Source organism: Camponotus floridanus, unplaced genomic scaffold (genome assembly GCF_003227725.1).
Source record: "Camponotus floridanus strain SB8 unplaced genomic scaffold, Cflo_v7.5 scaffold12, whole genome shotgun sequence".
Lineage (NCBI taxonomy): Eukaryota > Metazoa > Arthropoda > Insecta > Hymenoptera > Formicidae > Camponotus > Camponotus floridanus.
This window is the reverse complement of record NW_020229237.1, coordinates 1,901,248-2,023,143: the sequence shown is the minus strand read 5'-3', so window position 1 is coordinate 2,023,143 and position 121,896 is coordinate 1,901,248. Positions and strand designations below refer to the sequence as shown.

Below are 121,896 nucleotides of genomic sequence, written 5' to 3'. Positions count from 1 at the left end.
ATATATTGGTGTTTTCGAGTGGTCAGATTTAATCGCTCCGGGATAGTTTACTAGATGTTATTAACCAATCGCAGCTATTTTTCTGAAGAATGTATAGTTACATTTTTCTAAAGAATGGCTATGATTGGTCAATAATATCTAGTAAACTATCCCGGAGCGATTAAATCATTAAAACCCGACCACTTGGAAACGCCATATGAGTCTGGACTCCATTCGGAAATTATTCGCATTTGGAGTTCATCCTATCCCCACCGATTCATACATTCATATTTTCAGGGTAGTGTTTCTGAACACAGCCTTGTAAAAAACCACGTGACCTTGCTGACGACCTCTGGTTTGGTATTTAATATCGTCCGTCATTTGGTCATCTGTTCTTGCGATTTCACGTTAAACTTAGGTTGTTGACGAACGGAGTATCATTTTTAGAATAATTCGTGAAATTTTTCGACTGTCACGTGCGTCAAGAATTTTAGATTAATTCGTTTAGAATTCTGACAGATATGATACGAACCATATCGAGCATACGATTAGCCCGTTCTATCGTCCGTGGTTCCATACGAACCAACACCGTGAGATCCATAGTTATCCGCTATCTTCACAGAAAACATCAACAGAGGTATTTCGCCTGAGATCTAGAATCATTCTCTTATTTAAATCTTACACTGATTATTTATATTTTGTGATTAGAAACAATCTTTAAGGTTATTTCACATTAACTTCAATGTAATGTAGCACAAAGAATCCAAACTTTTATAATATAGTCATTTGCATATTAATCTCTTGTCAAAATAGTAAAGTCAAAGACATAAGAAAAGTCTTATATAACCATTATTCATTACATATAAATGAATATATGCAAAAGATATTTGTTTTTATTCAGGGTTTTTATTCAACATCACACTGTTTTACATTGTAAATTAACACCATGGCAGCAACAACTCAGGTTTTATGCGGATTATCCGGATCATATCAAAGTTCCACTGCCAGCATTATCTCCTACCATGGAGACGGGAACAATAATTAGTTGGCAAAAAAAAGAAGGTAAAAGAAATTCTTGTCCCTTGATATTATAATATAACATGTATAGGATCATGATTTTGACAAAAGAGTACAGAATTAAAAATTCCTAAATTTAAATCTTTTATGTTTAATTTCCTAGGTGATAAGTTAAATGAAGGTGATTTACTAGCAGAGATTGAAACAGATAAAGCCACAATGGGATTTGAAACTCCTGAAGAAGGTTATTTGGCTAAAATCTTGGTACCTGCAGGAACAAAAAATGTACCCATAGGCAAACTGGTTTGCATTATTGTACAAGATGAATCGAGTGTAGTTGCATTTAAAGACTTTAAAGATGATGCAGTGGCTGCTCCTCCTCCTGCTACACCTCCTTCGCCAGCAGTTTCAACATCACCTGCACCGACACCGGCACCACCACCTGCACCAACTGTGACGAAAGCTCCTTCTATTCCACCGCCTTCCGGAGAAAGGATATATGCTAGTCCATTAGCGAAAAGATTAGCAACTGAGAAAGGACTCAGTTTACAGGTGCTATAAAATTGTTATTTTATGAATTAAATTAAAGGAATGAAGACAGGTGTAAGCCAATTTGTCTTTATTCTTTCAATGTTCTGCATAAATATATTTAATTAATGTATTTTTATGGATAATTTACAAATATACATATGACATTCTTAATTTTTTTAAATACTTTCTTTATAGGGTTTACAAGGAACAGGATTATATGGCTCTATAACATCTAAAGATCTAGAAGGTGCTGTTGCAATAAAACCAGGGGTAACAGTTGGAGCACCTGGAGCAGCTGGAATAGATATTCCTATATCAAATATACGTGCTATTATTGCTAAACGTTTATTGGAGAGTAAGCAGACAATTCCACATTATTATCTTTCAATGGACATAAAAATGGATGCTGCATTAGCAATGCGAGAACAATTTAATAAATTGTTAGAAAAAGATAAAATAAAATTGAGCGTAAACGATATTATCATCAAAGGAATGGCTATGGCTTGTAAAAAAATACCAGAAGGCAACAGTTCCTGGTTAGGAAATGTAATCAGACAGTAAGTATATTATATTTGTTATCAATATAATAACAATTTAATATATTGAAATATATTTTATATCAAACACATAAATTGTGCATCTTTTTTTAGATACAATAATGTAGATGTTAGTGTAGCAGTAAGCACAGATAGTGGTCTAATTACTCCCATAGTGTTTAGTGCCGATACAAAAGGTATGGTTCAAATTAGTAAAGAAGTAAAGGCATTAGCCGCGAAAGCGAGAGAAGGAAAATTACAACCGCAAGAATTTCAAGGAGGAACAATTACTGTGTCTAACTTAGGCATGTTTGGAATTAAGAATTTTGCTGCTGTAATAAATCCTCCGCAATCTATTATTCTTGCTGTAGGTGGCACAGAAACTAGACTGATACCTGCCAAAAATGAGAAAGGGTAAATTTTTGTAATATTTCATAATATTTCCACCAAAAATCTGTTTTATGATATGCAATTATATTACAAATATTATAAATATGCTTTTACAGATTCACCACTGCCCAATATATGTCTGTAACTGCCAGTTGTGATCACCGTACCATTGATGGTGCGGTAGGTGCACAATGGTTAGTTGCTTTTAAGGATTTCATAGAGAATCCATCAACAATGCTTCTGTAATATGTTGAATCATCAATCATTTCAACTGAGCGATTTGAGCGGCACAAATAATATGTAAATATCATTTTTTTAATTTAATATTATTATTTAATGTTTATTTATTAATGGTTATTTAACAAGTAATATCTGATTGAATATCTGATTGCCCATGAAATGTCTTGATTAATTAATCTAATAAAAATTTAAGCATTAGTCAATGATTGTGAACAATCGCAATGGGCAAACAGAATGTTTACTATTTAATAATAACATAATATTGTTTGTATTTTTATATAATTCTTAATCTTTTAATTCGTAGGTTAAAATTCAATTTTTGAGATATATCTCATTTTTTGTTTCAGAAATATTAAATAGAAATATGATATATTTCAAAAGATATTAAAGAGATATTTATTTGTTTTACTGAGATTATGTTTTAATGTTGATATAAATTAAAAATGTTATGCCATCATTATATGAAACTGTTGAAAGAGTTATATAAAAACATTTTGTTAAATATAAGTAAGAAGACTAACGCATCAATTAGCAAAATTAAAATTGACAGATAATTCAGATCATTTTATTTGATAGGATTGGGAAATTTTTTCGAACAAATTGATTCTAATCTAAATTTATAACACTTGCCTCTTAACGGTTATGTGTACATATGTATATTTATAATAAATAAATATGACTGCACTATGTCGCAGAAAATATGAAAGTCATGTTTAAGGAACTACAAAAGTTGTCAAAAATATTTATAGTAAATACATATACACATATATATATATATGTATATCATATTTAATAAATTATCTCACGATATTGTGCAGATATTTTTATTTTAACTATTACGGACAAAACTTTAGGTTAGAATAACATTAGAGTTTCTTATACGATCAATCGATTTCTTTTTATGCAAAAACAAAGATTTGGAAAATAAAAATTATCATTCGAACGTGACACTTTCAAAGATTAGGATTAAGTTAAAATCTACGTTATACCAACAAAATACTGGTGACAAAGCATCAAAAATGGATCCAATGGATGCAAACAGCACATTTACAGCGTGTAAGGGAAGGGAGATACGCACACTACAATAAAACACGCACTACATCCATAGTTCGACGATCTCGATATTGACGCAATTCGACGTTCGACGCAGTTCGACGCCATCATGCAGCGCACAGGGACATGAGCGCATGCGCGTATCTCACCGAGAGTATCAGCGTAGATTAAATTTGCGTATATATCACATAAGATATATATCATATATAAGATGAATAAAATTAGTTCTTAATTTTCTATCAATTATTTTTATAAGAGAAACGTTTAAACAATAAATAATATATTAGAACGATGTTAAAACTTTTTTGTATAACGAGAAAGACATTTAAAAATTTTAAAAGTTTCTGATTCCTAAAATTTATAATTTCTTTCCAATTGAATCAACTCAACCTTTTTAATTTTTAAAATCATTTATATTTTTTTTAAGACTCCGGACTTCTATCTCTCATGAGAATATATAAATTTCCGTGTGAATTATTTTAGAGAATAAAATAAAAAAATCAAATCTTAATCGTATAATTCATATAAATGCTATCGTTATCTAGAACTAGATAACGATATCGCTTTTTTCTTCAATTACTTCACAAACATACCAACTCTCGAAGTTCTCATATAATTCTGGACATTGGTGGAGTTATAAAGTATAAGTATAATAATGGATGGAATTATACCACAAGTAAGAAAGAATTTAAATTATGTACTTCTATTCTAATTATGTAGATATTATATAAATATTTTGCACAAATATATATTTATTTTTACATGTGCAAACTGGCAATCAATTTTATCTTAATTTTTTACAATTATAATAAAATAATTTACATTGAAAACAATATAAAAAAAGATTTGTAATAAAAATATATATAAACATTAATGTAACAGAAATATAAAAATAATATAATTCTAAGTAATTGTTTTTAGAAAATAGTTATAACATGTAATATAGATTGTGTGTTTATATAAAAATAAATTTTTAATTTAATTTAATTTTATGTATATTGAAATAAAGACTGAACTGACTTGTCAAAAACTATGGGGAGGTCGATTTACTGAAGATATTGATTCGGATTTTCATAATTTTAATATGTCAATTGATATCGATAAGCGATTGTATGCCGAGGATATACAGGTAAACATATATAATATAATTATGAATTTAAAAAATAAATAATAAATTGTATAATATTAAATTACACAATTAAATATAATTTCATAGTTTTTAATTAATAGTTTTAATAATTATAAATTCATTAATCCGCATTCTTATTTTAATAATATCTATCTAATTGTTTCTAGGGAAGCATAGCTTATGCACATGCTCTTTACAAAGTAAAACTTATCTCATATGAAGAGATGCAAGCTATAAATACAGCTTTGAAACAAGTACAATTATTTATATTATTTACAATTTTACTGTACAAAATCTAATTTTGTTAATATGTTGTGTATATACATACACATACACATGTATATATTTTATATATATATATATATATATATATATATATATGCATATACATACTAAATATCTCATAATCTCTATATAATAATTTAATAGCGTATATTCTAAAAATAAAATAGAATACAAAATTCGAATATACAAATATCGAAGTTATAATAGCTTTTCAGTTATAAGTAATAAAAATAAGACAAAATAAAAAAATATATTTTTAATTAGGTGCAAAATGAATGGGAAAATAACAAATTTGTCATAAATCATGAAGATGAGGATATACATAGTGCCAATGAACGAAGACTTTCGGTACGTTTGCAATAGTAGAATCTTATTGATTTGCTATGCTTGTATAAAATTAATCAGTTAATTATTACATTATTTTTGCTATTTATGTATAGTTAATGAATTAATAAGACAATATTTCCAGCAAATACAAATATATAATTATCACTATCATAATATGTTTTACCATAGTTGTTTCTTTAAATCATACACACACACATATACACAGTGTTATTTTTTAATATTAATCTCTCCAAAACAATAAAATTATAAACAACAAAAATATTTATGTGAATTCTTAAAGATATTAATAAAAGATAATTAACATCATTACAAATATTTTAATATTACAGGAATTAATTGGTGATATAGCAAAGAAATTACATACGGGGAGGAGTCGCAATGATCAAACTGTGACCGATACCAAATTATGGCTTCGAAAATCGATTGATAAACTTCTGATAAGGCTAAAGAAATTCATCGAGGTAAATAAAATAATACATATATTTTATATTTATATCATCTTATATGTAATAGCATTAGATTAATAAAATTTTAATAATTTTATCTATTGTTTATTTAATATCTATGATTTACTATAGTTTTCATATTCTTTTCAAAAAATAGTTTAATTTATTATTACATATTTTAAAATAATGTACGAGCTATAATATAAGAAAAAAATGCTAAATACTAATTCATTATTAATTCTGAAATATAGATTCTTATAACTCGAGCGGAAGAAGATATAGACATACTTATGCCTGGATATACACATATGCAACGGGCACAACCTATTAGATGGAGTCAGTGGTTACTTAGGTGACAAATAATTCATTTTATAAATTTTCAATAGAAACAAATAATAAGAAAATAAAATATTTTTAAAAATATTCTAATTTAAAATAGTTATTATATTAAAAATTTTATATTAAAAATTCTTTAATATGAACACCGACGAAATATTGTTAAAAACAACCAATCTTGGACAAGTTTTATTAATGTTGTGTTCTATATTGAAATGCATTGTTACGAAGTTTTATAAATGTAAATTATATAATTTAATTTATCCTTAATTCCATTATCAGTTCCATTATATTTGAATTCGAATCAATAAAAAAGCAATTCGAGACTTTGATTTGAAAGTCTAATATCATCCATATTATTTCAATTAATTCTAATTTTATTATTGATTTTTTAAATTTCGTAGTTATGCTTGGTACGCGAAGCAAGATTTGGAGAGACTACTAGAAGTACGTAAACATGTAAACATCTTACCGCTTGGTAGTGGTGCGATAGCAGGAAATCCTTTTGCTATTGATCGTCAATTCTTAGCTATGGAACTTGGTTTCGATGAAATTACCGATAATAGTATGCATACTGTTGGAGATCGAGATTTTGTCGGTATGTTTTAGTAAAAATAAATACATTTCTGTGGCATGTGCATATATATATATATATATATATATATATATATATATATATATAAAATATATTTCGTAAACTTATTCTATATATATATATAGAATAAGTTTACGAAATATATTTTTGATACTATTGAATAAAAATAATTTTAAATTATATTATTCTCAAATGCAAATATGATAATAATATAAACAACTTTTTATTCTTTTCGAATTTTTTAAATTACAAACATATTATATATATATGTATATATTAACGCATCATTTTGGTAACATTAAAAATCGACATTTTGTTAGAAAATTTAAAAAAACATATTATAACTATAAACAATTTAATAACATTTTCGACATAGAAAATATTAAGTGTAGATTTCTTTATATTTATTTAATCATCCTTTAAATTGAGGATTTTTTAATTAATATTAAATTTATTTTTTTAATAAAATTTTTTATCAAAAGATCAATATTTGTTGTACAATTTTCTATAATTTTTTATAATATTATTTATCTTTGCAACCCAGTTTTGAATTAAAGTAAAATATATCTGAAATTAGGTGAAAAATGTAATTTTAATATTTTTTTTAAATTTTTTTTCTTAAATTTAAACTTAGTTTACAAAAAAACTTTTCTTTTTTAATATATTAACATTTTTAACAGATTAACTCAAAAACAATGTTTCGCATTCTTATAAAAAAATTAATTTAAAACATCCAACAATACAAATTTCGAATAAAATTAATAAGATTTTCCTTTTATATCACATCTATAGTGGATTTTAAAATATTTTTACATATTATTTTAAATATTTTTATATATTACTTGTCTTTAATTTGACTTTTTAAGCTGAATTTCTATTTTGGTCATCATTATCATCGATGCATTTGAGTCGCTTCTGCGAAGATTTGATCATCTATAGCACTCAGGAATTTAATTTTATTCAACTTGCTGATAAATATTCCACTGGTAGCAGTCTAATGCCCCAAAAACGTAATCCGGATTGCATAGAATTAATACGTGGAAAAACTGGCACTATATTTGGAAAGGTCTGTTTAAATATATTTAAATCACTGACAATTAGATTAGATTATAATGTTAAAATTAAGAATTAATATTAATCTTCAAAATTTCACATTTCACTATAAAACAACATATATAATAACTTTTTATCTATATTCTGAAATTTATTATAGATAATTTCTAGGAAATTTATTATAGATAAAAACTATAAGAAAAATAGTTTGAAAAATATATTATTTGTAAAATTGTTTTAATTTTAGTGTATTGGCTTTATGGTGACATTGAAAGGAATTCCATCGACATACAATAAAGATCTTCAGGAAGACAAAGAATCGATATTTTACACATATGATACGTTATATCAGATGTTCCATATCGCTGAAAAAGCATTAGCCACATTAAAAGTAAACAGGGAAAGTTGTAAGAAAGCTTTAACATCCGACATGCTCGCAACCGATATGGCATATTATCTTGTTAGAAAAGGCGCAAGTATTTTTTCTATTTCTAGATGTTCAATTTTATTTAATAATTTTTAGAGCAATTGATTCACTAATTTAATTTCTTTAAATTTTATTTAAATGTTAATCGAATTATCTTAATATTTGCGTAAAAATTGTACACAAATATTATTAAATTAAATATTATTAATTTTTTATTTGAGCCAAATGTTTAAATAATCCCGAGTTTGAGATTTATTTTAAATTTTCCCTGTAATATTAATTTAAATAGTAATTTAAATATAATATTTAATAAATACATAAAGTTGGGATTTTTTATATACATTTATTAATAATAATAAATTTGGATCACAAATTATAGATATCGTTTAGAGAAAGTCATCATCTGGCTGGGAAAGCTGTCGCTTTGGCTGAATCAAAAGGAATACCATTATCAGAGTTATCTGTGCAACAATTAAAAACGATAAGGTATAATTAAAATATTTTTAAAGATGAAATAGTTGTATTTGAAGAAAATTCTAACTGTTTTAGCGAGCCGTTTGAAGAAAATGTATCGTGCATTTGGAACTTTAATTCCAGCGTAGATCAATACAAGGTTGCCGGTGGAACTAGTTTTGAAGCAGTACAACAACAGATTAATAATTTGCGATGTTGGCTGCAAAAGTATTCATTTAAAGAATAATTATATATGAAATTATATATTATATCTCTAAGCGAGATATATGTATCTCTTAATATTAATTATTGATAATAAAATTTACTATATGTCTTTTAGATGACAACCATAATACAATAAAATACCTTATTGCATCATGATAACAAATACATAAAAAATCGAAGATAATAAAACATGATAAATAAAACAATAGCTGTGGATGAACTAAATTTTTCGCGTGATTTAAATTTTAAATAACTCGTGTAAAATCTTCATGCAATTAATCTGTCGGTAACATCATCAATTTCTTTCATTCTTAATTATCTTCGGGATATCGGATCTCCTTGATAACTTCGTCGGAAATCTAGAGTACCTCTAGTCGGTGCATCGAAAAGTAAATGTGGTTATATAATTCCCTCGGTTTTAAAATGGACATGAAGTCGCTGTTGAGCTAACATTTAAGCGACTTACGAAAAGAGAAACTCGATAGCCACTCTCAGACTTGTCTCTGCTTATTCTGTGACGATGTATTATATATTACAATAGTTTTTGACACGATAGAAATGGATCCTAAGTGCATTTCTACGTGACGTATGTTTAGTCCGATTCAATCTAATTTCGGTGAAACGCGACGCGTGATAAGGATACGTAGTTATCTATAGTTCGTTTTATAGATTTCATCTTGGATAGTGATTTATTAATTCTACTTGCCGCTTTCTGATCCGAGGAAAGCAGACAAAAACGGAATCCCCAAGCGTGACGGCTAGTGAAAGCGATTGAGTGTCGACGACATGTGACTGCAACATTTTTAAGATTACATACGATTGGAATACATCACTATCATGTAATATGATGACGTATAAACATCAAGATCATACGAAGTACTTATTTTTTTTCAACTATTATCATGGGATCTCGATTAAGGCAAGCCTCCTTCATCATTTCTTCTTTGTATAATAGAACTGCTGAATTTTTTTTTCGAGTAAAATGCAACGAAAGCATATTCCGCCCTTATGCTTCATTTGGGCAACTTTATACAATGTTCCCATTTTGATTAACAGAATATATTTTATATTTTTTATACACATGGATTAATGAGTATAATCTTAATAATTGCAAAATATACAATTGTAGTTTACTTGAATTATATAAACATTAGTTTGTCTATTATTTTCTTCAGAGAAAATGTCAAACAACTGTTTGAATGCTTCTGCGAGATAGCTGCACCAGTAGGGGAGAAGCCAGCTTGGATACTCCAAAAGTATCCTAACTCTTTTTCAGACGAAGAGATACTTAAATCTGTTCCTAAATTTACATATCCTTGTGAATTTGAAAAGTACGTTGATATCAAGTACAGCATATTGTATGGTTATAAGTTTTTATACCTTCTTTTTATTACAATATTTTTCTATTATATGTTATCATTTTAGTTTGTTGGTGCAACATTTCTCATTTGTGCTCACTAGTATAGATTCAAAATGGACTTTTGGCTTTTGCCGTCACGATCCCAAAACAGAAACAGCTTTAGTGGTCTTGAGTGCACTTCCATGGCACGAAACATTTTACAAGTTAGTAAAAATATGTTAATTAAATACTCAAATGTATTCAGAATCAAAATATTAAATTATATTTGCATCATAGGTTATTGAATCATATTGCGTCTTTGACCAGCAATGCCAGTGGAGAGGATTTATGGAAATTTCTTGAAAATATATATACCTGTGGAGTTCCAATTCCTGGAAATTCTATATCTATCTCTTTGCCAAATTCTACAGCAGTAAATTAATTGTTCTTATAATTTCTAAAATATGTGTGTATGGGTGTATGAAAGAAAGATAAATGTGCACATATGTGCACATATACAGAATATCCTTATCTATACCATTATATTTTATGGATGGAAATAAGAAAAAAATATTATACAGAGTGATTTAATATAACTGTCACAGGTATCTAAAAAACATATGCATTGTATTAAAAAATGTTTCAGAAATAGAAGTTAACAAAAGTTAACAAAAGTTAAAGAATTTCAAAAAGGAATAATGATGTTTACAGTGATGTTTATTTGATTTTAAGTGAAAGAATTAAAATCATATTATTAAGCTTGAGATTTTTAAAGTTTTCATTATAAATTTTATAGCTTATTGAGTTGTTTTCAAAATGCTGTAATTAAACTTTTCCATTAAAAATTTCTTCAGTTAATTTCAATCATATGTGAGGATTTAAAATCAAATGTTAAAAATAAACCAAAGCGTTTCTGTATATACACTTGTAAATTCGGTCAAGCAATTTTTATATTTTGAATTACTAATGTTATAATTTTTATAATACAGAAATTATTAATAAAAAAAAGTTCATACTATTTTAAAAATATCAACATAAATAAGAATTTTTAATGAAATATGAAGATTTTCAATTAAAATTTTTTTAATTTTGATATAATTTTGACCTAAGATTGAACAAATATCATTATATTTCTTTTAAAATCTTTTAATTTTTGTCTGAAAAGTTTCTTAATATAACACGTACTTTTTAAGAGATTGCAACAATCACATCATTAAATAGTATATAAGCATATGTTTTCAGAAAGACATTTTGATAAATTATATTATTAAAACACGTACATAATTTTGACATATTATTAGAATATAATCTTGAGTAACTTTCAAAATCTTTTAGCTACTTCCAAAAAGAAATCACAAACAAATTAATTTTTAATAATAAAAAGTTTTTGCATTAAATAATTTATAGTAAACTTATTTTAATTCTTTTTAAAAAAACTATTAATAGAGAGAAGACAAGGAGAATCTCAAACAGTGACTTTAGGAGAGCAAATAGAAAAGAAGGAAAATGAGATTAAAGGTAATAAATGTAAAGAAAGATGAAAATAATGATGAGTACTCTTCAATAATGATGAATCTCTTAATAGCGCGCGCTTCAGGACTTTGAACGCTTCCGTAAAATTCTGAGAAATTCATCGTAGCGGTCACACGAAACAAACACGTTTTTTCAAATACACCGTCAGCAAAGGATATTGTGCCTACAAATATACGCGTCGCTGCGCGACTGAATTATTACTCTCATTCATACACACAACTATCTAATACGTATGAAAGGGACATTTTTCATTATTTTAAAGTATACTATTATGAGACTTCAATGTAAATATACAATTGGATGACTAGCATGTTATGGAAGAGTGATTTCACGAATTTAAAGAAAAGTCGAGGACGAACATTATTTGCCTTTCAAGATTCTTAGAAAATGCTATTAGATATTTATCTAATAGCTTATTGAATAACGAAGTGTATAGAATGATAATACATATTCATCAATTTAAAAATTTAAAATATTGTATTTACTATATTGAATAATGTGAAATAAAACAAAAAATTAATGATGATTAATTAGATTATTTTAATAATAACTTTCACACATTGTGTGTGTAAAAGAACGAAAGCTTTTGAGACAATTTTAGAACATTAATAGTTAATAAAATAGTATTGTACTGTATTAACAATGAAAACAAATTCTTTATTATTTCCATCATATTCGTATTTTTATTCTTTTATTATAATTTTTAAATAAAACTTAAATAAAACTTCTTTAGATTTATGTTTATATGATATTTTTTTTATTTCCATTCATAATGTACTGAATTTGAATAAAGATCAAAAGTATAAAAATTTGGGACATTCTGTATAAAAAAAATTATATATATATATATATATATATATATATTTGTGTATGAGTATGAAATAAATTTAAAAACACGCATTTTTCTTGTATGTATAAATTGCTTTTTAATATATATTTAATTATATATTTAATATATATTTATATTTATTATATATTTAATATATATTTATATTTATTATATATTTAATATATATTTAATTTTTAATATATATTAAATTATTTTTTATATACACTTTAATATATATAAAACATTTCAATCTTTTCAGAATTTTATTTGTCAAAGTCCAAAACAGTTTCAACTACCTAGTATTCCAGAAAATGTAAGCAATAATATTAAGAATATAATTTTATTAAAATAATTTATTATAAAAAAATTTGTTTACACACACACACACACACACACACACAGTAAAAAAATTATTGTCAAGTATTTCCCTAAATATCGATTTTACTATTTCAGAGAAACTTGACTGAATATTATAGTGCTATTGATTCAAATAATATGATGGTGATATTTGCATCTATGTTATACGAACGCCGTATTATTTTTATTTCAAAACGTTTATCGAGATTAAGTGCATGTGTACAAGCATGTAATGCCTTAATTTATCCAATGATTTGGCAACATATATATATCCCCGTCCTGCCTTTATCATTAATAGATTATTTATTAGCGCCTATGCCATTTCTTATCGGGGTACCCACATCAACGCTTCAGGTATTTATAATAAAAATTTTATTTTGATAATATATGTTAGTATATTGTGAATGGATATACGAGTGTGTATTGGAATACATATTTTATAATATTCTTTGCAGAAAGTACCCAAAAGTGATTTAGGAGAAGTTGTTATTTTGGATGCTGATAATAATACAATTGAGTCACCATTTCAAGATCTGGAGTCTTTACCTCAAGATGTAGTATGTAGAGCATTAGATATTGCTATGACAATATATATTATACATATCATATTAAATAATGTATACATTTTAAATAATGAAATAAAAAATTCTTGCAGGTGACAAATTTGAAGAAAGCTTTACGTAATAGATCAACTCTTCTTGGAGATGGCGTATCAAGAGCGTTTTTGCGTGCATTAGTACAGTTAACTGCTGGTTATAGAGAAGCATTAACTTTACAACAGGGTGAACGTATTACATTTAATCAAAATGCCTTTGTCGAAAGTAGACCATCTTCCATGCAACCCTTTTTACGAAAAATGTTGGAATTACAAATTTTTCAACAAGTAAGTCTCTCATATATAGCAAAATTATAGCTACTTTGATACTATATAAATATTCTGGATATTTCCAGTTTATAGAAGAAAGATTGAATATGCTTAATTCAGGACTTGGTTTCTCAGACGAATTTGAAATGGAAGCCTGCAGTTATTCAGCCAAATCAAGTAGTAAATTTATGCAACAGTATAGAGAATGGACTTACACTATGCGAAAGGAAAGCTCTGCATTTTTTCGTAGTGTGAAAGATAAGGTATATTAACAACTTTTAAGTCGTTTGAATTAGTTTTAATTAATTAGTATTATATAGCTTATTCCAAAATTAATCTCACATAGATATATTTTACATATATATGCTTTTAGTACAAAAAAGAAAAATGAGAATATTTTATTTTTTTTTATTTTGCAGGCCAATCCAGCAGTAAAGTATGCTGTTAAATCAGTAAGTTTTAAGTTAAAATATATTATGTTGAATATATATTTTTATATTTATATGTACTCTTTTCTCTTAATATGTTTGAACATTATTTATAACTTTTTGTATTATTTTTTATCAATTATAACATGATAATAGTTAATAACAATGAAAAAAAGTGAATCATAAAGATTAGTATCAACAGGTGAAAGATAAAGGGAAAGATATGAAAACGGCATATAAAGGACTAAAATGGAAAGGTGCGTTTCTTTTTGATATTGATAACTTTATCATTTCACGTTAAATGTTATTGATTGATAAATAATTATTTATGTGGACAGGGCGTCCTAATAGAAGTGAAACGAATATGAGATTTCATCAACCGCGATCAGCTCCTAGTTCACCCACTTTAGATAGAAGACCTATTGGATTCACATCTCCATCAAAATCTCCAAATGGAGTATCAGCAACAACTAGTTATCGAAAGGAATTGCGTTTGCGGAATACTAATTTTGATGCAAGGTATATATAATTGTTTATATATATAGATGTCTATGTGTTATTAATATATATATATATATATATATATATATATATATATATATCATCTGATAATATTACAATTAACGTATAATAAAATTGCGAGTAAACCGACATTTTAATAGTGTATTTTAAAAATATTTGTCTACAACAAAATCATATATAAATAAAATTTGATTTTGTTATTAAATTAGAAGTATATATTATTGTATGTATCAAAATAAAAATATTATGAATATTGCTTTAATATTTTTTTTACTTTCATTAATTTTTCATTATACATTATCAAAATAACATCACTTTAAGTACTAATTAAAACATCAATCTTGTGTCAAGCATGCTATTGTTCTATTTATTCAGACCTTATTACATATCATATTACATTAAGTTACTTACGTTCATTTCGTAAAATAAATGATATTTGTAAAAATAATATTTTGATAATTTATAGTCAAAACAATATATGTGATAATGTTATTTTAATACATAATATACTTTTTAACTTGATAATGAATGAGCTAAATAAATATAAATTGATTTTTATATTGATAATTCTAGATTACACTGTTGAAATTTGTCAGTTTTCTCATGGAATATTTATATACATGTATGAAAGCATAGCACATGTACATATGTATTGCAGTAAGAAACAATACTCACCTTTAAACCCGAGTTCTCCCGAAGAATCCGATTCTCCACCAGAGCGCATAAATATAGACCTTATGCACGAACTTCAAGATGTAATATTTCCAAAAATACCAGCAGTGGATAGGACGGTAAGTTTTATATAGTTTATTTTATTATTTATAATTTATTATTATATTTATTAGTAATTATATGTAATATATTATATGTATAATATTTATACATTATTGTTTTTTTTTATAATTTCTCTAAAAGTAGTACAAAAAAGAGAAATTATTAATTGTCAATTAAGATAAATATATTCTCTAAATGATGAGATATGATTATCATGTCTTTGTTTTTAATAATTGCATATATATCATTTCCTGCAAGCTAAATATATATTGATGAGAGAGCTTAGCTCGAATCATTTTAATTTTAATAATGTATATTAAGATAAATCGAGCTAAATTTCCATTATTGATTTATCTTCTGCAAATTTTAATTGCAGTAAAAATTATAACATGATATAAACAGATGATAAATGCTAACTTTTTTTTAAATAAATTGTTTATTAATTGTTTATTATGCATTAATCTTGTAAATTTCTGTTGCTTTTTATCAATTGTTCTTTGTCCTTTAAGTAATGAATTTTGTTTCAAATTCTATATTATATATATATATATATATATATATATATATATATATATATATATATATATAATATAGGATTTGAAACAAAATTCATTACTAAAAATAATTATGTGCAGAGCATGCTTTTCTGAATTACATGTAATGCGTTATTATATGTATACATAAGGACGTGTCTAAAAAAATATTTTGCATGTGCTTGCATTAAAATCATTTAAATTGACAGTAATTTTTAGCATTCTTAAATTTTTTAATCATTTTATAGCTTTCTTTAAAAATATATAAATTGTTTTTTTAAATGTTTATCTGACTAGAAAAGTACTTGAAGAAAAATTAAAAATATTAATTTTATAATATTCTGCACATTATTTTTGTATTGTTAAAATATAATAATGCATTGGAATTTTATGTTAAGCGAGTCACTATTTTTTTATCGATACCGGCAAATTTAACAAGTTTATTACAAGAAATAGTATTTAATGACAAATTATGCATTATGTTAAGCTTGTTGTTTGATTGAGCTATCGGAGAGATATCAAATAGTATGAATTTATAGTAGTTGAGAACATATAGTAGCATAAACCTGTTTGCCTCATACATGTTATTTGTGTTGGATGTGTTAATACAAATAATGATAATAAAATAAATTGTAATATAATGAATAAGTAAATTTATGATTATTATACGCATGTGATATATTAAAGATCGGTATGTGTGTATTGTTACTATAATGTATCAATAGAATTTATTAGGTATTTCATAATTCATATTAGTTAATTTATTATATAAAAGAAAAGTAAAAATTTGTCATGCATCACTTTCAGTTGAAACCAGTACGCAGTTTAGACAACTTGAGACCTGCATGGAGTGGGCATTTACGGCACAGTCCTTCGCCTAGTACTGTCATTACAAATCCATGTGAAATTTCCTCGAAAAAATCAATTTTAACTTCTTCTCCTTATCCTCTTCCTTCAGATACTTCATTCAATCAATCGAAAATGTTTTCTTCTAATTTGCTAGCTTCAAAGACAAACAGAACTGTGAAAGAAGTAGATAAAACATCACTTTTACCTGCATCTGCATCATATAATCAAAACACTGAACCAAACCGATTTTTACATGAATTAAATATACATAATAATTTAATGAAACCTGTAGTTGATTTATCATTATGTGTTCATGAAAAAGAAAATCCTAAAACGGAAGAAAATTTTTCTTCAAATAATAAAAATGTTAATTGTAAAGATAATTTTACAAATGCTAATTCAATATCAAATACATGGACAAGCGAATCTTTTGATAGACCTTTCAAAACGTCAAATTTTCTTCATGAAGTAAATGAAGATGATCCTTTTGATACGAGTAAAGTATTAATGCCTATCTATTTACAAACTGCACCACTTTTTAAATCTAAAATTTCTTCAATGCCCGCTCCATTTCATCCATTATCACATCCATTCAATACTACATCCTGCTCTGCACATGTTAAGGTAAACATAACATCGTCCATTATTTTTTATATCTACGATAGTCCGATCAATTTTTGTATAATTGTTTGATTCGTAAAGTATGTCCAATATAGTTAGAATGTTCTAGATTTACCGAATTATTTTTCAATTATTAGAATAAGCAAATATTAAAAGACGGATTAAAAAGAATATTTGCATTATTTCAATATTCAGATATCAAAATAATATTATATATAGATTTAAATTTATTATCATAAATCCGAAAGTTTTGGTAAATTAAATTACGAGAATATTAAATAATAAAAATTTTGTTTTTTTCGGCAAGAAAATTTAACTATCAACCATTTTAAGTTACAAAAATAAACTCGGTAAATCTATCTCTGTAAATTTTGTTTCTCTTATTTCTGTTGTTATGTCCAAGTTCTCAATTTTTGAATGTAGTAAATTATTGTAATTCACGTATAAGTGTATGGAATGAAATTGTCAAATAATGTTCGATAATTAGATGCATATATCAAATTTCAATAAATATTCTAACTTAAAATATAAATTTAGGATCTCGAAATAAATCTTTACAAAAACTTGCACAACATGGATTTTATCTTACAATTAATCTATATATAATATAGATTTAATTATATTAATAATCTAGCTCATATGTTTACGTATTAAATATATTTCAAAAGTTTCGATTCCCGTTGTTTATTTGGAAGTATTTTTTAATAGTGAGGTTCTTCATTTCTAAATTATAAAATTTAAAACTATAACAATCATTTCGTCCACATATTATTTCTTTTTTTTACATCTGTTGTTGTTCCGTTGCTGATGCCGTGAAAGAAAAGCTTGTCTCTATTTATATATCTTAATTATCTTAGAGAACTCTAGATTTATATTTTAAGTTAGAACATTTAATCCTGAAACACTGCATATGAAATTTACTTATAATTTTCACATAAAATCGCAAGCATCATCATTAAACGAAAACAAAACAACATTTTTATATATTCTAAGTTAAAACTTAAGTTATAATTCTCATACATTGCTTCACTGATTAAAATTTATTTATTATCATTATATATTTCTTTGCAGGATTCTCCTGAAGTCCCGGATTTAATACGCTTAGATTCAACGAATAGTAATGAGGATTTTGATCCACTTCTCTCTAAAGTTCCCGAGCTTTCAAGCACAAAACAAATGAGTCAATCGTTACATTTACCCGAAATGAATGAAGGTCTTAGTAATCCTTTATATCCTTATTTTCAACAATCGTCGCATAAAAACAATGACAAACCGAAGGCCTCGGATAACGTAGGTGATATGGATTTATTACAAGCGTATGGTATAGATTTTAGTAAATTTAGTTTAACCAATAGTGATAATCCATCTACAAAGACTACTACTGTATGTAATCGAAGTGTACCAGACAACAAAATTAATAATGTTGATACAATGGATACATTCAATTTAACACTAAATACATCTGCTATTAAATCACCAAATAATTGGACAAAGTTTGAATAAATATTAGTATAATTTCACATATATACATGCATATTATTTATCATATTTGTAAATATATCATTAGTATTGTTTTTGTTATATATTTAAATATCTTTACTATCAATTATTCGCATTAATACTCTGTTATAAAATCATTGTGAGAATTAGCCAATAATTATCTTGTTATATACGCATAATAGTCATCCATGCTATGTTTTGCGCGATAAATTTTATATACTTTTTTGGCTCATAAAAGCATACTTTTGTATAATTCCTCTCTGTATATTTTTTGTATTAAAAATTAATAATATTTGTTGTATATACTTTGTTACAAATTTTTCTATTTCTATTATCAATATTTTCCATTCATTTTTATCAAATGGATTATGTAATGCGAAAATAAAACTTTTATTAGAAAACAATAACATAATAAAAGAACTCAAAGAGATAATAAATCTGAGAAAAACCACAAATATTAAAATTTAATTTAATAGTTTAATATTTTGTTTAAAATATATAATTAAAATGTTGAAAAAAGTCCGCGAGAAAATATATTGTAATCATAAAAGAATAACAGTATTATATTGTATAATGCTATTACCTAAGCAAGAGAATGATATCAGAAAATGTCATAATGTAACAGGTTTACTGATGTCACTCTTTCATTTTGACCTCATTTCACGTTAAATACACTATCAGGGTATTTTTTCTTGTAAACTGTAAAATATAATTTGATATTGATTTTATTTTTTTTAATCTAAATTTTTAATAAATATTCAGTTACCGAGTTTTAATATATTTGTATAGAACATCGGATGTCCATTTAAAACAAATTATAATGAGAATGATTGAAAATAGTGTGCAAAGAGTAAAGTAAAACAAATATATCGTACAATTTTACAGTTTATAAATCATTATTAGAAATTGATTACATCAATTTTAATAACTGTTGCACATTTATATTGCAATGCTTTATAATAAATTAATGTAAAAACATAAGATGCCTTTTTCAGACAAAAAATCCCTTTTATTCATTCACACAAGATATTATCCAATATTTTTATTCTATATATCCTACTATTATATCCTATATATTATGCTGAAATATTACTTCTAATATATGAAATATGTATAATTCATGCATATGCGTCGCCTTCCATAAATTATATAATTAATTTATAATTAATACTAAAAGGCTTCCTTGTTTCTCTTTTATATTACAATACATTCAGTAAAAATTCCTGGAAGCTTTAATTATAATTTATATAGTTTGCATTTTTAGAGTATATTCTACATGATTTTTTTCTCTACGTATACAAAAATTTTTTTTTGTATTTTTCTTTTTTTCTTTTTTTATGTTTTTACACAAACGAATTTGTGTTTTATCAAATTTTATATAAATATTTCTTAACTATATCTAGACTTCTTAACATTCTCACTCTTTCAAATTATTTTGTGAATATAATTTTAAACAAAAAAACCGAAAAATATAATTATAATTTTTTGATCTATTACTTTTTACTATTAAATAGGTCAATAAATTACTTACTATAAAGTAACTCAATAAATAAATCGTATATCTATATTAAGTGTAGAATTTATAAAATTTTCTATTTTATATGCTTTTACATTGTTTGTAAAACTATTAGTGCATCAATTATTCGTTGTAATTCGCCTTTACTATTTGTCAATTTTTCCTTATTATTTTTTTGAATATCGAGTGGTACTTTTGTATCATAATTAGGTGTAGCTAAATCTTGTTTTAATTTTTGTATAACTTCAATCAATTGTCCTTCTTTTTTTTTCAATTTTTCTAATTCTTTCTTTGGATCAATTAAACCCTAAAATATATTTATATTAATGTAATAAATATATATTTATAATAATAATTAATATGACATATATAATAGATATGATGTGTTAATTACCTTAAGTAAGAGATGCACTTGAATTTTATCGCTTATAGTGATGATAGCACATCCCTCTGGAGGGTTTTCTGTGCTAAGAATAGAATATGCAAGAGTTTCTATGAATGACTTGTATTGAACAATTATCTCTTTTAAAACTGAATTGTTACATATGATATATGCTTCGGTTTTTGTTTTATTAGGTAAATTGTAAGTTGCACGGGTAGATCTAATGTTCTTAATTATTTTTTGCACAAAGTCAACGTTTTTCTCAATCTCTTGATTTCTCCAACAACACTGAAATGTATCACATGTATATCAAATATATATATCCACATTTTGATGTGTTATAACTATGAAATTAATATTTTAATTATTATTATTACTAATATTTATTATTATTATTATTATTAATATTGTAAGTAATAATTACTTCGGAACTGTCCGGATATGGACTTATGCATATACTTGAATATATTAGTTTCTTCTGATGTAAACGTTGATAGAGTTCTTCTGTTATAAACGGCATAAACGGACTCAATAAACGTAATCCTACATCTAATGTTTTAAATAATACTTTTTGTGCCACCAACTTTGCCTCTTTATTTTCACTTTGAAATATAGGTTTAAGATACTCCTAAAAATATGAATTGTTTACTATTATTAAATTGTACATAAAAATATACTTTTATTATATATATATATATATATATATATATATATATATATATATATACATATCTAAAAAATGTTACTTACCAAATAAATATCGCACAGATCATATAACCATAAATTATAACAGATAGTAGTAGCTAATGCAAAATCATATTGTGCTAATGCTTCGTCACAAGTTTTGGCAGCATAACTGAGTCGTGATAGCATCCATAAATCTACGTTTGTCTCATGTCCAGTCAGCTATAATACAAAATAATATAAATGTCAACCAATTTGAATTGTTTTTTTTTGGTAGTCATAAGAGATTATTTATATATTAAACAAGATTTTACCATAAACGTATCATCATTACTTTTTTTACATGTATATGTAAGTTGTGGTATTATTTCATTTTGTTCTGCACGGAATATAGTTTTTTCTTCATCCGTAAATGTTGCAATATGATTATACCAACGTTTAAGATGCAAATAATTTGCAAAATTAATATTCAATTTCTTTAATGTTTGATAAACTTTTGAATCAAGTTGTGAGGGTGTATAACCATCAAGATATGAATAAGTTGCTAAATAATTATCTAGTGCCTCCTGTACACAGGATTCATTCAAAGCTTGCTGATACCACTTGCCATCACCAATTATGTCAATAGTAGTACCATTGTATTTCTAAAAATTCAGTTTTAAGCCTTTAAATTTTTTTATGACTAGATTATGAATAACTTTTTTAAAAAAATATTAAAATTTACCACATCATTTGATTCATGTTCAAATTTAGATCCAAGATAAGTAAGTGCAAATTTAGTAGCATTCCATATCTTGTTACAGAAAAATCTATACCCTTGTACACGAAATATATCCAAATTTATATCTCGTCCTTGAGTGGTATAAGCACAGAGAGCGAATCGCAAAGCATCTGTACCACATTCAGGAATGCCTTGTGGATAATCCCGTCGTTGACCTTCTTGAGCTCGTTCCAATTCTTTTGGATCTAAATTCGAATCTAGCAATTGTTTTTGGAGATCCTGAAATATTTTAACAATAAGAAAATTCGAATAAAATAAAATAACTAATAAAATAAAATGATTTCATACATACTTCTAAAGATATTCCTTTAATTACATCCATAGGATCTATTACATTTCCCAAAGATTTACTCATTTTTCTTCCATGTGCATCTCTCACCATTGCATGTAGATATACTTCTCTGTATAATATTTTGATTTTATTTTCACATGCACAAAATATGTATTTTACTTATATACATCCGCACGCACGTATGCATATGTATTTTTTTTCTCTTTCTTTTCTTTTACAAAAAACAAGTATGTAGAAAATGCATTGTAACATACCTGAAAGGTAACTGCCCTAATAATTTTTGGCCCATAAAGACCATTCTGGCTACCCAAAAGAAAAGTATATCATGACCAGTTTCTAATAGTGTACCTGGATAGAATGTCTTGAGCTCAGGAGTCTGAAAAATATATCCTAGCTAATATATTGAAACTATGTATATACAAAGTGTTTCACATAAAGTGTTACAAGGTTCTCCTTCTCAAAACCTATAAATTTTGTCTGAAACATTTTTTTTATGTCAAATTTCGGAGAAAATGCCTTGCGATACTTTATGTAAAACACTTTGTATTATTTACTTTTACAGATATTTAGATATATAGACTTTCATAGGTTAATCCATATATAGCGTAATTTTGTTTCTTAAAAGAAAGTTCAATCTATAAATAGTTTACACATACTTCATCTGGCCAGCCAAAAATGGAGAATGGAAACAGAGCAGAAGAGAACCAAGTGTCTAATACATCAGGATCTTGTTCCGCAATAATATTATCTATGTTAATGCCTAATTTCTTGGCTGCCTTTTCTTTTGCTTCTGCTTCAGAATGTGCACTCACCCAATATTCATCTGCCTATATAAAATTTTCATCTGTGACTAAGACTTGATACATACAAATTTAAAGTCATTTATGATTCCCAAGTTATATATTTCTTCAAAATTACCTCGTTTTTATTCACGTGAGAATTAATACATTTAATTGCATAAGCAGGAATGCGATGACCCCACCAGAGCTGACGTGAAATACACCAATCTCGGATACCATCCATCCAAATATTCCAAGTCTTTTTAAACTGTTCTGGAATTATTTTCAGGGCACCTGTGCTTACTGCTTCCTTAGCTTGAGCAGCCATTTCATTACACTTGATATACCTAAATAAGAAAAATGTTAGATGCTTCTAAAAATTTGACTACTATAGTATATAATGTGTTATGTTACTTACCATTGCGGTTTCACAAGAGGTTCAACGACATCTTTTGATCGACTGCATATAGGTATTACCATTGGATTATCTTTTATAGTAATCACGCGACCCTTTTCTGTCAATTCCTTAATGATAGCCACCCTAGCGTCAAATCTTTTCATTCCCTATAATTAAAATTTAATTTATATATATTTATGTACACTTATTTCATTATGCATAATAAAATTTCAAAACAAAGTTGTTATTATGTAATATGTATATGAGGACGTGTTCAAAATCACAGACCAAGAAAGAAATAATTTTTTTATGCGAAAATAAATTAAAAATACAAAATAAAATATTTTTATGTGAGGTATTATTTTCTAATAAACTTAAATTAATGTAATTTAAAAAATTTGAAAATTATAACATTTTGAAAATTAAAACATATTTACAATTTTTAAAGCTTAATTTTAATGACATTATATCATCAAATTAATCTAAACTATGATTATTAATATATAAAAAGTATGCTTTATTTAGTAAAAAAGTTTTTAATTTAAATTATACTTAAAAAAGATATAAAAAATCATGATTATTTTTACTCTGAATGGAATATTATATTCTTGACATATATTTTGATACTAGTGAAGCTAAAGTATGTATATATAATCAAAAATATATAATTAAATTTGTACTTCGATTTAGGAAGAGGAGAATGTAATCTAAGCATATATAAAGAAAGATATGATACCGTAAATTTTCCACAGTTTGCAGTAATATTTCCATCATCATCAAAAATATTTATGAATGGTAGATTATGTCTTTTTCCTACTTCATAATCATTTGGATCATGAGCTGGTGTAATTTTTACACAACCTAAATAATCAGATTAGACATACTTTCACACTCGCTCCATTTTTTCACGAAATTTATTAAGAAATATTTACCAGTGCCAAAGTTTATGTCGACAAATTCATCTGCTACAATGGGTATACGTCTATCACAAAACGGATGCTGCACATATTTTCCTATGTATTGTGCATATCTACTATCGTTTGGATGCACAGCAATAGCAGTATCTCCTAACATAGTTTCGATACGAGTAGTTGCTACAATTATTTGGTCTTCCGAATCAAAGAGCTGATAAGCAAAAAATACTAAAACCCCAAATTCTATTTTCTTTTCATAGCCAGGTATTGATAATAGAGTTCGACCACTTAATTCCACTTTATCAACCTATATTTTTAACATATTTTTAATAAAAATTTCCATATTAATCTTAAATATAAACTAAAAATTTAGAAAAGATAAATTTAAAAAAAAATATTTGAATATAGCACTCACTTCAATATCTGATATTGCACTTTTTAGAGCACATGACCAATTAACTAAACGATTGCTGCGATAAATAATGCCTTCATCATGCAAGCGCACAAACGCTTCTGTTACAGCTTTACATAATTTAGGATCCATTGTAAAACAAGCACGACTCCAATCAAAGGAACCACCTATTTTCCTTAATTGTAAATAAATTCTATCTCCCTTTCTGGAAAATATTTCAGATGAAGAAATATCATGATTAGATATTATTATGTCAAACATTACATTTGTTGTAATTTCTATATAAAAATTATTTAATATTTTGTTTAAATTTTATACTTACTCATGCTTCCACTGCCATATTCTTTTGATAAATTCTTCTCTTCCAATATCATGACGAGTTTTCTTTTCTTCTTTCCAAAGCTGTTTCTCTACAACTACTTGAGTAGCAATACCTGCATGATCACAACCTGGATTCCAAAGAGTCATACGGCCTTTCATACGATTCCTAAATAAATACAGCAATTTTAATAGTTTATTCATACAAAAAAAAATTTCAGAAAAATCATATCCCAAACATATATAATATTTACCATCTAGTAATAGTATCTTCCACAGCATTAGTTAGAGCATGTCCAAGATGTAAAAAACCAGTTACATTAGGTGGTGGTATTATCATTACAAATTTTTCTTTCGTATCTTCTTTAAATATATCTTTCCTCTAAAATAAATACATTTTAATAAATAAACTTGTTTTTTATGTATTTATATAAATATAAAAAAATAAAATACATATAATATAAAAAACATATATTTATATAAATCTAAATAATTTTTTTAATCTTCCATATATTTACATACTCCATATTCTGGTTTAAAAAAGCCTTCTTTTTCCCACCAAGCATACCATGCGGCTTCTACATATTGTGGGCTATACGTCTCTGGCATTGGACATGAAATATCTTTCTTCTCCCCAGGTACTACGTTAATAGTATAGATTGATGTGATCTCTTTCTTCTTATCATTTTTCTAAAATATATTAAATTAATATGTTAGATACTACATACAAATATACAAATATTATGTTTTCCATTTGATTATAAATTTAATCAACCTTAGATTTGTTGGTTTTATTTCATACTTTTTATGTTCAGATTATTCGCTTTCTCTTTCTTCCATGCTCAAATATACATATATATATATATATTTTATCTCATTTCAAATACAGAAAATTGTAGAGAATGCAAACAGAACAAACAGATATTTTGCTTTTCTTGAATCTCTTAGTAATTGTTAATAAATGTTATGTATATGTATATTTATTGTGATGTGAACCAAATAATCCAAGACATGAAAAATAACTAATTAAAATAATTAAATCAGATTTATAAAAATTGTCTAATGAATGGTGAAGGAATCCATATGGTTAATTAAAATACCAGATTTATGTGCATGCTTTCTGTACTATTAGGGCCAGAGAATTTAACATATTTTAGGATATATACTTACATCTTGCTTTTCTTTCACCTTTGTTGGCTTTTCACTTTCCTTTTTCTCCTGTTTTTGTTTAAATTTCTCCAACTTTGCCAATTTTTTGGCCTCCTTTTGCAGTTGCTTTGCTGTTTTCTGAGGACCATTTTCCGCAACCACATCCGTAGTTTCATCATTTTTTATGTTAACCATTTTCTTTTTTTCAATAAAAGAAACTCAACATTTGTCTATTTCCTGTTTTATATTCAAACCAGAGAGCCTCTTTGGACAAGTGACTGATGAAACGTTCAAATGATTGCAAAACCACGAAAGTGTCATCCAGCACGTGGGATTGCGTGGGATTCGTGCTTCGCAACTGAATTTTCTATATTAATGTATACGAAAAATGAGATAGCTAATCATTTGGAAGTTGAAGAGAAAGAGAGGAAGAACAAAAAAGTGCAAGAAGTTCAGCTACAAAGAACAAACGTTAAGGCCGCAGCACACACTTTTGCATAAGCGCATAACCATAAGCATAAGGAAATTGATTGGTCCCCAAGTATATGCATAAGAAAATGAACCATTGAGAGAATGGCCTTTAGAGAGTCCCATTTTGAATTGGCCAATTGGCAACGTGGTCAATCGGGTGCCACCCATATTACGTGTATCGTACAAATTTGGACGTAGCGATTAACTATCGAATAAAAAATTTCTAGAGTTTCCACTAGAAATTCTCTATTTGACAACCAATCGATATGTTTGACAAACTTATCGTGTGTGAACTTATCAGCCTTCACAATTTCTTTTAAGCGGCGTCTACAATGGGTGCTTTCCATTTAGCGACACAAGTCGGCACAAGTGTCATTCTATCTTTTTTCAATAAATAACAATAAACAAAGATAGAATGACACTTGTGTCGACTTGTGTCGCTAAATGGAAAGCACCCAATGAGATTTTAAGGCGTAAGACTTAGGCCCGGTTCCACAACTCGAGTTAATCCGAGTTTAATACGTTAAACTGGGTCCTGATTGGTCCATTTGCTACTTAAACTCGGATTAATTGGATTGTGGAACTGGGGCTTAAGAGATTGACCAATCACAGTCAATTATTAAGACAAGACTCGACTGTGATTGGTCAATTTCTTAAATCTTACGCCTTAAGTCTCCTTAAAATCTCATTGGCCGCATTCAGCGGATATAACCGCTAAGTAGCAATCGAATATGATTGGTTTCTACTTTTAGGTCCGACCAATCAGCGTCGAATTACGTTGGAAAATCTAGTAATGTTGCCCAACTGTTGAGTCCGCTGAATGCGGCCATTATAGACGCCGTATTAGATCACATGATCATTAAATTCTATAGTTATAGAGTTTATAATAATGAACCATTCTTGATATTTTTGTTCCAAGAATTAAAAAAAAAGACAAAGTAATTTATTGCAATTATCTTTTTCATTATATTAAATCTACATATATATAACGTATATAAAGCCAATCAATTTACAGTTTGTCCGTAAGAGCGAAGATTTGATTAGCTAGCATATCGCTTCTTGCCACGTGTGACGCATTGACGTCTGTATGCAAAAGTTTTTATTGTGTAGCGGTTTAGTCCAAATATATATATCAGCTGTGTATATTGTGTATATTATATATTGATCTTTATTTATTAGTAATTAACAATAAACACAGTAAGATAATATGTATTGATATATTTATAAATTTTTAGGTGGAAACTTGGAAATAAATTTACAATCTATATTTATATTTGTATGAAAAATAAAAATCGTCAATAATAAATCGCGATTTTCTACAAATTTGCGAAAAATGTATGGTAAATTGTAATAAGATATAATGATTTGTGAAAAATATTTACAAATTTTTACAAGTTTCTACCACTTTATGCGAATTATTGTAATAAGTTATATAAATTGTAAATTATATATATATAACTAAACTACACACATGCTATAATTGTAGAAAAATCACAACTTTCTACGTAAATTTTTGGAAAACTGCATAATTTATGAAAAACATATGGTTCAAATCGTGTACTTTTTTTACGTAAGTTACCTCCTAAAAAATTGTAGTTTTCGCATAATTTTCGCGCGAAGAGCTGTAAAATTATTTCCATCATAGGTTATATTATTTTCTATTTAATTTTGTAATTTTTCAGGAGTGTGTATATTTATTTGACACGTGTCTTTTTTTTACATCTTTCAGAAATATATATCAGATATATATATATATATATATATATATATATATATATATATATATTTTATATTTTTTTTTCTCTCAGTGATAATTTCTAAAATTTATGGATAATATATGGAGCTCGTGTTAATTATTCTTTGAAGCTGACAAATTTAAAATGACAAATGCCTGTTGCGATGATATTCTATTAAAATTGTATTATTTTTTTTGCGGCACATGGTCAAATGACTGATGGTCACGTGACTGTTCCCCGTTCTACGATCCTCTCCATCCCCCGTTCTACGATCCTCTCCATCCCCCGTTCTAGTCCATCTGTTTCGCCTCGGGCAAGTTCGGGAAATTGGTTAGGGAGGTTACTAAACGGCAATAATCTCATGTCAGATGTGGAGAAATCGCTGCCACTTGCTGTCAATTAAGTCTTGTTGACCGTAGTTAATGCACCGAAACATAAAGAATCGGAATAATCGTGTTGAAAAATCAATTGAAAAGAAAAAACGAGGAGCAGACAATTTCGTTTGTTCGAAGAACGTGAAGCGGAAAATCTTGTGTATTTTGCGTAACAAAACAAAAAACTTTCAACAAACTGACTGCGTCTACATCATCTGACCTTGATAAAAATACGCAATTATGTCCCTATTGCCTGTTATTTATCTCTTCTGATAACAGTTTGTTCTACACACTTTTCTCATCGCTCATCAATTCAGTTTTAATTGTTTTTGATAACTTTGCGATATAATGAATAGTTTATAAAGAGATTCACTGATTTTTAAGTCCGCGATCTCTAATGAAAGAATTACGGTTCTTTTTGTGATTGCATAATAAATGCATTTTACCACCTGGCAAACAGCGATAAATCCATGGAACACGTAAATTTCATAAAGTTATGCAATGTGATGTGTGTCATCGATTTGAGAAAAAATATCTCATGTACAAGGAACAATTTAGTATAAAAAAAACAAGTGGAAAATTCTTAAAAACTCATATGATATACTTTTGGTTCATACTTTCGATACGACGATGAAATTGTTGAAATGAGATGGATTAATTGGGAAAAATTTTGGTGGACCATGTGTACTGCTACAAGTATGAAATCTTGACAAAAAGGGGACATATTTTTTTAGCGAACAATGGCTTGTGATGCTCTTATTTGGGGGCTATTGTTTGTAGGATGCGTACAGATATTATGGGCTATGTCTGAAGATGATCCATTAGAATATATGAGCAAGGAAGAAAGAGAAGCTTTAAAGTTTGTATTATCTACTATATGATTAGATCTCTGCATCAATCCTTTTATAATTGTGCTATTATATTTTATAGAGAAGAAGCAAGGGATATGTTTTATCATGCATACAATGCCTATATGGTAAATAACATTTGACGGTCTTTTAACTTTTATTTGTATTGCATTGATATTTTTAAAATAAAAGTAATATGTCTTAGATTTATTAATATAAGTCAAAAAGAGATAACACCTTAGCATATTAAATAAAAGAGAAAATAAAAATTAAGCGAGAATATATAGCAATTATGAAAATTAAATACAAGAGGCTAATCATTATAAATCATAAATAATTAATATTTTTTACTGTTTGTATATTAGAAGAGAAGAACATCATTTTAATATAGATTTATATAAGTTTAACATTTTATAAAATTATTAATAAAATATTTCCTCTAATCTTTGTACAAGGAAAATGCATATCCTGCTGATGAATTGATGCCATTAAGCTGTAAAGGGCGATATAGAGGCTCAGAACCAAACAGGGGTGATATAGATTCTACATTGGGAAAGTAAGAAACTAAATATACATAGAATTATATGAAATAAATTATATATCCCAATAATAGTTATGTTTTATTGATTGTATTATTTTTGATCAACTAATCTTGATATCAACATATAAAAATATTGACAGCTTGGCTATAATTATATTCATTCAGGAACAATTATTTTATAAAAGTAATTTGTTATTATTACTCAATTTTTAATAACTCATTACTCTCATGAACATTGAATAGTTAAAAAACTAATATTCATAAACAAGTATATAATCAACACAATTTACGAAGTAATTATACATTATCATTTATCAATTTATGTTTTTGAATTTGTATAGACAATAAATTGTCTTTTAAGCTATAGATATAAAAATAAAATATATAAAATGCGCTTTTTATATATATGGATTTAAAAAGCTACAAATCATAGTTAATACTGATTATAAATTAATAATATATAATCAATTATTGAATACTTACACTACTTGTTTTTGAACATATTAATATTTAATTGTTTAATAGTTTTTATTTTTATAATTGTTATTTATTATCTATGCAAGTTTGGAAATTTAGTTGAATTTTTATTTTATGTATTTGATACACATACTTTTTTTTTAGAAAGATTTTATTTAGATATATTTATTGTTTTAGGCAAATTATATAATCATAATTTACTCTAATTTATGTATTGTATTTGCTACAGTTTTTCACTTACTTTGGTGGATACACTAGATACATTAGTGGTAAGTTTAATAATAAATAATTTAATAAACTATATTATAACATGTATTACAACATCACAATTCCTATATATATATAAATATCTCATATATGTCAGGTATTAGGAGATTTGGAAGAATTTGAGAATGCAGTCAAACTTGTTGCTAGAAATGTAAGCTTTGATACAGATGTTATTGTTTCATTGTTTGAAACAAATATTAGAATGCTTGGGTAAGTAAAATTATTATAATTATAATCAAAACTTTTACATATGTGCACACGCACGCACACTCACACACACACACATTTAATAATGTCTATTTAGAAATATATTTGATTGTAAGTTATTTAATTTATATTAAATTTATATTTATATTAAATGTTATAATAGTATTTACTTTTTATAGAGGTCTTCTTAGTGGTCACATATTAGCCGAATATCTACAACAAAGGGCTGATATAATGCCATGGTATAGAGGAGAACTTTTGGATTTAGCTAAAGATTTAGGATTTAGATTTTTACCTGCATTTAACACAACTACTGGAATACCTTATGGCAGAGTAAGTTTATTTTTATGCAATGATTTAATTACATCATATAGATTTTAAATAAAATTTTGTATGAAAATCTCTTTTTTTACATCTATATTAAACCAAAGATAATTCAATGTCAAATTTAATATTAATCAAATATATTATATATTTGATATGAATAAGAATGTTTTCTAAAAATATCTTCAGATAAATTTAAAACATGGCATGAAAGGAGTTCCTATGGAAGTATCAAAAGAGACATGCACTGCTTGTGCAGGTAGTATGATATTAGAAATGGCTGCTTTATCTCGATTAACGGGCGAACCAATATTCGAGGTAAAATATTCTAGATATGCAAGTAATGTATACAATAATATAATAAATAACATAATAAAATAATAAAATAGTATTAATTAGATATTACTATATATATATATATATATATATATATATATATATATATATATAGTAATATCTAATTAATATTAAATGCTAGAACTATTTCTTTAGGAAAAGGCGCAGAAAGCTATGGATGTTTTGTGGCGAATGAGACATCGTGGTACAGACTTAATGGGATCTGTATTGAATGTAAACTCTGGGGATTGGGTACGAAGAGATTCTGGTGTCGGCGCTGGCATAGATTCTTATTATGAATACTGTCTTAAGGCATATATTTTACTTGGTAATTATATACACATTCATATATATGTATATGTATAATTTTTAAGCTAAATTATCATATATAATATATTTCGCATTTTTTATGCAGGTGATGAAAAATATTTAGGACGTTTCAACAAACATTATCAAGCTGTAATGAAGTATGTTAGTCAAGGACCTATGTTGTTAGATGTCCACATGCATAGACCAAACACCAACTCTAAAAATTTCATGGATGCTTTATTAGCCTTTTGGCCAGGTCTGCAGGTATATATTATTAATTGCCATATTTAAAAAAAATTTGTTTATTTGACATTTCTTATTTATTTGACTATATTTCTTTATAAGGTTCTTAAAGGTGACATCAAACCTGCTGTAGAAACACATGAAATGCTGTATCAAGTTATACAGAGACATAATTTTATACCAGAAGCATTTACTACTGATTTTCAGGTACATATTATTTACATAATTGATAAAATATATAGAATTATCATTTTTATATAATGAGTTTTTTATGTTATATAATAACATTCGGAAAAATAGGTACATTGGGGACATCATCCACTGAGACCAGAATTTTTAGAATCAACATACTTCTTATATCGAGCCACAGGCGATCATTATTATTTAGGAGTCGGGCGTAAAGTACTCAAAAGTCTGCAAACATATGCAAGAGTACCATGTGGTTATGCAGCTGTATCAGATGTTAGAACTAACAAACATGATGATACAATGGATAGCTTTGTATTGTCAGAGACATTTAAATATTTATTTTTATTATTTGCGGAACCAGGAGAATTAATTTTAGAATTGGATGAATTTATTTTTACTACTGAAGGCCATTTATTACCACTCACACTTGCTTCCATAAGAACGAATATTTCATCTGTAAGTGAACGAATATTTTTGAAAAATATAATTGATATAAGTAATGTAGACATGATTGAATTTTACATTTTATATTTTGAATTATATGATAGGACTTCGAACGAGATATCGTGTATGTGGACGAATTTGATCGAACTTGCCCAAATAGTTTACATTTGTTTCCTGCGTCAGTAAGACAACCTTTGAGAAATATGGTTGAGGATGTTTGCCCGAGACGATCGATTAAACGACGATTAAGCGCATCACAATTTCAAGTTTGTTTAAATTATATATTCACGTATCTATTAGTAAAGAAATATATCTAGAAATTTATCTCTTTTTTTCTGTAGGCAAATAATTTGGAACATTTGAAAATATTGAGTGATATGGGGATAACGACTTTAACATTAGCAGATGGGCGGATTCAGCTTTTGCACACATTTTCTAATGTAATTTATTCTTTATACATACATACATACATACATACATACATATATATATATATATATATATATATATATATGTATATATATATATATATATATATATATATATATAGACATATATAAAATTTTATTTATATATTTTATCATGATCTATATTACATGATCAATTATAATTGGATTAAATAGGCGAAGACGACGCAAGATTCAGAGGAAGGATTATTATTCATGCAAGAAATGGTAGAACTGAGTAAGATGCAAATGCAACAACCAGAAACTAAACCGCAAACAGTAACATTCATAAGACCCAATACAGATCCATTGGAAAAAGTTACACTATTAGCTGGACCGGCGCAATTCGGGCCTGATTTACAAAATTTCGATAAGATTTCTGGAAAAGTGATATTTACATATCCACCCGCAGCTTGTACTGATCTGCACAATGCAGACAAATTGGCAGGCAAAATAGCAATTGTGAATCGCGGAAATTGCATGTTCATAGAAAAAGTATATATCATTGCAAGACTTTTTTGGTTTTCTCAAACCAACTTTCTATCTCGATTTTCGTATTTTAGGCACGCAGAATTCAAAAAGCTGGTGCGCTTGCTGGAATAGTATTGGATAATATTGCCGGTTCGAGTGCGGCAACATCGCCCATGTTTGCTATGTCCGGTGATGGAAAAGAGATAGATGACGTTACAATACCTGTTGTATTTCTGTTTTTCACAGAAGCAGCCGAGTTAATGAAGGCTATTAATGCAGCAGATGGAGATCTTACTGTTACGCTTGGTAATAATAATTAAATATACATATCAGACACATAGACGCACAAAGTGAAATATATAAATCCCACTTCTCGGGCATTATTTTATAAGAAAACTTTACTGCAGTTTTTAATATTTCTTTGGTCAATTTAGAATCGATTTCTTTTTAAAGATATTAAGAAATCAGTTATTTTCAAGTTATAGATAAATTAAAGAAATTTTTCTCAAATTAAATTTTATAGAGCTAGACAAGCTAACAAAAGAGCTATATTTTTAACTCATTTTAGTTATGAAGATTTATTTACAGAAATATGTACAGAAGGCTAGAAATTGAAATGTTGAAATAATGAAGATCTTATTAAGAATAACAAATTAATAAATAGATAAAGAATAAATATATAGAATAAATAGAATAAATATATAAATATCAAGAATAAATTATGTATTTTTTGTAAAGGATAAAAGTTTTAAAAAATTGTTAAAAATCTGGATATCATTTTCGCTATAGAGATATACTTCAATCAATTAGAAGAATCGATTAGTAGGATCGATTTTTCTTGAATAAGATATCTATATTGAAAAAGATATTAAAAACTATATATAATAATAAAAATAAAAACTATATAATATATAATATATGTAACTATATGTACTATATAATATATGTAATTATATATTTATTTTATTATGTGTTTTTTACACATGATTATAGGAATATATTCTTCTAAAGAAGAGATTCAACTTAAAGCGCCTACTGATTTATCATTATTTGAACGTGTAAAAGGATCGTTAAAATCATTTCTCAGCCGACATGTAACTCCACAGGTCTGTTGAATTATTATATAAGATTTATTTTATATTTTATATAAAATTTATATTTTACATATTTTATATCAAATTTTAAGTTATATATCTTTTTATAGGCGACAACTATTGGATCTAGTTTGGATATAACAATTCCTGTAATTGAATCACAAGAAGATCAAGAGGATGTAGTCGATTTTCATTATTTTCACGCAGAAATCATCAAAGATTCATTAAATGGTGAAGTCAAAATTACTGCCACATCTGAAGCTGCAATTATCATCTTAAGACCAGTTTCTACACCAACAGAAATTTTATGGCATCAGTTGAAAGAAGTGTTTGTCAATCAGATATTCCTTAATAGGAAACAAAATAAAGGTATAAGAATCAGAAGTTTTATTTTAGAGAGCTATTACAATTGGGTAAACAAAGAGCGTGGACTGCTTACGAAAACATCACTGTCTTATAAAGTTCGATGGTTCTTAAGTGAACTATTAGTAGTTGCACCAAACTCATCTATTAAAAAGATGGGACAGTTATTAGAATTAAATAAACAAAAGTTATTAAAACAATATTTACTCACAAATATGGATACTATGGTGTTAAATTTAAAAACGGTAGCTACAAAATTGAAGAGTATAAAATCAGTAAGACCCAAAATGGAGCAATTATTAAAAATTTCAGAATCTGGCATTACACAGGTTGAATATTACTCGTTCTTACGTCATTTATTAGTTGATTTGTTCGATGAAGAAGATGAGATCATTAATCGACATATTGCTCTTTTGGATCATATTCATGCGGAGGTACACTCTATATATCAAGAAATATTAATTGATGGAGTACACAGGCACCTTGAAAAGTTAGGAGAAGAAGATCATTCATATTATGATATATTGATTGCTGATTTACAGAAGAATTTAAAAAATGTAGATAAAGAAGAAAATTTACTTGGAAAAATTAAAGAGAATGATTTGGCAGTTGCTGAATTTATAAGTGATAGTAATGGAGGTAAAGGAGATATTGAAACTAAAAATATTAACATTTTAAAGAAGGATAAGAAATCAAGCACTAATGAAATAAAGGATTTCGAATATTTCATATTGACAGAAATAGAAAAAGCTGTGAAATACTCTGAGCAAAATACCTTAGAAAAGTATGATGATGTAAATAGTGAATTGAAAAATGTTGTTATACAAGATAAGAAAAATAAGGATGCTGTTAAATCTGATGATATTATTCTGTTCTCTAAAAATCAAAGCGAAGGTGATGATAGAAAGAATGAAGTTCAAAGTTTACAGAAAAAATTAGGCTTACAAGCAACAAAAGCAGTAGATGTGAAATTTGAGAAAGTAACTATTCAGGAAAAACAAGAGGAAAAATCTTCTACTGACTCTATATCCGATACTAACAGTATAATACACAAATATCATGCCTCTGATATACCTACAACACTAGATACTAATGTAGAGACAGCTTTTTCCAATAAAAAGCATACTTTATTGCAAGCAATACAGAAAGATATTAATGACATACAACATTCTTATAAAACTATTTTAAAAGAAAAAACGTTTAATAAGAAAGATTTGATTGCAAATAAAATCATATTTACTGATCCATTAGAAGAATTTAAAAAATTTATATCGACTATCAATGAGGGAAAAGTATTTCCAAAAAAGTTACACATTGCAGATGCACAATATAATACCATAAAATTAAATGAATTGAAATATGAAAAAAAATATGTAAGCAAAAACAAAGATAAAGAAACTAAACCAAAATTATATATAGCTAAACATATCGATGATGAATTATAACAATAGCTTTTAAGATTTAGGCTAAATTATAGTTATAAAAATGACAGAGAATCAATTCCCAACGGCCATAAGGCTATCTGCATAAGGCTGCATTGCAAATGATATTTTTGCACTGTGATCTAAATGTGTGTGTGCAATGAATTTTAATTGATTTCTATATACACAAGATAATCTAAAAAAATTCCAATTATTCGATAAAAAAAAAATAAACTAAAAACTGTCAGATTATAACAATGCTATAATATAAATTCATAGAAAAACTTTCTCTGTAGATTTTAAATCAATGCTTATAAGAAAATCTATTTCCATTTGTTATCTAAGGGATGATATTACTATAGCATCCATAATATATACTATGAACATAACATGTGTGATACATATATGTTAAAGTGGTTGTGAAGGCATATTCTGAACAGATGGTTAACTGATACATGTACATATATTTCGTGTATTATAGTAGAATCTTCTACATACACTCTCACTAACGTACGATAGCAGATTCTTTTTCTCTTCCATGAAAGCAAATTTGTGTCCTGATAAATCTATTCTATGATTTGTATTATATAATTGTATTATATAATTATATATGTATATAATTATATATGTATATTATAAATTTAGAAAATGAAAATAGCACTTTAAAATATAATGTAAGAATATAAGTAATATCACAAATCAGAATAGATGCAATATTTTCTTTTTATTAATATTTTGTATCAATTCATTTAAAGATGTGCCATGATTATTGATAATATGTTTATGCAATTTAAGATAACATTTAGTATAAAAATAAAAATGCTCAAAGCATAATTTTTAATTTTTTGCAAAAACTAATATTAATCTTCTTTGATTGTATTAATGTAATTAAAAATCTATTTACAAAACAGTATTTTATAACAAGAAATTATGTACTTCAAATTTTATATCAGTCATATATTTTTGTAAACTTTTATTTACATAAGAATTTTGTTAAAACTTTGTCAATTTAAAAATTAAATTTTTTGTTAAAATTTTCGAGTATATTTTTAATTTTAGAGTAATAAGAATATATTTATATTTTATCAGCTAAACTAAATAATGAAAAAAAAAACATAATATATAATATATATATATATATATATATATATATATATATATGTATGTATATATATAACAAATATGACAATTCCAAAAACTTTATGTTACAATTTATGAATTAAAATATGTCTTAAATGTACATAATATGTACAAAAATATATATATCTCAGTGTGTGTATATAATATGTAAGAAATATTATGTTACATAAAGTAAACTTTATTATGGTGTTATAAATAATTGAAATAAGTTTGGTCTTTTGATAACTTTCCGCTCTACATATTCTTTTTATTTATTAATTTTGCACACTATTTATACATGAATATATTCTATAAAAATACATTAAAAGCATTAATATTTCTTAAGTATAAATCGCTTATAATGATAATGTCATATAATATCCATATCATACAATTATTTATTATTGATTTCATGCAATCAGTTTCAATTAAATCACATTATGTTATATACTATTATAGATACAAGATATCCAGCAATAATCGTATCACATCTCGTGTACAAGTAAAGTGAATTAAAAACAGATAAAGCACAATACATAATTAAATGCTTGATTGTTAATTCTAACTTCGTCGTTAATCGCAGCAATCATATTTATGAAGCATTGAAAAATATTTTTATAAAATTTAATATTTGATAAAATTATTTTTTAGAGAACTTTAAATTATTATCTGCTACGCTTTTTAAAATTCTTTTATATTATTTGTTTAATTATCTTTTATATTTTTATTATTAGTTAAAAATAAATATAAAATAATTGGAGAAAGTATAGCTAGTGATTTGAATTTCGCACGTAAATTGCGAAAGTCAAATGGCAGTCATAGCATCGTATTATCTATGGACAGATTGTGGACTCTAGTGGCCGATCACATATTAGAATAATCCATGCCATATGTATTGGCGCGCGCATGACGTTTATAACCGTTTTGAAATCTTTTCTTGACAATAACTCATCAATGAAAAATAAATAAATAAATTGCATGCAATTACACGTTTCTCGATCTGTATATTTAGTTTCGTCGATCGATAATTTTTCAATTCTTCATAAAATGAATCGCGTAGAAAATGTCAGGTCCAGTGGTATAATGTATACACCGCGAACACCGCAAATGCGAGAACGACAACGATTTAATTTAACTATTAGACCAGATAACGAAGAGGACGATGTTTCAGGACTGGAAGGTACGTAGAATGTTTTATTTTATGTTTGGAAAAAAAAGATTTGGAATTTTAAATATATATAAGTCAATAAAATTGCGATTTAATATATCACAAGAATTTCTCCTATCTTTAATAATTAATCTCCAAAATATCTCGTTTAAATGTATAGATCAAAAATTTCCCTTGTGCTTGAAATATATATTCTGTCACAAATATTTACAATATTTGTTTATATATTTAAATATTACTATATTTTACATTGTTTTTTTATATTTTTTTATATATTATAAATATATAATATAAATATATATAAACTTTTTACAGATTTAGTAGGCCAAACATGGAATGTTTACGCTGTATCTGCTTTATTTGGTTTTCAACAGGATGATATCCATTTTAAATTATATTCAAAAAGACTAAGAGAAGAAATTGCAAGTACTTTATCACATGAAGATGTAACTTACGATGCAAAGTTTTCTATTATGGAAAATGTTGTGCTTAAACCAAATCATGAAAATCATCCAGCAATTAAGGTTAATAGAGAAATATCAATATTTTTCTTATTTAATGACATTTTTATTAAATATCTTAATTAAATATACTTTATATGAAGAATAATAAAATTTGAGAGAGTTTATTTGAAATTTATTTTTTAGATTGAAGTTCTAGCTAAAAATAATGATACTGAGAAAGAAAAATCTCTTTATCAAGGGATATTGTTATCCTGGGATATAACACAATCTGAACAAAGTAAAGAAAATCTCATACGATTACCTCTTCTGTTATGCCGTGGTACTAGTACTGGTATAGATGCAGTACATGCTACAATTATTCGCATGTTTGATTGCTCAATAATTGTGCTACCAGCCAAAGAGTGTGATTTAAGCTGGCTTGTTCCTATTATAATTATGACTAACAAAGAAGAACCTGTAGTTTCTGGTGAAATTCAAATGGTATATACAGTACCAGAATTACCAATTACAGATACTATTACAGTTAAATTTCAAACTGGAGATTTAAGAAAGATATTATCAGCGTACGTATAGTATTAATATTCAATTATGTAAAAATACTTCTAAGATTATTATGGATATACATATTCTATACAATTTTATATTATTTATTAATTTACAGCATTATCACAAATCAAAATGATGAAAATGTATTCCTTAATCGTGAACACATAGAAATCTTTTTTGAAGCCTTACATAAGCAAATGTTAATACTGGGAGGTTTGAAATTAGGATTATGTACATTGCATAGAATTAATCTGCCTGGAATAACTATAATGGAGAACAGAGTGAGTTTGTCTATATTTATATATATCTTTTTTTCTTATTTTATATTAAAATCATTTTATTTTCTTGAAACATATTTGCTATACTTGATATATATTTATAGTCTAATACATCCTTTTTGTATTTTTATTTCTAGATGAAGATAGTGAATGTAGAAATTATGAATAATGTATTATTATATTTAAATGAAAAAGCTCGTGATATATTTCATACAGTACATATTGATATATGAATTTCCTATTTTATATTGTTTTGTAACATATAACTAGTTCTCTAATATATAACTTAAATGCAGTAATTATCATGATTATTACATTAACTACTTAAATTCCACTTATAGTTATTGCTTATTAGTTAAAAAATATCACATTGGTTTTCAACATAAAACATCTATGGCTATTTATTTATTTTATGCATCACATTTATATATTATACATCATTTCATACATCATTTTATTAGAAAAAAAAATATTTGCATATATTCATACATTTGTTAACGTTATTTCTAAAAATTAAATCAAATTTAAGATCATTCTCGTATTTACTTCTATCTTAATTATATTTCTGCCTTAAGTAATTCTATATCCATCTGTAAAAGTAAAAAAAACTTATAAAGAAATATTACAAATAATCAAATTCAATATTCATTACATAACAATATAAAAACTTACGATATTTTTGGTATTCCTTTCTTTATTTTTTTTTTCTATTGTTCTTTTTTTATTTTGTTGCATATAATGTTCAAAATTTAGGTAGTTATCTGGTTTTTCATCAAATGGCGAAGGTACAAATATTCCAAGCACTTCAGGTAACATAAAAGATTTTAACCATGTCACAAGTGGAGTATATCCAAAATAATAATGTGCATTACGATGATAAAATAAAAACCCATCTATAGATTTTAATTCAAGATCAAGTTGTGTCAAAGCAAAACTTAAATCTGAATCACAATTAATATTTTGTAGAGGTAAAATAGGATATTTATTTATATCGGTATCACATTCTTTGAATTCTTTTGTCTCACAGATTTTGTTATTTATCCAATATAACCTCATTTGGGCCTAAAATTTATTTAATTATCATTTTTTGATTAGATAGTTGATATAAACTTCTAAAATATATAAACAGTATCTATATATGTACATTACCTCACAGAATGTGAATGGTAATTGACACCAATACAATACATCCAATATGTAATAAATTTGTTGATCCTTTACCCATATACAATCTACAATCGCAGAATGACGCATATCTGCATCAGAATTTCCACCTGGAAGTGCTGAAGGGAAAGTTTTACGTAGCGCACCATTTCTAGAATATGCCTTTGTTATACCCTAATTTAAATTAAAATCATTATTATTTCATATTTAATAACTAAAGATTTGTTTCAAATAAACACAAGTAGATAAAGATCAATACCTGTCTTGAAATCAATCTAGTTCGTTGCCCTATAGGACATGGAACCATGATCCAATTCTCAGAAAAATCTTGTGGTACATCAAACATCCATTCTGACAGCATCATTCGATTAAATTTTTTATATTTTCGTGGATATCTGGATTGTGAAGAATATTCTTCTACATCCATAGAGTTCTCATTTTCTAATTCAGAGGAATATGTCTCTTCAAATATACCACGTGCAATATTGAATGCTTCATGCCTCTGTCTATAAGTAGAATAGTATATTATGCAATAAAAATAGAAGCTGATAAAAATTTAAATGTAATTATAGCAATTATGTGCAATTAATTATAATAATTGTTAATATGACTAAAAATATGGTTAAAAAACATTGAAATTTGTTTAATTCAGATTAACTTCTTTCAATGATTAAAAAGATTAAATTAGCTATTAAATCCTATTGATCTTTATTGTACTTTATGTGTATCTTTTGCAGGATTTTATAAAATATTTTATATATAATATAAACATTAATCTTTTTCTACATTAACAAAACCTATAGAAATATATAAAATTTTATAAATTATGCAGTATATTATACTCTTTTTGATGTTTCAACAACAGTTGACGTCTTTCTTCTTGATGTGAATTTTCATCAAGTTCCAACTTAGTATTATCTTTTCTGATGCGGTTTTTATAAAATGTCCTACGTACAACTTCTTTCGTATCACAATCAGTCTTGTTATTCAATACTTCTGTTGCCATTTTCTTGTAATCTGTTAAATAGATATAATAAGAATAATTTCTTATTTTGATAGCACAAATAAGTAACATAGGACACAAATTTGTATTTATTTAATTTTTAGAAAAAAGCCATTTTAATATATTTTGTCTCAGAAAATTTATATATTTAATAGAAACAAGATATTAAATAAATAAAGCTATGATCATTTGATATTATTTTACAATATTATTTTACAATAAATTAAAAATTATATTAAAATTGATCACAAGTGCAAATACCTAAAATATTAATCATGTACTACTTTTCAATTTTCATCAATAACGTGTATTGTAAATTTAAAAAAATTTTTTTTTCTTGTTGCAAAAATTCTTATTTTCAAATTACCGTTTTTATCGTATATATGTGATATTTCTTTTTTATATAATTATTTGTATAATTATTATCTCAATCAACGCAACCAATGCATCTTGTGCATCACATACGGATATACAGGTACTTTCCGATTGATGCGCATGAAGCATGAAGTAACAGAAAATGTATAGTTCATGTCACGCATATTATACATTTTCTGTCACTTCATGCGCATCATGCGTGAATCGGAAAGTATCCGTAGATGTGTAGATTGTATAAATATACCATAGACTTACATAGTAAATAAGAACATGAATAAATCGTATAATTTTAACCAATCAAATAGCTGCGTAGCATTTGAAGCTCGAACTTAAGACGATCTCAAACATGGACGTAAGAAATACTGGACAGAGTGTATTGCTGCGTGAGTGAAGCTCAAAGGGTGAGGGGAAAGAAATGTCTACTGCAACGGAATATGAGGCATGTAAGATGGCGACGGATATTAATTTCACGGAGTGTGATATTTTTGAATTTCTTAATATTCAAAAATGATTCGGAATAACACAGCAATTTCAGATGATAGATGATTTCACGGAATCTCTCATATTTTATTCGATTTACGTCCGTGCGACGTGAAAATAGACGCTAAATCTGATGCATCTAAGATGGCCGCGACAATAAACCCCTTACCCCTCAGATTTCACTCCCCTCGTCTAAAAGAGTACTTTATACTCTGTCCAGTATTTCTTACGTCCATGATTTATATAGATTCAAAATACATATACAAAAAAATATTAATTAATCACATCAGCGGTTGAGTCCTTCGAATGCGACCATATTATTTGTACTAGACGAATTATTGATTGATTTTTCCATGCGTATATACTTTACGAATTTTTCGTATATACGACTCACGTGGTGGCCAATCAATTTCCTGCTTCGGCCAAAATAAAATAGCGAGAGATGATTGGCTGGAGGCATTAAAGGTACCTTTATATGGCAGCATCGGAGCGTCCCATTTGACGTTGCAATTGATCAATTAAGGTGCAATTTCATTGACGCTAGAAACCAGCGGCAAATTAAAATAGACTTTCTCTAGATTTGGCATCAATAAAATAAAGTTCAACAGTTTCAACTTTTTCAGTGTGTAAAGCGGCCTTTTCATTGACGCTACTTTTTAGCGTCAATGAAATTGCACCTTAAAGGTGCGGCCTCATTGACGCTAAAAAGTAGCGTCAACCATTGGTTGAACAATGAAGCAACTATACTTACCTCCTTGTTCAACCAATGGTTGACGCTACTTTTTAGCGTCAATGAGGCCGCATCTTAACAGTTGGCAGCCCTACGAGATAGGCTGTGCAGCACTGCGCGTATATAAAATAAATTTGAAATCGCTTCTAGCCTAACCATCTTCACGCGATCGACTTTATTTGAATTGCACGGCATTGCATCGAATTATGATGCGGCGCCGATTTGTTCGAACGTAATTCGGGACATCGCGATACTGTATAAGCGTCGAATGAGCACGAATTGTCACGCAAATATGATAAATCACATTTACTCACCGTTCACCGGCTGTTCCACAGGCCGCACCACTCGCTCGCCTCGGGACGTCCCATTCCGATCTTGATGCACACAAACTCACACGATATCATCAACGCGAACGCGCGACACTTTATTCGGCACTCCCGATATTCGCTCGCATCCGATAATCATCATCAACGGTGCGAATAATGCGACGCAACTTCGCTCCATCTTCGCGATGACGCCATCACTGAATATCGTCAAAAATCGCTGTCGCGCGTTTCCATCGATACATTATGAAAGTCGCGCGATCATCCTTGGACACTTTCGACGCTCGTTCACTCGCGATATTCGTTTAAAAACGGTTAAAAGATGCGAAAAATGCGGACGTACGACGATCCGTGTAACTGCGTATGACTCCGATTCACGTATGACGCGTATGACGTAGAGTCACGCGCTAACATGGCGGCCGAACCAGTGCGCATTCTTTTTCTGCGCACTGGTTCGGCCGCCATGTTGGCGCGTGACTGCTACGTCACTGCTACGTCATACGCGTCATACGTGAATCGGAGTCATACGCAGTTACACGGATCGTCGTACGTCCGCATTTTTCGCATCTTTTAACCGTTTTTAAACGAATATCGCGAGTGAACGAGCGTCGAAAGTGTCCAAGGATGATCGCGCGACTTTCATAATGTATCGATGGAAACGCGCGACAGCGATTTTTGACGATATTCAGTGATGGCGTCATCGCGAAGATGGAGCGAAGTTGCGTCGCATTATTCGCACCGTTGATGATGATTATCGGATGCGAGCGAATATCGGGAGTGCCGAATAAAGTGTCGCGCGTTCGCGTTGATGATATCGTGTGAGTTTGTGTGCATCAAGATCGGAATGGGACGTCCCGAGGCGAGCGAGTGGTGCGGCCTGTGGAACAGCCGGTGAACGGTGAGTAAATGTGATTTATCATATTTGCGTGACAATTCGTGCTCATTCGACGCTTATACAGTATCGCGATGTCCTGAATTACGTTCGAACAAATCGGCGCCGCATCATAATTCGATGCGATGCCGTGCAATTCAAATAAAGTCGATCGCGTGAAGATGGTTAGGCTAGAAGCGATTTCAAATTTATTTTATATACGCGCAGTGCTGCACAGCCTATCTCGTAGGGCTGCCAACTGTTAAATTTTTTCGATCTAACCTAACCTAACCTCTCAGTGCTTTGGATGTCGATGTAAACATAAGCGTATGCTGCTTGGATTTTATTATGCTTTCAAAAATAATATTTAATTATTTCATTAGTGTATTACATTTTATTACGTAGTATATTAATCGTATTAAATGTGCGATGTACAGTTTTACACATTTTAATGAGAAGCATGGACGTAAGAAATACTGGACAGAGTGTATTGCTGCGTGAGTGAAGCTCAAAGGGTGAGGGTAGAGAACCTCTAGGAGAGAGAATGGACAACTGATCATGTGACATGTGATCAAGCTTTTTCATGATTGGCTGGCAGAAAATGTATCAATTTTAGCTATTGCGACGCCAATGCAAAATATGATGCACACAAATAGGTTAATATATGTGTGTCCTATTTGTGTGTCATCATATTTTGCATTGGCGTCGCAATAGCTAAAATTGATACATTTTCTGCCAGCCAATCATGAAAAAGCTTGATCAGTTGTCCATTCTCTCTCCTAGAGGTTCTCTAGGTGAGGGGAAAGAAATGTACTGCAACGGAATATGAGGCATGTAAGATGGCGACGGATATTAATTTCACGGAGTGTGATATTTCTTAATATTCAAAAATGATTCGGAATAACACAGCAATTTCAGATGATAGATGATTTCACGGAATCTCTCATATTTTATTCGATTTACGTCCGTGCGACGTGAAAATAGACGCTAAATTTGATGCATTTAAGATGGTCGCGACAATAAACCGCTTACCCCTCAGATTTCATTCCCCTCGTCTAAAAGAGTACTTTCTTACGTCCATGATCTCAAATATAAGATCGGACTATGAATACCGGCCTTTCACAACTGTATTGTCTAATTACATGCGAATATCTGAGATGTGAATGAGGAAGAAGGAAGAGAAGACTTTCGGTTGCGGTTGGAATTGACCAATGAGAATAGCCAAGCGTCAAATTGCTTTGCTCTGATTGGTCAATTCCAATCGCAACCTATAGTATGATTACGGCTTGGTATCGATACTATTTTGTGCATCTACATATTATATTTCCAATGGTTATTTTATTCCATTGATTATGGGTCTGTTCTTTTCAGCTGCACTGCTGCACTAGTGCAATTAGTTATAGTGAAATAAAATATGTTTGTCTCTTTTTAACTTATTGCACTAGTGCAGCAGTGCAGCTGAAAGAAACAGATTATTGATACTTATTTATATTTTTTCTTTCAAGGAGAAATATTGAATTGTTCGCAAATAGTGAAGTTATATTATTATTATTATTATTAATTTTTTTACTTATTTGAAAATTGTACTTGTGCGCGCGTGTGTGAAGTGACAAATATGCCAACATATGAAATGCCGCTGTTATTACGCATCATGAAAAAGGTATATTTTGTACTGTAATATATGTTAGGTTATGTTTTACAAAATTGCGTTAATTGCATTTATAATCTAATTGATTATTTTATTCATGCGAATAATAGCATACGGATTTTTTTATATAACTTTTCTATTAGAAAATTATTATTATGAATTTGATATATTTTATAGCCCGAACTGGTAGCAACTTTAAAGAGAGCAACCTCAACGATATTCAATACTGGGGGCTTTATTAGAAAAATTGAGAATTGGGGAGTAAAACCACTTCCATGCAAAGCCGTAGCTCATGGACAAGTTCATAGAGAAGCAAAGTAAGATTACACTTATAACACCATTAAATAGAATTTAAAGAAAGTGTAGCTTAATATAGTTTTGTATTTAAACTAGGACCAAGTGCAATTGATCATTTTCTTATTATGTGTTTAACTGGGAAAATATATACATGTATTTTTTGATTTTATATTTTCAGCCATTTTCTTATATATTTTGATGTACCACCAAGAGAACTAGATAAAATTGTAGATGAATGCAACAGAGATATTGATATTGTTAAATTACAAGTATTTAAACAAATGGAACCAAAGAAATGGAATTGTACATTTCATGAGGAAATGTTACCACCACCATACAGGTATATATTTGTTTTTCATAATTTTTATAATATAATTTATATATATATATATATATATATATATATATATATATACACATACATACACATATATTTTAATCACTCTATTTTATTTACATAGACCTGGTGTTCAGAAATTGATGGAATTGGCAAAGAGGCGCAATAATAATAAATATCAATTTAAATATAATAGTGGGTTAAACTATTATCCTTTTAATAAATAATTATAGATTTTTTATTTGTGTATATAGTATTACTTGTTTCAAAATAAAATATATAAAAAAAAATTGAATATACTTAAAATACTATAAACGTCCTATTTAAAAAGAGAATTAGTCGATTTAGGGTAGAACAATTAAAAATGCAACATTCAATTGTGTTTCATCATAAGTAACATTTAATGTAAAAATCACTTATTGATGCATTGTTTATTAACTCAATCAGCACTTATGAAAAATTATTATTTCTCTTAACCATCAATATATATTTGTACAAAATATATACTTAATATATAGTCATTCATCATTATATAATAATTATAATAATTATTATAATTATAATAATTATTATTATCTCACGTGCAACATGAATTTGTAAAATAATTTGGTTAGATTGTGAAAAATGTTCAACTGCAATGACAACACAGTTAGCCAAGTCTGTGGCTTCTCTCGTTGTACAATATACTTTGCAATATTTAACAAATATTATAGTAGTTGTCTGAATTAATGCTAACATGATATCTTTGTTCTTTTGTAATGTGTAGAATATTTATGTATTTTCTATCCTGAGAGTTACACAGTCGCGTTATAAACCAATAACTTACACATTGATAGCATACATATTATACACATATAAAAGGTTTCACTTTAAGTTGTCATATAATCAGGAAACGGGATATAAACTACATGCTATTTCTCTCTTGGAGTACTCACTTTTATCATACGTATATTCAATAACTATGACATTATATATCGATTCGGAATCATTAACGCGATACAATCGACATAAAAGTGACATAAGATAACAACAAAATTAAATAATTCATATTGATGCAAAACTTATATATATAATTTATTATACTTTTGGATATGCATAGATTCTTAATGAAAATTTAAATGGCAAAAAAATAAATTTAATATATATAACCTCACGTGTTGTATGAGTGTGAGTATTGTTGAAGGTAGTTTAAAAAGAAAAAGATATATCAATAATATTAGAAATATCATAAAAAAGTAAATACAGTCTCAAAAATGCCACTTGCGCATCCAAAAGTTAAATTATTTTTTTTCTCAAATTACTTTTATTTGAAAATTTTTAAATCTTTTTATCTGTGTCTTCTCTCCTATTGCGCGTACAAGGAATATCTTGTGCACCATTTGATATATTTTGGACCTCGATGAACATGTATTATGCTATATCTAAAGGAATACTTGCGTGTTGCGGGAACACAGTCAAGGGTAAGAGATAGAGCGATTTTGCTTTTCAGCGAAAATACGAAAGTAGTGGTTTACATATGTCTGGTGTTTCCGAAATTGATACCGCTTTGATTAGCACCCTTATTGCTACCGTATTGTAAACTTATTACGCCCTGTCCGGCCCTGAGCTGTTCCTCCGTGAAATTGCGTACATTCTTATCCGCTTCTTTAGGACCGATACTTGGTTTACCATAATTACCCGCCTGTAAAAATATATCTTATAAAATATTCGAATATTTTTTACGGTATACTATTATGAATTAAATAATATTCTTCTGATATACTCGTATGTGAAATTAAAATTTAATTCGCGAAGAGATTTTTTTACAGTTTTTGAATCGGAAATAATTGGTGTTTTAACAATTTTATAAAAAGAGTGGCTCTCTCCCTACAGATTGGTAAAGAAATATACATGAAGTTTTCAGTCATTATATCCATGTTTATGAAATGGTGTTGTACCTTTCTTCCAAGGGATTGTAAGCAAATGACAACGGAATTTAAATTTTGTCTTTCCCAGAGATCTACGGTCTGAAAGGTCTCCTGCGGTGGAACACCTAATATCTTCGCAGCCTCTAGAAAGGCGTTTATATTCTCCATGCATTTGAAAGCTAGCGACGTCCTATTAATTTTCTTCACCGAGCCTTCCTTGATGTCATTCACTAAGCTGGTGAAAAACAGAAAAAATGCGATTATCATAAATATTTTTGCCTCGCCGACGATCCTTAAGTCGATCGGCATTTTTCGTTAATTTTTCGAGTCTTTAAATACACGCAAAGTAAGACGCCGTCCTTGAGGGTTTCGAAAAAGTTGTCCATGTCCCCGTTGGTGTTTATATTTTCGCCGGTGATGGTTTTGATCCATTCCAGACATTCCTGTGCCAGTTCCTCGCTGTACTTGCTATTGATCTGTAACATAAGTCAATTACCATGTTATCCTCTTAAGAGTGATACGCAATAGAAGATGTTATTATATTTTCGAGTTCTCGGTCATAGGGCACAATGTTGGCTTTGATATTATGTGGAGGGCCGCTTATTAATTATGCGATGTTCTAGTATGAACCAAGTAATGCATCCTGTAGGGGTCACAACCATACTCGAGTCACTGACCTATAACCCGTTACAACATCAGTTTATTTCTTTCAGTAAATACAACACATACGTCTCTTTCTTGTGCTAGTCTTATTTTAAGAAAAGCGTAATTTTTTTCACGCATATACATTTGTCCCTTTTAAATGTACAATAATTTTTAATAATATAATGATTCAATTTATCGGATTTTATTGTTAAATTCTAATATACTGAGAGATGGAATTAAATAATTTATTTTGTGTAAAAGAAATCACACACACATAAATACGCATTTCTATTCAGATGAACGATTTCTACCTGCCTATATGCGTGATTGCCTAAAAAGGAAAGGTTTCCAAGCATGGACCGTTGGCATTCATCATCCTGTAGCATGCATATTCCGTTAGATATACGGTGTCTCGGATCGTGATGCATTTTGCAGAGACCCGGCTATGTAAAGGGTATTTCCTGTCACATTTCCTTTGTCAAATTCTGAGTTGAGTCTGAATTGCTTGGAAAAGATTTTGTCCTATTTAATATTCAATATCTTAATTTTTTATATCTTGATTATCAAGTTTCGCCATGAAATTCTGAGAAAATCTATTAGCGAAATAGAAGAGCTATAATTTTAATCACCTGCATTTCTCTTTCTTTCCAAAAAATTTAATTTTTAAAAGCCCTCGAGTTTAGTCATTTCCAAATTATAGTACATTAGTTCGACAATTTTAAGATGAAGTCGATATCGAATTAATTATACTGTACAAATATATCATGTCTGGTATCCGCGTCAGAGTTTTTATAGCGGATGCAGTTTCAGATTTTCGGTGAGTCATTTTAAAGCGATTCGATGCCAGCACGAAACTATTTCTGCGGCATGTTTCTTCTAAAAACACTTTCATCCATAAAGAGCATAAATGAATGCGTGTGTAGAATACAGATATATTGCATATATATCAGTTGGAGGTGCATTTCAAGAGTTTCCTTTACAAAGACATTCGAATTAAATTGCAATAATATTAATTTTTCACATAAACATTTCAAATTGCACTTAATATTTTATGGAAAATAATTTATGACCAAACTTTCATTTTGTTTTCACATTTTAAAACCATTTTTTATTATCTTGTTTTTTATAAAAATTAAAATATCCTATAAAATAAGCTATTTTTGCAATTTCAACAATTTTACTGATAGCTCAGATCGGAAGGATAAGGAATCGCGAATAAGAATATTAAAAGGATTGCGAATAAGGATATTACAAAATATTGAATAATGCCGTTGCATGTCAATAAGTTGTGCAATATATATCTTCTTATAATGGAAATTCCTTATGAACGATTTACGTGAATTCCAATAAATTTTATTATATAATGTGAAAAATAATTTCCCGTGCTATAAATATGACAAATTTATTACTATTTATTGAAAATTAAAATTCTATAATTTATAATTTTATTTTTCTTTAAATTGAATATAATTATATTTAATAAATATAAATTTTAATTGTATTCTATGTAATTATAAATTTGCCGAGGCAATTTTTACTTCTAGTATTCTTAAAATTTTTGCAGTGTTTGTAATATTATATGTGCAAAAAACATAAATATTTTACAATATAAAGCTAAATAAAAATTATCAGACCAGTGCTAACTTCAAAAATTATGGAAAGTGAAAAGTTTGATATAATTATAATAAGGTTTTAAATTCATAAAAAAATGTTATGTATGTTTTGAATAATGTCCGAGCTTGGTCATTTACTTTTGTTCCGCATAGTTGCACATTTCTCGATGATATCGCGTTCTCTTTTAAAGAATACACAAGATACCGTGACCACCGTCGTTAGTAATATAGAACGCGATTGCTTCTATATTTAGACATTAAGTAAGCGCACAATAATTTTATTAACGTGAGAAGAGTGACAAATTTTAGCATAAACGCGAAAAAGGCACGTAACACTTATTTATCGCTTTTTCTCACATGAAGCATAAATTTTGGCATAAATTTTGAAAACTTTATGTATTTAAATATCTCATCATCGTTAAAAATATTTTATATGGTTTTATCATTAAGATAATATGAAATAGATTAATAAGATATATAATTATAATCCTTAATATGATGTTAAACATTTCTTTGATAAATAGAAATAGATTTTTTAATACTAGATAACTTTGTGTTATTAATTTTGTATTATTAATTTCGTTGTAACATTATTAATAACATTTTTAGTAAATATATAAAAATAACATAATATATGGAGCCAGTATATTATAGAAGAGTAGAATTTTAATTGTAATTTCACATATTCCCTCTATAAATGTGATATCACCGGATAACTGTCTATCTTATCAATATCAAGGTTAAAGCTGGTACAAATAATCAGCATTATAAATATATTGCACATCAGAATAAACAAACCAGGCAATATTCATTTAAATTTAAAAAAAGAAATAAACTTTTTAAAGTAATTTATCAATAATTATATTTTTTATTATTATTGAATTTAATTCAGTGTACAAGTTTTGTTGTTTCTTTTAATATGTGTATGTAAGTACTCTGATTAATTTTTAGCCTATTATAATATATTAAAATTTGGAAGAACTTTATATTTTTATAGAAAATTATATATATTTGGAGCTGCATATGAGAAAGAAAATATTTTAAATAAAAAGATCTGAATAGAATTTTAAATGTAAACATTAACAAGAAAAGAATTTCTAAATAGTTCAATCTACAAGGGAACTTTTATCTCTAGAGAGAGTATTGTACAAATAATTCGATTGAACAGTACGATCAGCAATGGTTATCTCGTATCGAATTTCAAGAGGTAAGAGGGTTTGTCGTAGCTCCAAGATGAGAGAAAAGGAGAGAAGCGCAAGTAAAGATACGAAGATATCTCTTTGGTATACCATGTGAACCTCGAAGCCTTTCGAATAGGCTCTTAAAATATGAAGAGCGCAGAGAGCCTCCTTAGAGAGTTAGAAATTATGCGAGGATCGCACGTCTTCTTCATATAAGCCATATAATACTTGCCACGAAATTTACATCTAATTTCGAAGCTGAGGGAAAAAAAATCTAAGTATGTTATATCATATAAAAAATCCATTCATCATTAAACACCGGAAAAAATACATTCATTAATTTTTGCAATTAGCGGTTGTTGATCTTCAAAAAAGAGCCTCATACATTTATATGTCTAATTTCATCAAAAGTTATAAGTTGTAAAAATTATATCGCAGCTAGACACGTATTAATTAATAAGATTTATCGATATTATATCTTATATGATAGATTAGAATTACTTTTGTACGAAATGAAAGAAAACTATTGGTTGCTTTATATCATGATTAAAAGTACTAGTGTATAAATTGTTAGAATCCAAGAATCGCGCGATAGCTTCGATTTTTTTTTAAATTTTACTTGTAATATTATTCTGATATGAAGCTTTTATATTGATAAATTATTAAATTTTGAATTATTAGAATAACGAAATAATAAGTAGCGTTAAGAATGCAAAAGGCCGAGTTGGAAAATAGTTTTCACAAAAGGAATTGTAATTGAAGAATTACGATGCATTTTCATCATGCTTCTAGAGACGACATTGATGCTTATATCGTGTAATATTCACGTTCATGGTCGCAAGAATTAGGTCAGAGGTCTGCTGCCTTCAATGAAGTACAAGCCAGATTGAATTGCTCGAATGTCGCGATGAGCAGAGTCATTTTGTTTATTGACTAGGGTGATCGTAATTTCGCAGGCGAAATCAGACATTAGGCATCTTAGTTGTGACCAATGTAAATATGCCAATGTTATGTAAATTATTATTAATCATATATATAATCCTGAAATTTTTATATATTTTAATTTATTTACACATAGAGAGATATATATCAATAATAGATAATATATACTGCTAAAAAATATAACGAAATTGTAAGCAATTATCCCGTGATCTATTTTTACATTTTCGAACGTGAAAAAATTGCGTAGATTTACTTTGGTTCTTCAAGGATGTGCTAATATGCAAGACCTTAAGAACTTGATTGATTTGCATGCTAGTATGGTGCACTTCTTGGTCGATGAATAGAGGATCTCCTTTCTAAAGGAAGTTCGCAATCGTGCTTAACGACTGCCCTTAAGAGGTATACGCTCGTTACGAAGGTTTAAGCTTATATTATACAACACGTATATGTATTATATCGTCAAAATCGTTGACCTACTTTGTAAAACCGATCCATTGCATAATCTCCTTATGCGACTTGTTCGATTATACGCGTTTCTCGAAGAGTTAAATGCATGTGTGAGCAAAGGTTGTCTGGTTGCTCTTGACCGTATAAGGACCTCTAAACGAGAAGAGAACGGTCAGCTCGAAAGAGTCATAATATCTTCATACGTATTGGAACATGATGAAAAGAATACAACATTCAAGGAGCTACAATTCTCTTATTTAAAATACAAATTGTATATCTCTTTGGATAGATCTTTTCTTTAAAATTCTAAGAGATTCTGAGAGACCTCGGGTTATTTTGAAAAATATATATTCAAAATATATAATAAAATATATATAAAATATAATAATAAAATAACAAAATATATATAATAAAAAAACTGATTAAAATCCATCATTAAATAAGAAAATCGTTAAAATTAATCAAGTCTCAATTTAAGTCGTAATTTAAGTTTCTTGAATAAGACATTGAAATATTCTTGGCTTTGTTTGCATGTAATATATCTCGTATTTGAATTGTAATGAAAAGAATAATATTAGAATATTCTGTTGAGCAAAAAACGGATGAATTTAAATATTCAATTGAGTTTGTGAAATGTTTTAGTTTCTCATTAGTACATAGAGTACATGAAGAGTTAACATCCGGTATAAGATAAAAATTCCAAAGTTCATATTTATAATATTACCTTACAATACAGTTTGTCTCATTTGTTGTTTATTATTATTAGTATTATATATTCGATAATATATAATAACTGAAGCTATATTATAATTTAGTATTAAAGTCACGCGAACTCGATTACTTAATCGTCTATGTATTATTGACTCTCACATATATGTGCGAATGTATATATATATACACACAATTTCCATACTGACCATTTAAGAACTTGAATACACATTAAAATATTCATGACGATACATGGGATAACGTCATCTTTAAATTCGCACGAGTCACGAATGCGATCTCTCCGAGGTTTTGCACGTTATAAGAAACTGCATTCACTTCGTGATGAATGAGTAATAAAAAAACGGGAAAGTTATGTGAAACAAGATAGTCTGTAGATGTATATACATATACGTGTATGTGTACACTTTATAATTTTAATTTACTTTTTAAGTTTTAACATTTTTTTTTAAGAAAATAAATATTATATTAATATTTGTCAATTTATTACAAACATAAAATACAGATAAAACTTTCTCCATTTTCAATGATAGATTTTCTGCGCATGTAGATTTCTATTTCCACTGTACAACTCATAAGAATCATGGGAACCCATAACTGCTAATTGAGAAGAATGCAAGGTCAAGGGATTCCTGTCGAGGTCATGGCGAAATCTTCAAAATTCGCTTATCTTGTGTACTCGATAATTTATTCATTCTATTATAATCAATGTGATATTCATGTAATTAAATTATTCATATAATCACTACAGGTTTATGTAAAAAAATGAATCTTTGAATAAGTTATCAAGACTGCACTAAAAATACCTTTTATTGACAATTTTTGCATTCTTTCATTTAATAATATTCATTATAATATTAATATATAATTCATTATAATATTCATTATAATAAATTATATAAAGAAATATCGTAATATCGATTGCACGTAATACATTTTATAATGTTGCTACATTTTCCATCTCTATTAATGTATCTCTAATCTATTTCCTCTCTCTTCACTTTTTATATGATATATTTACAATTCAATGAAATTTATTTTAACACATAATTTTGATTTCAATTTTTCACAACGCTTTCACTTGTTCAATATAAAATACTATTAACATTTTCCAGAAAAATATGTACTATGTAAAATAATAATATTTGTGGATTTGATTATTTCTCTAAATTTTTTATCATATTGCTTGAAATTTTTTTTTATTTCAACAATTTTGTCAAGTTAAAATTAACTATCAAATGCATTTCTTCTTGAAACTTGTACTTTACGATCAGTGCTTACAGACAGACATTACATATAGGAGTGGTTAGGTAATTCACTTGAAAGGAACATATTTAGTTAGCAATAAATATGTGTGAAATATCGATAATTAAAGTCGTCTATAAGCCTTATGTCATCTGACGACGAATATGACATAAGAAAGAAACTATGCTGTAGAATGAGTCACATCGTGGAGAAAGTTTTCTGGTAGAATAAACTTTACGTTCAGCGTTATGTTTTTCTCAATATTCCGATTTGATGAGTTAAGTAAGTGCTTCCTGCAACAACACTGTTTCATAATCACGAAATAAGTAGGTGTATCTTGCGTATCCTCCTAGATAAATTTAGCAGTTATGTATGATAATAAATTTCAAATTAAGTTACAAAATATGAAATATTTATAAATAAATATTTCTAAATAATCAATAATATTTAAGGTATTGAAAGATTTATATTAAACTCATAATAAGATAATGATAGTTAATTTACTTATCTAGATTCTATATTATTTTTGCACACTATAAAAATTGAATTATAATATCTCTCTTTATTATATCGTATAATATTGGAAGAGAAAGAATTAAAGAAATAAGCAAAATAAATGAAAGTGAATATATAATCATTCTATTTATCAATTCTGACGCATGTAATGCATTTTTGAAACGCGATAATGCTTTTATCAGCTGTAATAGCTCACGTAAAATCATATGTTGAACGCGATTACGATGTTTCGAATTTATAGTTAGCTGGACTCCTTTTACATAAGATGAACTTTATTTAATATCTTTTTAACATTAAAATAATTAAATTTAATATATTTTATTACTGTGTGTTCTGTTATTTAATATTATATAATTATATTATATAATTATATGACAAAAAATTCTTTAATATTTAGTTAGCTATTCAAAAATTAAATTTTAAAAGTACATAAATCAATATATTTTATCGTAATTTAATTCATACGTGATTTTTTTATTATTTTGATTTTTTTAATGAAATTTTAATTTTAAGCTAATCTTGATTTACAAGCCCAAAATCAAAAAATCAAATTGTATATCAAATTATTTTATCTGTTGTTCGCATGGAGATGCATAAGAATAATAATAAGAAGAATAATAAGACGCGCGCGCAAAGAATCCTTATTCTTCATTATTCGCTCCTAGAACGGAAACCACTTTATTCTACTTCCGGCCGTTAATACAGATATCCTCTTTGGGGATGAAGCATCTCTATTTTTAGAGTATGGTTATAATACTACACATTCATCGTATGGCATGGTATTCGTAGAAAAGACTGTACTGTAAGTTACTACGAAATCATAATTCCGAGGAAAAGATCACTATACAACAAAATAAATAGATAATTACACACACACACACACACACACACACACATATATATATATGTATATATATATACATATATATAGAAAAGATAAGAGAAAGTCACATAAAATATATAAATCTAAAAAAAAAAAATTTATTATCTATTGTTATAAACAGTGATGAAACAAAGAAAATAAAAAAATATAAAACTCTTCAAAAGATAAATATATTATCAAAGATCATATAGAAAAATTCTTATATATTCTTTACATATGTGTATTTCTGTCACGTTACATATTTTCAATGTATTTTTCAATGTAATTTTTATTCACTCAATCATGATAACGTAATATTAGTTGTTGTATTTAAAGAGCGCCGACAGTTGAAGAACACGTGCTTTGCAATAATATTCGCCTTCGTGTCAATAAATGAAAATTAATTAGATTCTTTTTCCAGAAAAAAATAGATTTGCTATTATCGTGACTTGATATTATCTCATTTGATGCTACTAATCATATGTATTTATTCTTCTGTTGGTTTGTGTAAATAGGCACATTGAACTCTAGTAATTATAGGAGATCATCATGGCTCACAGGTTTTAATTTATAGCACTGAAAGCAGTAATTATGTCTTTAATGATACCTCACAATGTCGCTGCTATCTTGGAACGTCATATATTTAGATTCATTGGATGTTTGTAGCTATAACGAATTTTAATTAACTTTATCCTGTCCATAATAATAATAATAATAATAATAATAATAATAATAATAATAATAATAATAATAATAATAATAATAATAATAATAATAATAATAATAATAATAATAATAATAATAATAATATCGTTTTAATTATTAGACCATAATAATTATTAATAATATAATACATTTTATTAATAATAGCAATGACAATTTTAATTTGCTTCATACAAGTGCCCTTTATTTTATAAGGAAATTATAGAATTTTTTACTAGATATGGCATCATTGTTGAATCATTGCTAAATTAATTTTTTATATAGAATTAATTATATTACATATATAGATCTTTTTCTTAAAAAACATTTAATGACAGATCATAAATATTTTTTGAAAAATATTTTTAAATGTTTCTCAGTGATGGAATTTTAAAGTGATAAAAAAATGTGACGAGTCTCAAATTTAATATACTAATTTTCTTTTTTCACAATATTCAACGTCACTCTTAAATCATGCGCGTCACTACATTCTGAGACAAATTATTTCGTACCGGTGAAGTATGACGAGCTAGCTCGAACTGCATTCCGCAAACGATAAGCATATCTTAGTTCATAATGAGTGTGAGCTTCTCCACAAACTTATTGCGACGAATGTCTTCTGCGATTCGTAAAGAGAAATACGTATTTTCTTCTTAACAATATAATTTCCATAGTCTCTCATTAAAATGCAAGATAACTTTTTACAATTGTACTTTTTAGATGTTTTAGATATCAAAAATTTGCCATCTTTTTCTATTATAAAATAAAAATATATATTTTATATAAAATTCAATTATATATTATCGAAAGAAATTGGAGAATGCAATTTTCAAACGTGAATTTTTTAAAGAAAATATAAAACGAGAGATACTATAATAGTAGGAATATTCATAAATTTAAATTTATAAAATTTACAATGTGGAATTTAAGAAATCATAACATACGGAAGAAAGAAAAAAATATGACTGATAAAAAATGACTCACTATCCATGTATGCGACAACATTCAGTATATTTCCATTCTTCTGAATATTAATGATGCAATTCCATTAAAGTTTCTACTCCTGAGAACATGATATTATATGTTTCTAACAGTATTTGAAGTACTAACGCAGTACTTGATGTATTTAATATGGGAATAATGTTAAATGCTAATCCATACTAAAGAAATACTTATTAATTATTGATAAAGAAATTTCTCCGTATACAAAAGATTCATTCTTATTATTTATTAAACATAATGAATTCCCGCATTTATAAATTTATAAATTATTCAAATTTATAAATTATACAAATTCTATGCTTTAAACTATGAAATTAATAATGTAAAAATAATTAACGAATTTTCTACAACGAAAAATAAGAAGCAAGCAAACGAGTATTGATCATGCTACTCGTTTGGAGAAAGACAAAAGATATGGGCTCTCATTGTAGGATATCGTAATTTCGAGTGTGGCAACGTGAGAAAGAAATATTAAGGAGGGTTTTATAGAAAGAGAGGGGTTGTACAGCACAGTCGAAGAACAGAGTCGAAGAAGTATACCATGGTCACCGGGTTTCGTGAGGGACGCTCCCTTCTTCGGCAACAGTGTGGATCTCATTTTAATTCCCCTCGAAAAAGACCGCCTAGCAGCTGTTGCCGATTACGGAACAAAATGCCTGCAATGTTGAATTCCACAGAATATCTGAGGTGAAGAAAGCGAATTAATCGAAAAATGACAGATGCATCTTTTGTGAATGCACATAAAAATTAACTTTTCTTTTCTCACCTCACATACTTGAATCGATAGAAATTCTAATTTCTACTTATGATTGTATTTAAAATATATGATACAGAATGTAAAGTCTTCGATTTTTACTGAATTTTGGAATCAATTTTTTCTTGGCAGAAATATTAGATATATAAAATAATGCAATTTTTTTACAAATAAAATTTTTAATACAATTTTTACTATTCCTAATGTGTTGATTATCTCCAAATAAGATCATTATTTATCACAAAATTGCATCCACTTGTTTGTTATCTACATTGAATGCATCATTCACAAATTACATGATTATTAACTAAAGTATCTTTATTTATCTTTTTTTATTTTATCATGATAAATATCAAAACAAAACAAAATATTTCTAGCTCTTTCATCATATTTCAAAAATGTGTGAAAGATATCTCTTATCGTTTATCATAACGATCAAATTAATTTATGACTGTGTAATAAACTTTCGATATCGTACATTGTTTTATGTATAATCAATTAATTTTTTAAGATTTTTTTCTTAAAAAAAATGCTTTACCGTCGATTATATTTCCAAAAATTTTACTTCAGGTTATATGTCTTGTATATACTTGAATAAATAAGATTAAGATACTTATACATAGGTGTGTGTTATAAAGTGACTTATGGCTGGCGGGAATCGCTTCGTCTCAGAATTGTGAAAGCGAGCGATTGTACACACATTTAAACACAGCTGCGAGATAAACGACACACTTGTATAGAATTTAATGCAAAGCTTGGCAAAGGTTTGCTAAGCTGGATAATTTATCGCGAATTTTTCTTAATCGTTGCGTGCATTTCCTATCTTATTGTCAGTACAACGATACCGCTTACAAAATCATAATGCATTTTGTATACGATTAAAATCGGATTATGTTAATTAGTAAAACAAGAATTTTTAAATTTTTTAAAATTGCAGTAAACATGTGACATATATGAAAAATACGATTTAAACTAATTTAAAATAATATATTTATTATAATCTGTTTAAAATCTGAAATAATTTATATCTCTATCCTTTTTTATTATGTTATTTATACGAATTTCTCTTGATACCCTCACAAGTTTATCTACACGGTAGAGATAAGGTAAACACGAGCTACATGAACGAATACGAAGGTACGAGTACGGAAAGTCTGCCTCATTATTTACTGCGTGTGCCACATTCGCACATTATATTGGTATACGCAGACTTCGTAATTTTTTTTTAATAATATATTTGACAGAAAAATTAGGGTCACGTGAAGCTCGAAGTAGAGTTGTATTTCAAAGGATGATATTTACCAGATAATTTCTTATAAACAGCTATAGAAAATAAAGCTACTTGTATGAATAAGAAATAAACATTTAATATTTAAATAAAGAAATCAAATATCTTCAATCTTCTTGATTATGTTTCGATATAAAAAAAAACTGTAGATGCTTAATTATTTAAATTTTACACAATATTGTTTGCCATAATATTCCGAAACTGGAATAATTATTGAATGATTATAGAATTATTGAAAATTGTAAAATAATACGATCATCCCAATTTAAAATAAAATAAAATATATTATTTATATATTTGATATTAATTATATTAATTATTATATTAATAATAATCAACGATATCTTGACACACACACACACATATTAATTTTCATATTTTCACAACTTGAATTAACCATTCGTTTTTCAATTAGTCTGAATCAGTCTCTCATCCTATCCTAAACATTTCACAATATATAGATAAAAAAATCAATAATAATAAATCGCAATTACTTATAACTTTAATTATTCATTTAAAATGATATTAAAAATGTAATTATCACTTCTAAAGAGACTTCGCAATAATAATTAGCGCTTCATCGAAAGATATTTCAATGCCACATTTGCCTCATTGATCTTGTCAGCCCAGCTGAAGTGAATTACCACAGCCTTATAAACGCGACGACGAACCGGGGATGCGCGTCTGCGCCCTGCGGAAATGCACCCTCAGTAGGTCGAGTACCCCCGGAGTTAAGGTGGGGAGGAGGGTGAGCGGTTGACTAGGTCAGGGTGGCAGGAATGCCAACGATCGCGCGTACGAAAAGCGGGTCGACGAGTCCTTTTTCGCGCGGAACCTCACCTTTCTCTGCGCCTCGGCGGCAAATCCGGACTTGGCAGCTCTATTACAGGCCATCTTCTCTGCTCCTAGAGGAACGTGAACAAGCGCAGAGCGTTTTTATATTTTTACAGGATAGAGTCGCGCGAAAATTCGGGGGTCCAATCTTAGCGACACGAACACGACACTCACACTTCGGCGGCCGCGGCTCGACTGAGGCGAACCGGCGCCGGCGACGAGACGACGCGACAACACACGTCGGAGTTTCTTCGAGGCGCCCATTGGCCGCCCGCGCCCTAGTGTGTATCGAGTTTTCGTCTAGCGGCGCGCTCGCTACACGTGACCTCCGTTCTCCAGGCCGCTCCGGAGATGACGTCAGACGATGGAGATTCCTGGAGGCGAGGAGTCGAGAAGGTCTTTCTCTCCCGCGCGATATTACCATTAAATTCGCACGCGCGCCAGCGACGAATATACAGGGTGCTTCGATAAAAATGGTCGATCTCTCGTGGGCCCGAGTGAGTAAAAAGCGAAATCCTATAATTTTTTTTCTACGACGCATTTTCATCGATTCTTTGTCTTCAAGATTAAAATTTGAGAAACATTTTTTTCTTATGAATAATTTCTATATCACTCTGCGCAGATTTTTAATAATTATTTTTACATTAAATGAAACTATCTAAAATAGCGTGATAGATTTTTTAATATTACATATCAGACAATCAGAAACGAATCACTCATAAGCCTTCTAACTTACAAAAAAATAATAATATATAAAATATATAAAATTAAATATATATAATTAATTAACTCTTTTTTTATAATTACATAAACTTATAATTGTGAAATATAATTATAGAGAGAAAGTAAATAAATATATATATATTTTTAATTTTAATTTTAATTTTTTAATTTTAAATAAATATTTCATATAATATATAAAAGGAAAAATATGCAGTGCACAAATTTCGTTATAATAATGCAAATTTGGATCGTCTGTTTCGTTTACTCTTTTTTCTCTAATTACAATAGTAAGATGGAGATGATATCAGGCTCAGAATTCTGAGAACTAGCCTTTCTCTTTCTGGTACTGTCTGAGAATTAAAAATTCCTTATTCAGATATCGCGATTCTATATTAATTTTTATGATGCATATTTAATTTTATAGATATCATATTTCGAGAATATCAATAATAAAATTTAAAATAAAATAAAAATTCAAACATCACAATAATAATATAAAACAAAATTTTTTTGCATAAAAGAAGAGAGTTTAATTATCTTTTATTCTTTCTTTCAATTTTTTACATTTTATTGCTCTGTCTTACAATAAATATATATTTTGATATTTAATCTTAATTATAATTTCTCTCTTTCTTTTTTTATATATTAAGTTTTAGTCTAAAAAATATAGTTAAAAAATTTAGTTATAATATTGCTTGAATTTCGAGGATTTTGATTTTGTTGAAGCTTCTCACATATGTCTTCTTCGATCTCAATTATGATCGTCAAGAAAAAGCAACCTTCTTCGAGGTCGTTTTAGGCTTCCTGAAATAAAAAAAGTACCCGATAGGTCATGGAACCTTCGAGTTATAAGCTATATGTAGGTCCGAATGCCTTTGGACCCGACTGGTCCTGATTGTTGCTGCTTCTCGAGCGCACGATAGCAACTCGTTCTGGATACAAAACTGATATCACGCTGGCAGTTTATGTATGGGATGCACGAATTGTAAGTTTACATGTATGGAATAATAAAAATATATAAATTCAGACAATTTTCTGACACTACAGAATTACAGTATTATCAGAATGAAATCAAATCCGATTTATACATCAGGACCAATTTCTGAATTGTGAGTCACACAACTTATAATTTACAATAGTAATAAACAATTTGTTAAAAAAATATTACATTTGTTAAAAAAATATTACAAATATTAATTGCCTTTATAGCTCTAAAAATAGGTCTTAAAAAATATTAATTGCTTTTACAGCTCTGAAAAAAATTTTAAGTATTTATTACATAAAGATTGAAAGTATAATGCTGGAAGTAAATTGTTTGAATTTGTTATTAAAGATCAACATTATTATATAAATATGATATAGTAATATCTCTTAGAAGGCGTTTCAAAATTTGAAAATTTTATTTTCCGGATAATTTAAATTTAATTAAAATTTTTGGAAAATTCCAAAATAATAGACTCATCAGGTTCGTTTTCTTTCGAAAATTCTGTGCACTCACTGGCACTTTTGCACATTTTACGATCGTGTTCTGATCTATTTGCATTTCTAACAGTTTCTGCAGACTCAGCACTTCGTGAGAAAAACAGTGCCACATCGAAAGGAATGCTAGGAATTTTCCTTTTGCACACATATATATTAGAAACCTAGTTTTATATTAACTGAACAGAAACAAGAAACATTTTTAAGTTTAGAGAAATTCTGTTTCTTTAAAAATATTACATAACTTTGCAAACTCTTAAAGTAGAATATTATTTTAAAGATACACTTTTGATGAATCATTGAAATATTCAGATAAGAATTAATATAATACAACATGAGTAACATTATTTTTGACATTAGCATAAAGAAAAACATAAAAAAACTTTATCGTTATTTTCTCATTTGAGACACATTAATTATACAAATATAACTATAATGTTTAAGCATTTAGCTCGATATTGAGTAAACGTATGCCGTATTTGAAATCAATTACGATCGGCCTTCGTAGCATGCACTAAATTTCTGTTTATGCATATTGATACACATGTCACGTATCGATGACTCAATCACTTGTATTGGAACTTCTACGGATATACATACGTGTCTCAAGATACGGCAACGGCAGAATATTAACTCTGTTTTTACCGAGAGGATGAAATATAATTCTTGTTCGCTAATATTAAGAAAATTATTAAAATATGTATCTACGCTTTTTAAAAAGGTCATATATTAAATACATATATTTAATACATCCAAATATTAATGATGAAAAACATATGTAATATAAGTAAAAAGATATAAAACTGTGTCATTATGTCATCTATGATAATGTACATGGAGAAAGAAATATTTATTATAATATTGTATATAATTTATTATAATTATAATATTATAATATCTGTTTTTCATTTGTAATTTACAAAATGCAAATTAATGCGATTTCCATGTATTACACTATTTTATGAAATAATGCACAACGCACTGATGCGATGCAGCAAAGGCCATATATGTTAGTAGTAAGCAAGTAGTATATATATATATATATATATATATATATATATATATATATATATAAGTATTGAAAGTCTGAATCTTTATGAGAGTACATTTCTCTCACAATCATATAAGCAGTATTTACACGCATATCGTGCGTGTGTTCACGCTTTGTATGTTCAAAATAGCACATAAAGAAGCAAATTAAAGATGAAAATCTTATAATTAGTTCTTTTTTTGAAGAATTTGCATCATGAATGCTATTAAAAATCCTTGATAACGATGAAATATTTCAAGTGTACAAAATCATAATTAATTAATGTGACAAATAATCATACAACATAATTATTAACTAATTTTTGCAATGATCACGTTGCCTTATATATATTTTTAAATATAATAAATAAATATAATAAATTTAAGTAAAATTAATAAATATAATTAAATATATTTTTTTTATATTTTAAATATTTACGTATATTTTTTTATAAAATGTACGATTTTATTATTTCGTAATCAAACATATACTGTATATATAAAAAATATAATCCAATATAATTATATATAAATGTAAAATATCGAAAGTTTTAAGTTACATGAAATATCTTTAAAAAAATGTAACTCAAGTTTGTATGACTTTATAAATTGCATTATAAATTTTCTTTCAAGATTCTCGCATCAAACTGCTGACAGCGTTGAAATTTGAGTTAACGGAATGCATTTATAAGATATGTTAGAATTCACACTTTGCTATATTTCTGTAAAATTACATGCTACACATATGTGTAAATAATCATTCTTTATCATCAAATAATTTTTAAAGGAATTAGATTATTCCACTTCCCTTTAAACAATTTTTATTATGTCGTATGTAAGAGAAGATAAAATTTCTTTACATATTAATATAAAATATATAATTACATGAAAAAATGTTGCATAAAAATCGTTATTTATTTTACAATAAATAAGAATGAATGGAATAAATTTTTGTGTTAAATAATTTCATGAATAAAATTCTGTTATGTATATTGAAACTAAGTCAAGTTTTCGCATTCATTGTATACTTTTTACTTGTTGGTTCACTTACGATTTCCTCCGAAGGATGGTTAAAACCGGATCAAATGAATGCCAGTTCAGGCAACGTCCTTGTGCCGTAGAGTTGTTCTGACCGAGAATTCACTTTTTATCGATGCGTATTCACGTAATCTTTTTGTATCGAAATAAACTTTCAATCTTATATACAGATATTTAATTATTTCTTTAATTTACCTTTTATTATTCAATACTAAAATTGTTTTATGAGATGGCATAAACAAAATATTAATAATGTTTTTGAATGTTTCTAAATATTTTTATTTTTTTCGAATTTTCTAAATATAAAAATCAACATCTGCTATTTCTTTAATATATCTGACGATATATTTAGTCTTTTAAATATGTATATTGGCGCCATGTATCTCTTATTTTAAGAAAAGAAGGCACGTGCTAAGGCTGCCCAAGACACAGATGGTAACATTTTAAACTTGATTTCTTTGTACCATACAGGACGTGACTAAAATAAATTATAAGCAGCTGCAGACCGACGATACCTATTATAAAATGACTATAATTTTTTTCACACTTTCATTTAAAAATGACTTGAAATTTTAGTTAATATCTAATAATTTATCCAGCGACGCAGAAAAAGGAAAGTTGTTTATGCAAATTTACATAAAACAATCTTTAGGTAACTGAAAACTTGATAGTATTTGAATTAAAATGTACGTGTTGAAATGTATTCTATCTCAAACTTGTGTTACTTTATAACAAGTAAATTATTTGCTAAATAATGAGAGTTACATATAATATTTATTTAATATATATTTTATAAAATTTTATATGTTGCAATAGTAGATAAATTCTATAGACATTATACATTTCTCAGAAAAATTTTTGACAAATTCTTTTTTCAAACCGCATAGATGAATGTCAGAAATGTTATTGTATACACTGTCCATTATAAATTGGATTTGTCGTTTAGATTCGTTTAGAATAGTTATTAAGAACCGCATATATTCTAAATATATTTTTTTATCTTTTGTCGAAAGGTTTTTTTAGGAATTTCTTTTTAATGGAATTCAAAATGTAAAATATAATTAATATTAACTACTTCATAATTAGGGTCAAACAAAATATTACTAATTAAAATATAGCTTTCTAAGTTTGCTTACATCATGCAAGTGTGATGTGTTGAATACATATTTTTAAACAATTAATTAGTCAATATAAATACAAAGAAATACACATGTAAATTTTATAAGAACCAAATCTAATGAATAATTTGTAATCTTAGAGACTTGTAATCTCTATAGACTTACCTTTTATTGTTTTCATTAGAGAATTTATATTTTAAATATTATAAATATATCTCAGTGCAATGTATAGAAAAAAAGTATATGAGATTTTTTATATCCATTATTATTTTTATTTAAGCATTTTGTCCCATATCATTTCAGTCATATTACAATATATTACAAGTAACGTAGTTACCTGTTTGATGTACGCAGTATATAACTTCATTTTTATATGACTAATTCTCTCTAAAATTTTTTAATGTGTTATATTAATGTATGAAATCGCAAAACCAACAATTTGTCAACAGACTACAGACGGAGCTTGAAAAAACATATTCGATCATTTTACACTCTATAAAGTAAAATCAATCTTTTTGTGACTTAACGACGGCAAATAACAATATATTCATTATTATCTGACATTTATTCGCAAGGTTTATCGAATTGGTAAAATATGATATTTTTTTCAAAGATATGTATTTTACATTTCGCAAACAGCGTCCGCTCGTAATATAATAGTAATATAATAATATTATTAACATATGGCATCTATGTGATATGCATAAAAAACGTTTAGTTCATTCAAAATATAAAAATTATCCACCAAGAAGCAGATTGTAAACTTTAGTAACAGAACCACGGTAAAAAAAAGCTCATATTTCAATAATATCGCGATGAAGTATTTTCTAGACAACTTTATTACATATTAGAGAATACAGCCTACAGTTTATTAGTTAGGTACTTATCAATATATTTTCTTAGATATATAATAACATTCGGCAGGTTTAAATAATAGACATTGCCGTTTAAATTTATTTAAAAAGTATGAAAAATCATGTAACTGGATAAAAAATAAACTTGAAAATCGTAATGCATATCGCTCTCTGTTTTATTATAAAAGATTCTCTTTTGTGTGATTATATATGTAAAATTCAAGAGCGTCAAATACAGGAGGTCAGATATATGAATTCTGTCTATTTCCCATTATGTGTCGTCTAGAATCGCAACATGTACATTGTGTAAGTTACGTCGAGGAAGAGCCCGTGGCAGTGAACAGAATGGGTATGTAAATATAAACTACGATCTATAATAGATTATGTGATTTGATACATTGCTTTTGCATGCATTAATGATATTTTCTTCCACATGTGTCTCTCTTTTTTTATTCTCATTATATTCTCTTAATTGTGTTTGTATAGTTTAGCTAGCAAGCATAACAATTGATTTCTCATTACAATTAGTTTTATGATATGACATGTCAATATGTAATAAAGTTACTCTCAGGGGACAGCGCCGAAAGCCAAATCATAATCGTCTTATTGATATAATTCAGCTATACAATGACGTATATCAAAACTTATAAAATACCCAAAACCACCACACCACGAGACGAGTCCCCTGACCCTGCATTGCGTGGCAGATATACCATGTACTTGTCTCTGATATGCGTATTAGAGCCAGACTTGTGTGTTATTGGTCAATGATTACGATTAAACGTTTACAATCGTGAATATCAAATGGATAGCGTGTCGATTTAACCGAATTTTAGTGTCATCTAATATCAGCATTCGTTGATGGAACGGTTATTTGAATGCCGGTGGTGCTCGTTGTCCATTCGTCTTCGATGTGTCCTCCGTCATGACTGTTACCAATTCGCCTACAGCTTTTCCTAAGTCACCTAAAATAAAAAGAGAAGGCTTTTTATCATTCGCTTGTCTTTTCATTACCGTTTCTAAGATCCAGGGAATATGCTGCTAAACTCACAATTTAGACAATCAACGCGTGCACATATTCAAAGATTAGAAACTAAGGGAAAAGCATGAAAAGAAAGAAAGAAAAGAAGAAATCAAGCACAAGTATATAAAATACATGATTAATATTAGAGATCTATGCTATTAATTTAATTAATGTATAAGATTGTGCTCATTGCACAATTACCGATAATTGTGAATAGCAGTTTTATTTTGCGTATCTAATATTAATATATCCAAGCAAATTTTTTTAAGCCCTTATAAGGGAGAAGCATAGTGATCTCACCTTACATCCATTCTGTAGCGTGAAAACAGGAAAGCAACATTATTTAAGTTTATATCAAGCACAAGTAACATGCATTATAAAGACTGAACATAATAGATGGTTATACTACATGATTGACATACAATCACAAATTCATATAACTGAACGAACCTGCCATGTGCAATAAATTGCCCACGTTATGAGCAACACTATGAGAATGTGGTGGCGGTGGTGGCCTCTCTAAACTGCTGACTCTGCCTTCGTTTGAATTTCCACCACCTATGTTTATATACCCAATAGCAATAAGCTTATCTAACTTTTAGTATATGATTAAATATATAATATAACACAGGGCATACAATAGGGATTCGTTTTATAATTCATACAAATAATGCTAAAAAAGTTACAATATTCTAATGTTGCATTTTCAATTAATTTTGTAATTATATAATAATATTAATATCATATAATATTAATTAATGATGTAATTTTCTTAACGATTTTATTAATTTATTAAATTTTATTTATTGATATTATAAAAGACTAGGACATATTAGAAAACAATTTGTTTTAGGAAACTATAAAAAAGATTTGCTATTCGTATTCATTCCATTATATGTATTTCATAGGTGTATTTATCTGATTGAAATCAATGAATCTCTATTGTATTATATATGTAGTTAGTACAATGCCTATAGAAAGACGTTAATATTCGATTGTTCCACATTAGTTATAATAAATATGTATGATAATCTGATTGATTGAATGCATTAATAGCGATCCCCAATTAAAAACTTTGATATATCATCCCACAAATATTATCAGTCGTTTATTTGCCAAAAATAATTAAAATTTGAGCTGTAATAGAAATGAAATGTATTGTACCTGGAGAATCATGATAATGGCCATTCATTTTTGCCGGAGAATCAGTCGCCAATTGTGATGCTGTTACACTTCGAGTTTGTAAAGTTCCAGTCTTCGATGGTGAAGAAGCGTTTGGCTAAACAAATTTAGAAAAGATTGATCTATATTTTCTAATATTTTTTATTTCATTTTGAAATAATTAGAAAAATTAATATTGGAAAAAATAAGATATTTAAAATGTAACAGTTTTGTGATATACCTCATCTAGAAGCTGTCTAAGTCTCTGTAGCTGCGCCTCCAATTGGCGATTATGGTCCTCGAGTAATTGCATGCGTGCTTCTAATCTACCTTTGTGCTGCCTCAGCAGCTTGGCTTCCGCAATCATATCGCAATCGGGTTGCCTAGTACTATGACCATCTTCTGGCGTCGAACCGGGGGTTTGCTTCGAGCGCAATCTTTCGTATTCCGCTTGCAGCGTCGCGTTCTCCTCTTCCAATTCCCGTATCATAGCCTCAAGCTCTTCCCTTTGCTCGGCATCAATCGCGGCCATGACTTGAACCGGACTTCTTGGTACGTTAATGTTATCGCCGCCATTTAGACTCTGACAGTAGTGCGCTATTAATTGATGCTCGTCATCACTGTCCGGTGTGGAATTACTTCTTGTGCGCGATAGTTCAACTTCGGCGAGTCGAGAGGCATACATCTCCAGACGGGAATGCATGTCTTGACTGAGAGAGCTGTGCTGAGGTGAAGGTGCCGGGCTTTCCAGCGCGTCCCCTTCTAAGACAGTTTGCACAGGCAGATAACCAACTCTAGGATGTTTCTTGAAGTATCGTTTGGATTTGAATTTGTTACGCAACGCGCGCGTAAAATCGCGGACATCTTCACCAGACGTCGTCTATAAAGTGACAAACATGTCGTTCAATATATATGAATCATTTCTTTTGATAATATTTAAATTATATGAAGATAGACGTCTTACCGCAGTGCAATATTCTTGCATCGGATGTGTTAGCTTATGATTTTTTGCTTTACGTCCTGAGAAGAAACAATTCTGACACATGTCGAAGTTGAAGCATTTCAAGCAACGGTATCTGAAAAATTCGAATATTTTTTATGTCAATATGTTCCTATAATTTTAGATATTATCGACTCTTTCCGATAAAAACGAATCTTACCTGAATCCTATGATAGGATACTCCTTGCATATATTGCATTTAGCTTGATGTTTGGCTGTTTCTGCCGCGGATAGTCTATGTAGCACTGGTAACCAGACCATGCTTTGCGGTTCTTGCTGCAGCCAGCTTAAAAAGTGCACGGCTTCTATCTCGTTCTTATCCTTTCCTGCCTTCTCGAAGCAGCTACGAACACTGGGTTCGATGTTCGAACCTCCAAATGCCGCGACTTCACCTAATTGTCTTGGTACCTGTATACAGTCATGCAACAAAAGTCCCAGCTTTCGTTGATCTACCAATCTATTAGGATCCGCGATCAAGCGGAATAGATCTGAAAATAATATAAAAGCATTTTTAGAGACATATTAAATTATAAAGTATTATTAGGGAGAATTTTAATATATTTTACTTACATCTATACTTTTCCTCCAAATGTCCCTTGCACAATAAAACCAGACCGACTTTGAATGAAAGTACTCGAATCTGACCAGTACGTTGGCTAAAAATTAAACACAAAATTTCATGATTACTATATTTTAAAAAGATTAATCTAGAATATCGCTAATATGCCTTAAAAGAGAGAGAAAAAGAGAAAAAAAGAAAAGGAAAACTAAAATAGATTAAAAAAATATATACATATAAACAAGATATAAAAATATGAGTAGTAAGAATTGGTATATTTCGATAATTTAATACTAATTTATAAAATTAATTTTTCAATATTAATATTATTTATGAAACATATTCTTCATACAACGTACCTATCATATACATTGAGCAGCCAATTGATGGCCAAATCAATGCATAGCGGTACGGACACCTGCGCTGGATTGTCTGCTGCGATTACTTCGTACAGCGATGTTAGTACTGTTACCATATCGGGGATGTCAATCAGTTTATCATTCTGTGCCCGAAGCCCGTGTGAATCAAACTGTTCCAACGCGGTGGAAAGGCTCAACATGTCCACTGAAACGATAAAAAAATATAAAATATTTATCTATTTCATATAAATTTTCATTTTTATGATATCGGTTAGCTTGCTAAACATGCGTTGAATATGTCAAGAGGAATAATATCTAATGTCATTCTAACGGTACGCCACTACAGACGTGTACAGAATGTGATTGATCGAGAAAATTACGATAGTTAATGAACACATGGTGCTAACCAGACAGCAATAAAGGAATGATTGATCGCTAAGAATGTGAAAATACTCACGGCACAGTCGCTTCTGAACGGTACGCAGCTTCATGGCGGTTCGGTATGCGGAAAAGCGAACTTCGTTTAGGTCCGCGAGAGAAGACATCAGCTCTATCATTTTCGGATGATCCCAATGCGTAGTTTCCAATTGATGGCTGTAATAAATAAATTTCATTCGATATCTAGGTTTAATTATATGCACGAATAAATACATAAATTGAGCGAGCTTCAATAATTTTCTATATTAAAAAAATTTTATGACACAATTATTATGTCTCTTTATTGAAACTGAATTAAAAAATTATGAGATATGTAAATTATAAATATTAATAGTTAGATATTTAAGTAACTTGAAATATGTTTCTTAGAAAATACAAGAGCCGGTCGCGTTATAAGGAGCAAAAGCTTTTGATCGTGATGGAAATAACCGTGTCGCGCAGTTTGGGAAACTCAAAGCGAATGTACAAGATGCAAGGAAGATCGATTACTTGATATAGTAAGGCACTTTGGCGGGTGTGAGGGCTCTCTCCCATGGTGGTTCTACGCTACTCGCGAGGAAAGCCTGACTACCCGGAGTGCTGCCATCCTTCCCGAATCCGCTTAGCAACTTGTAACGTTCGTCAACCGCGACTTGCAGCACCTTCCACCTGCGAAAACACAACGAAAAAAAGTTAATATCGTAAATTCATATTGAATTCAAAACAAGAATCGGCGTAAAAATAAATTCCATACATAATGTCTAATTTCAATATCGGTGAAAATAATATCGGTGAGAAAAAAAGTGAAATCCTTGGATGGCTGTAAAAAGAAAATTTCAAATATCTCTACAGCATTCATGTGTTATAAAAACATGATTTAAAAAATCAATTTCACAAATTACTTGAAAAATTTATCATTGAAAAATACAAAATTTATCATTGAAATCTAATTTTACAGCTTCGAAACATAGTGTACATGTTGTAAAAAGCAGCTAAATAATGAACGATATGCGAGCTCTGTTTAGAACTTCTGCTACAAACCGCGAAATAAATTTTTGCGGTTTTCAAAGCCATACCTGGTGTTCAGATCTTCGAGTTTCGCCAGTAAAGCGTGAGAAACGATGACGCTGCTTGACGCGAAGACGCTCGCCTGATCGTTCGCATCCTCGATGTTCCTCTGAATAGGTACCAGTCGTTCGCCAAATTTCTGCAACTGCTCGAGCAATTCCGTTGCCTCGTTGGCGTCATTTGGATTTTGCCAGCCGCTCTGGATCGCCTCGGCCGCGGCCATCCGCGAGGAGAGATCCTCGAGAGACTTTTGGAAGACACATATTTTCTGAAATTAAAAAAGGAAACATTAAATTAGAATATTTATTACTTAAATCTGAAAATATATAATCAAGATAATCTAATATTGTTTGATAAATTAATTCATTATTTAAAAGGAGAATTTTCATATCAAAAATCATAAACCTAAAGTCATGAAGCTAGTATGTATTTTATAATTAAACGTATTAAATTTGAAGAATTTCATTATTTTATAGTTGTGTAATTTAATAACATTGCTTTCATTGCTGTATAAACTTGTATGTTTTATATAATTACGTGCTTTATTTATTTTAATATATTTTTTATTACATCGTGTCTCTCTTAATTAAAAAATAATGTTATTCAGAATATCTTTATATTTTATGTTAAAAAAGTGCAGTGTGTGTTATATACATATTTATAAATTGATACACATGTAAAACGTACATTTCATTATTTGCAAAAATATTTTATTTTCGATAAAAAAATTTTTTGTTTACAAATCTTTATATATCCATGAAAATTTTAATCATATCTTCAATTTCGTTAAATCACAAGACGCGGCACATAATGAATCAAAGAGATTACCGTTTACTAAAGTGAAAAATAAAAAAGTCTTCCGTGAAAGGATAACAAACGATACTGATTCGCCAAACATAATGAAGCCAGAAAATATTTCTAGCAAAAATATACGAGAAAAGAAAAGCATATAAATAAGAATATGTATTTAATACAGATAATTAAGAAGTATAATATATATTTAAAGAAATAGATATTTCTAAATATGTAAATAGCAATGTATGTGACATTTTTAATTAACAGACATTTTCCACCTAATGTTTGAATTTTTGCTATCGCATCAATAGTAACTCGTTTGCAACTGATAATATTCAATGGAGTTATACTCAATGGAATAAAATAACGAACGCAGCAACGTTAATTAAGATATTCACTTTTACGCGATGTAAATTCGAATTATTCATTCAGAGCAATAGTACCCGATGCAATGTACAGTGTGCAGGTGCATGAAACGTCTGGGTTGTTCTTGTTGCCGTAATTACGGCCAAAAGTGGTATTCCCAGTGTAAGAGAAAAAGTTTTACGTGGGCGGCTATTTGCGAGCAGATAGAAAAGTCGGAAGTAAACTACATGCATAAAATTTTACGATCGTTCAAGTTATACTTATCGTATTAGCATTTACGTGTATACTTCAGGAGAACTCGCCGTTATAATTAGATGAAGCATAATCAAATTATGATCGTTTTAATTTTGTCTTTCGATTTATAACTGATGTGCATTTACCAATGAAACGAAATCCAACTTCGCTTCTAATTAAAATATAATTTAATTAGATAGCAAAATATTTAAAGAATAAATTTTCTTTTTATACGTGTTTTTCTGAATTGAAAACAGATGAAAAGAGATGAATATTGAAATTATAACAGAGATAGCTTTGATGAAATGTTTCATATGATATAAATTCAAACAATAAAAATATATTCAATCGTATTTTAAATGATAACCGATTTTTTACCCAGTTATAAAAGTTGAGAGATTCTGTATTTAATTTTAAATAAACGTTACTTTATATTAAAATTAACAAATATAAAATTTAATTACTAAAATATTTAATTATAAAAATAGATATCTCTAATTATATTTTCATTATAAAATAATTAATAAGTAAAAATTAAATGGAGTTTAATTATATTTTCGTTAAAATCTACTTCAAATTAATCAATATGAGAACGAAAGAAATTCTTGTATAGAGAAAGAAGAATTGTTAAATATTTATTGCTATCCAAAAATGACTTCCCTTTAATTTTATTTTAAAAAATGGCTGTCATAAAGAAATGAGAAAGAATCTAAATCGAAATAAAAAGAATATAATATATAATTTCTTTGTCTCGAAATAATATCTCGTTTTTTCTCCTGGCACTTTACGAAAGAGCGTACAAACGCAGAAAGGTACGGGACAATTGCTAAGTACAAATGGCTCGCTCTTCCGATCTTTTCAATTTTCATTCTCAGACAAGGCGCGGTAACTGGCGTCGCGATAAAATTCTCCGGACATTTATCAGTCGGCGATATATGACACGGGAGAGCAGAAAGAGCGGAAAAACGGAGGACCGTCTCACGGAGGATGGCATTTGCATTCCAAATAAAAGCCGTCGACGAACGCTAAATCGCTCTAATTAGTCGTCTCCCTATGGAAGTGCTTTAAGCATCCCTTGTTCCGAGAGCGGGATAAAGAAAAAGGCGGACGCGTAAAAGCGGAGCGCGAATGCAAGAGAGAGAGAGGAGAGAGAAGTCGGAGTCTTACTCTGGCATCTGTGACAGAAAGGAAAGTGGAATGACGATGATCGGACCGATAAAAATGCCGCGTCCAGAAAAAGCTGAATCGTGTCTTTGTGCTTAATAATTTAGAAAGAAAAATATTATAAATGTGAAAAATTATACCGATGATAAAATCGTGCAATTCTGAAAGGCGAAAATTCAAGCTAAATCGCTTCAAAATAAAGCTCCTAACATCTTGCAATATTGTGTTTTGCGCTGTTAAAAATATTAAATATATAAAAAATATTAGCTCCTAACAAGTATGTCAATATTAATTTCTAAATGAGTAATATATGTAAAAATTTTGTGTGTCATTTTCATATAAGAAGATTTAGCACACACGTATAATAACTTAACATATTATGTGAGAAATAGCTGTTATATAATTACCCTGAGCTAAAATGTATAATTTACGCATTTAGATCATTATATAAATATATATTATAAATACTGCATAACCCATGATGCGAATTGTGTCCGACATAAAGAATCTCCAATATTATTCGTCGCAAATGCTAATGGAGAATTATTGTGTTCAATGAAAATGTAATTATATTTGGAACGCTAAAATGCACTTCGCAACGTTCTCGTATTGCTCTCCCGTGCGTCTGTACGAAATTGTGTGAAAAAATTAGTATAATGAGCGAGATTCTTGTTGATGAGATTTATTTTAACGCGCGCACGCATGTATGAATGCTTGCACGCACGCACGCACGCATTTGGCATTCCGATTACGTAAAAAGTACGAGATTAAGATAGTAATTTGATTATACAATGAGATCTCTCTGCATGCATGTTCGCGCAAGGTCAGTGTAAAGCACTTGATACGTCTAAATCAGCACGCATTAAATATCGTGTCTCGAATATGGGATATGAAAAGAGTAAATTTTAGCAAAAGCAAAATGAAAAAATAATGATGCTGAGAAATTTTATAATTATATACATATCATTTTTTATTGCATCAAATATCTTTATATGTGAGATTTGATAAATAGAATTTTAAAATTCTATTAATTATTTACAGAAAAGGAGATAATATTTTAAGTAATTAAATTAATTTCTAAACAACTCAAGTCGTATAATAATTCAAATTTCAATCACATATAGAATGCTTAATTTTTCTTTGTATGAATACATAAATGTAAAATTCAAAAACATTTTTGGAATCTTAAAATCGTTGAATTGGTATTTATACTCGATTCTTTTATCTATATAATAATGTTTTTAATTAAGCTATTGATAAAAAAGTATTTTTCTGGAGAAACTATTCGATGTATTTCATTATGTTCAATTCTTAAATAACAAAGATAATTGAAGAGCATTTATGTGTCGTAAAAGCGCAGGAAAGATTCAATCTTTATGTGTGATGAGTTTTTTTTAATCAGCCACAATAATTCCCTTGGATAAAGTACTACAAGAAGCACTAACACGCTAGTAAATGACATAGTTTCGTTTTGTAGTAAATAAAATTACAACAGATAAGAAAAATATAAAAAATAAGAAGAGCAGACATTTTTTTAAAAATCAGAGCACTCGAAAGTTTAATTCTAGACACTTTCTAGTAAAAGTCACGAAATTAATTCCTTGATTCTGATTGACTTCACCATATATTTTTCAGCAAAACAAAATCGCTTCCCAAGTAAAATTGTAACAATTTTGTAAAGGTAAAATTGAGCAATATAAAACAACGTAAGGCATAAAAATTGTGGTAAAATTCTGCACGAAAAGTTAGTTTAATTTTGAACCTGAACATGTGCAAGATAACATGAATTTTTCCTTGTATTGCCTCTTTCGGTATAAATAATATAACTGTTTTATTCAGGACCGGAGAAAAAATTCGTTACCCTCGAAACTTTTGCTCTCGTAAATAAGTTGCTTTTCTTGAAACATGGCAACGAGCAACTTCATTTAAGTGTTACTTTCCGTGTGTCTCTCATTAAAGGATCTCTCCACTTGATTTTCGCAATAAATCGCGTCGAAAGAGTTCCTCGACATTTTCTCGACTTTCACTGAAGTGACGTGAACGCGAGTGACGGGGATCGTGCACCTGGACGTCAAATAATCAATGGGTTCGTCGATAGTGTGAGATCCTCGCGCGTGAAATCTTCGGGACAAAAAGGCCGAGGCCGAAATAATTTCTCGCCATGATGTCTGCAATGTCATTTATTATATAGTCAACCGGGCAATTAAAGTTAACTCGACTGTTCCAGCGTTGCTCCTGCTCTCTGTCTCTCCTCGCGACTCCTTGTGTCCTGGCAAAGAGAATTCGTGGAATTTACTAAGTTAATTGTCTGGCGCCGTCCGATATTCGCCTGATTGTATGCACAATTCGTGCACCATTTGGCAATTAGCTGTTTGACTTGTAAGATCTCTCGCAAAATCTCTCTCTTTCCCTCTCGTTTTTTTTTCCTCTCTTTCTTCCTTTTTTTCTAATCAATTATATCCTATATATCCATTTGATAGTATGATAATTGTGTTAAATTAAATAGTAAACAATTTCAATATTAACTTGTATGTGACAAGTACACACATAGTTTATTAAATATCTTCATGTTTTTATGATTAGTTGATATCAAGCATTGCTAATCCTAGTTCAATTTTAATTCGAGTTTCGTTTTTTAATTATATTATAGAATTACAAAGCAGCCAACTTGTCATAGATTCAGGATTAATTAGATCTATCTATATGCAGCTTGATTATAGCATGTTAAATAAAATATCATGAATTGGTAAAAATTAGCATCAATATTTTTAACATAATTAAATACAAAAAATATATTGATAAAAAAATAATAGATGAAAAATAATTTATGCATTTTTATTAAATATTGATTAATTCATTTGTAAAATATTGTGACAAATTGAGGAAAAAAATTTTAGAAAATGTCAATATATTGATTTTCACAAATTATTTTATAAAACTTAAAATAGATGTTTGAAAATGTTACCAAACCAAATTATATATATTTCTGTTACTTCCATTTAAATTAATATCTCTATATTATACCTTTCTTATTTTTGATATAACATTGCTTAAAATCAAACATGAGCGTTATTTGAAAAGGAAGGACTGACAATAATATATAAGACTTATATCAAAGTTTCCTTAGACTAAGATAGTTACAGACTATGCTGTAAGACTAAGAGACTTAGCTGTTGTGATATTGGAACATCGTATACCGTGAATCTTGGTAAGCAGCTTACATGTTGATTATATCACAGCTTAACATGTAACTTTCCGTGCTTGTCCAGTCTATCATAAAGATTAAAACAACGTAGATAATCGCATAAAAATATAACATATATAGCAAAATTTTGCACAACCATCGTCGATAAATTCATCCAGTACAAAATTTATTGCGATTTATATCATTCGCTAATATAATAAATAATTTTAAGTTCAGCATTTTCAAAAAGGAAAAAAATATTACATTCTGGATAAAAAGAACCGATTGATGATGGATTGCCTTATATTAATATTGATAGATTACGAAAATTATTTTCATTTTTTTAATTTACATAAGATGACAATTCACAAACAAACAGCTACAACTTATCATAGATTCAGAATTAATTAATCTAGATGCGGCTTGATTATGTATTTTATTTAACATGCCAAATGATGCACGAATTGTGTACTTGTGTTAAATAAAACAGCATAATAATTATTTTATAGAGATATACAGAGTGTTTCGATAAAGGTGGGCAATCCTTGTAGGCATGTATAGAACAGATAGAAATAATCCATAAGTTCCTATAATAAAATGATGATGATAAAAGATGTGTCAGAGAAAAAAGTTCTTTTTATCTGTTCCACGAAAGATTGTTTACTTTATCGAAACATTGTATTATAAAAATTGTATTAAACCGTATTAAAAATCCTCATAATAAAAAATTATATTAAGTGAACGTTACATTATCTCTCCTGCCGTACTTGGGATGAAAATTGCACGAAATAGGCGGAGACCGAGCTAGAAGTTAGCGAAGGGTCAAGCCACAAAATAACTCACACGTCTTCTTACACATCTTTCGCACACACGATGGTCTACCGAATTATCTCGTAAATATTCAGATTTTTCGCGATGCTTTCTGTTATTTATCGCATCGCATCGTTCAGAGAGGTGCGGTTTCATCGCGCGCCAGAGCAGCGGACAAAGAGGAGTCTGGTTTGAAGTGACTAAGCGGCAATATTGTGGCGCCTTGCCGTTGGCAATACGCCATATCCATCTATTATAAGTCTCGAGTTCGCGCACATAGACCTTATAGTACCCTAGACCTTAACCTCGGCTTTAGCTGCAATCCTGGAGCCGTGTTAGTTATCGCCTTTACTTAAAGGACATGAGTTGTAACCGACGTATCATCGCGATTTTTCAATTACACTTCCTTAGATAGGAAGTGTGCATTTATTAATAATTTCGTGATTTCTAATAGAAAAGAAGAAATCACTTTGTTTGCAAGGTATATAAAATATCTAATTTCTTTTAGTTCTTAAAAGTCTAGAGAATCTTTTGTTTTGCCAAACGAGGAGTTTCTAATGTATTTCGATTGTTGAAACGGCAAAACTATATGCGCGAGTGAGACAGATGGGATTTGAGTGCACTTTAAACGCACGTGACTATCGTGAACATTTGACATGCATATGACAAATCTTAAAGGATCTTGTACGGACAAACATTATTTCCAGAGAGTTTGAAGATGGAATTAGTAACCGGGCTAACACATGTGTGTCAGAAATATGCGAGACACGTGTCTCTTAAGCGATGCGGGTAGCCTACGCGATTTAAAAATGCGTCGATGTTTGCTGAAACATCGCGACAAGAAAAGATATTTATATGGAACCAACTTACAAATCGCATCACAAAAATAAATAATTCTAAAGATTAATAATCTTACAGAGATTTCCACAGATGTTTTATTATATTTATTCGGACTTTTATTAAAAAATTATGTACCTTTAATAATTAGAAACTTCTCTTACGTTATACATTTCTAAATAATATAAAAGTAGGCACAATTTCGATAGCACAAACTCGATTACCTTAAAATAAAATAAATCTTGCTCAAAATATTTGTCGCATGCAGTTTTCAATTAAATAGGATTAAATATACTGCAATAAATTTAAATATCAAAATCACAGCACAAGTTCATGTACATATTTTGTAAGTAACATATCACGATTAAATGAATGAAGGAGAAAATGTTCGTGTGCGAGCTCTTTAATGTAAAGACTACATACATAAAGTAAAGAAGAACAGCATCTTGCATGACGACGGAAATTAGATACCCTGCGGAGAAACGCTATTATGTGGGTAAACTTAAGAAGGACGATCCCCCTCGAATATCCATCGAGACAAGATTTTGTTCTACGGACGATAATGTTCCATACTGAAAGGTTTCCGCATAATATTGATCCGCTATGATTGGCGCTTATTGTATGTGAAAGTTTTAGTACATTACAAGAGGAAGAGGAAGAGCAGGTAATTTTATGTATAAAGTTCTGTCATCTCGGGATACAAGAGTTATTAAGTTTATAAATTGCACACAATGTTGCATTTTTGCTGCATCTTACCGATAATGATGCAAGTAAATTCGTTGAATTAAGCAGAAATACAAAAAAAACATGGAAAAATGCAAAATAAATTTTCATGTCACACGATAAAAGAATATTCGTTTGAAAAAGGATTTGCGTAGAATATATTTTACAAGAATATATATCTTGACATAACGATATTTCATACGAGAGTACGCAAGAATATTTGGTTCGGGCGACAAAGGTGTTCCTTGAAGACCGAGATGCATTTCTGAGGTGCGAAATATTTTATTGATAGGCATGAGCGATTTCAGCAAGCGTTCGCATTCAATTCTGCGAAATATGCCGATTATGACTGCTTTCAATATTTTCTTTTAAATGCCACAATAATAGAAATAGATAAATTAAAAAAGTTATCAATTATCAAAATTAAATAAATCGTTATTAAAGTAATCATAAGTTAATTCACACGCTTCCTAACTTTGAAATTGCAACGATGAATTAATAAAATAATCGAGTAGTTCTAAAAAAATTTTAATAATATTTATTTTACATTAAAACAAGTGTGAAATATTATCTTTCACATAACTTTTTATTTTCTCTTTGAATTTACGCTGTTTGTGAAGCCTGAAGAAACTGAATGAAATTTCTTGTAAATAATTTGCAATTCAGATGTCATTTACAGAACAAGATCGATTCGTTTACAATAAATACTCTCTCGTGTGACGTCTGTGATTTTTACGAGGCGATAGTCTAAAGACGAACCGGAGCTCGTATTCTCCTATTTTAAGTCGGTCACCAACTTCTTATCTGGAATCAGTCGTCTAGCCCTGGTTGCAGGGCCGCACCGCACTTACAAATGGCACGGAGGGGACCTAAGGAATCTAAGGAAGCTCACGACGTTGCATGGAAATTGAATTAACAGCCGGAGAAACGGTAAGAGCAATTTCCGCGATATCTATCTGTACACGAGGAAGGGCATGGAGAGTACGTTAATACGCCACGCGGGAGGGCAACTGATAACGATATACAGCCCTCAATGTGAGGGTTGATGCGATATACATAGGCCTAATCCACTAGCGACGCCAACTGACAGTAACGTCCCCTAATTTGCATCGTAATATCCGACGATTATTCTTTCGGATCGTATCGAGAGATATCGTTGCATTATCATAATCTCGCGTACAGCATTTCGCGACAATTTCGCAAATAAATCAGCACGGTGTCAGTTATATGGCGCCTCGAAGCCTGGCCTTGATTTAAACGAGTTCCAGGCAACACAGAATGATATCTGAGCGCGGAATCGGATTAATAGCCGGGGAAACGGTAATAGAAATTTAGACGATAGTATCTGTACATATGCTGTGGGGCGTGATGTAACAACGTGTCTCGTTGCAAATAATGGATGTCGATGTATCTATGCGTACGCGTTAGAGTCTACCGAGCTCGTTTGTAACCGCCTTAAGGCAATTGTCATTGCAAGAGTATATAGACCCCTTTGTCTTTACTTCATCTGCATTGCAATTAATAAAATAATTTTTCTCATCTCACGCAATTAATTACACGAACGCTGAAAATGTTACGACGTCGACTATCGCTCCACATTATGTATAGTCGTAAAGAAATTGTCAAATGTATGTTAAATATATGCGACAGTTTTTTTGAATCGTGAGGCTCGCGAGAAACGATAATTTAAAATAATTTAAAATAGATTTTTTTAGTGTTCATAAGAAAGATTACATATGTAAAAATTATATATGCAAGTAGTTAGAAATATCCGTTTTACTATTATAAAAGTATACGTGGATTCTACTTTCACTATTAAACGTCATTCGGACTCGTTTGCTTTTTATTCGATTATCTGTTTCACAGACTTTACCTAGAATCTTATCGAATGTCAGTCATTTACTCATAGTATGATTATACAGCGGCCTATACAACACTCATTTATAGTGGTATGCAGAAAATTGAATCAGTTGCCGCTGGAACGGTGAGAGCAATTTTCCCGATAGCATCTACACAAGATACTTAGGTCAAAGAAAATGATAAATTCTGCAACAGATTGTGCAACAATAAAAATACATTGATATTATATAATATTTTTAGGATAAAAACATGCAAATTATGGAAAAATAATGTATATAATGAAGTCTATTAAATAAATAAATTCAATAAATAAAAAATAACATTAAATAAAACAAATATTTTTAAATTAATTAAATAAATTAAATAAATAAATTAAAATAGTAAGTAGTAAAGTAATAGTAAAGTAAAATAGATGATTATAAAAAACATAAATTTGCGAACATATATATGTATGTAATATTATTTAATGATATATGAATAAAAGATTGAAACACTCACATATGTCTCTTCATCTAATTATTATCTAATTTTTCTCCTTCTAAAATATATCTTCTGATTGCTTATCTCTTAAATAAAATCAGTATATTATGAGTAATTTCAATTATAACATCGTAATGACATCGTATATGACATCGTAAATAGTGAAATCTTGCTGATTGTGAGAAGAATTACTTGGCTAATTTTTTAATAAAATCTTACTGCTACAATCAATAAAACACAAGATGAAAAAACAAAATGCGAGTGTTTTCACTCAAGATTAGAAATGCTTACTGATCTCCGGCGAAATCCCTTGTCGTTACTTTAGTCAGTGACATTTTCACTGATTCAGCTCAAGAGAATTCCTTTCTTAAAATAAAGTTTAGCGCGATCAAGATCCAAAGCAGAATCTACGGGAATCCGCATATAATTTAGGATGAAAAAGGATCTGGAAAATCGTGGATCGGTAAAAGAGATGTGGAAAATTGCGAGCATAGCACGAGCGTAAACGAAAACAGACGTTTAGGGCGTACTCTGTCGTTAGACGTCTATCGCGCGCTTTATCTAAAGCCAGCTGCCGGGATCGGCTGTGGGACAATGAGAGCTCGCGAGCTACAGGGGAATTGGATTAGCAGACGGAGAAACGATAAGAGCAATTTCCGCGATAGTATCTGTACATGAGGGAGACAGAATGGGCGCGGGGCACTGATACGCTCCTCCGTAGTAAGTTGTCCCCGCAACAAGCGGGGCGCCCTGGTGTTAATTACGTGCAATTGTCTACGAGATCAGTGGCTTCAGCCAACCAACGTGTCGGCCAACTAAACGTTCCTACTATATGTACTCCACGGCTTATAACGAGATATGTTGCTATACCGCAACAATCATTATCACGCTCCTGTTAACGCGCCACGATTACGGAATGACAGCACGCATTTAATCTCTAAGTTCTCTCATGCACACTGTTTTGGCTTTTGCATCGAGAGAAACAAATTACCTATTATCGAATTATTATTAAATTGTCTAGGAAAATTATGTGAGGTAAAGTTTCCATATCATTCATTTTCTGTGTGTCAAATAAAGCAAAAGATGAAAAAGAATCTCACGTGCGCAAAAACGAATTTTGTATACTTAAATAAGTACGATAGATACTACTTCATATTTGATGTTATTCAAGAAATGATCAATTTATCTTTGTAATATTTTATGCGTCAAATGTAATAGTATTTGAGGGATATTGACTGAAATCGGATCAATTGTAGACCAAATTGCCAAACTGTGTCAAGCCGTGATATGCGATTGTATAATGAAACAGGGATTGTCCATAAAGACAGATCGGAAGAGAGAATTTGCATCAATATCTGAATTAGAAAGCGTATCGATTTCAAAACTACACATTCGTAGCACATAATAAAATACATTTCAGAATAATTTCTGTTAATTTATGAAAAACTAATAATCATTTAATGATCTGAAATAAGCTTTCGAAGAATACACGACATAATAGGTGCGATACAAAAATTTAAGCACAAATTTAATTTAACAAAAAAAGCCTAGATGATAAAATGTATTTCATTCATAAAAATATTCTAGTTCACAAATCGGACAAAAAAATTTGAACAATCGTTATGGTTCTGTTAGATGAGGTTGCAGCATGTGCACAGGATGTTAAAAAATTACATTCCAATTAGCTACTAAAAGCCATGTCAGTTATATTCAAATTGTCAAGACCTACTGAAGATTTCTATTGAGAGATTGAATATGGTAAGACCAAAACGAAACGTCAAAGAGAAATATCATTAACGAAAAATATTTCAGTGAAAGTTCTTTATTTTCTTATTTTAAAATTCGTCATTTTAATCTTTTAGCACTCTGTATATATAATTCGTTACATCGTTGAACTGGTTTATGCGAATATGCACTGCGTATATGCACGGAATTATGCGGGGGCGTGCTTGATGATGACAGCTTGGCTCGCGCATGAGCGAGAGGACAAAAGGTTTAGATAATTGTAGCGTTAGTTAACGCGTTATTGTGATTGTGGAATAGCAGATTGCGGTTGGTTGGCACTGACGTCATAACGACTAAAGGGTAAAGTTATCTGATCAAGTGTCCCTATGTATATACATAGTTTTATATGAAACATACATGTACTTTGTAGTCTGCGATGTTTCAGATAGATCTAGAATTCTGCAATTTGTGACATAATTAAATTATTATCATCGTACGTCTGCGCATGTGTGCCTATTCCTTAAGCATGTATGCCTATTCCTACGACTGCAGAATAGCAGAATATCGGGCCGTGCTCGCTTGGCCTTTAAGTTAGGCACGATAAATCTATACTGGATACACGTACGAGTGGTCCCCATTACGTTTTCTCTCGCACGAATGTCTATTTCTTCGATTTCTAACCGAATGGAATTAGGTCGAAGCCTATATGATCGTATTCAATTATTCATGCAAGCTTCTTTTGTCGGTTATTTTCGACAGTCAACGATGTAAAGCGCACAGAAGAGATATCTTTCGTTAAATAAAAATTAAGATCCCTCCTATTTTCCTCCGCGCACGAACAAAATATAATAAAGTTATAAATACAATTATAAAAAATACAAAAAAATTACTCCACTTAAACTAGATTTGTACGATATAAAACTGTGAACCGAGGCGTCGCGCAAAATAAACGTACATATGCATGTAAGCATATAATTCCTAAAAAACACTCTCTGCGTATATTTTGCTTCTCAACTAGGATAAGAATTGCATACGGAAGAGAGGCTAAAGTTGAATGCTTAAATAAGAAATAGAGGGACAGCGGAAAGCTCCGCGCAGATAATGCCGAATAAAGAATTTTCACGAGCTACTCGAGAGCGTGTCATTCGGGATGGGATGGGATATGCATGTGGACTTAATTACAAACGTAATTAAAATACAGTACCTGCTTATATGTGCATTTCGCAAATAAAATGCTATACTCCTCTCTTATTATTGCGAAGTATAAATATTTTTTTTATGGGGGCGCAATAATAAAAAAGTAAAATAATTTATGCGTAAATAAAAGCTTGTGTACACGCTGTGTGTTGCGTGTTTAAAAATAATATTTCCAGTCGTTGTTTGTTGCAACCTTAATTGTATGTACGCGAATATGTATGAGTCTCATATATGACAAGAGGAAAAATATTTCGCGCACTTTATAATTAATGATTTAGACAAGATTTATTCATCATCGTGCAAGCGGAACAATTCTCACTAAAACAAGAAATATTTTGCATAATGTATGTACGAGCCTTAATTAATTCTATTTATAGACATGCGGCTGAAAATAGAAGAAAATTTCACTATTCAAGAATGCGAAAGATATATGTAGGCGCGAGCGTTATTTCAGTTATCGCGTGTCCTCTCTTTAAACAATCTTTCTCTTAGAGTCAACGCTAAGCTTCAATGCTATATAATAGTAAAAGGTTAAGGTCTTCATTTAAATAAGCATCTTGATTGAATAAAAAAATACATAATAGGTACACATCTTTTATCTCATATTCTTGATAAGACAATATATATTTCAAGATTATCTAGTATTTAAACTTTACGCGTTTTTGTAGCTTATCAAAAATTGACGAATCTAAACGATACACGTTGCGAAATTTTTTTCGTATGCACCACGACTGTTGCGAATATTTAATTCTGAAATTATTTCATATTCAGTCGATGTCCAGACAGCAACAGAATCTACTTTCGACTTCAGGGACATCTAAAATGGTCTCCTTGTTCACAACGCGAAGTGGATAGTGACGAATGCTGATTCGCGACATGTGAAATATATTTAAAGCTGTGAATGATATTCAGCATTTTGTTTGAAAAACAATAATCGTATTTTTTATACACGCCCGTACTTTAATCGCGCCACGTGACAATCGACCATGTTGTGATGTGATGCGTTTAATTAAAGATTCGGTGTAAATGAGTTTTACAGGCCTGTCGTAATTCGTCTCTTAACTAGGTTACGCAAACTCGCACGAGTACACGAATCCCTCTTGTTGATTATGGCTTGGCACAGCAGAAATATAGCGGCGCATGGTACAACGACTTTTGCGAGACACTTTTGCGGAACGCATGCTTAACGGCTTTAAAAGAACTTACTTAGAAAGCTATACTTATGCGAAAATAATGAGAAGAAACTTCGTCTTTGCAGCTTGAAAGATTATTTTAAGGCAACGAGGAAAAAGTTCGAGTTTAAATTAAAATGAAATAAAAAATTCGATTAACATAATTGAAAAGAAATATCACTTCGATTTATAAATGATATGTACAGATACCATAAATAATTTTCTGCAACGCGATAGAAGAATTTTACGCTCTTACAAATAATTAAATGTTTTTTGAGATTATATTATATACATACATATTTATTTATATTTTAATTTAATTATTTATTAATTCTGTATATTTTTATTTAATTAATTAATTTATTATAATATACATGTATATAATTTATATATATTATTTTTAATAAAAATATATATAAATGCATATAGAGCGTTCTATAAATAAATATATAAATGAAAAATAAAATTTAAAATGTAGAAATTCTAAGTTCTCCTCAAAAATATTGCGGCATAATGTTGCTTAATGCGTAATAAAATGGACGTAGCGCTATTCCTTTGTACTAAGCGAGAAAAGCGAAAGAGTGACGGATATTATGCAAAAGTATGCAATTGCAACGTAAGAAGATTGGCAGGAAAGATATTATGAAGCATTTCATTAAAGATCTCGCGCGAGCGCATTTCGCATGCCTGTCGGAACTTTGTGACCGCCGGTCATTTCGCCGCATCGTATGCAATGCATTTACGCATAATGCGTACGCATAAATTCGCGGACGCGCGAAAGCGCATCTAACTGAAAATGGATGGCGCGTGTTATAGCGTGAATTAAACTCGCGTATTACTAAAATGCCGAAAAGAGCTGGAGGAAAAAAAACAAAGAGTACGAGCGAGCCGGATAAAAAAAACGGCTAGTTTCCTGATATTAATAAATTAATTTCTGCGCGCTATGTGATACAAATAAATCCGGCTCGTATATTAACATTTCCGCACACATATACATTATAAAGAATATAATGCTGCTAAATTATGACGAGCCTGGTTTGCCGAGAGAATTCGCGTCATGCATTTCAAATTTCTCGTGAATATTCATTGTACTTGATTGTAATTTTTATAAATATATTTACTGCAAATTTTATCACACGTATGTTTACAATCGAGACAGGATGTAATATAAAACTGTCGTCGATACTGAGGCGGAGATGTGTCATTTATTGTATTTCCGTACATTGCAATTTTCATGCAAAAATGTTAACGCATGCATAAAATGTCCTTAAATGCACTCGTTAAATGAAATATTTATAGCGATGCATAATTTTTAACATGTTATTATTATTTTCTGTTCTTCATGTATTCTTTATAATATTTCATATATAATCTTGCTTATATTTATATTATTAATTTATAATACTAATTCATAATTAAATTAAAATTTGAATATTAAAATAGCGAACAATGTGTATAACATGACACAAAAATAAAAAAACATGATTAAAAATTATATTTATACACTATATATTCTTTGAAAAATTCAATTCCTATAATAAATATGTAAAAGATATACCGAAAATTAAATAACTTTTTCACACAATGAGTCACAATAAAAAGCCACTATAACACAAAATTGCAATTCCAGCAAAAACCAGCAGAGTATAATACGAATAAAATTTCTCGTGTCAGATTTTCACATTCCTTAGTTTCGAAATACGAAAGTCTAAAGTGGCATACACAAAGGAATTTTAAAGAGCGATGCATTCATTGTATTTATTATACAATGTGCTGACAATATTTTGAGAAATAATCGAAATACACGCGTGTGTTTGCGACACACTCGATATGATTTCACTTTACGTCTCGCAAAGTATTGCTAACATAAATTATGCGCGAATAAGCGTCGCGCGTCTCGCTTCGCAAAAAGCATAGAAATGCATCCGCGGATAGTGCGTGCCCGCGATGGCGTACGCGTGACACGCATTAATGCAACGCGACTCGGACGTTCCCGGCACTCCAAAGCTCTGCCTCTCGTAAAACGCGCCGGTCTAGTACAGGGCGAGATTGCGCTGCACTTAATGGGCCTTTAACCTCTGTGCGCTTTAGCGGCCCGTTCTACGGCGCGGAGACTTCCGGTACAATTTTCCCATTGAAGGCAGCCCCGCTGCCCCATTAAATCCCCCCGTTAAATTTCCTCTCCCATTCCATGCTGCCCCTCTTGGACACAACGAAGCGAACACTTTTCGTTCTTCATACCAAGCTTAACAATTGAACTAAATGGAGCTAAATAATCGTCGAAGAATATATCGGGCTTTTAAAGATCTTTATTGTATTTGTCGCCTCCTCTAATGATTATAAAAACTTTAAAAAAATTATAAACTTGACGGAATATTTATAATTGCTCGCGTATAAAATTTAAAAATTCCATCAACACCATCCAAGTATTTTCACATTTCATTAATATGTTGACACTTTTCTAACCGTGATGTATAAAATAACCCAATATAAATTTCACAAAATATTTATCATAATTCGCGTGTAGAATTTACAAATTCCATCAAAACCATCGAAGTATTTTCATATTCTATCAATATTTTGGCACTTTTTTAACTGTGATAATTTTCTAAAAGCATCCGAGATTTTATCATTAATTAATAATGTATTAATCTAGTAACTTGGCTCGAGCAACTTTATTGATGAATTTCTAAATAATTATATTGCTGGATTATGTTTATTTTTAATTAACTGCGACTTTGATATGAGACATTTTAATTGAACGGAGTAAACGGTTAAGACCGCTTCCCCTCTCTTTCTCTTTCTTTTTCTGACCCTTCGTAACCACGTTTCACATCATATGTCCTCCCAGTTCCCTGCAGCCATAAGGTTGAGGTATGATAAATGGGACACTGAAGGATCGACGGACCTAAATCGAGCAGCGAAATTTTGCCTCGTTGATGCGCGCGCTTCTGTCGCCCTTTCCACGACGCGATGGAAATTAAGGGAGGGCCGTAATTAATCCCCACCTTCTAGGTGTTCTGAAACCTTGGTGCCCGCTTTGAAGCGTATCTCCTCGCGTTACCGGGAGAATGCTGTTGCCCAGAGTTACGTGACTCTACTACCGACTACTTTTACATTCATGACTATGCCGGGTTGCTTCGGTGTCTATTTATGGTAATTCGGCCGCTTCATGGTCGAGTGAAAGAGATTTGTAGCCATTTCCGTGATATAGTTGAAAAATATTCAGTGTCGCCCCGAACATAAAAGTATTAAATAAATATGATTGTGTTTGAAAACATTTATATAAGCAATATAGTACACTTTACTTCATAAAAATGCATATTATTATTGATGCCGAAGAAATATTTATCTCTTAGAATTCAATTTATTCAGATTGAAATGTATAAAACTGCTTTAGATTTATAAGTAAAGCACTGTATATATTATTTTATTGTCGTCGTTATAATTTATACACGTGCAGAAAATTATCTAGATAATTAAACAAATTTAAAATTCACATTTTCTCAAGAATTTAAATGTTGTTTTATTTCGGAAAAAAATTGAATGATAGTATTAATTCTCTATTTTGACAGAAAATCGAGAGTATTTTATCATATTTATTTAATCAACAATTAATTTTGACGGAGGTTTGAAAGGATTTTCATCTACTTTAATTTATGCTGATCTGTTTTTTAATCTATGCTTTTCTTGTATTATTTAAACCTCATTATAATTTATACATGTGCAGAAAATGTTGTCTACTTATCGAGATAATTAAACAAATTTAAAATTCACATTTTCTCAAGAATTTAAATGTTGTTTTATTTCGGAAAAAATTGAATGATAGTATTAATTCTCTATTTTGACAGAAAATCGAGAGTATTTTATCATATTTATTTAATCAACAATTAATTTTGACGGAGGTTTGAAAGGATTTTCACCTACTTTAATCTATGCTTATCTGTTTTTTAATCTATGCTTTTCTTGTATTATTTAAACCTCATTATAATTTATACATGTGCAGAAAATGTTGTCTACTTATCGAGATAATTAAACAAATTTAAAACTCATATTTTCTCAAGAATTTAAATGTTGTTTTATTTCGGAAAAAAATTGAATGATAGTATTAATTCTCTATTTTGACAAAAAATCGAGAGTATTTTATCATATTTAATCAACAATTAATTTTTGCGGAGATTTAAAATGATTTTCACCTACTTTAATCTATACTTATCTATGTTTTTTAATCTATGCTTTTCTTGCATTATTCAAACCCCATTATCTACTTATTTATCATTCCGATCATCCGATCCGAGAGAACGCGTCTACATAATTAATTGATAGTGCTCGAGAAAAACAATCGTACTTTCGATCGAGTGTTTGAATCGGAACATCTAGGCTATTTAGAAGGAAAACTTTTCCAGCTGTCAAAAGTACTCTTACTGTGTGCTTCTCGTTCTTTTATTTTATCTTGACTCTTCGATGATGAATGAAGACAAAGAATCTATGAGTGGTCCAAATAGAGAGGCGGAATTTTCTACGTTAAATATTGCTCGCATTTAAAAGTATCACGAGCAACGATGATGTAGCGAAAATTGAGCACATGAGAGGTATAATTAACTCCTTTGGCTTCTATCCATAATACTCACATTTTCGTCATATTCTTATATTTTTTCACATTTATTTCTATCTTTATTTTTTGACTAATTCTATCGACGTTAAGAGAAAAATTAGTTTCTGTGAAAATTTTAGCAGTTTGCATTTTAAATTGAGGTCAGAAAGCAAATTATTTTTGACGCGTGTTAATATTTATCATTAACGCAACGATATTTTGGAAAATTTTATTTTTCACTTTATTTTATCCGCTATTTTGATTGCTATATTTTTCAAAAAGATAGCTATATATATGGCTTTTATTACATACTTTTAACACAATGTACAATAAAATGTTATATCGTAATATCGTTATATATAAAATGTTTTATTCCATAAATATAATGTTTAAAAATAAATTAATTAATTAATAATGTTTAGAAATAAATAAAAATAAATAAATCTCTAATGATAAAATATTAAATATAATTCATAAAAATTAAAAATATATATACATTTGAAACGACTGCAAAAAATAATATTTGTTTTATAGTTAAATCATTTCGCTAATTTTCCCATAATAGCAAGAAAATTGAAACCAAGATAGAAAAGCAAAAAGAGTACGAAATTTGTTTTGAATGCAATTAAAGTTAATAAGTTAAATGCGTAAAATATGAAAATTGCGACTATTTCACTTTGGGTTACCATTAAAATCATAGCAGTGAGCTGAACGAGTTTCAGGGATCAGCTTCCTTACCAGGAATACGCGATGAGTTTACACGACAAGAATTATGACAAAGAGAACAACGAATAAATCCGTGGTCGAGATCTTAACACGAGATGTTATATCGTAACGAGTTTCAAGCCTGACATGTCGAGAACCTTAACGCTTCCTTTTCTCCCGATAGTGCGTCTTGATTATAATTTTCCTTTCGAGCATCGTTGTACAGGGACCTTTAAGTTTGACGTTCGTTAGCCACCGTCAAAGAGATGCGGACGACTTTGATTCTCTCATCCGGTCGGAAGCTTCTGGGATCGACAATCATCGTTCCTGTTCTTGTTTTACGATCGTACATATTTTTTTCTCTATTTAAGGCGTGAAAAGTACTGGATGGCGTGGAAAAATATTCGCGTTTACCTCGCAACCTGACAGAATGTTTATCGTAAAAAGAACTCGATAGAGAAGAGTTTACTTTGCGCTTCAATTGAATGAACACTGTTAGCAACTGTGTAATTATACACAAATTAAAATATAGATATTTACATCATTATCAGGTTCTTTTTCCAACACATACAACGACATTCCGATATTAGACGTGAGATGCGGTCATTACAATCTTATCTTATTTGCCTCGCGAAAATTGTGATCTCGCTACTAAGGACGATCGTATAACTTTCTACCGAGAGTTTGTGAATCCCGTGGCTTAAAACTCCGAGATAGACATGCCCGATAAAGTCGTTGGTCAATTACATGCGATACAAACAAGGCCCTGTGTTAAGGCAAATATCGTACGATGGCACATTTGCCCGAGCTTGTAGTACGAACTGAACTACCGAGACCCGCGTGTAACGCGAGTTGAAAGGCCATTTGAAATCTGAGATTCTTAGCACAGCTGTCTCTCTGCATAATCTCCATACTGGCTAACTCTCCGTCCGTTGCCTGACCATTTACGTTCGCCGAATGAGGGAAGAAGCTACGCCCTTGTATATCCCGGCGTTAATTAAACGGCCGCATGCGATTCGATAACCAAAACACGTTGCCATCCGGTATATGTCGATGGGTCGCTAATTAGGCGGCAAAAAATGAGGCAATGTATTGTCTCTCCCGTCGCGTTTCAGGGAAGTTGAATCAACGTATACACATTACTAGGGTCTTTGTTATTTTGTGAAACGATCGTTTTATTTTTATCATGTTAAATATATGTAAAAAATTGCACTAATATTTTATTATCGCGAATAATTTGCATATTTGTTGTTTATTAATCACGTTCATGTTACAATCATATAAAAGTATTATGTAATTAGTCGTAACATCGTGTTGCTCATACACTTAGATGCGTAAAATTAACACACATTTTATTATATTTTTTTTAATCATAAAATTATATTTAATTTAAAGATAATTTGTGCAGCAGCTTACATAAGGTTTTGTCAGTTATACACACACATGCATACTCTTTTCTTCCGAAAGGTTTTACGCATGTATACTCCTCTCTTCTGATAAGCTTAATGTATTTAAATCTATTCAAAAAATTTCCAGTGTTAAATAATCATTAATCATTAATTTGTCTCGATCGTGAAATTCCTACAGAAATTTCTACAAGCTTCGTTATCATAACAAACTCCTTATTTATGCCTATACAAGTAATGCTATAGCACCTTTGCGATTTCGCCGCGATCGGAAACAAAATAGCGCGCCTTCGGGCCGAGGATCTCGAACGCATCGTTTATCGTTAGGTATCGCACAAATCCGGTAAACCTGCTCGTCAGGATTACGAATGATCCCATATACGCCGTCATTCCCACGGAGCTTCTCCCGACGTACCGTCGTAACTCCGGGGGAGGAACTGCGAGATCGCAAATCCTCGGGGAATCGATGCGCCAACAATTTTTCACAGTCTCGAAACGGGCGATTTGACACGCGCGCGAATTAAACGTGCTATTTTAGAGGCCGACGATTGTCGACGGCCGCACGCGAATAGAAGCAGTTGTCCTAACAGGTTTTCAACCACGTTCCACATTCTCGCCCAATGCACCGAGGGGGGTCAACGCACTCGCGCCATATCGAACACGATGACAGTGTCGATATTTCGTCGTGCTTCAAAATACTCTCGATATTTCGAAGCAAAAGCAACGAGAGCTACGAGAAAGAAACGAGAGGCAGAACGAGAGTTCGAGACAGAAATTTCCTCCTTCGTGGATATTGAAACGCTCTCCATTTTGTCGCCATTCACGTCGTGATCTTGCGCGATGGCAAAAACGAACGACGTGCGTTCGCTTCTTCGCGAATCCGGACAAAGAATCTTCTCTCCCGCGAAAAATCCGATCGATGTACGTCGCCTCGGTGCGTTTGTTGCGTATGTCGTCGTTGCGATAAATAACGATAATTTCTCGTCGATTACTCCCATATCTCTCTGTCGTTGTCCATGACGCTGCTGCTACCGAGCGTTATCACTCTGCTAGAAATTGCGTCGATATTTCAACCGCGAAATAATAAACAGTCCCTCTTGCTGATCGATGCTTATAACGGTGCGCCGCCATCATCGACATAGTTCGGCAACTTTATCACTTTGCATAATACGAACTTTGCGTGACGCAATGTCGTTGCGTTCCGTCGTCCGGATGTACTGTCGGCGCACCGGTTTCAGGATTGCAAGAATTCACGGTTAATGGCGAATATTACGTGTTAAATTATTCAACAAATTGCGATGAATTAGCTAGATAATCACGTTCGGGATATGTTGCTAAACGCGCCGTGATTAGTATTTTCCGTTTCGAATTACTGATATAACATCTTCTTCTTCGTTTCAGTTAAAAATTAAATTAAAAATTTTTTTCTAATATTCATAATTAAATTCCTCCCGGCAAAATTTTTTATAAATATGATGAAGACAAATAATAATTTAACATTAAAATAATTATTTAACATTTAAATCTTTTTGAATAAATTTGAATAAAAAAAGCTTTTAAGAGAAGAGTGTATGTGTAGCTAACAAAATTTTATATAAGCTGTTACAAAAACTGTCTCTAAATTAAATGTAACTTTTATGACTCAGAAAAAATGTAATTATTAATTTTATAAGTATGTAAATCAAGCGCGTTTGTTATGACTAATTACACAATGCTTCTTTCTATCTTTAAAATAATATTAAGGATAATTAACTTTCTAATTGCGTCAGGCGTATTAAAAAGTTGACTATCTCATTTTTCACGATTATAAAACTGTTTTCAATTTTAAATTTTTCTGCGAGTGCTTTGAAACGGTGAGCTTGTAAAACTGAAAATAACACTAAAAGATGCTGTATAATGCCACTTTATAATGTTACTTTCGCGAAGAGAAACACATATATCTCGATCAAAATTCTTCTTTATATATTCGCTCATTTTTATTAAGTAATCTATGAGTAATTCAAGCTGGATTCCTCGTCCTAGACTGAATACGTGAAAATCCTGCAAATAAGTGTATCGATTGCTTTTGCAAAAATTTTTCAAGCTCGATTCGAATCTTTTGAAACGTCTCGTGTACAAGAAACGAGGACGAATCCCAGGGGATCGAGAAAGATCGTCGAATGTCAAGAAACTTTAGATTCGTGGCACTATTTTCCCACCGTATTTCGACTCTTATCTCTCGTGGTTTTTCTTTATCGCGCTGAGTGAGTGCAACGAACGTCTTATCGACGCGCTGTAAAAGCACAAATTGCACTGAATCGCCGAGAAGACTCGCGGGACACCAACCCGACCGGGCTTTCTCGACGACACTCTGTCGGTCTCCACCTCGCATCCGTTTAAGATCCGAATTAATTACGACGTGGTAATAAAGGGGATACATACTTTTATATCCAAGCCACGGAACAGGGCGATCAACGCCAGGCTCTTAAAGTTTATAGGGTCGCCTGTCGCATCGTTTCCTCTCCTTCGCCGCTCTTCGTTTTTTCCCTCATCCTTCGTGGTCTTCTTTTAATCTCGCGTTTTTATGCTAAGCAACATATTTCCCGCCGGTAACATCGGCATAATTTGTAAAACGTGATTGCAATCATAGCGCTTCTCGTCTTCTCTTTATTAATAATATCACGTTTTATTCAGCGACAAATTAAGTTATTTAGATAGAAACAAAGAACGCGTATAATTTAACGCATCATTTTTAGCAGTTGTTGCTTAATTTAAAAAAAAATATTTTTAATTCAAAATGAGATTATTTATCCCTGAATTTATCATAATACGGCCAACACTGGAATCGAAAATTATCATATAGCAATCAACAGTACAATCTTTATAAAAGCCCATATAAATTTATGCGCACATGGACAATGTTGTGAGATCTGTCGTACATTATAACATAAATGTTACGCAATTTTGTAACATCCATTTATTCGCGAGAGGACTTGTGCGAACTGTACGCGGACAGTAACGCGCAGAAAAATTAGTTCCGGGTGATTTATGGGCGCGTTCTTCGGTGAAAATCGATTAAACCGGGTAAATTCTTCCTTCTCTTTAAACGACACTTCGGCGATGCTTCCATTTCTCATTGGACGAGTGTTTGGCAATTTAAGAGTACATTCGTCTCTCGCGACGGGTGATTACCCTTGCAGATTTGCAGTCTGTCTTCAGTGCTACCTTCGAGAGACGTTCCTCGATCGTATCCATATAATCAGAGACGATGCTCTTCGTTTCCGTATTATTCATAGAACGATCGATCTTTAGCGGCACTTGTCGTACTTCGTTTACTGAATATACTAAGAGAATTTTACACCATGTGCACTTTATCTTTAATGGAACGTACGTCGCGTAATATTAGATGCATTCAGAAATTCCGTGATTTTATAAATATTTGATATTAATATATTTTACAAATATTTAATAATTATATACACTTTAATATAAAGTTAACGTAATTACGTCTTTAATTATTATATTGCAAGATTGTTATGACACATTTAAAAATTTTAAAATAACTAAGCAGAATAAATTAGAATATACGATTATAAATGTTTAATTATATATGATCATTATTGAATATGAAATTTTATTCAAAATTTCAACAATATAAATTTTTATGCTGCGAACATCATTGTCGTATTTTTATAGTTAAAGTTATCGTAACTATAATAATTTATTCATAATTTTATCTTATCGTACTTGATTCTCAATTGAAAATACAAGTTGCAATCATCAAGTTTGAACAATTCGCTTCGCTTCGGTGCTCATATAATTGCGTCGATCTCGAAAGAAACGTAGTATCGTTCTCTTATTGTGTCATTCCCGACACTCAAGTCTCGCAATCATCATTTCTGCCTTGGTTTTAACGATGCAAGTAAGAAGTCACGGCAGTTCCCTTATTCTTGATTCCTCTGTAGTTATATTTCTCACCCCCTTCCTAACGTCCGTTTCTTCCGCTTGACCCGTTCGCAAACAATGAATAATTTATTCGTCCGAGCGATGGCTGCCTGTTCCCCTATTTTCGTAGCTGTCATCTTATTGAAGAGAAAAGAGAGAGAGGAAACAGTGACTGAGAGAAAAAAAGGCGTCAATGAGATGCATATCGAGCTGTTTGAAATCACGCAGTCGTTGCAGTTAAATAATTGGATATTGTCAAGAGAGAAGGGTGTCTGGCCGCTCGTTATACTATGCGCATCCGCAATTGTGTAGACGAGAGAAGAATAGCGCGCGTGAGTTCGATAGATACCCCTCGGATCTCGCCATTGTACTTTGCGAAGGCGAATGAAAGCCGTGCTAAATTTAGCGGCGTCATAAATCTCCGGGCGCTCTCCGGAAAGAGAGCAGAAGTTACGATTATGAATTTTTGAACAGTTAGAGTGAGGCTCGCGTTATAAAGTGGGGCCAACAAGAAATAAATTAGGACGGATTTGTCCAAATTTAGGCACACGTGAAATCTCGTGTCAGATAAACATATACATATATCGTCAGAAACGCATATCTCTGGATGAAGAGACAATTAGCAATGCAACAAAGATTCTAGGGAACGAAGACAATAATGCAATTATATTTGATCACCGACGTTAAATTGCATTCAAATGACGCGTGCACTCTCTGGAATGTCTTACGTCTCGAGAAGATCGAGAATACATTTGCTTCTATTCATGATTCATCTGAACCAGCTCGTATTATTTAGAATTATTCAAACAATTTTATATGTCAAAAATCACAAGATTGCGACTTTGAAAAAATTAGCAGACTCAAACAATTTTTCAATACGTATCAAATAACTGTACAGTTTGTGCTCGCACTTAAACCAGATATAACCGTTATGTTGATACGTATAAGCAAATATAGACAAGAATCAAACAATAAATATACTTTTCAAGAGCAACAGAAGGTATTTATTTATAAGAAATTTCAGTCATTCTTTTAGAATGGCCTTCATGAAATCGAAATATATTTTTAGCTTGTGTGTTTATAATATAATTAAAAAATATACATAATTTTAAGATTGAAAAAAATGCAAGAAATATGTATAAATTAATTTACAAAAATATTTCAATATTAACTTTTCCTTTCGCCGCTTTTCTTGTAAAATTAATGTAAATAGATGCAACATTCGCGTTTGTAAAAGAAACTCATTACATTCGTCTTGTGTGACTTTTATCATGTAATCATTCGTGAAAGATCTCCATGCAATCATATAGATAGCTGTCGCCGCCCTTTTTCCTGTATCTTTTGATTTTTTAATGGGTGTGCCTTCACACACAAATAGTCTTTGTATAGTGAACGAAAGTGAGTGTGCGATGTTTATCGAAGGTGATGATGGACCGGTTGCGTCAACTACACATTCCTAGTCTACCAACACGTCCCACTATCAAATGCTTCATGCATTGCATATTACATATCTTAAGCCATTGTTTGATAATTAGCAATGCTTTAAACACGGAAATCTGTTATTTATTCTTTGCTTAAGATATTATCGTAAGTCCAAGAAAACACACTTGAATAGTCCAAGAAAACACACTTGAATAGTCTAGATTTTTATCATGTTTTTATCATTTTACGTAATCATCTAGATATTTTTATCAGATTAATTAATTTGACAATTGTTTTCATAATCTTCTAGATATTTTTATCAGATTAATTAATTTGGCATTGTTTTCATCAAAATTTTTTTATTCTGCAAAAGCTTTAAAATCTGAATACTTTTTATTTAAAAAAATATTAGCTCACGATCGATGATAATTTTAATATACTCTGCATATTATATAATTAATGTTAAAAGAAATTAATTATCGTATATACGCGATATAAAAAATAATACAGTTATAAATCAGAGATTTCACAATACGTGAGGTAGTAAATGCTATCATCGCCATTTATTGGCGACAATTTAAATGCTTTAATAGTAGTTTTATTTCCAACGGATTTAAAATGTTAACGCAAAATGCGACATTGCGACTTTCAAGTACTTTCCTCTCCTACTTTCAATCCCGAGGGAGGAGTTTACGTTTGCCGAGTAAGCGCATTCCATACAGTCGAGACCGAGGCAACGTTGCGGGGAGTTTCTCCAACCAAGGCACGTCGTTAAATCATGATGCTAATTATGCAAAAATATACGTCCAACCGACAAGATAGAAAGCGTCGTAGTATCGGCATTTCGATAGAATGACGAACGATCCTGCACCTCCCCAAGTTCGGCTTCGTTTTTGTCGTTTTATACTGGAAAACATCCGAGAGGAATCCTCGGCTCGTTCGCGACACCGCATTCCATATCAGGTAGGCATCATTGCGGACATTCTATCGCGAAAATGAAAAGATTCGTTGGCACGTCTAAATTTATAAAGCGGCAGCATCGCTACGTTCATGAAAAATTCTGCATGTTGTTCTCTTCAATTCGAGATAGCTAGATATTCGATATCGGATATAAATTTGTTTGACACAAATCGCAGTTTAAATTTAACAAAATAGTTTCTAAACAAATGGCGATCGTTTATTTGCCTCGAAACACCGAGCTATTAATAATCGTGAAAATAAAAGAAAAAAATAAAACAAAAAATAAAATAAATTTGAGGAAAAATAACTATTCTAGAAATACTTGTGTAGCAGCGATAATCGAATGAAGTTAAAGAATTAACGAGATTAAGATAACGAGAAGCTTCGGAGGAAGTGTCGTACGTCGACGGAAGCGAAAATTAATTTTTCGCAATCAGGAAAGATGGCAGAATCTGAGGAGGAAGTGCAATGAGTCATTTTTTAAAATTTAAAATCTGAATCACGCTTCAATCCCTCGCTGTCGTTACTTTATCTCGCAATAATCGCGCCTGGTTAAATGACGCAAAGATGGGGGGGCGTTCGGCGACACCGGATCGAGGGAACGATAAACCATTTAATGGGCCGAATAACGAGCATGGTTTACAGTCGCGGTCGGTTACCCTGGACGTTTCGCGATTGACAATTTAGTGGGCGTGTCAGATGCGCTTACGTTTGAGACGAGGATGATCCTCACAGCTAGCGAGATTATTTATTACGTTGTTTTATCAGGGCAACTGGTTCGCCTTGGGAACTAGGTTGGCTTATCCCTAGAGCGATTCGTGAATCGCGCAAATGCGTAGGCCGAACAACGCCGCTGGATACGCAGATCCCGATCAAGAAGCAGTGACTTGCGGAATTGCAGGTGCGCGAAAGAAAGAGTTTCGGCCTGGTAATCGCTAAGTTGCCATCGTTGCGTGTCTGAGTCAAGGAGCAGCGTTTATCTCGAGACGAGTAATTTTCTTTTCTCGAAATGTAAATCGAAATGTATATCCTTCGCATAAGAGCCTGTGTCTAAAATTTTAGAATGTAAATGTTACTTCATAAATGTTTACTTCGGGAAGAGATCAATTTAATTATCAATTTAAAAAAAAAAGAACTAAATTTGCATTATAATATTAAAGAAGGGTGGATAGATAAATATTCATCGGACGGTATTCATTCTGAAAATATTATCTCCGAAGAATGCGAATAGTTTTCAATTAAAATATAATTATCGCGGTGACGCAGCGACTTCGAGTTATTTCGCAGCCGAGACAGTCTGGGCGCATACAAATATGCATAAAGTACCAACTCGAGCTAAAATAAACGGCGTTTTGTAACGTTGCCAAAACCCTCCGGTTCGTCTGAGCTTATCACGGTTGCACGCCATAAGGAGAGGCATTGCACTCGTAAACTATTAAAACGTCGACAGAAACGAGAGGAAAGATTAAAGCTATGCAATTTGCTTCTGCACACGTGCACCTGACGTCGCGACGTCATTGATCGCGGTCAATGACAAATTGAGTGGGTGGGAGGTACCGAAGCACGTGCTGTCGTTTTATTCATTCATTCTGTAACTATAAGTTATTTTCCGCATATGCAGTAGACTTTTTAAAGTTTCCGACATTTTAAACGCGTCGAGATTTACGAATAGGTACATACCTTATATGATCATTTATTATTTGAAATTATTATTGTTATTGTCTGTTCAACTTTAAGCTCTTTTGCTCGATAAATTTGTTTCTAGTTTTTAATAGCCAATTTTATTTTCCTTCTATTTTAAGTTTTTAAAATTGCGACCAGTGATGTAAATACATGGGTACAAAAATATACAGAAATATACGACCGTTAAAAAAATTCGAATGTTGCTACTTCAAATTGAGGTAAACAAAATTAATCTCGTGTAAATTTTTCGATTGATTCCCGATTTTGAATTGCATATGAAATCAAAATATCTCTCGCTTTTTTCTAGATTCGCTATCGACTCGTTCGTTCCCCTGTGGTTGAAATCGAGAGATCGGCGAGCGGAAAGTGTAATGAATTAATAGAGGTGCGACGGAATATCTAATCTATATACCTCCTCCTGCTCGAACGACGAGATAACCTCGTAGTAGAATTGCTCCGCCATCGAGAGGTCGATCTTGAGGGACGTCCGATCGCTCTCGTCGCATCGCTCCTCGTCTTCGTCGCCGTTCTCGACACTGTAATCCTTTATCGCTACACTTCGACGAGACAGCATCTCGATAGTGCCGCTTTTCACTAGCTCCATTTTCGTCCAAATTATTTGCCCGTTTTCCCTCCACCTCGTCCAATCTTTCCCGCTCGCGCTCGATACGTTTCTTTCCTTCGTCAGAAATTACTTTGAATTATTTTTTATACTCAATGATAATTTTTCCTCTTTTTTTTACAAGTCTCGCCCATGTCTTCTTCCTTCACGACTGATTCTTCTTCTTTTCCCCGTTTATTTTTCTTAAACAATTTTCATCCGGGCAAGTGTCTTCGTATTAAATAGACGTATACCTATGCTTTACACGTATTATCATAGTTATTATTTGATATATTTATTATTATATGTAATTCGATAATTATATATCTTATCACAGCTGATTTACTTTTGGTTAACTTTCACTATCGCGGCGATAAGATAGGTTTCTCTATCTTAACGCCTTTCTTCCAGCGCAACCTCGGCTGAGAGTCTAATTATAACTTATAGTCGAGACGCGTTGAGGATGAACGGCGGCTTGCTTTGATTGATGATCGTAGCTTATCACCCGCGTTCGCGACTGCACACGTTGTTTCGAGCCTTGCGGAAACTTTCGAAAGAATGCATCATTTCGGAGCGATGCATCATTGATGCGAGAGCCGGCTCCATTAAGGTCTCTCGCGAGCAACTCTCGTGACTTTCGATGCTCTCTATTATATCGCGACGGATAAGAGAGAATATCGATATTTCACTGAATACAGGTGTATCCCTCGTATTCATAAATTGCATCCTGCAACGACGCCTTTCTTCGCCTCGCCTTCGGTATATCTCCTGCCGACGTTGCTTTCAATCAACGTAAATCCAATCAAACGGAAATATGAATGGGAATCATTAATCAAAATTGATTCCCACACGTATACACGCACATACACAAACGCACACACACACTTCACACACGTCAAGCGTCACGTCTCACGCTCGCTTTGTATCCCGCGCAAACGAAGACGTCAGCGAAGAGAGCACTTCCCATTCGCACTTATCGCTTCGCATTCTTCACGTTTATCGTCTCGAAAAACTGCAGGCAGCTCCTCGAGATCCCGGCGAGTTTTCCCATGACGAGAGCGATCCCGTCGAAATGTTGCTCACATTTTCGCGGCGATCGGAGCATCGACGGTATTTCGGAGCAGACGGCTGTAATCGGTCGGTTTCCTCGTCGGTTTAGGCGCTCCGGTTCGTCGGAGAGGAAAATGTCAGGGAAGCATGGCGCGATGAGCAGAGAGCCGCACCAAGAGAAGCCTACGCGCACGCTGGCAAGGCGCGAGCGAACTGAGCCGTAGTAACGAAAGAGCACGTATAACGCGGCCGTGCAGCAATACTAACGCAGTGTCAACCAACACCGACTCTAGATAAGCCCTGCCGCACGACGAGACGAGAGCGGAATCGAGACCGACACAGTCTGCAGGGTGACGGATATAAAAGGGGAGTGTCTTTGCGTTGATAAAAGAATGCAATGGATAAAAGTGCGATATTATAAAATTCTTCTCGATGCAAAATTGCTTAATTTTTTCTAATTGAAAAAGTAGCCCCAAGATTTCGCTCCACATTATTATACGTAATTTTTTAATTTAATTTAGTTAGAAGCATAGTTAATAATAATATTTAATAATATTTAAAAATATTTAATTATAATTAATATATACATTGTTTATTGCTAGAAAAATAGATTACGTTTGGCCTGACTTTAAATAAACAATTCCTCGTCGTCGGTCGAATGTAGGCATACAGCAATTTCGTAAAACGTTTGTAAATTTTCACGTGAATATTCCGAGAGGAAAGGAGGAATATTATGGCATTTCAAATGCGCATAGAAATTACAGAATTTCCGATAGGTAGGTAGGTATTGCAAAGGACGAAGAATTTGCTGAAATCAGAGGATATTAATAGAGTCTACGAGACGTTGGTAGGGCACTGTACTAAGAACAGAGGAAATGACTAACCAACTGCAACGGGAAATAGTACATTTCATTCTATACGTAAAAGCGACATCGTGAAACTAAGTTTTAATTGTAAAACGTGTGACCGTGTATTTAAAATGCAGAAATTATACGAGAGGAACGATAAAGTAGATTTTATAAATTACATATCTGAAAATATTTCCGGAACTTCTGGAAACTGGAATAAAGTTCAAGGATTTTAGTTTCACTCGACTGAATGGAAAGTAATTTCCACTTGCTTTATCTGAACTTTAAGAATGTAATCGATACTAGATCGCAGGTTAAATATCAGATATAAGATCACGATATTTAAACAAGAATTATTGATAACTATACGTTAATTTTCCGCTAGTATCAATATTAATATAATAATTATTTTTAATAAGCAATGATTAATTAGTAAATAAAGTTTTAATTTAATATTATATAATTTTAATGTATTGTTTCGTTCTTAAAAAATATTTCAAGGACATGGATAAGCTTAAATTATTTATATATTTCATATGTCTCTTGAGTATATTATTTCATTATAAGCAACGTATTATAAGAAACACTAAAAACTAATTATCGATAGAAAAATAATAAGTATTATTTGATATATCGTATCATACTCTATGCAAAACAACATTTATCGTTTTATATAAAAATTTAGTTTTCGAGAGAAATTCGATCTTTTATAATAAATGATTCGAATTAAATTCAATCAATTTTTCATGCAATTTTTCAATTTGTCTTATTATTAGATAATCTAATGCGATGGTTGAGTAAACCATCGAGAAGATAAACTGCGCTAACTTTTAAGTATATTCAAAGATCTAATTTTAGCAGTATATTTTGTCAATTTAATATATAATATTTTCATCATTTCATGTAAAAAATATATAGCAAAATATCATTTATATCCCATTAATTTATTAATTTTGACGCAAAATAAAATTTAGTGTAACGCCTGTATTATTAACTATCAATCTATTTAAAAAATTAATAGATTTCTCATATAAATTATCTAATAAAATTGAATTACTGAAATAAAACATCGAGAAATGAAATTTGTTTCGCTGAAAATCTTTCTGATAGATATTTTCAATTACTTTAAATGAAACTGAGAACATTCGAAATCGCCAATATTATTATAAATATTACAAAAAAGTAAAAAAAGAAAGATGAGAATTATCACGTAAGTAAATGTCGTTGCTAAATTGTAAAATCATATCGACATGAATGCAAGATATGCTAATTTACAAGCAAATCAGAATTTAATAAAGTTTCAAGGGTCGCAATTTTTTGCAGATGTCTCTTTGCGTTTTAAATTTATTTTGTTGTGAATTGTGTATTATTTCACATTTTAAATATAAAATTCGTATAATTAAAATGTCTTGGTGCAAAAAATAGCTTGTTTCGCTTTCTTTAGAAGAACTTGAAGAAAATTAATCTCAAAGTTGGGAAAAAGTTCAATTTACATTAATTTTTTCAAGTTTTTAAAAGTTTCTAAACTATTATGCGCTAACTATTACAATTTTACTAGGTTCTTTATTAAAGAATTTTTAGCGACTTATAACTTTTCATCCTCGATATCGCCTCGAATTATTATAAAATATATATATTTATGTATATCTCGTCTTTGTAAAAAATAAAATAAATTACTAAAGTCTATGCATTTATATAAGCATCACGATATATGGCAAATATAAATAAATATATTTATAATCTGATTCGTACGAAGCACGTAGTTTTAAAATCTCATCTCGGATTTATGCGAGTTCTCTTACAAATTTTCGCGTCGACACTGCAGCTGTGCGTGACTTTATGCGCGACGAATACGAGCGCGAGACGATAAAACGCCCGACATTGCATCGTGCAAGCGGTGCACCTTGCATTGCGATAAAAATGCTTTCGACTAGGTACCGAGAGTGCGCGAAAAACATCCATGCACAGCGGCTAAAAGTGCGAAGAACCGAAAATAAAGTATCTGCGCTTCAAGAGTCGCGATAATGCATTTAATCTGATGCATTAAATCTGATTTAATTCAATACGTATGAGTTTCGTGCGATGGCGGCAAATTTTTTTCTATTTTGTTACTTCTAAAGTTGCCAATATATAATCACGTTATTGGTTAAAGAATCCAAGAATAAACGGAAATCTTAGAAACTTGAGAATATCTCGCATACTTTTTCTCTCACGATTCTTTAAAAATAATAAACTTCAGACATTTTTGTATCTTGAAGATAGAAGACTGAAAAATTTTGTTCTCGAATCTCAGCTGTTTTAGAACTTATTTTTGTAAGATTTATTTTTAACTTGGTTTATATTACATTGTAAGAAAGTGCATACAAGAATATACACATTTCGACGTGGTATTTCTTTTAAGAAACTGACAGCGGCAAAGTGGCAAAAAATGCGTACACAATATTGAGCAGATAGAAGATAAGTGCTTTACCATCGATCACGATTAATCATGCCTCAATTAGAACCGGTTAATTGCACAGCATGACGAACGTAAGTCTTCATCGACGTACGCTGTCAACTAAAAGCCAATTGTGTTAGCGATGACTCAGAATTAAGATTAGCACAAGAGCCACTTATGGACGTAAACGAGCCCGAAACGAGGCACTTTAACCCAATAGAACTTAATCCAATCGTTTTTGAATGATACATGATATCAAATGGCGATTAGACAATAAATTATGATGATCCGAATCGATGAAATATACAAGCATGTTGGGTAATAACGTTAGGAAAAACAATATGAGACAATGCAATTTAAACGTTATACTTATATTAAAAGAATCCTTTAATTAGGAAGCTCATCGTGCTTCGTTACACTTAATGATCGTGCTGGTTATTTATCTTTTTACGCGAATTATATCAAATCTTTGCAAATTCTAAAGTTGCATTATATCTACGCACGAATCTCATTAATTAAATGAATACAATATAATTGTAGTCGCCGCAAAGGTGATAACGCAAGATGAAATTATGCGATATTCTACGATTTAGTAAGTCGCTAATAATTTCCTACATTTGACCTACCGTCCGACCACGTACTTGCATTCATTTATTCTAAAGAGAACACTATGCAAATTTTTAAAATGTTTGTTAAAATATAATGCATCATTTTACACCCTGATTCTATTTAAGTTTATTATATATCTTCAAAAATTGATTTATTTTTTCTTATTTTAATAACCTACAGTTTCATAGGATGCATATATGAGATATATATTTTGCAAATGACAACCGATCTAATTTCCTATAAAAGCTATATCAAGATTGACATCTCATTTGTATCCCGTTTTAATGCATAACGCGAATGCGGACATGCATACATTCCAAAATTTGATTTATCAATTTCGAAAACGGTTCATATTTAGCCGGGCAAGAAGAGTACAAAAAAAAATAAATAAGCAGTAACATTTGAACTAAAGTATTAGTAAAAATTATTAGTAAAAAAGTAATTTAAAATGAGAAATTTTCAAAATCCGTATTTATTTCATTTGACTTGAGTCCCTTTATCTTCAGATCGTACAGGGCCCCATCAAAAGACTAGAATGTTAATGATGAAATCCACAGGTCAGGCCATATCAACCTATAATGATGAAGATAGTTCATTGGGAGGGCGAAGGGTGAGAGGAGGCCTTAATCTCTTCTACAAGAAAAAGGTACGAGAAGCGAGAGTTATCGGTGCATCTATCGCGGGATGCAACCGACTACAAGCGGATCTACGATACGGGTTTATCTTCCGGGTAACAGACAAGGGAGAAAACCATTTGACTCTTCATTCAATCCCATTTAAATCCCCGACATCCCGCGAACCGTTATCCTGGATTTGATTCCAAGGTTCGTACGTATACGTATTACACACACATATACACACATATGCACACGTACGAGAATATATTTGTGAAAGAGCATCGACAAAACGCGCAAAATGCGAAGTTTTAACGGAAATCACCAGCGTTTTCGAGAAGAAATAAAATTGTTCATTTAAATATAACGATGTTGATTTAATTTTTATCACATATGAGAAAAAATCGAACTAAAAAATAATTAAAATATACACGCGAAGAAAATAGATGTAGGTATGCGATTTTGAATGTTTTCAGAATCTATTCTTTGTTTAATTGATCTTTATTATTTCGTCTAATCCTCATTTATTTTTGTCTTATACATAATTAAAATCGATCGTCAAAATAAAATTCTTAGAGAAAGAATGACGTTTCGAGAAAAATATATTGTATAAACACGTCACGAATTCAATTAGATATTATCAATGATATTTTTAGTGAAATTGATACAGATATCGAATACCAATATCTTTGTTTTTATTTGTTAAGACGTATTGTACGTTCGCATTTTGAGAATCGATACAGCTTGTACGCGCATCAATAAGAACGAGAACATTTAAAATCCTTTTTAACGACAAGCGACGTTTAATCGGATATTGGAGTAGAAACGTCACGAGAGAGAGAAAGAGAAAGAAGAATCGCGATGTATACACGTTGTCGAATCGACGAGGAAACTCTCGTTTGATGGGGCTTCGCTCGGAAAAGGAGAACGTAATCCGGGCAGCCTGCAACGCACCTTTCAGTGAAATTCAGACAAAGGCGGATCGTGTTCGTCGCATTGTGCTACAGGCAAGCGGATATTTGCCAATATCTTGCTGAGGAATTGAAGAGGATGTTGGTGGGCAATTTATAGTTGACAATTGAACAATTGTCAACTGAACAGTGAAAAAATAAAGAAATCTCGCTACGCGTCAAGGTGCAACAAGACATGTAACGTATCTATATTTTCGAGACTGCAGTTTTAACAAAATCGTAATTCGTTTCGACAATTTTTCACTTCAAAGAATTGAATTTAAAACATTTTGATCGCGCTTTCGCGCGAATAATCGATTGGCGCGTCGCGATTAGACAGATGTGACAACGACGGCGGAGCATCAGCTGCCATGAATGGACTGTAACGTAATTAAGATTCCGATGATGCCGAGGTTAGTATGCGAGTCTTCGTGGAATATCCGAAGAAGAAGAGAAGGACGAGAGGGACGAAACGAAGAGAGAAGGAGAGAAGTGTCGGGGTCCGACACAGCCGAGTCCTTTGTCTTTCGACTGGTATGCGCGAAAGAGAAACGATCAGCCTTTATATGCACGTACAAGCCACATTTTGGTAGCTCCATGTGTATAACATGATTTAAGTAGATGATTTAAGCGATCTCGCTGCCGACGAGCAATTTTCAACCAGACATCACGCGCAATTAAATTTGCTTAGAGCATTAAATTTTAATACTTAGCAATATCATCTCGCAAGGTATTTAATGATTAATTTAGTTATTAATTAATTAATTAGTAATTTAGTTATTAATCTAAACAATTATTTTGATTTCCTGAAAATTCCCTATGTAATAATAATAAATATACTACAGAACAAATGTTAAAGAAATGTTCCGATTTTCTTTTCGAAATAATAATCTGACTAAAACTTCTGCTCCATTATACTTATTTTATTTTTATATATTATTCGAAAAAATTCCGAAATAATTTCGAAAGTGTGCACGATCGAAGAACTGCAAAAAGTTTATAAAAGTTGCCGGAAAAATACACATTCTGCAAGAATCAGTTCGTACATGTATATATGTAAATATGTGAAGAATACGCGGTAACGGTGAAAGAGAGGAAGAGAGAGAGAGAGAGAAAGGGAGAATGAAGCTAAAAATAGCTTACACCGTAAGAGGAAAGAAAAAAAGCCGAGAAAGACGAAATCTCGTCGACTTCTCCTCTCTTTGATGGTTTCTATCTTATTCTCTCGCGAGTTTCTCGTCTGATTCACTCTCTCTTCCTTTCTCACTTTCTCTTCCTCTCTCTATTTGTCTATCTTTCTATCTCTCTCTGTTTCGCTTCTGAATACAGCGGACTGGCTTGAGCAGCGGCATAAATGACTCGACAAAACATATTCATAATGACACGAGTTACAATTCATGCGACGTGTCTCCAAGGTGTGGTTGCAGCACCTACGCAATCAGAATAATTAGTCGACTGAAAATATTTATTGATTCGTTGATATAACTACTTGTACCGATATTCTTTTCTTGTGTGAAAATATCTCCTATATTATGTAATCCAAAAGTTATTATTATTAAAATATAAAAAAGACGAAGAACTGATAAAGAAGAGAAAAAGATTTTATTTAAGAAATTTCATTTGTATCTCCAAGATCGAGAGATCGAACATAGAGATTGAACATGGAAATTAATTCAGTAGAAACAAATATTTTTCGAATCCATAAATATCGATCAATTGTGCTTTAGATACTATGTGTTAGCAAACTATCACTTGCGCGAAAACATCATCTATTTTTATAGTTTAATCGTGGACGAATATTCAACTGCGAGAGGAGCGATAGAAGAACTTTACGATGACGTAAATTTTAAATTTAGTTCTTTCCTCCTAAAGTTGAAGTGGCGAATGATCGAAGGAGCCAGAGAAAAGATTCTAGGATGAGTACAAGTCGAACTGGAAGTAATGAACTATGTGTTTCAATGTGTCTTCCCTAAGAAAGAAGAAGAGGGACGAGTACAGAGAAAGCAACAAGCGTGTTGTGTCTGCCATTACTCACAGGATTATTTGCAGAGTTACGTAATCGTGTGACCCGGTAAACGCGTATGTATACGCGCAAATATTAACACGTAGCCGTTATACGACGACGAGTTGTACGGGGATTCCATGTGTAATGGAGAATCCTCGTTGCCTCGCGGCTACGTGTTAACTCGCCTAAACACGTGGACGAATGTGAGAGCGCAGAACAACACGCTTGTGTGCTCACTGTAACACTATACAATCCAGAGTAATCCAATCTAAGCAGGTTAGAGGTGTCAAGAAATACAACCTTCTCCTACCTTAGTTTCGAACGGACGCGAAGGTGAACGTGCAGATCTGGTGGATGATTATTACTTAACGGAGATAGACGGTGCGAAAATATTGAATTAATTCTTTTAATTATTTCTCGGACGTGATGCATTTTAATCAAAACCGAGCATTGTGAGCATTTTGAGAATTATTGTTAATCAAAATTAAGACAAGAATTTAATATTTCAAATTTATCATTTTTAATCCATTGAGGAATAATAGAAAATAAGAAATCGGAAAATTAAATCTTTATAATCTTGATACTTTAAGTGATTAAGTTTTATTTGGTTCTACAATCTTAATGTGAAAAAAACTTTAAAATTATAGGTATTAGAAACTTTTAAAAAATTTGATCGTTGTATCAATATTACCAAGTACTTTAAAAATTTGCATAAAGATGGTATGTCTCGTACATGCTTTGATCTCTTCTACATTAACTGCTTTTGATCTCTTCCACGTTTATGTATATACGTAAACTCTTTTACATTTATTCTATAATCACTTTCCATGGTGCGTATTAAACACGCACAAAATCAATCTCATCCCTAACACTTACAAATATAAAAAAATTTAAATAATAATTTAAATAAAAGAAAGAGAAAAAAGGCTAATAATCTAAGAGGGCTTCACATCTACGCTAAATATAAAATATAAATTATTTCGATAGTTTATTCGTATTCAAAAACGACCATCAGAATTTCACTGATATCCTCCAGGATATCACAGTTAATAAAAAATATATTTAAAAACTTTTTTCTCAAATTTAGCGAAAAGAGAATTTTCTGCTCTTTCGTTAAAAAAATCTGCAGATGAATCAAAATATCTTACGAAAGCACAGATTTTCATAATTTTTAGCGCGTTTATAAATCAGCGCAAGAGATCGCGCGGTTGGAAAACGAAAGGAAGTATGATCGTGTCCAGTTAATTTCTGGTAATAGCTAGAGCAATACAAAAGACCGTTATGTTGGCGATGCATTGCGAAACTATACGAAGAAGAAATGGGTCAAACGATTCAGTTGTCAAGCTCCCGCAGCTCTCTCGTGGTGAACGCACAAGAGGAGATGCAGGGGGAACAGTCATGTTGAATACATTCTGAGGAGGTTGCTTGCTTGACCAACAGCTTAAGCTTGAGTGTGTGCTTGAACGATAAATATCTCGGCGAAATTGACTTTTCAAAAACTACAAAAACACTACAAGAAGACTAAATTATATATGATCGTAAGCACATGTCACGATTTAATAAAAAAATCAAATTTTTATAAAATAATTAAAAGAAACTTAAACGTAGAATTTATCAAATAATTTGTGTTTTACCAGTATTATTTCAAATCTATATTATTATTGTATCAATATATTCTTTAGAATAATATATGATTAATTAAAATTATGCAAAATAAAATGATTGTATTTCAAATTATATATCTTGTTTATATAAGTAATTTCTGTTATATTTTTAATAATATTTTTTTAATAATGTGATAATATATATCATTGGGATATTTTTGTATCTTGTTATATAGAGAATATTTAGTCAGGAAATATAAACGGTTTTATTATTCGTAGCAAAAGATATACGGAACGCTTTTACTCTGTGAATAATAAAAGTGTTACGCTTTAGTTAAGAGACTAGCGTAATCTCTTTAGCCGTTTATTTTTTCACGTCTCATCCGGCACTCATGGCAATTCTGTTTATTCTTTCATACCGGGAAGAATATAGCGAGAATCATACGTTCAGTAGCTCTAGTGGCAACTTTTACATGTTACATATTCCAAAAAGAAGATATCAAGGATATTGTATAATTCTAACATTTATAATTTCAATTTTTAATAATAATATTTATAATCTCTTAACATTTATAATTTCAATTTTTAATAATAATATTTATAATTTAATAATTCTTACCATTTATGATTTCAATTTTTAATAATATGAAAAAGCAATATTCACGCAAAAACTTACGCGCGTGAAACATTATGAGGAAACATTCGTACGTCTAAAACGAATCGATTATAAACGCCGATGATGTAATAGACCACCCAGCATATGAAAGATATACAAGAATATCCCATTTAATCACAGAGTAGTGTTCGTGATCATTTTTTGCGTAAAACGATACCGTTTATTTTGCCATCTTGTTGCGCGATGAGAGAACAACGAGTTATTGATGTATGCTCGTTATGTAAACCATGGTACATTTTTAATTTCGCTGATATTTTCGCGTGTAAAAATTTACGATGTATTTTCTCAACAAAAATGCAACGATCTTACGCGAGAACTCATTGTTTTATCACGGAGCCGAGATAAGTTTTGAATTCGTCATCTGCTTACCAGGAAGATGAAATGGTAAATGAGATTAAATAAACAGTAATAAGCCAGGACACTGGTAGTGTCGGCAAAAGTTGCCATTTATGAGGGAAAAGAAGCAACCGAGGGTTGTGCAACCGAGAGTTTATTGCGAAAACTGGATTTCTCGCGACTGCATGCGGAGACACCAGACCATACATGACAGAAAACTGTCCTTTCCATGGACAGGGGACTCGGTATGATGCGCGATTAAATTACGTATGCATTAAAATCCTCCCGGGGATGCGATGCCCTGTTTATTGCAAAGTCCGCGGGACTCGAAGTTGTTTTGCATATCATGATTTGTACGTCCCATCATAAGATAAATATCGTTACACCGTGTCGAATTTGAGAATTTCTTGGATGATGATGATATTTAACAAGACTTGTACAGATTAAGATCCAATCATGATTATAAAATTAATTAATGGAATAGCCTTCTATTTGTGATTGCTTGGTACCGTGTTCTCGTTAAATGTTTTCTTTCTTTATTTAAACAGATTGAAAGTGAAATAACTTGCTGCAATGTTATATATTATCCGCACTTCTTCGCAAGAAAATAACAATTCAACTTAAATTTAAGTCACAAAATCTTTTAATTCTTTAAATTATTCGAGAATAAATCAATTATCGTTGATTAACAAATAATAATTGATGAAACATACGAAATTATCTTGACATGAGACAATTGGATATCGAAGACAGCTGATCGTTAACGTTTCAAGAGAGATGGTCATTCTTCCATTAAAGAGAAATTCAAGTATTATGGGCAAACTTGGGGAAAGAATGGTGCCCACGATGACGTTTACGAGCTGTAAAGAGATCCATTTCGTCAAGTACATTCGAACATTCGACAAATATCTCAAAGGAGGTGGTACCTTGGAGAGAAGGAGGAACCTCTTAAGTGCTCGAAGCCTTGAAACTTTTGCCTTGATCCTCGAGCGCAGCTTTAAACGCCAAGCATCCGTAAATTACGATCTGTAAATTGCTGCTTCTATCATTGAAGTATGTATGTAATTCTCTATATACGTATATAGTGTGTTGGATAAGAAACACGCTGATAATTAACTAATTAATATTACTTATCGAAGATTGAAATAATTATCTTTCTTCACGAAAATTTAAATTAACCGTCATTTTCTGTGCAATTTTCGAAATTAATGATATTAAATATCTTGAGAAGAAAAAATCTTCTATTTATTAAATGATTAATTAATCGAAACATCTATCTTAATCCCACGTATTTCAATCGTTTCCGACAAAAGAGATTTTTCTTTTGATGCGCAATAAAAAAATGGAGCAAACTAAGGGGACCCTTTGATTCGTGCTGCAGGATGTAAATTGAAAGAAGAGAGAAGCGCGCGAGAGAGAGGGTAAAAACCGGAGGACCCTCGTAGCGAAACCAGTCGTTTCCTCGGCCAATTTCATCTGCTTATTCATCGAGCGTTCGTGCACAGTGAAGAAAGCATTTTTTTATCATCATTTTAATTAGTGCAAGTTTCACACGTGCGAAAATATATATATCGGATTTTATTTTAATTTTGTTTTAAAAGACATCCTCTGCTAATGTTTTTCTTCTTATATTTATGCTTTTATTCTAATGTTATTTCTAACGCTTAGTATGTCATCTTTATGTAAAAGAAATATTTTCTATTTAAAATTTATGTATCTTTGCAACAATGAATATTAAATTTAATTTATTAAAAAAAAATGAATATTAAATTTAATTTATTAAAAAAATTGAATATTAAATTTAATTTATTAAAAGATATCACTCTCACAGATAGAACTATCACAAAATAGTATCACTATTTAATGATTAAAAATTTGGATCCAAAATTTTCTGATATTATAATTCCATTATCGTTTAAAAATTCTTTTATGCTTTTTATTTACAATCGTCAGAAGTCAACTAATGTAAGATATATAGCACCGATTCAATCCAAAAGGACTCAATTCAATCGATGGCATTGTGCACTCTCGATGTCTTAAAAATCTCACCAAATATTCAATGACACGAGCTCGCCAGCGTGCGCGCCTTTTGTCGATCTAACGGAAATAGAGTCGAATCGAATAGATGTACGACGATTACTAGCAACGATCTCCCGATTTTCTCGCAGGATACTCAATCTCACCAGAACGATCCGACTGTGTCGTAGCCGTTTCGAGCGATCTCGATTTCTCTCATATCTCGAATCAACGATCCCCGCACTTTTCCGCGCCCTCGCCCCCCTTTTCCCTCCTCGCCGATCGCCCACACACGGCGCGAGAATCGCGATGAATCTCCAGGAGCAACGCGAGTCTCACATCCTTACTCCGCGTCCCGGTCGCTTTATCCGTTCACGCGTGCATGCGTGCACACACATACGCACGCACGCATTCGCACTTCGCGCGAAACGCCGACTGAACGCGCCTCGGATCGGTGGGTCCGGGTATAGGGCCGGCTGCCATCAAATCGTAGGGTGCAACGAATGTCGGGAGGGGAACAGGAGAGACGGGAAGGGCGGGAATAATGGACGCGCAGCATAAAAGATAGAGAAAGAGAGGAGGGGGGGACTTGTTTCTTTCTCGCGCCGGTCAAAGCGGAAGCTGGATTGCGAGGCCCTTCGTGCAGTTTTGCAAAATCGTTGGAACGATCCTCGCCGATAGGCCGGACTGGTCGGTAAGCATGAATCTGTGATTATCCGGAGTCGGTCCAGCATTCCCTTCATCGTTAGGCAAATTCACTTCCGAAATTGTATTAATTGTTTAAATTGACAAATTCGCCATTTTCGATAAACGTAAAAAATTAAACGTTACTTGCTACATTGCTCACAAATTACTAGTCGATCTTTTAATTAGTATCGAATTAGGTCGAGTTGAATTTATACATGTTACACGTGTAAAATGAGATATATTGTCTTCCATTAAGCTACATACACGATACTGACTAATTGATGAATAATTAAATGATTTATCGTGACTTTGATCAGACACAATGAAATTACGTCTCAAGTAACATGGCTCCAATTACCTGCTAATTGACTTATTACAGGCGAATCAACTAACGCAATGTTACACGCGAGTATCACAATCGTTCGATGAGGAATTATATTACTCTCCTCCCATTTTCGCTAGTATCTTGCGCGTATTTTTTTTTTTTTTTTTTGGCACCAAAATCGTCCGCTTCATCTGCGCGTTATCTGCGCGAGAATTGTGGAATAAATATGCATAAATATATATGTGTATGTGTGACTGGATAAACCAAGCGAGGATATGCGATGAGTAACGGTTAGACTCGTCAATTATAAATATGATTCAGCGATCGCGTGGTAAAGTTTCATATTAACCGACTGTTCATTTATCACACACGTAATTTATTTTATACACATCGGTGTGGGTGTAACCTATTGCTAAAGCTAATCCGTTATTTATTTATTATTCGTGTGTTAAGCGTGTTTATACAAGCTGTGATGAAGAAACACTTATCATTTTCCGCATTCTAATGTCACGAATAAGAACGATAAATAAGTCATGCATAGTCATTTAGGAGAATCAATTTATTTGATGCGCAATTAATGCGTTATTGTCCGCTAAGTAGCTCGAATGATAGTGACATTCGTGAATAATTATAAATCGATATTGGCGAGTACAAATTGCGGCTGCATGTCGAACGAGCGATTACTGTACAATGTAGAATATAGGGGATGAAAACAAGCAGGAGAGAAACGTGATGTGGCACGAGTTTGAAGTATTACATGTCGCGCGTCGTGAGTAAACTTGTAGATTCGGACTCATCTTTAGACCAGATATAGTCATTTGGATAAATCCAATCCAACTTGAATGGAGCACAAGAAACGTATAATTTTCGTACGATCTGCATTTTTACGCGTTAATAGCGATGGGAAGAATCATTATCGATTCAATTTATTTCAATTTTTATCGCCAAAACGATTTTGTTGACCGATAATTACTTTTTAAAGAAGACCGGCTATGGAAGCTTCTGTTTATGAAAACTTTTAATTCATTCACATTAATGCCGCGAAAATGGCGAGAGAAATCTCTCTTTCGTATATTTTTTTATAAAGTATTAAGTAGTAAGTAGGATTATAATAATAATTTCAATTAGGGCTCAATCTATTAAGCGCATTAAATTCTTTTCCTCTCTTTTGCAATTCTTGAACTATGACATTAATACTTAAGTAGGATGTCTCACGAATACTTTAATGCATTTGTCTGAACTGTATGAATTATGATCCTTTTATACTTGCGAAGTCGATACTTTTATTTTTTAGAAACTGCGTTTCTCGTAAACTTTCAACTTGACAAACAAGCCATGGTATATGTATATATAATAGCAATTTATAAAAATTTCTTTGTATGCTTCAAATGACGTTCTTCGAGAATCGCAAATTTATATAGATCAGGATCTAATCGATAAATCTATAATAAATAAATTGATATAAATAAGGATCTGTAGTGATTTATTTTTAATATTTCTGAATATATTAAAGTGCGAGATATTAGGACGATTTTGATAATTAAATAAGCAATATAATTTATTTTTGTTTTTTGAACCATAAATTTTTCATCTGCTCTGCGAATCATCTAATTCCTAATATTTTTCTTGATACAAGTACATAAACTTGATATGTGCTTTTATCGCAATAATATGGATACACGTGAGATGTATATATTTAATCATGAAACTTTTAAACAAAATCAAAATTCATTTTTCAACAAAAGCGCGCAAAATTGTGCGTATCAAAAACCGATATGTGCCGATGTATGCTATTGTCAAAAAATATATATATGTTCCGCGCTTAGAAATAAATTGAATTTTATAGTAATTAAATTTGTGAATTGTTAAAAACGCGAGGAAATTGCAATATACACTTTTTAAAGCGATGATGTTATTAATATAAGCATAACAACGCCGCATTTCGCTTCTCTGATATCCATCAACCTCGTAATTTGATCTTCGTTATAAAGCTGTATAATTTGATTTTTGTCATAAAGTGTCCACGGTTATGCGCAATATTTTCGATAAAATTATTTAACGGGACGACGACGATGGCAACGACGACGACGACGACGACGATGACGACGACGAGGAGGCCTTGTTTTCGTGTCTCCTGGGGCCTAGTCGCACAGTCGCGCAGCCGCGCTCTCGCATGTCAACTCTGACACGTCCTGTTCAATTACTAGCCACATAAACATAATGTAAATTTAGCTCGGGTCTATGTACAGAGCACACAATACCGATATATATAGCTCATGTTTAATGCAGGAGAACCGGAGAGCGCGCAACGTTACAATACGATATTACAGCATCTACGGAGGAGCGCCGTGTTGCCGCGGTTTCCGCCCAGATTTTCCCGATCGACCCCGACCATTTATTCTGCCTCATCTTTAAATCTTGTGATCGACTTTTATATTAACTTGCGCAATATCTTCGCGAATATTTGTTGATAAATTTAAAGTTAATATATTTAATATATTTAGAAAGATATATTTCTTTATTTTACTTTGTTGTATTAATTTGCGTTTAAATTTTTCATAGCTTTTTCAATGAGTACCGTAGTATATTACTTTATAGAATATTTTTGAAGTGTTTATGAGAATATATTTGAAAATTTAAATTTATTTAGAATTTTTATTTACTAAAGTGACGGAAATAAAAGCGTCAAATAGAGTAATTAATTTTTCCAAAGTAATGTAATTTATTTTTCCTTCGCGGACGGAAATTTAATTTTCACTATAATAGGATTTATTCCATTATAAATAATTATAATTATTCTTTCTATCAATATTAGTTAACGTAGTTGTATTTCAAATATATCGTAAAAAACGAGAGATAAATTTCTTTAATTATAAGATTTAAATTTAAAAAATTTATTAAATTTCGTAAGACTTCCTATTTATTCTTCACGTCGATTTATCTCAAAGATACGCTTTTCAAAGATAATCGTAAAAATATTTATTTAAATATCAAGTGCAACGAATTTACCCGAAGTCGATTCACTGGAGGTCAAAGTTGATTAGCCGACAGAATGGAACTCGTTTTATAGATTATAATAAGTACTTTATTATACTTATGAGTATTTGCACGAAATTATATAGAAAGATATTGTGTGTGAGTCGTGTCGCCATGCGTGGGTACGTTGAACTTGAAACGCGAGTCGCGTAAATTTGGACGTCGCGTCGCGAGTTGAATTTAACGC

General features: G+C 30.3%; 10 protein-coding genes and 1 long non-coding RNA gene across 25 annotated transcripts in view; 7 read left to right on the top strand and 4 right to left on the bottom strand.

The window, feature by feature from the left end:
• The first annotated feature begins 316 nt into the window (after positions 1-316).
• On the top strand, positions 317-2,777 carry LOC105259005 (dihydrolipoyllysine-residue acetyltransferase component of pyruvate dehydrogenase complex, mitochondrial). The gene is made up of 6 exons (XM_011270658.3): positions 317-616; positions 881-1,041; positions 1,160-1,548; positions 1,723-2,084; positions 2,178-2,477; positions 2,570-2,777. Exons 1-6 carry the CDS (start codon positions 501-503, stop codon positions 2,697-2,699), a joined length of 1,458 nt encoding a protein of 485 aa, XP_011268960.1. The 5' UTR covers positions 317-500; the 3' UTR covers positions 2,700-2,777.
• Positions 2,778-4,254: 1,477 nt separating this feature from the next.
• Positions 4,255-9,069, top strand: LOC105259100 (argininosuccinate lyase). Its single transcript, XM_025415418.1, has 11 exons — positions 4,255-4,422; positions 4,756-4,875; positions 5,043-5,129; positions 5,425-5,508; positions 5,838-5,969; positions 6,206-6,306; positions 6,695-6,888; positions 7,752-7,951; positions 8,186-8,410; positions 8,745-8,851; positions 8,915-9,069. The coding sequence occupies exons 1-11, from the start codon at positions 4,402-4,404 to the stop codon at positions 9,063-9,065; spliced, it is 1,422 nt and encodes a 473-aa protein (XP_025271203.1). The 5' UTR covers positions 4,255-4,401; the 3' UTR covers positions 9,066-9,069.
• Positions 9,070-9,455: 386 nt separating this feature from the next.
• LOC105259099 (DENN domain-containing protein 1A) lies at positions 9,456-19,221 on the top strand. 4 transcript variants are annotated; one of them, XM_025415365.1, is made up of 16 exons: positions 9,456-9,629; positions 9,713-9,962; positions 10,219-10,374; positions 10,469-10,606; positions 10,680-10,815; positions 13,004-13,057; positions 13,198-13,455; positions 13,557-13,658; positions 13,757-13,984; positions 14,053-14,229; positions 14,386-14,418; positions 14,588-14,651; positions 14,733-14,913; positions 15,575-15,707; positions 17,031-17,696; positions 18,765-19,221. In XM_025415365.1, the coding sequence occupies exons 2-16, from the start codon at positions 9,946-9,948 to the stop codon at positions 19,194-19,196; spliced, it is 2,775 nt and encodes a 924-aa protein (XP_025271150.1). In that variant the 5' UTR covers positions 9,456-9,629; positions 9,713-9,945; the 3' UTR covers positions 19,197-19,221. The 4 variants fall into 4 exon arrangements, with proteins under 4 accessions (XP_025271150.1, XP_025271151.1, XP_025271152.1 ...); XM_025415366.1 differs by having other exon boundaries at positions 9,456-9,962; positions 14,597-14,651; positions 18,765-19,196; XM_025415367.1 differs by lacking the exon at positions 17,031-17,696 and having other exon boundaries at positions 9,458-9,962.
• On the top strand, positions 10,860-12,225 carry LOC112639935. The gene is made up of 2 exons (XR_003123756.1): positions 10,860-10,987; positions 11,829-12,225. It is a non-coding gene; the product is annotated as an uncharacterized LOC112639935 (long non-coding RNA).
• A 1,526-nt stretch (positions 19,222-20,747) lies between the features above and the next one.
• On the bottom strand, positions 20,748-27,229 carry LOC105259098 (valine--tRNA ligase). The gene is made up of 18 exons (XM_025415371.1): positions 26,839-27,229; positions 26,191-26,358; positions 25,923-26,050; positions 25,673-25,837; positions 25,354-25,555; positions 24,957-25,245; positions 24,761-24,885; positions 24,046-24,191; positions 23,767-23,974; positions 23,505-23,675; positions 23,103-23,224; positions 22,849-22,957; positions 22,500-22,775; positions 22,090-22,419; positions 21,842-21,997; positions 21,516-21,719; positions 21,104-21,379; positions 20,748-21,016 (listed from the first exon to the last, which is right to left on the bottom strand). Exons 1-18 carry the CDS (start codon positions 27,010-27,012, stop codon positions 20,801-20,803), a joined length of 3,465 nt encoding a protein of 1,154 aa, XP_025271156.1. The 5' UTR covers positions 27,013-27,229; the 3' UTR covers positions 20,748-20,800.
• A 2,005-nt stretch (positions 27,230-29,234) lies between these two features.
• LOC105259097 (ER degradation-enhancing alpha-mannosidase-like protein 3) lies at positions 29,235-37,923 on the top strand. Its single transcript, XM_025415350.1, has 17 exons — positions 29,235-30,257; positions 30,329-30,374; positions 30,702-30,802; positions 31,494-31,533; positions 31,629-31,741; positions 31,918-32,071; positions 32,252-32,380; positions 32,555-32,726; positions 32,814-32,971; positions 33,053-33,157; positions 33,251-33,595; positions 33,688-33,849; positions 33,925-34,023; positions 34,207-34,524; positions 34,593-34,806; positions 35,494-35,606; positions 35,705-37,923. The coding sequence occupies exons 1-17, from the start codon at positions 30,139-30,141 to the stop codon at positions 37,400-37,402; spliced, it is 4,086 nt and encodes a 1,361-aa protein (XP_025271135.1). The 5' UTR covers positions 29,235-30,138; the 3' UTR covers positions 37,403-37,923.
• Positions 37,924-39,365: 1,442 nt separating this feature from the next.
• LOC105259003 (centromere protein L-like) lies at positions 39,366-41,201 on the top strand. Its single transcript, XM_011270656.3, has 5 exons — positions 39,366-39,677; positions 39,981-40,189; positions 40,313-40,692; positions 40,791-40,956; positions 41,091-41,201. The coding sequence occupies exons 1-5, from the start codon at positions 39,476-39,478 to the stop codon at positions 41,184-41,186; spliced, it is 1,053 nt and encodes a 350-aa protein (XP_011268958.1). The 5' UTR covers positions 39,366-39,475; the 3' UTR covers positions 41,187-41,201.
• Positions 41,202-41,443: 242 nt separating this feature from the next.
• Positions 41,444-45,059, bottom strand: LOC105259001 (snurportin-1). Of its 4 annotated transcripts, none has more exons than XM_025415420.1 (6): positions 45,020-45,059; positions 42,960-43,134; positions 42,377-42,623; positions 42,103-42,291; positions 41,626-42,015; positions 41,444-41,543 (listed from the first exon to the last, which is right to left on the bottom strand). In XM_025415420.1, exons 2-6 carry the CDS (start codon positions 43,121-43,123, stop codon positions 41,511-41,513), a joined length of 1,023 nt encoding a protein of 340 aa, XP_025271205.1. In that variant the 5' UTR covers positions 43,124-43,134; positions 45,020-45,059; the 3' UTR covers positions 41,444-41,510. The 4 variants fall into 4 exon arrangements, with proteins under 4 accessions (XP_025271205.1, XP_025271206.1, XP_025271204.1 ...); XM_025415421.1 differs by lacking the exon at positions 45,020-45,059 and adding an exon at positions 43,751-44,177; XM_025415419.1 differs by lacking the exon at positions 45,020-45,059 and adding an exon at positions 43,488-43,662.
• A 2,298-nt stretch (positions 45,060-47,357) lies between these two features.
• On the top strand, positions 47,358-48,436 carry LOC105259000 (probable 28S ribosomal protein S6, mitochondrial). The gene is made up of 4 exons (XM_011270652.3): positions 47,358-47,559; positions 47,725-47,864; positions 48,023-48,184; positions 48,306-48,436. The coding sequence occupies exons 1-4, from the start codon at positions 47,515-47,517 to the stop codon at positions 48,406-48,408; spliced, it is 450 nt and encodes a 149-aa protein (XP_011268954.1). The 5' UTR covers positions 47,358-47,514; the 3' UTR covers positions 48,409-48,436.
• Positions 48,437-48,593: 157 nt separating this feature from the next.
• Positions 48,594-63,064, bottom strand: LOC105258999 (myophilin). Its single transcript, XM_011270650.3, has 4 exons — positions 62,852-63,064; positions 50,428-50,564; positions 50,119-50,323; positions 48,594-49,862 (listed from the first exon to the last, which is right to left on the bottom strand). The coding sequence occupies exons 1-4, from the start codon at positions 62,903-62,905 to the stop codon at positions 49,692-49,694; spliced, it is 567 nt and encodes a 188-aa protein (XP_011268952.1). The 5' UTR covers positions 62,906-63,064; the 3' UTR covers positions 48,594-49,691.
• Positions 63,065-68,658: 5,594 nt separating this feature from the next.
• LOC105258998 (dystrophin, isoforms A/C/F/G/H) overlaps positions 68,659-121,896 on the bottom strand; it is a 426,695-nt gene continuing 373,457 nt past the window's right edge. For 7 of the 9 annotated variants that reach the window (XM_011270641.3, XM_025415317.1, XM_011270643.3 and 4 more), the window contains 11 exons: positions 74,683-74,942; positions 74,117-74,275; positions 73,647-73,783; positions 73,190-73,394; positions 72,842-72,927; positions 72,432-72,759; positions 72,236-72,347; positions 71,513-72,151; positions 71,275-71,389; positions 70,561-70,668; positions 68,659-70,051 (listed from right to left, as the gene is read on the bottom strand). In XM_011270641.3, the coding sequence (XP_011268943.1) occupies positions 69,957-70,051; positions 70,561-70,668; positions 71,275-71,389; positions 71,513-72,151; positions 72,236-72,347; positions 72,432-72,759; positions 72,842-72,927; positions 73,190-73,394; positions 73,647-73,783; positions 74,117-74,275; positions 74,683-74,942 (2,244 nt within the window). In that variant the 3' untranslated portion in view covers positions 68,659-69,956. Of the gene's footprint in view, positions 70,052-70,410; positions 70,423-70,560; positions 70,669-71,274; positions 71,390-71,512; positions 72,152-72,235; positions 72,348-72,431; positions 72,760-72,841; positions 72,928-73,189; positions 73,395-73,646; positions 73,784-74,116; positions 74,276-74,682; positions 74,943-121,896 lie in introns of all 9 variants that reach the window. The other 2 variants (XM_011270646.3, XM_011270647.3) reach the window with 2 other exon arrangements.

Coding starts and splice junctions, on each gene's coding strand:
- LOC105258999 (XM_011270650.3), bottom strand. CDS start 62,905: ATGGCCTGTAATAGAGCTGCCAAGTCCGGATTTGCCGCCGAGGCGCAG. Junction 50,565..62,851: donor CCGCCGAGGCGCAGAGAAAG/GTGAGGTTCCGC, acceptor CTTATGTTACAG/ATCAATAGCAAGTACAGCGA. Junction 49,863..50,118: donor TACAATCCCTTGGAAGAAAG/GTACAACACCAT, acceptor ATATTTTTACAG/GCGGGTAATTATGGTAAACC.
- LOC105259001 (XM_011270655.2), bottom strand. Junction 42,016..42,102: donor TACCATTCACATTCTGTGAG/GTAATGTACATA, acceptor AATAAATTTTAG/GCCCAAATGAGGTTATATTG. Junction 41,544..41,625: donor AAAGGAATACCAAAAATATC/GTAAGTTTTTAT, acceptor TTACTTTTACAG/ATGGATATAGAATTACTTAA.
- LOC105259099 (XM_025415365.1), top strand. Junction 13,058..13,197: donor TACCTAGTATTCCAGAAAAT/GTAAGCAATAAT, acceptor TTACTATTTCAG/AGAAACTTGACTGAATATTA. Junction 15,708..17,030: donor TACCAGCAGTGGATAGGACG/GTAAGTTTTATA, acceptor CATCACTTTCAG/TTGAAACCAGTACGCAGTTT.
- LOC105259098 (XM_025415371.1), bottom strand. CDS start 27,012: ATGGTTAACATAAAAAATGATGAAACTACGGATGTGGTTGCGGAAAAT. Junction 25,838..25,922: donor GAAGATACTATTACTAGATG/GTAAATATTATA, acceptor GTATTTATTTAG/GAATCGTATGAAAGGCCGTA. Junction 23,225..23,504: donor TTTTTGGCTGGCCAGATGAA/GTATGTGTAAAC, acceptor TATATTTTTCAG/ACTCCTGAGCTCAAGACATT.
- LOC105259005 (XM_011270658.3), top strand. CDS start 501: ATGATACGAACCATATCGAGCATACGATTAGCCCGTTCTATCGTCCGT. Junction 2,085..2,177: donor TTAGGAAATGTAATCAGACA/GTAAGTATATTA, acceptor ATCTTTTTTTAG/ATACAATAATGTAGATGTTA. Junction 2,478..2,569: donor CCTGCCAAAAATGAGAAAGG/GTAAATTTTTGT, acceptor ATGCTTTTACAG/ATTCACCACTGCCCAATATA.
- LOC105259003 (XM_011270656.3), top strand. CDS start 39,476: ATGCAATTACACGTTTCTCGATCTGTATATTTAGTTTCGTCGATCGAT. Junction 40,190..40,312: donor AAAATCATCCAGCAATTAAG/GTTAATAGAGAA, acceptor TTTATTTTTTAG/ATTGAAGTTCTAGCTAAAAA. Junction 40,957..41,090: donor TAACTATAATGGAGAACAGA/GTGAGTTTGTCT, acceptor TTTTATTTCTAG/ATGAAGATAGTGAATGTAGA.
- LOC105259100 (XM_025415418.1), top strand. CDS start 4,402: ATGGATGGAATTATACCACAA. Junction 5,970..6,205: donor GGCTAAAGAAATTCATCGAG/GTAAATAAAATA, acceptor TCTGAAATATAG/ATTCTTATAACTCGAGCGGA. Junction 8,411..8,744: donor ATTATCTTGTTAGAAAAGGC/GCAAGTATTTTT, acceptor CACAAATTATAG/ATATCGTTTAGAGAAAGTCA.
- LOC105259097 (XM_025415350.1), top strand. CDS start 30,139: ATGGCTTGTGATGCTCTTATTTGGGGGCTATTGTTTGTAGGATGCGTA. Junction 34,024..34,206: donor TTTTGCACACATTTTCTAAT/GTAATTTATTCT, acceptor TGGATTAAATAG/GCGAAGACGACGCAAGATTC. Junction 34,525..34,592: donor ATTGCATGTTCATAGAAAAA/GTATATATCATT, acceptor TTCGTATTTTAG/GCACGCAGAATTCAAAAAGC.
- LOC105259000 (XM_011270652.3), top strand. CDS start 47,515: ATGCCAACATATGAAATGCCGCTGTTATTACGCATCATGAAAAAG. Junction 47,560..47,724: donor TATTACGCATCATGAAAAAG/GTATATTTTGTA, acceptor TATATTTTATAG/CCCGAACTGGTAGCAACTTT. Junction 47,865..48,022: donor CAAGTTCATAGAGAAGCAAA/GTAAGATTACAC, acceptor TTATATTTTCAG/CCATTTTCTTATATATTTTG.